General features: G+C 42.1%; 2 long non-coding RNA genes across 2 annotated transcripts; one reads left to right on the top strand and one right to left on the bottom strand.

Moving 5' to 3' along the window:
* Positions 1-31521: 31521 nt before the first annotated feature.
* LOC147417788 (uncharacterized) lies at positions 31522-89798 on the bottom strand. Its single transcript, XR_015187348.1, has 3 exons — positions 89607-89798; positions 89431-89510; positions 31522-32078 (listed from the first exon to the last, which is right to left on the bottom strand). It is a non-coding gene; the product is annotated as an uncharacterized LOC147417788 (long non-coding RNA).
* Positions 89799-112829: 23031 nt separating this feature from the next.
* Positions 112830-124066, top strand: LOC147417787 (uncharacterized). The gene is made up of 3 exons (XR_015187266.1): positions 112830-112978; positions 113087-113172; positions 123494-124066. It is a non-coding gene; the product is annotated as an uncharacterized LOC147417787 (long non-coding RNA).
* The last annotated feature ends 20113 nt before the right edge of the window (positions 124067-144179 follow it).

The raw sequence follows: 144179 nt of genomic DNA, 5'->3' as shown, positions 1-144179 counted from the left end.
CAATACTTTCCCAGGGGTGGGTGGGAATGGGTAAAGTTTGTAACAATCCTTGTGCCTTGTGCCTGTCAAACTTGACCTTCTCGCATACTAAACAATTGCGTACAAAGTCGTCCACATCTTCTTGAGTCTCAGCCAAAAGAAGTAATGCTTCACATCTTTCAAGGTGGTGTCAATGCGCGGTGACCCGTAACAGGTGGACAATGACACTTAGCCAGAACCTTTTCCCTCAACGGCTGTGTAACGCACAACATCGTTTTCTTCATCAAGTAGCCATCCCGTATGGCATATCCCGCTACTACCTCCCATTTTGTATTCGGGTGAATACATCCAAAAAATCGGGATCTGTGACATACTAATCAACCATGTCCTTGAAGCTTCTATGATGAATCGCGGAAATAGCCAAGACTAGCGGTTTTCGAGACAAAGCACCTGCCACCAAGTTCTTCTATCCCTGAACATGGACAATCTCTAAGTGAAAACGTGACAAGATGTTAGCCCACCGCATCTACTTTTCCAAAAGTTGCTTCTGTGGTGACAAGAAGTAGAGTAAACTCTAATAATCAGTGAAGACCGTGAAGTCGACTCCAAGTAGGTAATGTCGCCACTGAGTAAGAGCATGGATCACTACCAAAATATCTTTCTTATAAATCCATGCTATCAATTCTGGCCTTGAAAACTATCGACTTTCATAGGCAATCACATGGCCTTCTTGCATTAAGACCGCTCCCAGGCTACAACCACACGCGTCACAATATACTTTGAATGACTTGCAAATCCGGAAAAGTCAATACTGGTCCAATAATCAATTTCTCTTATTCGGGACTTGTGTCTCTTATATCGAAAGCTGGAGATACATCATCCCTCCAACAATGGAGACCGATCACTCTTATGTCTTCCATGTATAGGATCTTTGCTCACATGATCAGTATGCGCTTGAGACCCTTTATGCCCTATCTCATCCATGCTTCACACATAGGTTTTTTGTGCAAGACCATTGTATTTAGGATAATATATTCACTTTCTATATGAGGCAATTGAATGGGACTATAGATAGATCAGCCTGTAGAGTTCATGCTTCTTGATTTTGAGAAGATTGAGGTTTCTTAGAGGGCACACTACTCAAAGGATGGGATGATCATCTTGCCATAGTGTGAGCCCTGTGTCACAAATTCTTGATAGAGAAGAGTGTTGCTCCCCTTCTAAATCATCAGCAAATTCAGGATCAGTCTCCCAGATCGGTAGCTCTAGGTCATAGAAACTTGTCAAAGAAGGAGTCTGCACCCCCTCTGATTCATCATCATCACATTCAATATCAATTTTCCACTTTGGTAGCTTGGCTTCACAAAAACTTGTCAATGAAGGAGTCTGCACCCCCTCTGAATCAACATTTTGCAGATCTTCAAGCACATACTCTTGCTTAACCAAGTCCTCAAAATGTGGTACATCCAAATTTGGTAAATTTGGTATACTAAAATCCATAATCCTGCCGCTCTCAACAACAGCCCTGCTTTGACCTATAACATTTGTATCATCAATCAACTCTATGGTAGAATCTATATCAGTACCTTCAATCAACTCTACGGTAGAATCTGTACCAGAAAAAATTTTCTCTAATTCTGGTTCAGTAGCAAAGTATCAGACGTAATCGAATCTTCCTGCATGCCTACTTGAATAAGGTTGCACTCATTCACCTGCACAATTTCTTCTTGATCTTTAGCCACTTCGTTGTTCCCTGGTTTCTTTTCCTCCTGTACTGCATGTATAATCTCTTTGCAAAATTCACCTTGTGTATCCTAAGGCTGCAGAGCTTCACTTTCAAAGAATTGTACTTCATGTAAGGCATCTGCTAAACCCAGCTTTTTATACACAGCTTCAACTATGTCGTCATCATTAGCCTGTAAAAAGGTAGAATCTTGTACAATACATCATCAATCACAGCTTCTAACTTTGTCGTACTTGTCCTCGGATATCTGCATAGTTTGGTAGACTTGGACTCTGTTCTTCATATCTTTCATAATGTTCATAACTTACCTGTACAATAGCTTCTTTGAAATACTCCCAGTCATCATTGCAAGCTTTGGTAACCTCCTGGATCTGCTCCTTCAAATCTAAACTCACTAACTACTCAAAATATCTGATCATTAACTCTTCTGGTATCCCACTTACCTTGGTTTCTATCTTATAGCACTCAAGGTAACCTTCTGGATCGTATCCATCAAAAACTCACCTCTCGTTGTATACCGCATCTAAATTTGCATCCAAAGCTTCATCCATTTGATTTTTCTTCTTTACAGTCTCCATTTCAAGCAGAGATCCTTGAATCAATTGAAGCATCTTTGAAAAATTTGGAACTGTTGCCTTATCTTCAAAACCGTTTGCACTTAACTCTGCAATCATCTTCATCATCTGCTCTAAATTCTCTATCTTTACCTCCCACCCCAGCTCGTTTCACGTCGGGTTTACCAAAGATGTTGGGGGATATGTGTTTGAAACGTGAGCCGGGTAGGTGCCGGGCCTCTGGATCTGAGAGGTGTCAAGAGAGAGAACAAGAGACACTGACAGCTCTCGCAATTACCCTACCCTTCAATAAATTGATCAATGCTTTGAGTACAACTTAGTTCTTTGCCATGTGGGATAATAAGTTCATTTGTAGAGGAACGTAGGAAACCAAGATGGTTTCATGTTGTCTCAGTTTTCTCTTATGATTGCATGCTGAATTCTCCCTCGAATAAGGTTTGGCCATGGTGGTGCATGAAAATCTAAGCCGAATGACCATTGTTGAAACCCATGCCAGGAAATGTAGCCAACAATGGGTCCATGTCCTTACTAGAAGTGGGTGCGCCAAAATAGGACACCCATTTTGAACTTAAATCTCTAAGGCATGTGAAAAAACGGTAGGCAATGGTGTAGTGGGTAATCAAACAGCACAGGGAGAAAACAATATGCTCGTGTCAACCACTGCAAGGCATTGCGGCCCATGGCAAAGAAAAAAAAATCACTCCCCTCATCATGATGCTTCCAGCTTGCCTCCTTTTGGCCCCATATTTTCCCAAATTCTTTGCAGCTTGCATTTGCCTCTTAGGTGAGTTAGAGTTTGCTTCCATGTAGTCTACACTGTACAGGATCTTCCATGAAAGCTTCGATGAGATGGAGAGAGAGAGAGAGAGAGAGAGAGAGAGAGAGAGAGAGAGAGAGAGAGAGAGAGAGAGAGAGAGAGAGAGAGAGAGAGAGAGAGAGAGAGGGAACATGCGTGCTTTGTGGCAAGCCCAAAACCCCACACCGCTCTTCTGATCCAATCCTCCTCTCCCTTGAGCTCTAATATTAATGAAAGGCTAGAGGAATCCCACGTGCTCATCTCTACCCATCCTTTCCCCTATTAAGACCCTTGATCCCTATTTTCGGATTCCACTTGACCATGCATGCATAGATTAGGGCCTTGCCCCCCGAGCCCTACCTTAGGCCTGACAATGCTCACTTTGTGGATTCAAGCATGGTCATGGGATGAATCTACCTAGAATGTGTTTGAAACCTATTACCCTTGCATGTCTTGAGATGAAGCATCATATTGTCTTATCAAGACCAAACATAGATTATGCATTGAATGCCCCTAGGGGCAATAATTTCCTTCTAACAAAATTCTCACCTTTATGTTTGTAGATATGGTAAGGGCACCCAACATTTTTAGTTCTAAATCTAGTTAGAAGAAATACTTGAGTATATTAGAGATCAAGTTCAATCATTTAGGCAACCTTTACACTAATCCTACATATTGGCCATTCATATTCTATAAGTAGATATATAAGAATGTGTTTAGGACAATACTTTTCATTCTTAAAACAAGGCATGTATTTCTTGTTGGAAAATATTAGTAGAGCATTATAGCATACGTTTTTAATCTTCCAACCATTCCAAAGTCAGCAAGAGAAGACGGTTGCTAGTGGTCGTTCTGAAAAAAATTGTGCTTATACCTACTAGCGTTATTAGTGTTGAGTTAGATTATAGTCTCTAAAAGGGGGGGGGGGGGGAGAGAGAGAGAGAGAGAGAGAGGCTGATCATTTTTTTTTTCTTTGCAAGTTTTCCATCCCAGCTTGAAATTCTTTTTCAATCCTAGCTATCCCTAACTCTCAAGCCGGATAAGCTCGCTTGCTCTTGCTCTCACATGGCAGCTTGTTTAATCTCCTTGCTCTCCCTCCCTCTCAATTCATATGGTTGCCTTCTTCTCCTCCTCCCTCCCTCATGGCAGCTCGCCTTTCGCTCTTTGTCTTCTTCATGCTCTCTCTCTCTCTCTCTCTCTCTCTCTCTCTCTCTCTCTCTCTCTCTCTCTCTCTCTCTCTCTCTCTCTCTCTCTCTCTCTCTCTCTCTCTCTCTCTCTCTCTCTCTCTCTCTCTCTCTCTCATGGCAACCTTCCCGTTTTGAATATCGATGGGGTAAAATGGGAAATAAAGAATAGACAAGAATTCATTTGTAATTAAAAACTTCATATTTATTGAAAAAATAGAATTAAAAAGAAAAGAGTAATTAAAAAATAATTGAAAAAATATCAATAAAAAGTAAAGTAAGAATAAAAATGTATAAAAATAAAAAACATTATATGGACTATTTAACAAATACTATAAAGGTAAACAATGTATTATTAATTTATAATTTGAAAACTTCATATTGAAAAAAGTCAAAAAAAAGAACATTGATTTGAAGTTTAGAAGTAATAAAAAATATGTATCGTACTTTCAAAAAAGACAACAAAATATCTATATTAACTATATTATATTTAAATCTTGGCGTAAAAACAATTATTTTAAGAATAAAAAATATATATAATTTTAAATAAAAAGATAATATAATATTAATTTGTAATTTAATAACTTCATTTCTTTTGAGAAAACTAAAAAAATAACACTTATTTGTAATTTAGAATTTGCATGTTATTACTTCAAAAAATAAAAGTAATGAAAAAAGATTAAAATTTAAAAAAAAATTCATTAAAAAATATTGATACAAAAATAACGTGATCTTAATATATATATATATATATATATATATATATAAAGATAGTGTAATATTACTAGATAAAATAGATAGCATAATATAAATTTGTATTTTTAAAACTTCATACTAAATTACTTTAAAATTGTACAAAACAAAATTTAACTAATTTATAACATTGATATAATAAAAATGAAATAATTTAATAAATGAGTATTCAAACAACACATTTGTATGGACTAGTACTAGATAATTAATGAATATAAAAAATGATGGAGTTTTAATAGTATTTTTTGAAAAAAGCTCAATGCAAAAATCTTAGTGTGTGTGTATATATATATATATAACTTTATATTACCTAATAAGTTACAAAAAAGGAAATTAACCTGTAGATTAAAAATTGCATATTATTTCAAGAAATTAGGAAAAAAATATCGCTATAAATAATCTAAAAATAGTAGAATTATAAAAAATAGAATTTTTTTTAAATCTGGTACAAAAATAAAGTACTAAAAACGTTTAAAACATAGATAGAAGTAGATGGATGCTAAATGAAAAAGATAGTGTAATATAAACTTTTAATTTAAAAAACTTCATATTGCTTGAAAAAACTAGAAAAAAAAGAACACTATTTTTTTAATTAGAAGCTGTATATTATTACTTCAAAAAAAACAGAACAAAAAAATAATATAGATAAAAGTAATTAAAACTAGAGTAAAGTTGAAAAAAAATAGAAAAAAATGTTGATGCAAAAATAAAGTAATACATTAAAGCATGAAAGAGATACATTAAAATATCAAACAATTAATATCTAGAAAAATGTAGATGGATATTAAAAAGTAAAAAAAGGTATTAATAAATATAGATGGATAGAAACAATAGATTAAGATAAATACATACAAATAGATACATAAACTCATTAATAAACATAAATATATTAAATATATAATTTAGAAATCAATAAATAGATACATAAAGTCATTGATAAATGTAAATAGATTAAATAGATATAGCTTTCCAAGTGAATTGTGTTCATATTTCCTTACACTGATGGTTAGCCCTTTCAGTGGTTCTCCAATTGCCTCTATAGGAGGACATGATATTGATGAGGTTATTATGCCTACACCTCCTGACCGTAATAGTCTATAAGCTACAAAGAAACTTGTTGGGTCAAGAGGTTATGGGAACGGTGAAGGTTATTCAAGGTGTTTAAATTATTCAAGGATTTTTTGAACGTAATGAAGCTAACCATCATGAGTCCTACAAATATTTATGTAGATTTTGAAAAGAGGTTCAACCACCTACGAGTGGAAATGACCAAGAGCCTTTTTGAGAAGAGTTGATCTCAACAATGAGATGTTTGGATATTTATGTAGACTTTGGAAAGAGATTCAACCACCTATGAGTGGAAATGACCAAGAGCCTTTTTGAGAAGAGTTGACTCAACAATGAGATGTTTGGAGATCAATCAACATCAGCTCTATAGGTTTATTGAAACCTTTTAGTATGAGGTCATGAAGAAACTCTCTTGGTGCTTTAGAGAGCACAAGGAGAAAGTTGAAGCCTTGAAAGAGCAAGTACCCAAAGTAGGGAGTGAAGTTGAAGCCTTGAAATAGCAAGTAACCAAACTATGGAGTGAAGTTTAGTCTTGAAAGTAGCTATTAATTGTTTGAATGCTATTGACAAAAGGGGTAGACGTATATTAACGCCTCGAGGAGGTCACCTAAGAAAAATGTAACATGTCACGTGAGTTCAATAAAAGGGTATTTTATGCTCTTAAAACTTACAAAAATATATATACAAAAGGATACTATTTTTTCAAATTTGAAAAAAATCTTATAGGTTTAAAAAGAAAAGAGTACATTATATTCCTTGAAAAATTCACAGAGAAGAGGTTTTACAAATATGTCTTGAACGCACATGATATGGTATTTTCACGTGTATTGAACCTCCCGAGAGTTATGCCAAGTGGTCTAGGTGCACCAAGTAATGCACCCAATATGTAGGGTCTTACAGATGGATGAGATATGATACTTATGATTTTTTGGTTCTGATGATGATGTTAAGAACAATTGATTCTCTGAAGGATGTTTAAACTTTTTCTATTTCATATTAGTCTCTTGCTATACTATGATGATGTGTGTTATTCATGTGTAATGTGATCTATGTAAAGTCCCTAGGTGTTAATTTGATTTTTATGAAAATAAGAACAAAAATGAGGTTATATCGTGATTAGTAGTATAATCTATCCTTTGTTTGCAATAGATGGTGTCTTCTCAACCACATTTTTGGACTCCTAGACATGCAAGACACAATAGATTATGTGATGCTACTCAAAAAGCAAGATGAGAAATTGCACAAATCTAGGGCTTGAAGATCTTTACTTAATTTTTTTGACATAGAGAATGAGTTGAATAATAGTTTACACCATGTACCAAATATAGATAGAGATGTTTTGCAAAGTTTTCAGATGATCATGCATCATGAGAACCCATACTTAAATTTTCCATTCATCATGCTACTCGAATGATGTCAGTTTCTAGAATACTTGAGGTCCAAATGGTAATTACCAAAGCACGTTCAAATAGTTGGCAGTACCTAGCACCCTGTCATTGAGAAGTTGCAGCAATCATACCTACGCATGGAGATGAAACAAATGTGGGGAATTGTGATTTTTTATTGCAATATCTTGAAGGAGGTTTAAAATAATTTCTACCTTGCTTTTCTCATATATGCCTTTACTATATGTTTTGATGTTTCCAAGAGAGGAGAAGATGCTTGGCACCCGTACATACCTCTCTTCAATATTTATAATAATTCTCACTCAGACAATGATTCAGGTGGGAATATTGAAAGGAGGACACAATTTATGAATCAAAAGAAATATTATACCTTTATGCTACAAGTAAGGAGTGACACCACAAACTGTCTTTTACAAGGGGATAGATTATTGCAGCAATACATTATTGATGCTTGCATTACTATGGAGGCTTCTAAGCTACTATGGTTGAGAAATCATGAAAGGGAACTTTGTGTGGAAGCTTATCAAGGCTTGCAGACATGGTGGAAGCTAGGGATGGGGTGGGAGGAGTGAGAGGCATTAATGCTAGAAAAAGGATTGTTTTGTGTTCATCTTTTGTGGATGGGCCACGACATATGTATCAGCTCTGTCAAGATGCCATAAAAATTGTGTATAATCAAAGAAATCCACACATATTTATAACTTTTGTATGCAATCCATGCTGGAAAGAGATTGAATATGCCTTACTACCAAGGAAAACTGCTTTTGATTGTTCTGCTTTGATAGCACAAGTCTTTTATCATAAGTTTAAAGACTTGATGCATTTGCTTATACAAGGTTCTGTTTTTGGAGATGTCATTATACATGTCATTGTGATAGAATTTCAAAGAAGAGGACTCACTCACACTCACATTTTGTTGATACTTACATCTGAGTACAAGTCAACTGATGTTTTTCACTATGAAAAAATGGTTTTTGTTGAGCAACCAGACAAAGACAGGTACCCTGATTTGCACAATGTTATAACTCGTTGTAATGTTCATGGTCCATGTGGTGTCTTGAATCAAAACACATCATGTGTGGTATAAGGGAGGTGTAGATTTAAATATCCATGCAAGTTTTGTGCAGAAACTTCCATTGAAGGTGATGGATATCCAACATACATGTGACAAGATGTTGGAATTTATGTGTTGTGAGAACAAATGAATCTGGATGGGTTGTGCCATATGTCCACCTCTCTTATTGAGATATAAAGCTCATATAAATGTCAAGATATGTTCAACTATCACAATTGTAAATTTATTTACAAGCACGTGTATAAGGGCCATGATAGAACCACAATTGAACGTGATGGATATCCAACATACATGTGACAAGATGTTGGAATTTATGTGTTGTGAGAACAAATGAATCTGGATGGGTTGTGCCATATGTCCACCTCTCTTATTGAGATATAAAGCTCATATAAATGTCAAGATATGTTCAACTATCACAATTGTAAATTTATTTACAAGCACGTGTATAAGGGCCATGATAGAACCACAATTTTGCTTCAGTATGGTGAAGGTGTTCTTGATGAAATAAAAAGCTATCTAGAAGCACATTAAGTATCAGCATCTATGGCAATTTGGATGATTTATGGATTTGAGCTACATGATGAGAATACTGATACAATGCGGTTGCAAGTCCATCATCCTTTTCAATATATGGTAGCTTTTGACGATGGTGCAGATTTGGCGAGAGTAATCAACAGTTATGCAGATAGAAAGACAACAATCACAGAGTGCTAAATGTGGAAGATCAAAGGTATCTAGAAGAAAATGATTTTCTCTACATAGACTTCCCTACTCAATGCGTTTGGAGTGCACATAGAAAAATTTGGACAAATAGACAAAAGGGTGACACAATCAGAAGAATGTACAGCATTGTTTCTACAGTTGGGGAGGTTTATTATCTTTGACTACTGTGTAATGAGTGCAAGGGTTTATAGATCTTTGAGGACATTCAAACTTTTAGTAGAGACATTACCCTACCTTTAAGGAAGCTCTCAATGCTAGGGTCCTACTATAAAATGATGTTGAATGGTCAATGTGTCTACAAGAGGCATCTTTGAAATGATTGCAACCACAATTGCAACAATTACTTATGATCATTTTGGTGCTTTGAGAGCCTTTTTGTCTTGGTAATCTATGGAATAATTTTTCCAAAGATCTTTTTGAGGATTTATTTTATGCTTTGTGCACACGTAGATCTGATGAGGAGCATGTTTTTCATGGGATAGCAAAGAACCAAGCATTATCTACCCTAGATTATATTCTTTAGCAATATGAAATATGACTTGCTTAATTTTCTATAATGTTTAGCATAGATTAAGCATGTTTAGTTCAATAAATTGGTGGATTGCTAAGTGAGGAATCAATATTCAATGCACATAAACAAAGGGATCGGAACATCAAATGGAGACAGATTGCATATAATGGTCATGGAGGCAGTTGAAAAAGCAAAAGAAAGTTTTTTTTTTCGTTGGACTGGGTGAAACTGGAAAAATGTATCTTTATAAAGATTTTCTCTCTCTTGCATTTGTAATCAACAAAAGATTTCTTTGGCATGTGTGTTGTCGAGAATTGTAGCTTTACTTCTTAGCAATGGAAGGACAGCTCACTCAAGGTTTAAAATCCCATTAGAGTTGCATTCTTAATCAAAGTGAATAGTCACCTTGTAGAGATTTTGAAGAGAGCCCTCTTGATGATATCCATGAAGCTCCCATGACCCATCAATATGATTATGAGGCACTAGATCAAACAATAAAGGATGTGATGAAAAATGGTGTATTGTTTGGTGGAAAGGTGCTTTTGTTTGGGGGTGATTTTAGACAAATCTTGTCTATTGTTTGTAAAGGAAGTCGTGCAGATATTGTGAGTGCGTCTTTGTGACACTCATCCATATAGAAATATATAAAGATTTTGTAGCTAGTAGAAAATATATGTGTGTTTCAAGGCTGAAACAATGCACTTGCAAGAGAAACTCTAGAATGGATATTTCACACCCATGATGATAATGTGTCAGGGAGACTCAAATGACTATGTGTCATCACTAAATAACATGTTTCTTCCAGGAAACAGTCTTCAAGGGCTCATCGGCTGTATATATGGAGATATGCAACACATTCCATATTGCAAGAGGTTTTTTAAGGATAGAAGTGTTGAGCTATATATATAGTTGCTCTATATATGGCCCCTACGTCCTCTCTCTCTCTCTCTCTATATATATATATATATATATATATATATATATATACACATCTAGTGTGAGTCTTCTATACACTTTGGGGTTGTAGTCTTTGCAAATTGTCTCTCTGTTCTTCTCTTCCTCTGCCTTCTCAACATGGTAACAAAGCACAATTGCTTTTTCTTCATAAAAGTAGGGTATTTTTTGTCTAACACAACTTCGCGCAGTGCACATGTAGGAAAAATCTACAATTCAACAAAGCAAAAAATCGTCATAACATTTTGCTCAAAACTCTAATTTCAATATTTAAGGAGTTGTTTTTGAAGTTTTGGGGGGGTTTCAAAACTGCTCGTTATAATCTATTTATGAAATTCCACATCAAAATTAGTTTATGACGAATTGATAACTATTTTTAATACGGTTTTTGAATAAAAAACCATCAAAATATAAGATCTTTTATATTTTAAAATCTATTTGTATTGAGCTTCTTGTTGTAAATCTTTAATTTGCTTGTAATCCATCATATGCAATTTGACTTACATATTGAGTTTCTTGTTGTGAATCTTTGATTTGCTTTTCATGCTTCATATGCAATCTGCTTTGTGTAAAAGAAATTAGATTAAGAGTTAAGCTTATTGAATGTACATCACATTTAGTTAGATTTACATACTGATTTGTTCTGAAGCTTCAATTTTATTTTCATGCATCACATGCAATTTGGTTTGTTCAAAAAAAAAAAGATCAAAAGTTAAGTATATTGAATTTACATTGCCTTCAATTTGATTTACATATTGAAAGAAATAGATGAATTGATTGATCTCCACAATTACTCTATATATGTATCACATATACTTTGATGCATGTCCAAGGTCAAACTTATATCACTTTAGATCTTTTTATTTTTCTCTATTCAATTGCATACGATTTATGATAAAAATCAAATCAAGATTTTATTTTATTGAATTTACCAATAGTTGCATGATATTCCTATAAAGAAAATTGCATCCATCATATAATATTCTACACAGAGATTTGATGTATGATGTTTAGCTTGAAGAAAGCTATTGACATCTACAATAGATATTGAAGGATTATGGCTTTGATAATTCGTAAAGAGCTGGCAAATATTGAAGAACTAAAATTTTGATAATTTGTTTTATATTCAAGGATTGATGTCAAGTAATTATACTTAAATAATTCTTTTTAATCTTTTCATGAAGATATCAAAGAGTTAAGCTTTAACACTAGGTTGGTAATGGGACACTTTTATGTCCTCTTAAGTGACCATTTTCCTTGAATTATGTCAAGAGTTTCAAAATGGATTTTGAGGTGCTATCTATCTAGAAAGTTGTCTCATGAGCTGAAAAAAACTCGACATTTTTTTGGAATATCAATTCCATCTTTAACCTTGTCCTTGCACAACATTTCACAACCTAAACTGTGTGAAAAAACGGGTCCTGTTTTTGGCATTTTTCAACTTTTTGCAACTATACCACTCTAGAATTCATTTTCGGGAGGTCTACAATGCTAGAGAACTATCTTTAGTAGGCCTCAACATGTCCTGATGCTTCTAGGGAGAAATAAATATTAAAGTTGTAAGTTATGACCAAATTACAAAAATTGTCAAATCCTGTTTTTTAGCCAATTTTAGCCCTTCTATGATTTTTTTGGTGGATTTCATGATATCCAAATGCATTTTTGATTTTCTATGTCGCATATTGTAACATAAAGCTAATATTCCTTGAGTTTTGGGGCACCTAATACCCTATTTTGCATAGTATACAACGATGGTTGATTTTTTCAATTATAGAAGAAAACGAAACATTCTAGTATATCAAGTATAGCTTTTTCAATATTGTTAGTTTCTTGTGATAACTACATGCATTTTGTAGGTAGTAGCCATATCTAGTAATAAGGATCAAATTTGGTTAGATATTGAATAGTTTCTATGGGATTCTACAACTCATAATGTTGAACCCAGTTTTTTTATGTTTGCTGTATTTAGCACTTCATCTTTGTCCCCAAGATTCCCCTTGGTAAGAGATGTATTATTCTTTAGACATGCTCCATGGCTACTTATGAACATAAAGGACAATAGGGAACTAAGAAAACATGCATATATTATTTGTATTGAGTGTGGCTATAGAAACTTTGATGATAGGTTTGCAGAATGGTAAAAATTCAACTTTTTTGTACCTATTTATTTTGGCAAAACAAAAAATAGTGAGTGAGAAGCAATCATATGTTCTGATCACCAACCCATTGAAGTTAACTAGGGAATTTATCTCAAGTCCTACAAAAATCGCTAATCTTATTTTTATGCAACAAAACGTAAGAAATTACTGTTTTGATGAAAATGCACTGGTCCATCAACTTTGGAGGCTTGGTGTGACCAAAAGATGAGAAATTTTACAAGTTTCTTATTTTTTCCATGTGTAGTAGGCCTTGAACTATAACCTCATGAAAGGATTTTACAAAATGAGTGGATCTACTATGGTTTTGAAGGTTTTTTTCAAAACCCTGAAAGGACACTTTTATGTCCTGTTAGGTTACCAACCTAGTGTTAATGATCTCTTTAGTTACAGATCCCAAACACTTATAATTTTGATGGTTCATTATAATCTTTAGCGGATGTTGAGACTGATGCTTTGACAATTCATATTATTTTTCTTCTCTACAAACATCAATGGTTATGATTTTGATGGTTTATCAAAGAGTTATATTTATTTTTGCTTCTGATTAGAGATATCAAAGAGTTACAATTTTAATAATTTGTCTATCATCGATAAATCATGTCAAATCATTATTGTTTATTGATTCATTTTATATGTTACATACAGATAGTGAAGAGCTACAAATTTGATAATTCATCAAAGAGATACATTTTGACAATTTATTTTTAACTACAAACATCAAAGATTTGTGATTTTTACTCATGATGATTTCTTATGATCGACATTTTTTATTGAGATTATTATTACTCCATGGAGTTATTTTATGATACCATTATATATTTTGATGATGATTACAAATTGTTCATACTAATCATTTGTTACTAAGATGATTATTCTTTCATAGAGTTGCTTCATAATATCATGATACATTTTCATGATGATACAATTCATTCCTACTAATTGTTTATTATTGAGATTGTTATTATTCCATAGAGTTATTCCATTATGGCATGATACGTTCTTGTGATTATTATAGATTGCTTGTAATGATCGTTTGTTATCGAGATAACTATTCTTCCATGGAGTTGTTCCATGATGCCATGGTACATTTTCATGATTATAAATCATTTGTAGTGATCGTTTATCGTTTAAATGATTATTATTCCGTAGAATTGTTTGATGATGCCATGATGTATTTCCATGGAAATACTCTTTCCATGAGTTTTACCAAGCATTGAGCAAACTTTGTTGGGCAAACAAAATACTGAGTGAAGACGACTTGTAGTAACTAATGTACATGCTGGCATTGAAGAGATTTCCTTGCATAATGACTTATAAACCATCTCTCTAGAGATACTAAAGACTATAATATAGGATCCAATTTGCAGTGAAGTATATTTAAAAAACATTTTACTTCAATTTTTAGTGAAATAAAAACTAACAATCAAAAATTACAATTTTGATCTTGCTTTTATATTCCATGGATACAATTTTTCCTAACACTTAACAAAAGAAGTGTGGACGTGATCTAAAATCTTGCAAGTTATTTTGTGTCAAATCAAAGAGTTTATATTATTACAATATTATGTGGAGAGATAAATATTGATAATTTTGATCTATCATTGTGTTTGAAATGCCCATAAAATCTAGAAAAGACCGTGGCATTGAGACTTCCCAAAAGCCTTGAAAGTAAATACCCATATATTTTATTATGAAGAAAAAAGCTTCCAAAAAGGCGTGGACCAATATAATTTTTTATAGTTCCTAGATTTTGATCATTTTGACCACATTTTTGCATCCAAAATGCCCAAAAACCCTAGAGAAATTGCCCGTGCATCTCATTTTGACACCCAAAGACGGGATTTCAAGCCAAAAAAAAAAAGTGTCAAAATTACCCAAAAGGGTCCCGCGCTGATGCGAAATCCTTTTGGGTAGTTTCTAGATGGAATTTTGCATATGGATAGTTCTTTCTACAATTTTAGGCCATTCTCAATGCAACCATGTAACCAAAATTATAGAGCTCCATTTGTAAACTACGTAAAAGGGTCCACATTTTAGGGATCTTTTATTGGCCCAAAGCCCCATCTCTGGGTGTTAGAATGAGACACATGGACATTTGTTTCCAGAGTTTTAGGACATTTTGGATACAACGGCATGGTCAAGATTATAAAATTCTAGCAACTATAAAAATTTAGATTGGTTCAATAACTTTTAAAGTTTTACTTCATTTTGAGGTCAAAACTCCATCTCTAACTCATAATGATACGTATAGATATTTATTTTTTCAAGATTTTGGGACACTTTAGAAACAAGCAAAAATAATTAAGTTTTATGTCTCTCATGTTGGCATGTATAGAAATACTCAATGAATTACTTTGTGTAAATATAAATATTTTAGGAGGGGATTAGGTCATTTTTAAGTCAAACATCTCTTAATTGGATGATATATAAGGCACATGATGCTTCATTTTAAGTAAAAAATCCTTTGATTTTTAGCCCAAAATTATGATTCATATGCGTGTTATTTTAATAAAACCATATAACACTATTAAAACAGTGTTGTCTCTTGTTTGTAGAAATCAAGAATAGATAGCTTCGGAAAGTAGTTTATCTTTCATCTTTTGTGTGGGCATATTGTAGGAATCTTGTTCAATAGTAATTTTGTGATGAAACTACTTGTTGAGGTTTAGCAATAACACGGTCTCTCATGTCTTCGTTTGTTTTAACCATACTTTTTGTGATTGTCTTTATGTCTTTTATGATGGTACAATATCAAAGCTTTGTCCATATTCTCTCAAAATTCTATTTTGCTCACTTTTTTTCCTCCAACAATGAAATGTTTTGTTTTCATAATGATTACATTTAGTCTTTTATATTGAGAGAGATTATGCATATTAGGGGGCCATTGTATTGTTTTCATGTTGGCATATTATACGTGTGTATATATTATATACATTAAATATCCATATTATGTGAGATTATATGATGTCATGTTTTATTTAACACCATATTAGTGAATTTGAAAATTTCTCAATTCTCACTTTCAAAACAAGCTTAAGATTTGACAAGATGGCCAAATCTTAGCCAAAGTTTTCAGAGCTTGATTGGGAAGCGTTTTTCAAGCACTATCTTGCAGAAGGCTTTGGTCTCAAAAAACAATTTGAGATTTGTCCATATGACCAAATGTTCAAGACATTGGTGATTCCCAAAGTGTCTCTAAAGTCTCAAACTCTCTAATGTGGTGTTATTTATTTCAATAATGTCAAAAATGTAGCGTCACGAACCATCTTTAAAGACATTATGCTCCTGTATATCTCTAACATTATAAAAATTTCTATATTGTGCTTTGTGATTTTGAGTTGTTGACAGGATACACATATCTAGAATATGGTAGAGTAAAGCTAGAGAAGGATTCTAATGGTAAATTCAATGGTATTTATTAGGTGAAATTGTTTTTAATAGATATTTTTATTGAGCCTTTTGAGGCCATCATTATATTGATAGAAGTGATGTAGCTCCTCTTCAATATTTTTTATGAAATTCTATGATATTTTAATATAACGGTGTGTATATATGAATTTGTGGTTTTTTTTCCTTGAGCCCCCAAGGTCTTTTCATCCACAGCTAGGGTCCTTTTTTTGGATGTTATTGAGCTATATATATAGTTGCTCTATATATAGCCCCTAGGCCTCTCTATACATATGCATTCAATGTGAGTAACATTCTACACACTTTGGGGTTGTAGTCTCTACATATCATCTCTATGTTATTCTCTTCCTCTTTCTTCTCAACAAGAGGTATTCCCTTCTTCTTTCTTCTTAACAAGAGGTATTCTTGCTCCTCACAATAAGGAGGTTGATGCCATTAATGACTTGGCCTTGGGTAAATGAGAGGAATATGTGAGTGCAGACTCAATGTTCATCAGATTTCAATAGTATCCCTAGCACAATTTAATTTTGAATTCTCTTGAGCTTGGTGGTGGTTTTTAACCACACTCTTATCAAATAAAAGCCGGCAACTAGAATTCTAAAAGAGGGTAGTAAGAATTCTCTTATCTTCTCAATAATTCCCAACATACTACTACCCCTTCTTATTCTTATCTATGTAAAGCCTTTGCTAGAAGATAGCGGAAATTCTACCTATTATAATTCTATTCTATGACTCCTCAAGATTCTTGGAAGATGGTATCAAGTCAAATCAAATGTTGTGCTATGCAATCATGGTCATGTTACACACTCAATTTTACTAAAATACACAAGTCCTTGTTCAAATTTGCACTAAAATTTGAGAGAAAGGAATCATCAATTAATTTTTAATAGTGAGGTGCATAGCCTAAACTTGGTAAGCATTAATCTTGCTAAAGTTGTATTATGGTCATCCACGAATGCATGAAAATGAGATTAGGGTATGAGTCAAAATGTATGTTATCATAAAACTATGGCAGAACTAAGCACATCATTCGTTTGGAGTAAGGTCTATCATAACCATAAATTGTTGGTATTAGAACACTTAAAATCCATCACCCTTACTTCCATTGGGTTCTTTATATATTACGCTCACAAATTCCCAAGTTAATTTAGTAGCTAGTAGTGAGAATGGCACCCAAGAGAACGCGCTTGTTGGATATCACGATCATGAGGCCGGGACCAGTGATGGAAAAGTAAAGGGAAAGGCCCCTATGATCGAGGATGTGCCAGCCATCTCATGAAGAGATGTTATTGGCCAAGAGAAGGTAGGAAAACTTTTTTTTATGTTCATTGCATCATGGGTGATTAGGAAGGGGAAAAAATTACCTAAACATTGGGTCATTCCCAATTGGAAACTACATCATCTAAATTTGTTATTTTATTTTAAGTTCAATTAAAGAAAAGGAATTGTTTGATGACATACTATCTGAACTAGGAAAGAAATGTTTGTCTAGGAAGAACTCTTTGAACCTTACTTCATTCTATTCCAATGTTGATTTAGTTAGAACTCCCCTTTGATCACAAGGAGGTACCGCGTGTTTCTACGAAGGAGCCATACATTTTTATGCATAAAGCTGACCCATTTCTATGAGACAACTTTTTTTATTCAATACACATATAAACTGGCATACTAGAGAGTTACTCTAGGAGGTGTAGTCCACTTTTGGTTGTATGGGAAGCCAATGACAACGTAGAGAGTAAACATCCACCGGAAGAAGTTTCTACGATTTTGGAGTATTGGAATATAATGAAGTAACTTTGTATGTCAAGTTTTTATCTAGGAAAAAGTGTCTTGGTGGCAATTTGATTATGTTTGAAGGACTGTCTTAACGAACTTGTGATGGAAATATTAAAAAGTAATTTTGTGTATGAACAATCATGTGGTAGTAATTAGAAAACAAGTAAAAAGTGTGAGTGCAGGGATGGGAAGTGGGGATTGGCTCAGGTTTCCAGTCAAGGATGGGTGGTCTTGATTAGTCAAAAAACTCTCCACTCCCTCTTGTTAGGAGAAGCAGGTCTAGAGACTCATTGTGTGAGAGTTGAGAAGTCCCAATTATACGTGTCTCTGAAAGCTATGGAAAAAAGGTATTTGGTTTTTCTCTCTTTTGGAAGGTGAGAATTAGGGACATATAAAATTCTTGTGTTAGTTTATGCTTTCCCTGCGAGACAGGGCTAGGGACCCTCTTCAATGGTTTGAAATCAAGTTACTTGGTGACAAGAGGCCGTCCATTGAAAATCAATTCTTTCTTGACTATGTTTTCTCAAGCAATTAGGGCCTAGTGACCTGTCAACAGGTACCCTCCAACTGCCAAAATATTATGATAACAGGGTGGGAACCTAACACGTGATATCAAAGCCTAGGTTAGGAAACTAGAAAAAAAATTATTGTTTGAAAATTTGGAAACATGAATTAGAGACTTAAGTTTGAGAACCTACTAGCATGGATGTTTCAGGAAGATGCGGACATTGAGTATCGCAAGCTCAAGACCTTTGAGATAATATATTTTGAGGCTTTCCACTCTTTAAATTTTTCTTTTTGATGCAACACGATAAAGATTTTGATGAAGGCTTTCTCTCCTCCATCAACAAGAATCCAAAGGGGATGGGAGCTTGCATAAGGCTGCGATGGTGGCATCTTCTACATCAATGTGAAGAAGCTCGGATGTCTCTCCTCTGATCTAAAGAAGATTCAGTGGAGGGAAGATCTACAAGTTATCCAGCTTTATTACTTCCTTGGTACCGTTAGAGATGAATACACTATTTTCTTTAAAGATGGCCTTCCATACTATGCGGCGCTGAAATGGACCGTATGGCTCATACGTCCCATTTTAGCGCATAGTATGGATCGGAACTGCTTAGACCATATCAAATGGCTATGAAACTTTTCATGGGTGGGGGTGAGCAACATTCCCTCACCCGTTCAAAGTTTCACAGCCATCTAATATGGTATGGGAGATCAAGGCCAATACTGAGGGCTAGAATGGGCCATATGAGCCATACATTCTATTTTAGCACATACTATGGGTCAAAACTATCCAAAACATATTGGATAGCTATGAAAATTTTCACGAGTGGGAGTAAGCACCATTTCCCCACCCGTACAAAGTTTCATAGCCATTCGAGTTTAGAATTCATGAGTAAGGGTTTATGGTAGCCATACGGCTCATTTAGTGTACAGTATGGGTCAAGACCGCCCAAACCATATCAGATGGCTATGAAGCACCATTTTCCCACCCGTGAAAATTTACAGCGCCATCTAAGTTTAGGATTTATGGTTTAGTGTTTAGGATATATGGTAGAAGGTCTAGGGCTTAGGGTTTTGGGTACAGGGTTTAGGGTTTATGGTTCAAGGTTTATGGTTTAGGGCTTAGGATTTATGGATTAGGTCTTAGGGTTTAGGGCTTAGAGTATATGCTTTAGGGTTTAGGGTTTAGGGTTTAGGCTTTGTGATTCAAGGTTTAAGGTTTTAGGGTTTAGGATATAGGGTTAGGATTTAGGATTTAGGGTTTAGGGTTTAGGGTTTAGGATTTAGGGTTTAGGGTTCAAGGCTTAAGGTTTTGGGTTTATGTTTAGGGATTATGATTCAGAGTTCAAAGCTTATAACGCATAATATGGATTGGGACCACTCAAACCAGATCAGATGGCCATGAGACTTTGCACAGGTGGGGGTGAGAACCATTTTTCCACCCGTGCAAAGCTGCACAGCCATCTAATATGGTTTCGGCAGTTAATGCCCATATTATGTGCTAAAATGGATCATATGGCTTATACGACCCATTTTAGCACATAGTATGGGCCTTGACCACCCAAACCATATCAGATGGCCAAGAGAATTTGCATGGGTGGGGTGAGAACCATTTCCCCACCCCTCCAACGTTGCACAATCGTCCAAACTGGTATGGGCGTTCAAGGCCCATACTATGTGCTAAAATGGGTTGTATGAGCCATACGAACCATTTTAACTCATAGTATGATTCAAGACCTCCCAAACCATATGGAATGGCCACAAGAAATTACACGGATGGAGGTAAGAACCATTTTCCACAGATTGCAAGGTTACATAGCCATCCAACATGGTATACTCGCTTAGATCACCCAGCGGTAGTGTTAGGCCTTTACTGCTAAAGGATACGTCTTTACGTTTAACAAACACTACACTACCAACAGTTCAGTTCCCTAGCCCTGGTTAGTTAACGTCAGGACAACTGTGACAAGGGTCTCCATTCCATGCATGAACCGCCCATACTATGTGCTAAATGGGCCATATGAGCTATACGGCCCATTTTAGTGCATGGTATGGTTTGAGACCGCTCATACCATATCCAATGGCTAGAAGATTTCTTACAGATGGGGTGGGTACCATTCATACATCCATGCAAAGTTGCACACCAATCCAATATGGTATGGGCGGTCAAGGCCCATACTATGCGCTAAAATGGGTCGTATGAGATATACAGCCTAGTGTAGCGCATAGTATGGGTCCCCCGGGGGATTCACCATGGAAAAGTTACAGCACCACGTAAATGCAGAGCAGGGGGGTTTTCTTACAGGCTACATAAGTGTATAAGTTAGGGGTAGGCCCCCAATAATTTATATCTCAAGCTTAAAAATAAGGGAGGGATGTATCATATTTATTGGGGGGGGGGGGGGGGGGGGGGGGGGGGGGGGGGGGAGAAGTGAGAAAAGGGAAAAATGAGAGGAATTTTTTGTGTTTCAAAATCATGGATTCCCAAAAGAGTCTTCCCTTGAACGTGTGAGTCAATAGCTACAAAGATACATGCAAGAACTAACAGTGCTTTGTATCAATTTCTTGTTAATTCCCCCTTCCTCCAAATTCTTGTGGCCATCCAATATGGTATCGGTGATGATCAAGGCCCGCGCAATGAGCTAAAATGCCTTAATGAGTCATATGGCCCATTTTAGTACATAGTATGGACCTTGACCGCCTAACCATATTGGATAGCTGTGAAAATTTGCATGGGTATGTGGCCACACTTGAAAATTTGCATAGCCATTCGATATGGTATGGACGGTCAAGGCTCATACTATGTGTCAAAATGGGACAAATAGCTCATACAGCCCATTTTAGCACATAGTATGGACCAGAACCGGCCAAACCATATTGGATGACCATGAGACTTTGCACGGGTAGGTTTGAGCATCATTGATCCACCCATGCAAAGTTACACAGCCATCCAATATGGTTTGGGTAGTCAAGGCCCATACTATGCACTAAAATGGACCGCAAGGCACCCATTTGTGGAAGGCTTGAGCTCACCAATGGGTGTCGCATGTGATGGTGGCAATATGGATTCTCGATTCAATGGTATGGGAGCCAATGTAGAGGATGCAAGAAAAAGATAGGCAAAAGAGGGAGAGAAGAAGTGTCACCTGCTGCTCAAAAGGTGATGCATGCATGGGAACAACCTCAAAATCCTCGATCAAAGGGAGGGTAATAAGCTCTTGTGACACATCCATACGTAGTCTTGATCTTGAGTGTTGCTTGCACTCTTGAGCTTTTTGTCTTTTGCAAGGGCGGTCTCCTCCTAGGTTTGAACTTTGTGGATAGGATCCTTGTGTTGTCGATCGTGCTTTTGAGACCTTGGCCATTGTAAACCCATGCTTAGTTATAAGAATAAAAGTTAGAATAGTTATTGATTGAATCAATTAGACATGAAGGGCTCCAAAACCCTGCTTTATTAAAAAAAGGGTTTCTATACCTTTGTTTCATGGTGTAATTTAAAAATGGTAAATCTTGATAAGATTAAAGCAATAGTATTTTAAAAAATTAATTTAAATAAACTCCTAATTATCTTATGAATTTTATGAAATAAGTAATCCCTTTTTTTAAATCAAATCTTTATTGTGATGGAGTGATATTTTAAATAAATATAATTTTATTATTGAATTGCACTTTGAAAAAATAAAACATTACATAAAAATATTTTTTTTCCTTAAATTTCCACATAAATAATTAGATCAAGATATCTTGATTTTTAACTTACTTATATTGATTTTTTTAAAATTAAATAATAACTAGCTATTAACGTGGCCATGCATGAATGACATGATCATCCATGTGGCAATGTGATGTGGACGATTGATGACATGGAATTCATAGGCAGAAAGATAAGGTGAGTGAGGCATGGGATCCCCTCATCTACCATGTCATATAATGATGTGTCAAAATGGTGACATGTAATTATTATGTGACAAAAAAGGAGAGTGATGAGTTGGCGAGGTGGCTATGTGGCATGCTTGGTGGCTCATGAGGTGGCGAGTGATGTGGCAAGCCATATAAGTAATACTTACACGTGCTATGTGAGGTGCTGGATGACATGGCACTTAAGGTGAAGTGGCATGCAAGGTGACAATGGAGGGTGGTGGATGAGTTGGCAATTAGAGTGACATGGCAAGCCAAGTGATAAAGTCAAATTATTGACTGTGGTGATGTGGAAGATGAGATGGGGTGATGACATGGACCTTTGGTGATGTGGAGGTCTCCTTCTATGAGGTGGACTAGCCAATTAGAATTGGGAGAGTAGAACCAAGCCATAATTAGTGGACAAGTGTCAAAATTTCTAAGCTTGGTATTTTACCAAACCTAAAGAGGCACACCTCAAGTGAATGGTACGTGTAAAAAAAAAATTAAACAATGGAAAACTGTCTTTCCCTTACTCAAATTGGCTCAAATGGTTTTCTGTAAGGACCTCACAATAAGAGTTATGACATATATGAAAAGCAAAATGACTGGCAATGTACATTGTTTATGAGATTTTCTTGAAAAACTATATCAAGGTCTTCTAAGAAGTCTTTGTTATTTTATAAAGTAGAACTTTTAAAAAATAAATCGTTGAAGTTTAATTTTTCTTGCATTGTCAGAATCCTTGGGTCATAATCTATCAAACGATGGTTGGATCTTGCAAAATAAGATCTACATCATTAGATATCTGGTGTTAAAATTTAGGTTTTTGAAAATAGAAATTCTAACCAAAACAAGGAATATAATTATGCAAAGATCCAAAAAAATATCAATAAATCAAGTTAAAGTGCTTGCCAAGTGACATTTAATGTGAAAAAGGGCAAGTAGAGAAGAAAAGCCCATATAAAGTTATAAGTATTTCTTCATCAAGGTGTGACAAAGGTGTGAGAGGCTCAACCAGATTAGTCCTTGTGCAATAAAATTAACATTGAAATGTGAAAAAATGAAAATCAAAGCTTTCCATTGTGTTTGCAACTATGTGCTTTGTGTGGCTACAAAATCTTGTCTCTTCAAAGTAACTGCAAGCAAATCAAATGTACGTAGGAGTGGCAAAAAAGAGTTTTTTTTTGTGTTCTTGGTGCAGGTAACTACTGAAAGTGGGTACACCTTATCATGCATACACCCTTGTGGCCTTCTCCATGTAGTCTGCGCTTTGTATTCTCCCAGATAGTGATAATGAAATATTTAATAGAAATTCTCTTAGTATTTCACTCACAACTCTCTATCCCTCTCATGAGTAGATCTAGCAAGTCCCCAACTTCTAGCCTCTACCAAGCATTAAACCCCAAGCCTAGCTGCCTAACTGCTAAGGTGTAAACGGAATCAAAGATCTGGAAAGTAAAAGCTATGACTAGGTCACTCACGACCTAAGGATCACTAGTCCCCGGCAACAATGCTAATGTTAGCGGATCATGGACGTCTGTAGCATAGCTATCTGGCACTAACATAATGTCAATACGTAGGGAAGCAACTCGGATGGGACACGGAGACTCTTTGAGGATATCTCACCGCTCTCGGTCATCATTCCATTTTGTAACAGGCTATATTGTGTATATTTTTTGACATATATTTTGTTTGGAGCAAAGTTCGTTCATTTTAAAGTTTTTCCACAGTCTAGGGTTTATTTTGATCGTTTTCGTGAACTTTCTATTTTGACCCAGGACACCTCTCGGGAGCGAGTTCTGAGGATGCGAAGGTCAAAATTTGGAAAAGTTTTGTATGTAGAAAATGTAGCCCTTAATATGAGGAAAAATATTGCTTCTTTGAGTTTTTTCAGATTCCTTCATTTTGATGCTCATTTCAACCCGTAGAATAAGGGAAAAGTGAGAAAATGTTGTTTGACACTGTTTTTGTAGAAATTGCCAACTTGCAGTAAATTTGCAGCCAAACCGAGCAGCATATGGAATTTTTGCATCAAACGACTATCGAAGAGATCAACAAGACGGACATATTCATATGAGACGACTGTGGGAAATTCGGAACCGTTTGGGAGCTACGGGTCGTTGAAAATGGCTAGGAATTTTAGGACGTTGAAAATAAAAGTTTCTAAATTTGCTAAATCGCATGTGTGGGATGTCTTTTAGCGTCTCTTATGTGTTCATGTGCAGGACGTCTCTTTTCGAGCCTATTTTTGGGCCGCTTTGCTAAAGACAAAAGGGGAGGACGAAAATAGCCACTTTTTGCAAAGAAGACAATCCCCCATAATCAGAAGGAGGTTGTTCGACTGTTATGGCGGACTGAAATTGTTATTCTGAATGAGAGTGAGAGTGAGAGTGCGTTTGAGATTGAGAACTGTGCACAAGACTGAGGGTGAGAGCGCTCTTCTTGTACCCATCAACTTATATCAATATAGATCTCTGATTTCCTCTCTACTATGTGTACTTTGCAATTTCTTATTATTTAGTTTTTCTCTCCTGTGTCTCGTCACACATTTTGACACTCAATCGAAGTCTAAATGCAACGAAACTTTATGAGGAGGTCTAGGACACCTAGGGGCACTATCCTACCAAGTCATCGCAATTTGACAACGTATCAAAATCACAATCCATTAGTATCAAAGTTTTCTCCTATAGCCAAAACGTTAAAAACCAACCATTAAAGCACTCATGACGATAGATTAAGCTCGTAGATATGTTGTCACACAAACCACAACAAAATTGAGAATGGTTATATTTAAATTAAAGGGCTGTAGATAAGGAACACAATGCAATAGTCAGAATTAGATTTGAATTACAAGAGCTCAAGAAAAATGGATTACAATGCGTGAGAGAGTAGCCGCTTGTAGTCCTACGCTTCAAAACTCCAAAACATTGATAATGATAATGATGCCCTTTTAGAGTTACAAAAATTAAGTTTTATCCATAGGGCTTCTCTTGGCCAATGGCTAGCTAACAAGGATCACACTCAATTTCAGACTTTAAAGCTCAGACTTTACACAGGTTGGCTCAGATTATCCCTTGGAATGTTCCTCAGAATGACGGTCAAAAATTTTTGAGCTAACTTGAATTGTTTTGCAAATATGTTGTAATTGTAGGCGATTACTTTCTTTCAAGAAGGGGGGATGTCACAACCTCGTGACGTGTCAAGCCACTAAATAACGGAGCCAACCTACAGATCCCAGTCGAGGAGCTTAAATTCTAGAAGCAGCAGCAGAGTTTTACCAACTTGCAAAGTCTTGTCGGGTGGGCTATTTTTAAAGAGGAGTTCCTGGAAACTTATGGAGCCCCATCGGATGGGGGCCCAAGTCACTAGAAGTAAAGCGCGCGCACACACACACACACACACACACACACACACACACACACACACACACACACACACACACACACACACACACACACACAAACACACACGTGCACGCATGCACACGCACACACGCGTGCTCTTTTGCATAGCAACTGATGATGTGGTGACAGATGTACGGACCTTTTGTATTTTACGTTGACATGCTATGTGGCACTGTATGACAGCTTGCAATTTACTTTACAGTTGGTGATGTGCAGTTAATCCCGATCATTTTGGCTAACCTGTTTGTCTCATAGATTTTTCGACTGCATGGTATGCATGAGTGTATAGTTTCAGATAGAGATCCTTGTTTTACCAGTTTGTTTTGGAGGACAATCTAGGAGAATATCGGTACAAGTTATAATTCTTGTCCTCTTTCCATCCGAAGACAAATGGGCAATTGGAGATAGCAAACTCGGTGGTTTTGGACTTGTTAAGCCATACACCTTTGATCAAAAGGCTTAGTGCAAGAAGTGTTTGCCTTTGATGGAGTTTGCTTATAACAACACAATACATTTAGGATTATCGAGGGTGTTAGAAAGGTTCTACCTATTCTAAGTACCAAGGATAAGATTTTTGAAGCAGGTCAGTGCGACCTTTCTAAGGTGAGGTGCCTATGGACAGGGAGCCAAAGGAGCAACCTGAGGTGGAAGAGACAAAAGAGATTTTCATTCCAAAGAAGATCCGTCTCACAAGGAAAGGAAATGAAAGGTAGGCTGATACACTGATATTTAGTCAAGTTTCATAATTATCCCGCCTTGGGGGAGAAATGGATGGAGGAGGACTTGGCAAATGCTCCTTGGATTTAAGAGCTTTACCTTGAAGCTTTTGGTCTAGCACAGACCGTTCCAAGAGTTATCGATGATCAATAGGTTGAATTTGGTGTGGTGAGGACTGCACAAGAAGAGGAGACTTACTCCGCTCCTTTGTCCCAGATTACCCAGGTGGAATAAAGTCCCTCATTTCTTTTGTGATTTCAAGGACATTGATAGGCTGAGAGTATTCTTTTGTATGACTTCATGAAAAGAAGTACTTTGAAATGGGAATCCCTAAAATGAATGTATTACATATGCTCTCTCATGTGTGTAGTGTTTGAGTGCATGTTTGAAAGACAAAATGAATGTAGCATTTCGGTCTTATTCACCTAAGGGGTGATGTGGATATGATGGAAACAAGATTTAGTGAATTGAGACATCTGCTAGAGATCGGTGCGGTTTGGATGTTGCTAAATACGTTACACCGATCGTGATTCTCATCTAAGATCTCGATGGGGATAGTAATGTGAAATGTGATGTGAATGTTTAGTGTCTTTCGCCTTGTGCAAGTACTGAATATGTGTTGCTTAGTGCATTAGAGTCATTGTGTATTGAAATAGTTTCTGTCCTGGTCTATTTTTGCAAGCATAATCGAGGGCGATTACAATTCTTTCAAGGAGGGGTATGTCACAAAGTGATGACATGACATCATCTAAACAACGAACTTCGAACAAAAGAGGGGTCAAAACCCTAGTGAAAGATGCACAAGAAGTTTTACCAACTTTCAAGTCTTGCCAATGTGGCCCAATTTTAATGTTCAGTTCCTACCAACTTATGGGACCATGTCTGATGGGGCCTAAGGGACACAAAGGATTAAAGAGTTATGTGGAATGATGATGATGTGGTAGCTCGAATCTTATTGATGATGTGGTAGATGTAAAGACGTCTGCATTTTACACCACTTACGTGACAGGTTGTAAGAAATTCCACAAATTGTGTTGGCAGCTTTTAGCGCTAACTTTTGGACCCAAATGCTTTTAAACTTGAAGCTTTTCGTGTACTTTGCTTTTGGAAGGCGGGGGGGCTATAAATTGATTTCCATGGCCACAGACTCTAGGAGATTAGTTTGGGAGCGTTGCTGAGATGAGGACCCTCGGGCGTTGTACTTTATGAAGCATTAATAATAAAGAAATACCAAAAGGGGTGCCAGTCTTTGGAGCGAATCTCTTTCTTTCAGTTTTATCATGTGTGTTGTGGTAGATTCTCGGCTTGGGGTGTCTAAGTCTATTACAAAAAATCTTGCGACGCACCCACATGCGGTCGGAGCTTCCCTGAAGTCTCTCAAGATGGTCCCTAAGTGTATGGATCAGCTCCATCCAATATGTCATGAACAATCTCTACCAATGCCACAAGACGAGCCTCAAAAATACAAAAGTAGCACCATGCCTGATGAACCAGAGTGTCAGGCCATAGATGAGCTCCCAACACCACTTTTTATCACACTGCACTACTCCTATGGGATGAGCTCTATGACAGGCTCAAGTGTAGGCTGACCCCCCTAAATCACTATCATCCAGCTGATGGAAGCCATCTCAAATCGAAGTGTTGAGCTCGTGAATGTGGATCAGGCTACAGCACCCCAAGTGTAGTGGCACGCTAGTGGAAAGTGCTGACATCCAAGCCAAACTTCTTGTGCTCCTTGACAAAACCTGTATGGATCTCATGTATAATCTCTCGAGTATGACTGAATTCTCAAACTAAGACCCTTTGCTAAGATTTTGTAGGTTGAGTTGAGAATGATGATGGCCACCACTACTGAATCTCATCCAAAGAGCCTCTCTCCTTGGGGGTAAGGTATATCAGACCCTCACTCATCCTATCAGGCACCTCTTCAGTGTAGAGAATGTGCTGGTAAGCACTACAAAGATCCAAACTAAACAGCTCCCAGTACTCCAAGACAAAGTTGGGAGTATTGGGAGCTACCTCAGGGGAGTGCCCTGTGAGCCTCGTGGAGCTTCTCCTGCTGGAGAGGCATCTCTAGTCTCTGATGCATATCCTCAGTAACTAGGAAAGGCATTTGCGCCCAAACCGGCTCTCTACATGCATCCTGGTGCTTTGAATGTAGCTCATCAGAAAGCAACTCGCTGTAAAAATCAATAACAACTGCATGCATATCCATCGGCTCTGTAGCAGCTGACCCATCAAGTCTTCTCAAAGTGACAAACACAAGTGCGTACATAGAGAGGACTCGGTCTCAAAAAAAACTCACCAATGACTCTATCCCACACCTGCGTGCTCCTCCAACCAAGGACTATCAGGGTGGCGCTTCTACATCCGCTATAGGGAAGTAACGCCCCATCGGAGACTCTTTTCCTCCTCCTCTATAGTAGCCAAGCGAACTGCAGACTTCTAGAGGGAGAAATGACTAAGCTCAGCAGGTCCAGTAGCCACTTCATTAGTAGAGGTTCCCTGAGTGCCCAAACTTTGTGTTCAAAGCGTCGCCACCCGAATTCTGAGCTCTATATCGACCACCCAGTCTCTGAGCTCTGTATCCAAAAAATCCCTCTCAGGGATACGCAGCATGGTACTCCCACTCCTCTGTTTGTCTACCACAGTGAGAATCACTAGCACACGATTTGAAAAGTTAATCCTTGCCAAAATGCATACAAATCCTCCCATTTCACAAATGCGGTCACTGGCATAGAAGCAATAGATTCATGCCCCCTACTCTGCTTTCAGATCGAGAGAAAGGTAGGTTGTTTGGGGGTCCCACAAAGCCTACATGCTGCCAAACATTTTAAATCCTCAAGGTAATACATAAGCGCTCCCAAGCTACCAACTCAGCCTTGTGCATGGTAGCATGGTTGCCTCCAATCCTATTTGAGGGGTCCTCCAACATGCTGCAGTCTCCCAACACACCATTGCTTTGCATAAGGCAAAGACTCCACAATGTATGGCCAAAAATTAGCTCGTTCACTGGAATGGTTGGACGCATAGATATTCAAGAATCCCATGAGGTTGCCGTGAACCAACATAGTAACCCATTGGGCCCTACCCGGCACAATGATACCTCTACCCAAAATGGCACGCTACCATGAGTCCACAATAGTCATACATACACCTCCCTAAATGCCTCAAGGCCCAAAAGCAACCGACTAAAAGGTCTCATAGCACCCTGCAAAATCTGACCACAACATCGAATGTGGCTCTCACAAAGATGGTACTTCTGAAGTATAAGTATATCAATCAAACCACCCACAAGGCATCTCTAAACCTCCTGAAACAAGCGACCCCTAACGCTGAAACTGAGGTCCACCTAAAGCTTGCACATTCCATGAGAATCCTCATGGGATCAGTGAGAAAAGACCGATGGTGCAATAACAGCCAACTGAATCAGTCAAACCAAAACGTCGAACTGTGGGAATACTTGCAACCTTGACAACATCTAAATCTGTCGTGCACGGAGCAAATTCAAGTTGTGCTCTCTTATCTATTCAATGTTAAAAACACTATTTTTTTTGTGAATCATATGCGACCCCTTACCATGCTCCAAGAGGCTCTAATCATGGGTGCTAACCTTTATCACAACGACAACTGCCAACAACCTTAATTACATTTGCAGTGCCCCCGACTAACAAGCCCAACGACGGAGGCAGCTACCACATTGTTAGTGTTATCCCTTGGTTGTGTTGGCAACATCCCTACCCATGATCTTGTTCGTGTTCCTGATACTATTTAGAAATTCAAGGAGAGCCGACATTGTAACAAAAAAAGCTTGCACAACCCCCTTCAAAAATATACATATGCCATAGGCAATTTGATCAGAGTACCAAGATGACCTTGGCACATGAAGAGCATGAAGATACCATCTCGATTAGAGTGGAGATAGTGAAGCAAAAGCTACACAATATGACGTGGTTGCAAAAGCAAGGTTTTACACTGACTAAATTTTGTGATAAAGAAGGATATGACATAATGCCACTAATGGTGGTGACTATAAATAAACCTTCAAAAGGAAGTTTTTATGCAAGATAGGAAAGTAAAGATACACTCAACCTTCATTGCAACAATGTGCAAGAGGCCAGGAAATCCACCATATGTTCCTCTTTTATGCAATTTTCTGCTATCCCATCCTTGTCTTGGGCATTATATTAGTTGCTCTTTTTGCTGTCCTTGATATTGCACTCGTCTACAAGTATGTGTGTGGAGAGAGAGAGAGAGAGAGAGAGAGAGAGAGAGAGAGTCTCTGGGCAAGCCTTATTGCATCCATCAAGACCATGGGAAGAGGACTTTTAAGTTCAATAGCAAAAAAAGAATGTTTCCATCAATATAAGAGCAAACTAAGGCATTTCATAAAAGAGGGAGAAAGGAATATGGGAGCTGCATCTTGCAAAAGAGGTAACGCTTCTTTGATTAGAATTCCAAGGTGCATACCATGCTTTTGGGGTTGCTCAAATTGATGTTATAAAAGTGGAAGCTCTTACAACTTAAGCATAACATATTAGCTATGACCTTCAAACAGAGTTTGTCAAACTCCACGCTTTGGCACTCTCCTCTGAACTGATTGTGGCAGCAATTTCACAGCTGATGATGAACTGTAAGCATTGCTCAATTTGCAATAAGGTCATAAAAGTGCAAAGTTGAACGCAAAGAGGAATAAAATTTCCAAAGACCTAGCCTGTTGTGGACATCAGCCATGCTAATTTGCATATCCAACATCCGTGAGCCACACATTTTTCTCATTACAATGTGGTTGAATTGCGCGATCAAATGCCAAAAAGGGCTACTAGTCGTCACGATCTTCAACCTTCAATCATTGATGGCAAGAAGCTTTGTGCTTGATCATTGACACTTATAACATCAAAACTGAATGTAAAAAAATAAAACACATCTCCAAGCAATGCTTCAGTCATTGTCACCATTTCTTGGTGAGCTGTTGTATACAGACCTGGCCTTTCAAGCCTAGAGAGCTTGGCATAAACAACACATGATAGGGAAGAAAGAAAGAAAGGTTTTATTGACATCTTGTAGAGGACAAAAAACTCTGGCTATGAGACAAAACCATTTACAAAAGTAGCAGTGTCATCTTTAAGTCTCTGCTAAAGAGGCTCCTCTATGATGTATCTGTGCGAAAGACTAGAGAAACATGTTTACTTCATCTAAGTTCGGGGAACCGCCATGTACCTTGACTAATTTTCATACATACCCATCCCAAGTTATGTTGTAGTCATAGATCAACTGTTGTATATAGAGCTAGCCTTGCAAACATAAAAAGCTTGGAATCGCCAACACATGATAGCAGAATCATACTTGGGTTGTAATCGAAACTTGTTTTTGGTGCCTCAGGCTGCCAGAGTGCATCAACGTATATTGATAACCTATAATAACACCATAAAGAAATATCTGCCAAAGACAAAAAAAAAACACCTCAGAACTGGCTACAACTGACATTGTAAAGATTGAACATTTACTAGCTTGGTTGCATTACTACCTTTCTCAAGGCAAGCTAATTGACAGCCGGGATTCATACAAAAATGCAAGGTATTTACCAGGATTTATAAAGTGAATGCCTGAGAATTGCCCTTGAGAATCAAGGTACAAAGAAATTACAATTGGGAATTTTCAATATCAATCGGGAAATTTACACTACACATCAAGATATGTGAGCACTGACTCTATTTTCAAACAGTACCATAATTACTTTCATACAAATATTGTTTCGGGCATTGTCCTCTAGAAGAGAAATGCTCTTGAAAGATTTCTTTTTTTCAAAGATTTCTTAAAAATGGGCATCTTTGAATGGATTCAAATAAACCGTGAAACACCAAGAGACGAGCTTCTCATGGCCATCTTAATTCTAGACTGACATGAAGTTCAACACCAAGAGATACGCACACTGACAAGGTTGAAAATTGCAACCCTTTGAGATTTACCCAGCACAAGCATGCCAAAATCTTGTAGCTCTTTCTCACCACTTGTTGAGAAATTAGGACTTCGATTCATACTTGAAGAACATTTAGAAATTCTCATGTCGGAAAACAGAGTCTTTTTCAATGTTATTCATACAATGCATAACATCATGAGCTTCTACTCGAGAGGCACTGCATACCTAGCTAGGTACGGTTGGGGGCAGGGGACCACCGGCCCCCCTCAAGGCCCTATTGTCTAAAAGAAAAAACTGACTACGTCCCAAAAATGAACAAACCTTTTTCATGATTTTTTTTTATCGGTATCCTTTCTCAACAAGTAAAGAAATAGGATGGCTCCATTGAACAACAAAATTAGTTTTACAAGAATAAAAACGAGAAAATGTGAATAAATAAGGCCATATTTATAAAAAAGAGAGACGTTGGAAGAAATGTGAGACTTATCGATAATATTTAGATTGGCATGCACTGGTTCAAGGCGTTTTATCATAGAAGATCGTTTACCGTGTGTCTTACATTACATAACTGTAAGAGTAAGCGAGACTAGAAGGTAAAATCAAAAGATGTATCCTTCCTTGCATGGGGTTGTTTTCCTTGAGAAATTGCTTGTCAATCAATCCTCTGTGTCCCGCCAAGTGCCTCTAAGCTACTAGACCATCGATGATCCTCGTACATTAGTCAAGTGTCCGGTCAAGCACAAGAAGTTTTGGACAAATTCTCACAATAATTCCCACATTGTGACTTACCTCAACATCATGAGCTTCTATGCGGGAGGCACCGCATACCTAGCTAGTAGTAAATTCAATAAAAGTGGGTTAGTCTTTAGCTTACATTAGGATTCACATTTTGTTGTCAAGGGGAGTGGGGCTAATAGTATAGGCAAGGGGCTTTAAGCGCGTTTTCTATAGTTCAACACCTGCGAGATGTGGATGTGGATGTGCGGCCGCAATACCGTGAAAGCAGATGATGCGAAGCACTAGATTGCCCAAAAAAAAAAGGATTGACCTTTTGTTTTTTTGTTCATGGAACGTGAAAGGGATTAAAAACCCGGAGGAAGAATGCCCTCTTCTAGGAGGAAATTAGAAAACATAAGAAAGTTAATAGCTGGGCATCCAGGAGCATCTCATGGATGCTTTCAGCAAAAGAAAGCAAGCAGTGGGGGAGAAGCTGGTATCCAAAAGAGAGGGAGTAGACGTGTACAATGGCGTCCTCACTATTGTGGACAAGCACCTAGAGCCTAAGGTCTCCGGGAGAGCCCTAGGAGTGAGGGTCAATTGGGCAAATCAGCCTTTCACCATTATTAACATATATGGCCCCTGCAATGCTAAGGAAAGAGCCAAGTTATGGATACCCCTGTAGAAGGGGAATGGCTCCTTATAGGAGACTTTAATATGGTGGATAAGAGAAAGGACAGAGCAAGCTCCCCAAGTCTGTTGGCAGGATCAAAAAAAATGAAATGGCTGCCTGCTGTCCCACAACCGCTCCCTAAAGTCCGACAAGAATCCGGCTGTGAGACCCTCCTCCTGCCAGTGAGGTGTTGCAGCTGGTGGAGCCTCTCTCTGTGATGTCAGTATGTGTTGCCCCAAGCGAGCTGTGTACTGGAAAAAAGGAGTCCCTTGGTGATCAGCTGAAGAGAGAGGATCCCCCCAGAACCACTCTCCCAGTCTCCTGACCGGGTCAGGATCGATGACACAAGTTCTCCCACAGTTGCCCACAACTCTAATCCTCTGAAAACAGCTCTCTCCAACCTGTGGTGCCTCTACTGAAACTGCGCACCCTCCCCTTGAATCTCGAAAAACATGTGGGGCATTGTCTCCGAGAAAGCCCTAATGGCAAAGAGGACCTCCAGTCACGCGAAGGCCCCCATCCATCTGGGAGTTGCGGCCTCAACAGGGGTGTGCCACTCAGTTGGTCTAGCCTTTGCAATATCCTAATACATGCTCTGCACCCCCCTCATGCCATGAACCTGGATGCTCTGAACCACCTCCGGAAGGTCTGAAAACTGTAGCCGTCACCGAAAGTGCAGGCTGGACCCTCTGCCATGGGATCCCAAGAAACATGAGGCATGCTGCCGAGCAAGTGGCCTCTATGTGTGCTAACCATGGGTTTCCAAACAAGAGGCTGTCTCAAGCGCTCCTCCATGCAGGTGGGCTGGTGCTGCTCCAGGACACTCCTCAGCTGCTCCCAGGACCTAAGAAGACTCGCAGAAAAGCGGTCCTCCCAACTCCTACTCAAGCCAACCCGAAGCATCTCTGTAAAGATCCATTGATGGACAGGCTCCACGGGCCGCCCGTATTAGGAACTCTAGTATGAATCCGATGTAGCAACAACTCCTTCCAAGGATACTCTCCTAGAGGAAGTCCTTTGACCACAAGCTTCCCAAGGAGGGCGTTGCTCTGCCGTGTTGGGTCGATGATCCCTAGCCCTCCCTAAGAACATGAGAATGTGATGACGTGCCTGGAGACTTTGGCCCTTGCTGACTGGGTGTCGCTTCCTGACCACAAAAAGTTCATGATCAACCTCTCCAACTGGCTGATACAGAAACTCGAAAAGATCCAACAAGACGTGATGTACCACATAGTAGCCAAAAGCACCTAGTTGGCCATTACCACTCTACCAACCAAAGAGAGCCGTGCAGGACTCCAATGAAGCAGTTTCCTCCTAATGGATAGGAGGAGTTGCTCCCCGGTCTGCTGCTCTAAAGACAAACCCAAGCTAACCTGGCAGCCCAGATATTGTACAAAAATCCCTCCTTGCCTGACAACGGCCAACTCCTAGCGAAGCTTTTCATGGACGACTTGGACGACTCCCTTCTCTTCCTGAAAGCTATCCCTCAGATAATTAGGAGGGCTCTGGGGAATGTGCAAACCTTTGCCATAACCTCGGGGTCGAAGAGGAAAGATTTTCCAACACTTGGCAGCCCCAGTGGGTCTTAGAGAAGGTAAGGTGCAAGATGGGAAGGCGGAAGTATGTGCTACTTCCCTCTCCAAGAAGGGCAAAAGTGTTTATGCTCCCATACCTAGCCTTCACAGGTCTACTCCTCAAGATAGCCAAATGCAACTAGAAAGAATTCTTAAGCTGCTGAAAAGATTATTGTTGAAATATAACTCAAAAGACTCAATGCCCTAGCAATGGGCCAAATGGGAGTTCGTCACTACACGAAAGGAGAAAGGTGGTATCAGGATCCTCAACCCTGCTATTCATGCAGAGGCCCAATGTGCAGAATTTGTGGTCTCAATCGCAAAGCAAGACGAGGCATAGGCCATTATGACAAAGAATATGATTGACAAGGCGAAGCTCTTCTCTCAAGGTGACAAGTGGAAAGAGTTAGGTACATGACAAAGTGTTAGCCGCTAGTGGTCCAACCTGAGATTAGGTGGCACAACGAGCAAGCTGGTGTGTAAGTTTACCAGAGCAACGAAGCCACTAGAGTGGGGAGAGATAACTAGATTTTATCAAAAACTCCATAACAAACCGGTCCCCTTGGGTCTCTAAAATTATTGAACCCATTTTGGGGAGAAATTGCCAAAAAGGTCAATAACAAAGTACTCCAATGACTGGATTTTTCGAACAACGCCAGTAACAATAGGAAAGAAACATACCAACTGGCTACCCACTAACAAACGACTCAACGACTCCAATGACTGGCCCATTTTTTGAACACCACCAGCAACAGTTGGAAAGAAACAGACCAACTCGCTACCCAATTTCACCTCAGTGGTACTGAAAGACTACTGATTAACAGAGCTGTAGAATGGCTAGACAATTGCTTGATGCCTATTTCCGAGTCTTATTTTGAGTGGAAAACTTGGTTGTGGCCCCTGAGCAGACATTTCTATAAACAGCCAACCAAATATATCTACCACATTCTAATGATCAAGACTAATTGGTTCTCTCCTCAACAAGCAGTGGGATAAGCAATGGCCAGAATCAAGATGGGTGGTGATAGCGAATAACATCTGGATTCCACAGTGACCGCTTTTGATCAAGATTTCTTTGTGGAAGGGGTCAAAATAGTCGCCACGGGTATTGAATTAGATAGGTACTCGAGGTGCAAAAGGACAAATGAGGACCTCCCTCACTTATTCAAGGAGTGACTGGCAATTAGAGGCCTCGCAGATAAGATATGCAAATGGATTCAAAAGACCTGAAAGATATGGTTTTCACGAACCGAGCAAGATAAGCTTCTTGATGTATCGCTTGATCCCTCAAGCTCGCCATGAGCTTGAGGTTACTTTGTACATTTCTTTATGGAGAATTTAATACATCCACTCACAATTGTGAGTTTAGCAATATATATGAAAAATTTACAAAAATACCCTTATACACCGTAAGATTATCCAAGAAAGCAAGAAAGTGATTATTGCCTTTGGAAAAGGGAAGAGCTCGGACGAGTGAAACCGGGCAATTCTAGCAGTCATGACCGCAAATCGCTAACGGTGCATAAAGATAAGGGTTTTCACGAAAAGCAAGATAAGCTTCTTGATGTATCGCTTGATCCCTCAAGCTCGCCATGAGCTTGAGGTTACTTTGTACATTTCTTAATGGAGAATTTAATACATCCACTCACAATTGTGAGTTTAGCAATATATATGAAAAATTTACAAAAATACCCTCTAATTTGTGAAAATTCCATAAATATTGCTCAAATTTCAAAAATTCCCAAAATACCCTTGTATATATTTTGGTCGGATTGTTCAAGATGTTCTAATCTTTATTCCTTTTTGACAGTTCAGATCTATTTTGGAATGCTTAGCATGTAATTTGTCACAAATTAGCTTGCAAAAAAAGACAATTATGTTTAAAAATAATGAAGCAATTCGTCTCGAAGGCCTACATAACCAACTCAAATTCTAGTTTTAGGATCTTGTATTGATACACAATGAGTCTTCTTATAAAAAGCTAGAAAAAAATTTATCTTTGGAGAAATTTAATCTCACAACCAAGCGTACTTTGGGAATTTTGGAAAATTTTAAGGACATTTTGGAAATTCATGACAAATTATTGGGGGTATATTGGTAATTTTCACAAATTAGAGACTTATTTTGGCAATTTTTCCTATATATATATATATATATATATATATATATGTGTGTGTGTGTGTGTGTGTGTGTGTGTGTGTGTGTATGTATGTATGTATATATATATATATACTATATAATTCTTCTTTTGGAAGTTTTAGTGTGGAGTTTGAATTCTAGGTTAAGTCTTTGTGCTCACTTAACTTGTTGTGAGTATTTGAAGTCAAGTGCATGTTTCAAAGTTTCAGTCAAGTAAGCTTCTTTAACATATTTTGCCTTAGCGTTTTCAAGCGTAATGGTTTTTTCAATCTATTTTTGTTTAGAAACAGATAAGGTGATTTTGTTTTTTCTTTATCCATTTACTTTCCCTTGTTTTGTGTTTTTGTGAGTATTTAGCCACTCTTATAATTCGTAAGTTCAAACTTTTCTGATACTAATTGTGAAAACCTGTTTTTGGATACCGAGATGAAGTGAACCATCGCCATATTTTCTTTTCTTTTTTTAATTGTTTAATTAGTAATTTTAGCATATTCAATTCCTTCAATTGAAAGCGGTGAGTTTATAGTGGAAATCAATGTTCAAGATTGTCTACTAGGCTCAACAATTGGGACTGTCCTGGATAGGCTCAGCAATTGGGACTATCCTGGAGACACCTCGCACAGCAGCCTCAGTAGTTGTCGCCTGCTACCAAGGCGGCCGGCATTCCCTCAGTTCGCATTCTGGTTAGGGACACTCACACTCTCCCGAAGGTCATTCTACTGCCTTGGGTGAGTGGGGGTTGGTTAGACAAAGCGTGGAGTATTCGGGCCTCCCGAACCAGTGCTTCATTTGTCAACAGATGGGCCATCTTGCGAAGGCCTGTCCACGGAGGAGGCCTCGACCTACACCACAGACTCAGCCCCAGCCTGCAAGGGCTGGTCAGCAGCCACAAGCAGAGGCACATAGCACACATGCAGCGCCACCCTCCGAGCTTGGCGCTCCAACGGAGGAGGGATGGCAGCAGGTTCGTGGTCAACGACGACAGGGGCCACAGTGACAGCCTGACACTCAGAGTGGTCCTCAGGCGCCTGCCCAGCAACAGTGGGTTCCCACGGGGAACCGTTTTGGTCCTCTTGAGCAGGATGAGGTCCTTGCTCCAACCCCCACCTCAGCTTCACCCTTGACAGCCCCTCTTCCCTCAGAGTTCCCCTCCTCCTCATCATCCCCCCCCCCGCTGCCACGCCTTTTCCCCTCGCCCCTCTACCTCTGCCGCTCCCCCCACACCCCTCTTCTCCCCCTCTTCCCCTTGCTCCTACACCCCCCCCTCCCGCTCCAGTTCCACAGTCGACCTAGGGGGCAGGGCCATCTCCGACTGCTAGGAGATCTCTTGGCAGCGCCTTTGCCACGAGTCGCTTGGCGAGAGAGGGACAGCCTTTCTAGCGACCCCCTCTACAGGTACAGACGTCTCCCTTTGCAGCACTCCCTCGTGGTCTAACAAGCTTCGACATTCGGCGCCGATAGGACTTCTTTGACTACGACTTTACATGTTTTCTCGGCGACCCCTCAGCAGACCATGAGGCAGCCTGCTTCAGGGTTCATGTTATGTTCCTTGCAGCTAGGGGGATAGAGGCCTTGGACTCAGTGGTTGGCTTCTCTTTTCCCCTTTGCGGCAAGGACCAAACTGAGTGGACTCTCGACTGAGTGTTGGAGTGGTTGCATACACAGGTCCTAGGGTTCTCTCACCACATGGGAGACCTAGGAGTCACAGACATGCTTCAGACTTTGTGGCCATTGGCCAAGTTTGCGGTGACTCCTCCAGATACAGCAGGATGTTCACACATTGTGGTTCACTTCTTTGCTGATACGCAATGCTTGCCATGCTATGTACACATTCAGGAGGACACCTGGACAGAGGAGGTTGCTTTACGTACGGCTCGCTCTACTTCGGCTTGGGTCAGGCACTCGTTGCAGTCACGCCTATCTAGAGGACGCTCGGATGCGGATTACTCCCCATCCAAGCCAGCCTCGAGGATAGCACGTTTAGCTGCTGCGACAACATCTGTTCTTTCTCGCGGGGGCAAGGGCAAGTGAGGGGGAGAGGGTAGGGAAGAGCGGGTGTGGTGAGGGGTGGGTAGGGGCGAGGGGGAAAGGGTAGGGGAGAGGGAGAGAGAGGGGGACGAGGGCTGGATAGGAGGGGGCGAGGGGGAAAGGGTAGGGACGAGGGCTGGTGAGGGGGTGGGTAGAGGTGAGGGGAGGGAAAATTTGGGTGAGGGCAAGTGAGGGGGAGAGGGTTGGGGCGAGGGGGTGTGGTGAGGGGTGGGTAGGGGCGAGGGAGAGAGAGGGGGGCGAGAGCTGGTGAGGGGGTGGGTAGGGGCGAGGGGAGGGAAAATTTGGGTAGGGGCGAGGGAGGGAGGGCGGGCAAGGGCGAGGGCAAGTGAGGGGGAGAGACTAGGGGCGAGGGGTGGTGAGGGGGACTGGGGACGAGGGCTGGTGAGGGGAAGAGACTAGGGCGAGGGGTGGGTAGGGGGACGAGGGGGTGTGAGGGGGAGGGTAGGGTCGAGGGCAAGGAAGGGGGTAAGGAAGGGGGTGGGTAGGACGTGGGGTGAGTAGGTGGTAGGAGGGTGAGTAGGCATAGGGTTGAGCTGGTTCTGCAGGGCGTGAGTTTGTATGCAGCTGGCGTGAACCCTAAGGATGTGGGCATTCTGATTGTGTGTAGGGTCGAGGGAATAGGGGTAGATAGGGGCAAGTATGGAGCAGACAGCTATCATGAACAAGACAGCTATCGTGATCTTGGTATTTAGCAAGCAGGTTGTGCTCTGTGAAGGGAGTTTGCTAAACGCAGAGGAGAGCTTTGTTCTGGTTGGAGAAGTAGACACCAAACGGGTTGATGTTTGAGGGGTGGTGAACTCCTGTAGAGGACATTTCTTCCCGCTTCTATGCTTCTTCATAGGCTCACTAAATTCAAAGGCTTTCACCAAGAGTGCATCAGCAGTAGCTTTTGTGACCTTCAACTTTTGAGCTGGCTCATTTGGTGTAGTGACTGTGGAAACATTTGAAGGGGGTGTACCTTCAGGCAAAGAGTGAATAGAGACTCCATAACAAGGCATAGATTTGGTAGCTTCCAACCACTCCAACAGATCTTCGTCTGACTCTTAAGGTGTAGTAGGTTGTTCTTGTTCCGGGTTGGTTTCCATTGACAAAGAAACTTGGTGCACCACAGGATCCATACCTCCTAAGAGAATGGGTTGCATCGGAGAGCTAGAAGTATGTATCCACATTGCATCGTTTCCCCAATCATGAAGTGCTTTAGTGTCGTAGCCATGGTCTTCCAATGAGCAAGGGAAATCCGCCCTCAACCTGGGGAAGACGAACCACAACAAAATCCAAGTTAAAAGTAAAGTCTTGTACCTGCAGAGGCACATTGTCCACTATGCCCACTGGGTAGATTGTCCGCTGGTCAGCCAATGTAACTGTGAAGGCAGCAAGGCGAGTAGGCTGTAGACCTAGAGCTAACATAGTGAACTCGGGCATCAGGTTGATGCCAGATCCACCCACCATCCACTATCACTCCTGAGAATTGCCGACCCAAAACGGACACTGTCAGGCGAGGGCTTCTATAATCAGTGAGTGGAGCAGCGGGATTGGATATCATATAGGACTTTGATGGTCGCACTGGGAGGTGTCCGCCACTAGGACCTGCTCCAGGATAAAGTGACTGAATAACAGCAAGGGTGTCACTACTAAAACTCGCATCTAGTCGCAGCATGTCATAGAGGGACACTTGTTGGAAGGTGTTCTTCAAGATTGTCTCTGCTGTAAGCTTCTCTTTTTCTACCTGTTGTTCCTCTGGTACCTTGATCTTCTATAGATCGAAAACTGCTTCCAAGAAAGCTTCATCAAGATCGAAGAGCAAAGATTTGGATTCCTTCATGGCACTGGGGGATGGCTTGTTAACAACTAAAGGCAAGGTATCCATTGGTGTGAGAATGTGTGGGGGAGTTGAACTTGCTGGAATGCTAAAACTGAGAGCGGCTCTCTGGGCCCGGGTGAGGACGCCAAATGGCTCCTCTACCAACTGTGGCGGCTTATTTTGAGGTGTAACCACGTGGGTAGAAGAGGGCAGCTGAGAAACGGTGCTAACTGCTATCAAATTGAGGTTGGGCAAGGCGAACTCATTCTGGCTTTGACTTGGGTTCGAAGCCGTGGATGCACGAATTTTACGGGAATCCTTACTGTAGTGATCCTTCGTTTCGGGGCAACGACGGCAGGGAGGGGACCCTTCTGGCAAGGAGCATTTGCTTTGGTAATGCCCATATTCCCCGCATCTGTAGCACAAAATGGACTGATTCGAAGGGCGAGGTAGTCCTTGCTCCTAGTACATTGAGTTGGAGGTGGAGGCATAGAAGCTTTGAGGTGATGAGGGAGCATGGGTATGATAAAAGCTTTGAGACGGAAAAGTACTTGGCATACCTTGCATAGGTGGGGCTGTCAGCAAAGGTGGCATATGGTGTGGATGGTCACAAGGAGAAACCATGTTGGATGCAGGTGCTGGCCCTTGTTGAAGAGTAAGACCAAGACTTTGTTGTATTTGTCGCAATCCCTTGAGGTAGTAACAGTCTTTGTCCTCGTGTCCAGATTTTTCACAGAAGTGGCAGTAAACCCGAACGGGGCATTCCGGTGGAGGGTGCCCTGGAGAGCGGCATGAGCTACACCAAACCGTAGCCTTAGTCTCTTGCTGACACTTGAGCTCTTCTTGCTCGCGCTTGATCTGTTCCAATGCCTCGTGATGTGGAAGCTTCTCCTGTCTAAGAGAGAAGGACCTCTCCTCTTGAAGAGCTTGCTGTAACTTTAGGGACTTCCAATTCCCTGCGTAAAGAAGTTAATGGATTAACAGGACTTTACGAAAACACAGAGGGGTTCTCAATGTGAGGGGAGTTGTTGAACAGCTTCCTAGCCCCCTCTATCCTAGTAGCAACTACGATGAACTCCTCCAGAGTGGCGTCGGGTCGGAGAGACTCTCGGAGTTTTTGCTGAGAAGTTTTGGGAAGCGCCTTCTCCACCCACTTCTTAACCATGAATTCACCGGGTTGCTGGGAAAGCTTGGCAACCAGAGACTTGGTTTTAGTCATAAGCTTTGCAAAAGTCTCCTCTGGCTGGAGCACCATGTTGGGCCAACTCATCCAACACCTTCTCCTGGTAGTCACCTGGCCTGAAAGCTGCACAGAACTATTGTCTTAAGGCTGCCCAAGTTGCAAACTGGTTGTACCATATCTCTGCTAAGCCATCCAAGGTGGATGGAAAGAGTACCAAATAAGCATCTTCCCTGTTAAGACCTCGACCCCTACAGAGAGATACAAACCTCCTTGCATGGTCGTCAGCATCTTCTGAAGAGAGTCCTTTGAAGGTAGGGAATTTGATGTTTACCTTAGCCAAAACACTTGCCAAAGCCTCCATGGCCCCTTGCTGAGCCTGTTGCTCAATAGCCTGCTATAGCAGAATAGGAGAGAGCTTTACTGGAGAAGGTGATCTGGAAGATGTGGAACCTGATGAAGGAATGGGTGATGTATGTGGAGGTATGGGTGATGAGGTTGATGGACTTCTACTAGGTACCAAAGGTCGTCTTCTGTTGTAGTACTTCAGAGGGCTCAGTAGTGCGCTTTGACGCTCGACTCACCGCCTTGTATGTGTCATGCGATGACCACCAACCCAACGAAGCTTTGGGCAAGAAGACCTTAAATTGGCTGAAGACTGGTCTAGACTCTACTAGACAAGGCAAGTGACTAGACCAGGCTGGACCAGGGACGAGGAGGACTAGACCAGGGTCGAGGAGGACTAGACCAGGGACGAGGACTGGTTGGACCAGGGCGAGAGATGACTAGGGCGAGGGAGGACTAGACCAGTTGGACCAGGCGAGAGGAGAACAATGCAAGGCAAGGTAGCCGAAGCTAGATAAACCCAACTAGCTTCAAGATTTGTACCTCACAGAGTGAGATTTCAGTTGAGATCCCACCTTGATCGCCAAAATGAGAGCACCTGTAGCGTGGATAATGTGTCGTGCTCTCTACAATGGGTGGTCCTCAGTGCAATGTGCGTGACAATCTCACTCAAACAGACTGAAAAGGAAGAAAAACAATAGATATCAACAGAGCTCACAAAGACACAACAACAGGCCAGAACATATGACTCGACAATCTCAAAGAACTGATATAGACTCTGGCGTGGCAGCACACTCAGCTCCAGCCCATGACTCATAGGTACAATGGGGTTGTCGAGGCTCAGATGTGCCGGCATGGTGAAGACTTGCTCTGTGTATAGACTCCTCTAGACGACTACGTAAAAGATCATATATCCAGCAGATGATCCACCAACGGCTCATAAATGCAAGCCACCTAAGCCAATCTCCAAACTGAGTGGTGGTGGTGACCTGGCCACGATCCACTAGACCACCGTCCGTATCCTGCCACGTGTCACTGCCAAGCCCAGAGAGTCCGTCCAGTGTGGACCAGACCAGACCAATTGTACTAGCAGTGTGTGTCCTGTGAAAGTGACATTGTAGCCTGCTACAATTTCTTTTGGGGCTCTGCTGCATCCCTTGTGCTGTTTATAAGAGCCCTTGGGCCTCTCACTTTGCAGAGAATGTGGACACAAAGTCTGAGAGCAGAGGACCCTCGAGAGTTGCACTTTGTAGTGATCAATAATAAAGAACTACCGAAAGGGACGCAATCTATGGGGCCAATGTTTCTGGGCACCGAACTTCGTGCTCTCTCTCTCTCTCTCTCTCTCTCTCTCTCTCTCTCTCAAAGTTCAATGACTTTTAAGTTTTCATTCGTCTGTTGCTATTGATTTCTCGCCTGTAGTGTCCAAGCATGTAACAGTGGTATATCAGAGCTCAAAAAGATTCTTCTTCTACGGAGGATCCAATCCCTTCTGCACCACACATTGATTCTCGAGGAGAATCTGGTAGACCAATCAAGTTTTTTTGTTTGTTAAAGAATCTTTGTATCCCAACCCCGGACTTATTAGCCACTCCAACCCCTCGTCCATTGTGCATCGAGCGCGCACTCGTCTTCATCGCTCTATCTTATGGGCCACAAAAGTGGTTGGAGCCACTAAAGTGGCTCATGCCTCGATTCTAGTATTTTAAGCATAACTTTGGCATACGAGATAAAAACTTCATGAAACTTCTTGAGTATCTTGTTAGGATGTGTCTAGGACTCTGAGAGTCATATTAGAGATAAAAATGCTATAAAAAAATCTACTTTTTCAAAAAGAGCCTTTTTTGCGTAAAATTGTAATTTACTACTTGACTTGGGCGAGTAGTAGATGTTGTCAAGTCTTTATATAATCAATATAGAAGTGTGATAGGTTCATTACATACCTATTGAGGAATTTTTCAAAGAAGTTTGAGTCTGCTAAAAAAAATCGGTCCAAATTAATCCTTAGAGAGAGCCATGCAAAGACAATTTGAACTATTTTCTCGACATTTTTTATCAACTCATACTATGTATTGAACGTAATTCCTTGAGAGTATTTTTTGTTTGGACATCTAAACGTCTAAAAAATTAAAAGGTATTCATAATTCAAAGATTCCTCTCAACAACAAGAAAAACGATGTGTTATAACAAGCAATGACAAAGCACATAGATTTGCAACAATATTAGCTCGGAAGGACGGATACAACATTTTGAGAGTGAGAGTGAGAGAGAGAGAGAGAGAGAGAGAGAGAGAGAGAAGAAAACTCTAGAGGAGAAATAAAAGAGAAGAAAAACACCTATTTATATGGACACAAAAGGTCTTTTGACTTTCCACCTTCATTTTTCTTTTGACTTTCTACCTTCATTTGTCTTTTGACTTTCCACCTTCATCTGTCTTTTCATTTCCTAAACTCACCCTTCACTTATGCACTTAATATGATGTGAAAGAATTTTTATTTTTCTGAGATTGGGAAAACCTAATAGTTGTTGAATTATTTTTTTGCAAAAGCCTCTTAAATCCACAAAAGTGTCTATTTTTGTACACGACTAGTGTTAAGGGGCATAAGCCATAAAGAACCCAAGAGTACACATGGGTTCTCGCCGAGAATCTGGCAGAGAAAAATCTCTTGGTGGGAAGGCAAAGAAAAGTTAAAATCCGGTGTGGGAACTGATGAAAAGAATAAAGAATTGGGTAAATGTTTGGTTGAGAGGCTTGCCAGAGCGGAGTACAAACGTCAACTGTAGGTGGACACGTGTGTGAAAAGATTAATGAAGTATTCCCAGAACCCAAAAAATGTGAAGTATCTGAAGACTTATCCTACGGATGAGATTCACGCGAGATGGCGAGAGGCCATTGATTCTCCTCTCAAGTCGGAGAGAAAGCTGAAAGGACAGACAAGTGCAGAAAAGCAGAAGTTGTACTCGCAAAAAGAGCTAGACAGAGCTCTTGAAAAGAAGATGAACCAAATAATGAAAGGCTTGAAGCACCCTCGAAAGAAGAAAAAATCACTAGATTTTTCCTATTATTTCAACCGCACTAAGAAAATTTGAAAATGATTAACACGACCTTTTACCGCGGTTTAAAGAAAGACTCCAAAATGGGGTGGTCAAAGAAGAGAGAGGGGGGAATGGGAGGACATTTTTTTGCATTTCATATATCACCACAGGTATTACCGCAAAAATTACCACAATTATTATCGTCTCTATTGCCGCGCTTATTACCGACCCCCACTTTGGTGCTTAAACATTCAAATTTGGGTATTTCCCTCTGCTTTGCTTGTGAAAAAAATTTAAAGAACATTATTTAAAATTTCAAAAAAATGAACAAAAAATGACATTAAAACATTAAACAACGGCTATGTGGATAAACATGAAACTACAAAGAGGAAGCTCCATCCCAGAGTTATGCCTGCGTCTCCATGTAAAGAAAGCACCGTTAGAGATGAGAAGCCAAACATGGACATCTTCTGTTGAGGCATGGGCACTACTTTCTCGAGCTTTCGCATATGCCCACAAGAGCGACCCCACGACATCCCTCATGTTTTGGATTGGCCGTCACAAACTGAGGCAGCCGCTTCATCCCATAATAGCAAAACACAGACAAGCCTGTTTTACAAGTGGGAGAGAGAAAGAGGGAGAGAAAGAGAGAGATAGAAACAAGAGGAGGTCCGTATATTCTTGCCTCTAACCTCCTCACATAAGAAACAAGGGGGGGTCTTTTGTGTCACCCCTCCAACAGCATCTGGAATCGTAGAAAGGACTCTTCGCCGGCCCACTCTGATGCGTGGGTCATGCGATATTTGAACTTCATAAAGGTCTACAACGCTTGCTTCTCTAGCCGCGCCGAAAGCAACACAAAGTCATATGTGGCTCCTTCAATGCTTGAACTTCGTCGATAGTCATGTGTCTACCTTCTTTAAGAATCTCCGAGGCTAAAAATTCTTGAAACCACTTCCAACACAAAAACATGAACATACCCATTCGATGTAAGGTGACTAGAAAAATTCTAGACTTCTTTAAAGACTGTGCATGCAATATAGATGAACATAGAGACGGAGTGCCAAACCGTTCATCAAACACACGCAAGCAATGGGGTCGAAACTTGTCTTTCTTATCTAAATCAATCAACTGTCGCAAAGCACATTGGAAATGCCGATGCTTGTTGCTCATTCCTTCTTGTGCTCTTTCGGAAACTGTGTCATGCCAAGGAAGAGACATGGAATGTAAATTCCTTGAATGCAAATTTCATCTTTTCATGAATCATCCGCATAAATCCGTGCTCATTCACGAGTGCATCGTGCTCATCGTACAATATGTCATGCCTATGAAAAGGGATCACATAAGGACGGTGACTAAAATACAGGAAAGAATCACGAATGAAGCACTCGAACAATGCGTGCTGACTAATCATTCGAACACATAATACTTCCTGTGGGGGTTCTTTGGACCTCGACTTGGACCTCGACTCGAGAGCCAAGATCGGTTCTTCGTGATCGATTGAATCTGCAATGAGGTTAGCTTCACTATACAAAGTATCAACTAAACCATCATCCTTGTCAACAATCACATCTTCATCATGGAAATCATCATGCTCGTGAATAATAACATCTTGATCATGCAAATCATTAGGCTCGTGAATAATCACATCTTGATCATGCAAATCATCATGCTTATCCTTATCATGCAAATCATGTGTGTCGTGCTTTGGAAAAGACAAGACTGAGAGAGTCTCCTTCTCTTGATCCTTTGCAATCTGTGTCTGCACATTAGAAAAGAGTCGAAACAAAACTTGCATGTGTTGGGCTCTCTGTTCGGCCGCCAAACGCGCTTGCTTACGCTTACGCTCACGCTCAAATGCTAACCGGCTTTCTTTGCGCCCGTGAGCCAATTCTTCTTTCCTTTCGGCTCTTCTTTCTTCGCGTTCTAACTTCCTGTCCATCATCATCTTGTCGAAAGCCTCCATAGGATTTAGTGCAATCCTTTGCGTAGATGGGGAAGGAGGAGGGTCAGAAAAACCTCTTCTTCGCCACTCCCATGCTCACCACCTCCATGCGAAGTATCCATTCCGCTTCGGGTGATGACCATCCATTGAAGTCTTGGATTCTTAAGTTCACGAGGAACTTGGGTTCTTGTGGGTCTTGGGTTCTTGGGGTTCTGGAGTCTTGAGGTTCTTGAGGGTCTTGAGGTTCTTCTTTCGCTTGCAATCTGTGTTAGAGAAGGATCTTCTCTTTACCCGAGCTCTTATCTTTCTGCGGGCGCACCCCTTGGCGGCCTTGCGCTCACACCAAGGTTGCTTTTTCCCACCTCACGTCGATTGGCCGGCCGCTAAGTGCACGGTCCGCTCTCAATGAGTGAAAAGAGAAACAAGGGGAGGCTGGACAAGCCCTTCTTTCTTGGGTTTCCTGTCATTCTTCAAAAACACGATTAGGAATCGACACGTCCAAGAGGACTTGGGTTACGTGCAACCGCAACAAGCAAAAAAAAATAAAATTATGTGGTTCTTTCCTTCAGTGATACAAAACACTGCCAAAGCTCTGATACCAATTCAAGGTGCAACAGATGTGAATGTTGAACTTTGCTCAAGATGAGTGCTTCGAACTGAACCCTTGTCATGAAGTAGCTTGTCCACGTACACATAGGGTTAGATGTGCACGTGACACAATGTGTCGCAGCCCGACCGTCCTCATTTGAGGCGAGCGGCATTCCCTCTATGTCAACTCCATATCCAGGAAGGTATGGTGAGCTATTTGAAAAGTTTGAGCATTTGTTTCTCCAGGATGGTCTCCCTCCTAGACTCCCTTCCGAGCGACCCGAGGATCATGTCATCGACCTAGTGGACGGAGCACAACCTGTAAGTAAGTTTCCATATCGTATGAACAAGGCTAATGAAGAGGAGCTAGAGCGCCAACTAGGTAAGTTGTTGGATAGGGGTTTTATACATCCGAGTGTAAGTCCTTTTACTGCTCCTATTCTTTTTGTTCGTAAGAAAGATGGCTCATCACGGTTATGTGTGTGTTACAGGGCCCTCAACAAGATGAGGGTCAAGAACAAATTTCCTATGCCTCGCATCAAGTAGATTTTGGAGCGTCTCAATGGGGCGGTGGTGTTTTCGAAAATGATTTGAAGAGTGGCTACCACCAGGTAAGAATCGCAAAGCGAGACATCTACAAAACCGCCTTTCAGACAAAACACACCAGGTACGTTTAATCGCATGATGATGCGTATCTTTATTGATTTGGTCGATAAGTGCATGTTTATCTTTTTGGATGACATTCTCATTTTCTCCTCTTCTTGGGAGCAACATGCTATTGATGTGAAGAAAGTTTTAGCCCGCTTAAATGCAAACCGTCTTTATATTGCAACAAAGAAGTCGAAATTTTTTTGGACTACTGTGTACTATTTGGGCTACATTATCTCTCCCGAGGGAATTCGACTTGATCCCACGAAGGTAAGTGAGGTAAGAGAGTGGCCTATGCTTGAGACAACATATGATGTTCGCTCATTTTTGGGTTTGTGTCAAGCATACAATCCTCACATTAGGCACTTTGCACATATTGCCGCACCATTATCTGACTTGTTAAAGGGTGTCAAGACACGTCGCCAACGCGTTGTCATGATCGATGCCGCTAAGAGTGCTTTTGAAGCGCTCAAAGTAGCGGCGAGGCCCCATGCCTCGCCCTCCCCTCTCGGGATTAGCCTCCTGAGGTGTAGACTGACGCTAGTAACATTGCCCTTGGCGCATGTCACAACAAAACAACCATCCAGTGGCATTTCTCTCTCGTAAACTCAATAGTGCTGAGAAGAATTTTATGATAAGGAACTTATCTCTGCTATCCATGCATTAAAATTAGAAGCATTTTATTTATGGGCGTGAGTTTGTTGTTCGCACAGATCACTAGGCACTTAAATGGCTTCAATCGATGCTTAGTGCACATTGGAGTGATAGGCAAGCACGATGGTCTCAGTTTTTTGAACAGTTTGGTGGTATGATTGAGTATGTCCCTGGAAAAGCTAACCCTGTTGCAGATACATTGAGTAGGAAGGTCGAGTTCTCTCTCTCAAGTCTCATTCTTTTCTTTCTATTCAAGGTGTTAGCTTTGATGATCTAAAAGACAATTACATGGGTTCTGAGTTTGAAAAGCATTGGTTACAAGCATTGAATGCACAAGGTTCGTGCAATTATCTCATTCATGATGGTTGGCTTTTCTTCAAGAACCGCTTGTGTGTGATGTCTTCTCATTAAGCACCCATTTTGCATGACGCAAATGATGCTTTGACGGGTGGGCACAGGGGTATTAATGCTACATTAGAAAAGATTGAACGGTTTTTCTATTGGCCAAAGATGCATAAGGATGTGTATGATTATGTTACCAAGTGTGATGTGCGTCAAAAGGTTCAAGTCCCTCATGGTAAGTAACAAGGGCTACTCATGCCGTTGCCCATCCCTGATGAACCATTTGAGGACATTAGTATGGAATTCGTAACTAATTTTCCTCCTTCCACGTCTACACGGAATACGCAGTGTCTAACCATTGTTGATCGGTTTAGCAAATTTTGCATGTTAATCCCTTGCAAAGCTAATATTACTGCAGAAGATGTTGCACGGTTGTTCAATCAGCATTGGTATCCATTGTAAGGTCTACCCAAGTCTATCGTGTCGAATCGTGACACTAAGTTCACATCCCATTTTTGGTGTGCTTTGTTTGAACATTTTGGCACTAAGTTGAATTTTTCGTCTGCATTTCATCCACAGTCTGATGAACAAACTGAAATTTACAATCAATTGGCATTTGATGTTCTCAAATTGTATGTGCATGATAAGCAATCTAAGTGGGAGAAATATTTGCCATTAGTTCAAGATGTCCTCAATGATTCTTTTTCTAGTGCTATTGATCGCACTCCATATGAGGCTGCATTTGGCAGACCTTTTCAATCGTTGTTGACTAGGTCAATTTCCAAGTTTAATGATGCTAATTATGTTAGTTCAACCTACGCGAAGATACTCGAGAGTGTTAAGCTTCGGCTTGGCAAGGCTCAAGAGTCCTATTCTAGGCATGCTAATAAGCATCGACAGGATCTCATTTAAGGGATGTCTCATTTAAGGAAGGTGACTGGGTGTATTTAAGGATCATGAAGCAACGTCTCAAGCAAGTTGGTAAGAGGTGTCCTCAACTCTTTTTTTGTATGTATAGTCCGTTTCCAAATCGTCAAAACGGTAAATGATGTTTCCATGCAATTATGTTTGCCGTCTTCTTGGACAATAATGTTTTCCATGTTTTTTGGCGTAAATTGTTTCAGTGTAAGCCTTCAAGGAGCGTTCCTGACGAGGAGCGACCGGAGATTGTTGATGAAGCCGAAGTGATGGAACCCAAGCAGATCTTTTTACATCGATTCAAGCACGGAACGAAGAAGCAAGCACGACAATATTTCCTTAAATTCAAGCATCGAGGGACACATTAAGCGACGTGGGTGGACGAGGAGTTCTTCACCAATTACTCGGATTTGCGAGTGTCATACTAGGAGGCCATGCAGATCGGTACCGGTACCTCACCTTAAGCAAGAGGGGATGTCACGTGCACATGCCTATGTGTGCCACGTGGACATACTTCATCGACTCCAGAGCCAGTTTTCCCCTTCTTCCTAGATAGGGATGTCTAGAATCCTAGGAGGATTACTACTGGCAATTTTGTGAGCCTGTTTGCAGGACCTACATGTCCGGATAAGTCCATTAGATTAGGTTTTCCAGTTTGGGAACCCTCTTGCATAAATGGTTTGTACACGCGTTTTGACAGATGTCGTTACACTTCGGTGGGCATCTGGCATAACGTGCATGTAGTTCTAGGTTAGAGGAATCCAACGAGCCATCCCTCGCGTCGATCGGATTCCAGGGTGGGCGGATGTGCGACGATTGCACCCTTATCTGGACCCCTAGACTTATTTTTAATAAATCATCTTTATGATTTATTTGTTGGAAAACTTGGTGGACACTAGCCCTACCTTAAGCCTAATAACTTTATAACCGGCAAACTTTACCTATAAAGGGAACCATTTGCCAGCACTTGAAGCAAGAAGGAAGAAGCGCCCAGTTCAGCCAGCGATTTAGCAAAAGGGCAGCCAGCGTTTTCTCAGCAGGAGCATCCAACGTTTTTGCAGAGTTCAGCCAGCAGCCAGCGTTTCCAGAATTCAGCCCCATCACCGGCAATTCTCAGCCATACCAGCCGGCGTTTTTGGTTTTCAGCCCAAACGCTGTGGCAACAGCAGATCAGCCCTGCGTTTTTCAGTTTTCAGCCCATCCCTCGCCGGGTGTGCAAGAAATCCGCGTCGCAAAGGTAATCCCCCTGTTGTCTGGAATGAGCGTCTCGACGAGAGCTTTCGGACACTAAAACACTTGATGACTACTGCGCCAATATTGCACATTGTGGATCCTAGCAGACCGTTTGTGGTTGAGATGGATGCTAGTCATTATGCTATTGGTGCGGCATTATATCAAGATGGACGTCCTGTTGCATTTGAAAGTAAGAAACTTTCTTACGCCGAGATACGTTATCCAACATATGAGAAAGAGCTTTACGCCGTAGTCCACGCCATGAGGAAATGGCAGCACTACTTGTATGGCTCTACGTTTGTTGTATGGACAGATCATCATTCCTTGCGCTATATCTGTGATCAGGGTGATCTCAGAGGCCGAAAGGCTAGATGGGTTGAGCTTATGCAAGAGTTTGACTTTGAGATCCGTTATAGGAAAGGATCCAGCAACCGAGTTGCCGATGCGCTCAGCAGAACTCCTGAGGTCAATGCTTTGTCTATGGCTGAAATCTCGACGGATTTCTATCTCTCTCTCCGAGGACTATGCCATTCCGATGGCCATTTTGGCAAGATATGGAACGAGGTCGAAGCGGGGCATGACTCGCATACAGGCTTGGGTGGTCCGGAGACCCAAGTGAGTCGTGTTGGAGAGACGAGACAGCGACAATATTCCATTAGAGGTGGACTATTGTTTAGAAATGGTAAAGTCTGCGTGCCGAAAATCGATGAGATTCGACAAAATATTTGTGCGAATGCCACGATGTTCCTAGCGTTGGGAACCCAGGCATCCAGAGAACTTTAGCTTTGGTCAAGCGATATTTCTATTGGCCAAGAATGCGCTCTTACATGGAGAGCTATGTGAAGAGATGCGCTCAGTGTCAGGTCAATAAGGCTGAGCGCCTTAGGAAAGCTGGCGTACTACACCCATTGGAAATTCCAGATGCCAAGTGGCAAAGTATTTCCATGGACTTCATCGTTGGTTTGCCAAATACTAGTCAGGGCAATGACGCTATTTAGGTTGTGGTCGATAGACTCACAAAAATGGCGAAGTTTATACCAACGAAGTAGACAGTAAAAAGCCATGAGTTGGCGGTTTTATTTGTTGATCAGCTTTATAAGCTGTCTGATCTCCCACAAGATATCGTCAGTGATCGAGATACTAAGTTCACTGGCCGATTTTGGCAAGATGTTTTTGCTCATCTTCAAACGATGTTGAGCATGTCATCTTCTGACCGTCCTGAGTCCGACGGACAAACTGAGAGGATGAATCAGACGTTAGAGGACATGTTGAGAGCCTATGTCTCTCATAGGCAATCTGACTGGGAGAGGTATCTTCCACAGTTAGAGTTTGCCTATAATAGTAGCAAGCATTCTGCTACTGGATTTAGCCCGTTCATGCTGATGTATGGATTTGAGCCTTAATCCCCCATTGTTGTTGGCTTAGAGAAAGTCAAGGACCGCCAAGCTCGTGATTTTGTGTATGACATGCAGGAAATGCTCGAATTGGCCAAGGATAGCACAAGAACGGCTCATGATCGAGTCACTACTTATGCTAATCAAAAGAGATCTCTAAGGACTCTAGATGTGGGACAATGGGTTTATCTGAAGATACCCAAGGATTCCAAGACTATGTGAACAGGAAAGCATTATAAGCTTTCAGCTAGATATTGTGGTTCGTTCCAGATCACAAACAAAATTGGCCAAGTTGCCTATAAACTGGCTCTTCCTTCGGATGTTACTGTACATCCAGTGTTTCATGTCAGCCGCTTTAAAGTGAAATTGGGCGAAGCTGATATTGTCGTGCCTATCGAGGAAAATGTATGGCAAGATATGCAAACTGAGTATATTCCTCGAGAACCAGAAGCAGTTTTAGATCATCGTACCCGTCATTTTCGCCAAAAGGCTTATGACGAGTACTTAATTAAATGGAAGGGTCAATCTGAAAGGTTTGCTACTTGGGAACCTGTTAGAGCTTTGAAGGCTCAATATCCCCACTTCATTGATGAGGACATCAATGGTTCTTAAGGGGGGAAGTATGTTATGTCCCACTCACAGGAGAGGGGATCTAGCCCAGATGCCGTCGGGATGGGCGTCCAGTGTCCGGGCGGACGTAGAGTGAACCCCACCAGTGTGGCCAGCCATTATTCTAAAAGGGAGATCAAGGCCTCATTTACAGTTATCGACCCCACTGGCAGAGTGCCAGTGGTTAGCCCGCGAGGCTAGGAGTGCGCGAGGTCACCTCGAGGAGGTGAGGCCAGGTGGTATGGGACGCTCGGTCTTACAGGTGCACGCCTACGTCCTCGAACGCTGGCCCCAGCACGGGGAGCTGCCGGATGGTGGCTATGGTCGGGTGGTTCGTCCGACGCGTATCTGTAGACGGCCTGTGTAGCCGGGAGATCCTATCTCCTCGTTCGTTTCAATTATGCCTGTCAAACTTGACCTTCTGGCATACCAAGCAACTGCGCACAAAATCGCCCACATCCTTCTCGCGTCTCAGCCAAAAGAAGTATCTCTCTACACCTTTCAAGGTGGTAGCAATGCCATGATGACCCGTAAAAGGTGGACAGTGGCATTAGGTCATAACCTTTTCCCTCAACGGCTGTGTAACGTACAACATGGTATTCCTGATCAAGTAGCCATCCCGAATAGAATATCCCGCTACTATCTCCCCATTCCGTATCCGAGTGAAAATATCTGCAAAATCTATATCTCTGGCATACTGTCTCCTGATCAAGTAGCCATCCCGAATAGAATATCCCGCTACTATCTCCCCATTCCGTATCCGAGTGAAAATATCTGCAAAATCTATATCTGTGGCATACTGATCGACCATATCCTCGAAGCTCCTATGATGAATCGCGGAAATAGCCAAAACCAACGGCTTCCAGGACAAAGCATCTGCCACCAAATTCTTCTGTCCCTACAAATGGACAATCTGGAAGTGAAATTGTGACAAGATGTTCGCTCACCACATCTGCTTTTCCGATAGCTGCTTCTGTGACAAGAAGTAGCGTAAACTCTGATGGTCTGTGAGCATGGATAACCGCCAAAAGCTCTTTCTCATAAATCTGTGCTGTTAATTCCAGTCTTGAGAACAGTCAGCTCTCGTAGGCAATGACATGGCCTTGTTGCATTAAGACCGCACCCAGACTACGGCAACAAGCATCACAATATACTTCAAATGACTTCTGCAAGTCCGACAAAGTCAAAACTGGTCCTGTAGTCAATTTCTCTTTCAATGTCTGAAAAGCAGTCACCTTTGTGGGTCCCCACGAGAAAGGGACTCCTTTCTGCATCAACAAATGCAAAGGGGAAGCAATCTCTGCAAACTTTATGACGAACCGCCTGGAGTATGAACACAAGCCCAAGAAACTTCTAACTTCCTGGACATTCTTCAAATCGGGCCAATCACGGATAGTCTCTATCTTGGCCGGGTCCATCTGCGCTCTTGCTGCTGAGACAATGTGTCCCAAAATGTGTATCTCGGGTAGGAAAAATTCACTTTTCTTCGCATTAATCACCAACTTGTGATCTCGTAATGCCTGAAAGACCTGTAGCAGATGTTCTCTATGTTCTACCTCATCCTTGGAGAAAACAATGATGTCGTCGAAGAAAGTGCCAACAAATAGTCTGTACTCTTGAAAAATCTTGTTCATCATCCGGTTAAATGATATCCGCTTTTTAAGTCGATCCTGCTAAAGCACGAGGATCCCTGTGGCCGGTCAAGAATATCATCGATCCTAGGAATCGAAAATCTGTTGTTGATGGTGATTTTGATGAGAGCTCTATAATCGATGCACATTCTCCAAGATCCATCTTTCTTCAAAACCAACAACACTAGAGAGCAGTACAGTGAAGTACTAGGCTGGACAAGACCCTTTTCCAAGAGGTCTTTCACTTGCTTCGTAATTTCTTCGTTCTGGGCTCGGCTCAGACGGTAAGGTGGCCGACTTGGTGGTGTGCTTCCAGACCGTATCAGATCAATGGTATGATCCTCAGGACGAGCGGGTGGTAACTTGCCTAGAAGGCCCTCTGAAAAGCAATCGGCATGAGTGTAGAGAAAATCTTTGCGTTCTTTATCCAGTTCAGACATATTTGTCCTATTCTCATCATTCAACTCTTTCAAAAAGATCGAGTAAACAAACAGACTCGATTTCATTAATTTAGAAATGGCCGAAGCCGATACAATACAGACAGACTTGCCCTTAAGTTTCACATCAAGTACAATAGTTCGGCCCTTCTCTCTAGTCAAAGTCGCTTTTCTCGCCCGATAGTCAACCACGGCGTTGTTCTTGTGGTCCCAGGGAATTCCCAAGAGAACATCACAACCTTCCAAGGGCACTAAGTAGAAGTCCTCGTGTCCCAAATACCCCTGACAATGCAACCGAAGTTTGCCAATGACAAGTGTAATGGCTATGTCCCTGTCGAGTGCCGCTAGAACTGCCTCGGCTAGTAGTCCCATCCGATCGGGTGTGATCTCGAGCTGCACGGCCTAATCAGGTGAAATGAAGTTGGCCTTGGCTCCTCCATCAAAGAAAATCAGGGCTTCTTGGTCTTTCACTTTGCCCCAAGCTCGGCAAAGTTCTGTACTCTCGTCAATCGTGCTTGGGTCAGTACCCATGCAATCTGGAACCAGTCCTGCTTTCATCTTGCCTTTTCGTCCACGTTCCTCAACTGCTTTCGAAACCTCAGGCATGTCTTCATCCTTGTCGTTCTATTCTTTCGGTGCCTTTTTAGGGCACTTCGCGGAGATATGGCCAGTTTCCCCGCATCCAAAGAACTTTCCCTCTTTGATGTAGAGAGCTCTCTCTCGAAGAGTGAGCTTGGGTCGTGCATCCTTTTCTTTCTTTTCTGGGTTGCTCTTCCTCTTTCTACGTTCACTGTTCGAAGTCTGCTCGGTCCTTTGCGTCATGATTTCATCTCATCTGTGGGGTAGGTCAAACTGCTTGAATGAATGGCACAACCCTGTTTCGCATGACGCTTCAGTTCCTAAATGGAATCTGACTTTTGCTCTAAGCAGTGATCTCGGATCTCTGTAGGAAGTCCCAAGGTAAACCGCTCAATCTATTCTTTGAACGAGATCTTCTTAAATGAAGAGGTTGGTAGAAAAGAGCTCCAGAATCTCTTGCGATATGCGTCCAATGTATCCTTCTTGGTCATCCGGAGATGGTTCCAAGCAGTTCGTATGTCGCATTCGTACTCCCGAGTCAACCAAGAAGAAATAAAAAGCCTTTTAAATTTCAGTCATTTAACTGGCGCTGTCTTGTTCAATAGAAGCGTGGACCACCAAGTTTGAGCATTTCCCTTAAAGTAAGAGGTAGCCCAACAAATCTTGGAGTGCTCTGAGTAACGCCCTCCAGAAAAAGCTATGTCAAGTTTCTGTATGAAGGCCAAAGCCTTCGAAGCATCTCGATATCTAGAAAAGGTGTCAAATTTAATTGATTGTCCACCTTTAAACTCTCAGACTTTCTTGCTCTTATCCTCCAAAAAGTCATATTGGTTGGCTTTATAAAAATTGTTCTTCTTTGCATAAAAGCTGTGATCATCAGAGTCCGAACTGTCTGAAGACCAGTCCTCTGTAGAACTATCAGAAACTGGACGAAATCTAGGCTTCTTTGCCCTTTTCTTGCCCTTTCCGAAGCTTTGCTTTTTGCTTCGCTTTTTTCCTTTTCTGTCTTCTTTGCTTGAGTTAGAGGAGCTAGAAGAATTGTCAAAAGAAGAATAACAAGAGGAATTGGGTACTCCTTCAAATCGCACATGCTTCTTCTGCTTTCTTACCGAGGCAAATGTAGACTGACGACATAAATAACCTGGGACGTCAATGCCTTTCTTCTGCTATTTGTCGTGCTTTTCGGCTTTGTTTTGCGCGTCAAAAAGCTGAGAAATCCGTGTATCAACCACCTCTTCTAATTCTTGCTCTGTTAACATCCTTGGAGTAGGAGGTTTCTTGAGTGCCGGTTTGAGGGGTGGTTTTGTGGTTTGCCGCCATTGTGAATGCACCTCGTCGAAGGAGGAGATCTCGGTCATAAATTTTGCAAATTTCAAGTCCTTCGCAATATTTAGCATCATCTTTGTTGCATCGTCGATCAATCGTCGATGCTCCATCTCTTCAAGCTCCGCCTGAGTAGGCCAAGGCGAGCCGTATTCCTCGCGTGTATCTTCTTTGTGATCTCTTCGTGCATCTCTGAATGCAGAGGAAGTCGATTGATCTCTGTCTGAATCCATAAGTGTCGCGTAAAAAGGATCGGATTAGGAGAGAAATCGGCCGCGCTCTGACACCACTACAACAGACTTGGACACTCCAAGTCAAGATTCTACCGTGACACGACAGGAATTTTACTTCAAAATAATTCACAGTTCACAATTGATTCGACACGGCCCGCCGGAGTTCTGTGCCAAGAGATATTGGCCCCAAAGACTAGCACCCCTTTCGATATTTCTTTTTGCATTAATCTGTTGCACAAAGTACACGGAGTGGCTGGGTCACACTCTTAGACTCTACGTCCAAATGCTCTCAGAAGTGGGAGCCCAACTACACTTATAAAGAGTTACAAGGGATGCCAAAAGCAGAGCCCCAAAAGCTGTCCCAAAAGCTTTCAAAAAATAAAGCAATTCCACTCTCAAACCTTATTGAGTTAAAATAAAAGCAGTTCAATAAAATTCTCTCTCTCATGCTATTAGCGTAGGCTTTTAACGTAGCTTTTTTTTCAGCCCAGCATGCGTAGGCTCTTCCGTACATTGCCAGCGCTTTTGGCGCCGCAATTCGCGGGGGACTGCCGTACTGTCATGCCACATCAGCAGGGCATGAGACCCGGAATCTTCTACCATGTCAGCATTTCTACCTGCAATCGGGGTATGTCTGTGTGCCTATACAAGGCAGCCACGTCACCAGTTTGTGACAGTAACGGTGTGAGGGTCCCTTGAGAGGGTTGGTTGGGACCCCATCGGGTGTCGCTCTCTTCTTCTCTCTCTCCCCCCCTCTACACGTCTGGGGTGGTGCCCTTGGAGAGCTGCAACAGCCTTGCTCCAATAGATGTTAGTTGCAACTCCATGACTTGCGCCTTCCCGACACCGCTACCAGCTATGCCTAACATGAGAGAGATAGTTATGTAGGGCAACTTTATTGAGTAAGAAATCCCCGTGGACATCCGCGGCGCAACAAGGCAATTATGGCTACTGGTGCTTAACCTACCTTATCAACGGCACCATCCCGCCCACCCTCTCAAACTTCAGCAGCCTAAAGTGGCTAACTCTTTCAAATTCAAACAATCGTCTCACAAGTCACATTCCCCGGAGCTGGGGCTTATGCCAAGAATCAACTTTCTGCATCTTGGCAATAATTCGTTGTCAGGCACGATTCCACCCACACTCTGAAACTGCAGGTATCTGGTGTGGTTGGATCTCAACAGCAATGAGTTGGAGGGCATCATCCCCCGCGAGCTGACCAAGCAAGCGGGGAAGGTAATAAAAGGAACGCTCAGCACTGGTTTGCGATTCGGTTGAAGTATCTATACAGAGATGTATGCACAGAGTATGGCTTAGGCTCTTTGCTTATGGTGAGAAGAAAACGTGAAGGATGAGCAGAATTCCCAACTTGCAGAGGTGCAACACTACGCGTTTTTATCCCAATGTTTCACCTTACTACATCCCTAACCCTCCAGGATCCAGCGGAGACAGCCTAACATTCTTTGATGTTGGCCAAAACAAGCTTATAGGCACTATTCCAGAGGACTATGGTAGCCTAATCTACACCCAGGTGCTTTCATTATTACATAACAACCTCACTGGCACCATCCCTCTCAGCCTAGGCAACTTGGTCCAATGCTCCAAAAACCACCTAGACCATACCCACCTTCAAGGCTCTATCCCCTCTAGGCTATCAAGGCTGGAGATTATAAATCAGCTTGATTTGTCAAACAAAAATCTATCCGGATTTCAGACTCTGGTAAGACCTCTCCCACCATGTTAGGCAGCGTCTCCTCCATCGAACAGTTCCCATACCTCCATGGACAGCTTGTCCTTGAGCCACCATCGATGATTCAGATCCGAGATTACAATAGTTATTGTTCTTGTGGTTGCAGTGTTACTCCTTGTTGCAGGTCTTAATTGTTCATTCCGTATGATTGAAACACAGAAGAACATGAAAGAGCTGATGCACGATAATTCCATGGACAAGCTACCGATCACTTATACGTCCTCAAGAAGCATATCCCACAGATCATATTTGGCAAGAGGAAATCTAGAAAAGTCACTTAGCATCAATGTCGCCTTATGGAAAGGTATAGGGCTTTGCAAGATATCCTACAAAGAGCTCGAGGAGGCCACCAAGGGCTTTTGTGAAGAGGCCAGGATAGGCAGTGAAGGCTTTTAGCATAGTCTACAAGGCCACCTTAGACGATAAAACTGTGGTAGCGGTTAAGAAGCTCATCCATAAGATTGATGAGAAGGGTGAGCCAAGAGATTTCTAGGCAAAGATAAAAACAATAGGGAAAATCAAGCACCCTAACCTCGTGGTAATTCTCAGAGAGACAATGAAAGGTTGCTCATCTATGAGTACATGGAAAATGGCAGCTTGTATAAGTAGCTTCATGGCACGACCTATGAGTACATGGAAAATGGCAGCTTGTACAAGTACCTTCAGGGCATGACCTATGAGCACACGGAAAATGGCAGCTTGTATAATTCATGGTAACAAAAAAAACAAGATGATCCCAATGGCCAACCTACGGCTACAATAGGGCTTAGCTGGGAAAGCAATTAGCTTACAATAGCTTTCAAGAAAGTATCCTATTAGCCCATTGTCACTCATATTCAATACTTCAAGAGAGAAGCACTTTGCAAGAAAGGCCCACAAAAGAATTTGCCAATATCAGGATTAAGCATATGATCACACAAGTTGTAAGTAACAGGTGCAATTAGGCCGAATCGGCCAACATTGCGTTGACCAACACTCACTACACATTTCACACTAACATAAGGAAGATGAACGCGACAGCTACTATACTCTTGTTTTAGTGCATTTAATAAATCCATTATGCCTTATGTTGCTTGTAACCTACTCTCGCTAGATCCATCGTCCCCATCTCTACCTTTTTTCCAGTGACTATATACTAAATACCCTGCACACCTTGCTATAAAAAGAGAAAGGATTAAAAGCATATTAAGAATATGCTGCCACGTCCTTGCTAATTTTAATCGAATCTGATATTGTCTTTTTTTGCTCAAATTTACAGGTAGTTCCGTTAATTTAACAGATTTTGAATGAATAGGGTCTTTAGCTAAAGGTAATTTATACACAACCGGGCTTTGAATCCACTGGAGCTTCCATGTTAAGCGTTATGGTTTTTAATTATTTCTTAAAAGAATAGATAGTAGAGCATATATTGATAATAATAGAAAACCACAAAGACCAGAATCAAGATTGATTGATGCCAGATGCTATACTTAGGTGTTCATCTGTGTTTAACATAGGTGGTTTGGTTTTAAGAAAATAAAAATCCCATGTAATAATCTGAAAGTCAAACTCGGTCGTAAAAGGTGTCAAAAAGTCCCATTCCTTAAATCTATCTAGTATATAGAAGTCAAATCGATCTAGTATATAAAAGTGTACGCCAATGAAACGACTAATAAGGGCAATGATAGAAAAGGACACAATATAGGTTTGATTTACATAAGAAGCACGAATAAAGGGAAATATTACATTAATTATTGGGGTCAGTAGGTACTGGTCAATACTTTTTCGAAGTTTGAAAAGCTACAAATCACTAAAAAGCCGATGCATATTATAGTCATTGGTTACACAACGCCTCTCTTCAGGGAAACATAAAAGGAACATTCATTGAAGCACAAAACATTCACTAATGCAAGGAAAGAAGTAGAAAGATTATGGAAGTGTAAAAATAGATCTTCACCATATTCAATTCCGTTGCACCTGACACTTTTGAAACAAAAAAGTGAATCTCTTCCCAAAAGAATTCACTCTTCTTTGCGTTAATGAGTAGCTTGTTCTTGTATAGCTGATTGAAAACTGCCGTTAAGTGATTTGTATGCTCCTCTTCTTCCGACTTTGAATAGATAATCATGTCATAAAAATTGTACCCACGAAGTTTCTATGTGGTCTGAATACATCGTCCATCATCTTATTGAACGTGGCAAGAGATTTTGTGAGATCAAATGGCATGCCAAGAAACTCATTAAGACCAAATGTTGTCCTGAAGGCAAACTTATGAACATCTTCTAGCCTAATGTGTATTTGATGGTACCCTCTCTCTCTCTCTCTCTCTCTCTCTCTCTCTCTCTCTCTCTCTCTCTCTCTCTCTCTCTCTCTCTCTCTGTGTGTGTGTGTGTGTGTGTGTGTGTGTGTGTGTGTGTGTGTCTCCAACACGCAAGTACATAAAAAGCAGAAGCAAAGTAGCCATGGTACAAGGAGAGTATGAAAAGATAGCCATGCTAAAAAGAGAGTGCAATCTATGAAAATAAAACATGGATGCCCTACTCTAGGCTATCTTCTCTCACCCAAGGAAGGTAGCTGCTACCAACATAAACACGAATCTACTCATACTTGCCCAATGACGTTGATAGACTACAACAACGGGGAAACATTGTTCTATATATGATAAGAACGAGAGAGAGGAAGGCGACTCAAAGAGTAAGCATACCCTTCAAGACCAAAGCATAAGTGATTTCATCTTGAGAGATACCCTCACTTCGAATCTGCTAAAATTAGTCGAGAGCTTCCTGTCCCGCCCTATTGGGCCTATCCCGCAATCAATGCACACCAAGAGACAACATCCCGAACAACAAGCTCCTCAAACACTTTTTGTGTACAACACATTTGGCATACATGTCGACCAAGGCAGTGTCAAGCATGATGTTTTTTCTCAACCCCCCTTGAATAACAATATCATCGTCAATGCTTTTGCCCATATCAGCATCTTCCCTAGCGCCACATGACTTCAAGATGCAAGTGTAGGTGATTGCATCTAGAGAGATGCCCTCGTTTCACATCTACTGGAAACACTCATGAAAGAAAGAAGAAAATATATTTTTACATCTATTAGATGCTGAAGTTGGCCTATGAGACAAATCAAATATAAATGGGTGTCTATCCTCCATCTATCCGGAAAGGACGAAAGCACAAAGTAGCGAAATGTGATTTTGTGAGGGAGGAAGGGGATGATCCATAGGAGACTAAAATACAAGATACATGGTATATGTGGGGGGAGCTGGGTGTATCTCTAGGGGGTATGGGTGTTGTAACAAACTTGGACACCCAAAGTTAGGATTCTACCGCGACAAGGCAAAGATTCACTTCAATACAATTCACAAAAGACGACACGGCCCGACGTAGTTCCGTGCCAAGAGGTACTGGCCCCAAAGACTAACGCCCCTTTCGGTATTTCTTTTTATATTAATCTGTGTACGAAGTACATCAATGGGTACTCACTCTTGGACTCTGCGTCCAGATGCTCTGAGGAGTGAGTCCAAAGGACCTATTTATTTTATTTTATTTTCCGAGAAAAAGATCCTTCTATTAGTTAATGAAAACTGCCCATAGGGCTACAACCACCTCTACAAGAGAGGGCTACAACAATCAGGATGAGGAGACTCCCCCAATGAAAAAACAGCATATATACAATGAGGCTAAATCAAGAGATGGGAGGAGGGAAGAGCCACACGGGTGGACGGTAGTGCCATCTGAGCACACCCTGGACCATGGTGAAGAAAGGCCCAGGACACCAGAGTCGAAGGAAAGCCTCTTTGCACTCCCGCATGCGGTCAAAGCTGCCTTGGAGTCTCTCGAACTGTCCTCTGAGAGTACGGATCAGCTCTAGCCAAAGATCCCGAACAGTCTCTGTTGGTGGTACAAGGCGAGCCTCGAAGATGCGGAAGCAACGGGCCCGCCAGATGAACTAGAGTGTCGGGCCGCTGATGAGCTCCCAACACTCCTCTCTCTCACTGCACCACTCCTGTGGAGTAAGCTTTGTAGCAGGCTGGAGTGTAGGTCGACCCCCCTGTATCACTATCATCCTCCTGGTGGAGGATAGCTCAAACAGTAGTGCCGGGCCCGTGAGAGTAGACCAAGCAGCTGCTCCCCATGTGTACTACCAAGCTGTGGAAAGAGCTGGCATCAATCGAAGAACACGAAGCCACACCTGTTGTGCCAAAGGACAGTCCCAAAGACAGTGATGCTGACTCTCCACAAGATGGTCACAAGCTACGCATGCGGTCGAGAGACCACTATGTACAAGCAAGCTCCCAACTGCTGTAGCTCGGTGTGCAACAAGCCACTGGAACAAAGTGACTCGCCTCGGCTGTCTAGAGTCCCAGAACCTCTCCCAAAAAGCTACCAAGAACTCAGTTGTGAGACCCACCTCCTGCCAATAACGTGCTGCAGCAGGACGAGCCTCTCTCTGCGCTGCCAATATGTGGCGTCCCAGTCGAACAGTGTATTGAAAGAAAGGGACACCTAGATGGTCTGCTGAGGAGAAAGGATCCCTGCAAAGCCACTCTCCAGGATCCCATTGTACTCGTGCTAGTGGACAGCTCTCCAAGCCCACAGTATCCAACGGCCAGTCTCAAGAGCTACTGGGTTGGGGTCTATGACACAAGTCCTCCAACAGATGCCCACCACTCGGATCCTCTAAAAACAGCACTCTGCCACTTGTGGAGCTTCTACTGCAACTCTGTGTAAACGTCCCTCATCCTGTAGCTCGAAAAACAGGGAGGGTATAGTCTCTCAGCAAGCCCGAACTGAGATGAGAACCTCCAGTCGCGTGAAGGCTCCCATCCATCTGGGCGCTGCTGACTTAAGCCACTCAGCTGGTACTGCCTCTAAGATGTCCTAACACATGCTTTGCACCCCTCTCATGCCCTGTATAGCTGAATGCCCTTAAGCTCCTCTAACAAGCCTGAAAACTGTAACTAGTCACCTAAAGAGCGTGTTGGACAGTCTGTCATGGGACCTTAGGAAACATGAGACCGACTACGAACCAAGTGGCGTCTCTGAGTGCTAACCATGGGGTTCCAAACAATGGGCAGTCTCAAGCGCTCCTCCGTGCAAGTAGGTCGACGCTGCTCCAGGCCTCTCCCCAGTTGCTCCCAAGATCGGAGTAGACTCGCAACGAAGCGGTCCTCCAGTCTCCTGCTCAAGCCAACTCTGCGCATCTCTGTGAAAATCCATCTAGTCGAGGGTCGCCAGGGGCCTCAAGCCTGAGGCACCCTAGCACTAAGCCGTTGAAGCAAGAACTCCTTCCAAGGCTCCTCACCTGGAAGAAGTCCTCTGAAGATAAACTTCCCAAGAAGGGCTCTGCTCTGCTGCGATAGGTCTATGATCCCCAACCCTCCCTAAGAACAAGGAAGAGTGATGACCTGCCATGCCACTTTGGCCCAGGCCATCTAAGTGTCATGCCCTGACCGAAGGAAGTTCCTGATCAGCCTCTCTACCTGGCTGATACAAGAAGTCGAGAAGATCCAACAAGAAGTGATGTACCACATAGTGGCCACTACAACTTTGCCTGCCAAAGAAAGTCGTGCGGAGCTCCAATGTAACAACTTCCTCCTGATAAACAAGAGGAGGGGAGCAATCTGCTGCTCGGGAGACAAGTCCAAACCAACCTGACAGCTCAAGTACCGAACTGCAGTCCCTGGGGGAATCCACCTGAAACCCTCACCCGGCATCCAATCGGACGTAGGAGCTCTACCAACCGAGAAAGCCACTGTCTTTCTCTAGTTGATCAGTGCGCCAGATGCACAACAGAAAGTCTCAGGAGCCTGCTCACACCTGTGAAGGTTGGCCTTCTGGCCATCCAAGTACAAGACTGAGTCGTCTGCAAACTCAACGTCCAATAGCTCATCTCCCCGAATAGGGAGCGCTAAGCCACGTAAACCAACGTGTTGTGAAACCAAAAACATGCTCATCGCCTCAGCATTGAAGAGAAAGAGGAACGGGGCAAGAGGGCAGCCCTGTCTGACCGAACGTGTGAGCATGAATCGATCACATCTACCTCCTGACAAAAGTACGTGACTGTGTGCCTGTCTGTACAAAGCTGACATCCCTCTGATCCAAGCATCTGAGAAGCCCATCCTACGTAGAGTGCCCTCCAAAAAGTCCCAATCAACTCTGTCGTAGGCCTTCTCAAAATCGAAAAGAAGAATCACCAGATCCTCACCACGGAGCTGCGCTGAGGGCAGAAGCATCCCAAAAAGTAAAGATGTTGTCAATGATACTACGCTCCTTCACAAAACTTGTCTGAGTCCCATGTATAATGCTCTCTAGAAGTGGCTGGATCCTTAAACTCAGAGCCTTGGCAAGAATTTTGTAGGCTGAGTTGAGGATCGTGATGGGGCGCCACTATCGAATCTCATCCAAGGAGCCACCCTCCTTGGGAATGAGGTAAATCAAGCCCTCACTCATGCTGTCAGGCATCTCTCGTGTGTGCAAGATGCGGTGAAAAGCACTGCAGAGATCTGAGCCAAGCAAGTCCAAGTACTCCAAGAAAAAGCTAGGAGTCAAGCCATCCTCACCTGGACAGCTACCACAAGGGAGTGCTCTAAGAGCCGTGTGTAGCTCCTCTAGCTGAAGAGACAGCTCAAGCCTCTTGCGCATCTCCTCACTCGCAAGACAAGGCATCGATGGCCAAACCTGCTCTTTGCATGCATCCTGACGCTCTGCTTGAGGCTCTGCAAACAATAAATCACGGTAGAAGTCAGTGGCAATTGCACCCATGTCCTTTGGATCTAAAGCAATTGACCCGTCGGGCCTCCTCAACTCAATGACCTTGACATGCGTATGGCGAGGTCCCACTGCCTCAAAGAAAGCGCATGTCACTCTGTCACCCAACAAGGTCCACTGAGATACCTATCGATGGAAAGCAAACTTATGGCACCTCTCCTCTATGTTGACGAACTCCTGGCGAGCCTGCTATAACTGCTCCTCCAATCAAGGACTGTGTGGATGTTGCTCCTGCATCCTCTGCAAGGAAGGAACGCCCCGTCGGAGACGCTGCTCCTCCTCTCTCGTTGCAGCCATGCGAGCCGAAGACTCCTGGAGAAAGAGTCGACTAAGTTGAACAAGTCCTGAGGCCACTCTGTCAGCAGGAGAACCCTACATGTCTAAGCTCTCTATTCAAAGAGCCTTCACTCGCTCTCTAAGCACCGCGTCTAGCAAGACCCTCTTTGGGAAGCAAAGCATCGTGCTCCCCCTCCTCTGTCTATCAGTCACTATAAGGATCACTGGAGCATGGTCCGAAAAGGAAGTCCCTGCCAAAATGCCAACTGTCCCACCCAAGTCACAGAAGTGGTTGCAGCATATCCGAGATAGATTCACGCCTCCCATTCTACGGTCCGAACCAGAGAAGGCCAGGCTATCTAGGGGCCTGCCACACATCTGAAACCCGCAGAGTCATATAAAACTTCTCCCAAGCTGCCAGCTCAACTCCATGCACAGTAGTATGACAACCACCAATCATGTCAGAGGGTTCCTCCAACATGTTGAAGTCACCCCCTATGCACAATTGCTTTGTCTCCGGCAGAGACTCAACAATCTGAGACCAAAACTCTGTACGTGCACTCGCCTTGGATGCCTCCAGGTTCAAATGAAGCTGACCAAAAAGTCTCATATCGTCCATGCAAAAGCTGACCACAACATCTAATGCGGCTCTCACACAGATGATGCTCCTGTAGCATAAGAAGGTCAATCTCTCCTCCCAAAAGGCATCGCTAAAGCTCCTGACGCATTGGGCCCCTCTGATGCTGAAACTGGAGTCCACCTAGTCCCTGTACGTTCCATGAGACGATCCTCAAGGGAAGCGAGAGAGAACTGATGCTGCCGCAGCAGCTAACCGTGTTATCTTCGAAGCTGGCTTGGATGGAGACCAATCCGCATCCGAGCGTCCTCGAGATAGGCGTGACTACAAAGAGTGCCTAGCCCAGGCCCAAGTAGACCGATCCGTACGTAAAGCAACCTCCTTTGTCCAGGAGTCCTCATATATGTGTACGTAGCATGGCACGCTCTGCGTGTCAGCGAAAAAGTAAACCACAATGTGTCTACATCCTGCTGCGTATGGAGGTGTCACAACAAATTTGGCCGATGGCCAAAGAGTCTGAAGCAAGTTTGCAACCCCTAGGTCTCCCATGTGGTGAGAGAACTCTAGGGCCTGTGTCTGCAGCCACTCCAACACTGAGTCTATAGTCCAGTCAACCTGGTCCCTGCCGCATAGGGGAAAAGTGAAGCCAACCGCTGAGTCCAAGGCCTCTATCCCCCTAGCTGCAAGGAACAATACATAAACTCTGAAGCAAGCTGTCTCAAGGTCTGGTGAGGGGAAAAGTGAAGCCAACCACTGAGTCCAAGGCCTCTATCCCCCTAGATGCAAGGAACAGTACATAAACTCTGGAGCAGGCTATCTCAAGGTCTGGTGAGGGATCGCCAAGAAACCGTGTAAAGTCGTAGACAAAGAAATCCCAACGACGGCGAATGTCGAAGCTCGTCAAACCCCAAGGAACTGCTGCAAATGGAGATGTTTGCACCATAAGAGGGGGTCGCAAGAAAGGTTGTCCCTCTCTCGCTAAGCGACTCGTGGCAAAGGCGTTGCCAAGAGATCTCCTAGCAATCGAGGAAGGCCCTGCCAGGGACTGGAGGGGGAGAGAGGACGAGGGGGATCGACAAAGGTAGGAGGGCAAGATGGAGAGGCAAAGGGAGAAGGAGGAGGAGGTGGGGGGGGGGGGGGGGGGGGGGGGGGGGGGGGGGGGAAAGACGGAAGAGGGGTGAAAATCGGGGGGAGAAGGGGCTGTTGAGGGTGAGACTGAGGTGGGGACTGGAGCAAGGATCTCATCCTGCTGAAGAGGGTCGAATTGGTTCCCCGTGGGAACCCACTGCTACTGGGCAAGAGCCTGAAGACCACTCTAAGTGCCATGCTGGCGCCGAGGCCCCTGCCGACTTCGACCACGAACCTGCTGCCAGCCCTCCTCTGCTTGAGCAAGGTGGCTCTGCCTGCATACTCTGTGACTCTGCCTGCTGCTGCTAGCCAGTCCTTAAGGGCTGGGGCTGGGGCTGGGCCTGTAGTGTAGATCGGGGTCTCCTCCGTGGACAGGCCTTCGCAAGATGGCCTATCTGTCGACAAATGAAACACTGATTCCGAAGGCCCAAATACTCCACGCTTTGTCTGAACAAACCTCCACTCACCCGAGGAACAGACACAGGTATAAATTGTCTTAGTAGACACTGACTGTTAGTACCGACGCACTAGACACGACACATCTAGCACTTGTACAAAACGAGACGGTCACATAACCGGACATCACTTGACATCACATGACAAATCACATACAAATTCATTCTAAATCTCAGACCATGACCAATCAACAATGTAGTTAGTAATCGCATCTAGATCCATTTGGGACCTCACGGATGCCTGATTAACTAATCCTTATTGCAATCATGTCTATAGAGATTTATGAGACCGAAATACTGCAATCATTTCATCTTTCAGTTCTTACACTCAAACAAGTCAAGTACAAATCAATCATATTCATTGTCGGGAATTCCAATTATAAAGTTATACCGCAGAATACTAATCAACCCTTTAGTATCTATGAAACCCAACAGGATCATCAGTGACTATTGAAAATCGGGGTAATCTGTTGACAAAGGAGCAGAGTGACTCTCCTCTTGTGCAAACCTGCTGCACTAGATTCACCCTCGTTTAGGTCAGAGTTCTATCGGAGTAGACTCTGCTAAACCGAATGCTTCAAGGTAAAGTTCCAAAATCTGAGGAGCATCTGCTAGGTCCTCCTCCTCCATCCACTTCGCATCCAATGCACGATAGTTGTTGAACTTAACCAAGAACCGCCTAATCACTTTACCTTTTATCTTTCTGTCCTTGTGTGCCAGAAACTGTTCTAGAACGAGTATCTCCTCGCTTTCCTCCACTTCGGGTTGCTCATCAAGCTCCCCATCATCGGGTACATCGCCTTTAAAAGGCTTCAATACACTCACATAAAAAGCATTGTGAATCTTTTAAGTATCGGGCAGCTTCAGTCTAAAGGAGACATCAATTATCTTGTCTTTTATCTAGAAAGGGCCGTAATATCTCATGCTAAGCTTTGGAAAAATCCGCTCCTTTCCCTTTTTCTTGGTGCCTTCTCAAAAGGTAAGAGAACCAATCGTCTTCCTTTAATTTCAAATCGCGACGGCGTCGATCTGTTGCCTTCTTGTGTCATTCCTGAGATTTCGTTAAAGCCTCCCTTGTGTATTGGTCAGCTTCAAAAAATTTATCTTTCGTGCTAAGGAAGGGTGGAACCTTCGGAGCACCTTCAATGATCTCAAAAGACGCCTTCCCTGTCAAAGAGTGGATTGTGTTATTGTAGGCAATTTCACCAAGGGCAAAAAAAAATTCCATTGAGTCTTCTGATCAGAAATGTAAGACTTCAATAAATCCAGAACAACTTAATTTGCAATCTCAAATTGCCCATCTGTCTGCAGGTGGAAAGATGACGAGAACTACAACCGTGCACCTATGCTCCCCAAATAGCCCTCCAAAACAAACTCGTGAATTGGGGATCTCTATCAAAGACTATTGTCTTAGGCATGCCATATAGTCTGAAAATCTGTGCAATGAACAATCTCGCTAACTGATCCGGCTTGATTGTTTTCTTCACTAGAATGAAGTGAAGCTTGCTTGCTAAATCTGTCGATGACAATCCAAATGCAATCATACCCACTCTGTCTTCGAGAGATCAAAAATGAAATCCATAGCAATACTTTTCGAGGGGCGGATGGGAATTGGAAAAGGCTGTAACAATCATTGTGCCTTATGCCTGTCAAACTTGACCTTCTGGCATACTAAACAATTGGAAAAGGCTGTAACAATCCTTGTGCCTTATGCCTGTCAAACTTGACCTTCTGGCATACTAAACTACGTACAAAGTCGTCCACATCTTTCTTGAGTCTTGGCCAAAATAAGTAACGCTCCACACCTTTCTAGGTAGTGTCGATGTGCGGTGACCCGTAAAAGGTGGACAATAGCACTCAGTCAGAACCTTTTCCCTCAATGGCTGTGTAACGCACATGTAAGGTGCAGCGGAATGTGAATGTTGAACTTTGCTCAAGATGAGTGCTCAGAACTGTGCTCAAGGATTCCTTTTACTTACGGAAGGGAGAGCCTTCCATTCCTTTAGTGAGAGAGTGCAATGGACACAGAGTGAATGGACACTGTGAATGGAAGTGCATGAGACTGAGAGATAGAGAGAGAAGAGAATACGACACCAGAGATGTTTTCAAACCCTCCTCCGAAGGCCCCACTCTCTATGGCGAGAGCGGTCTACTATTGATTGCACAAATCTCTACAATGCTTGGACTTGACGACGATGAGGACAACGACGAGACGGATTGAAATCTGAAAACGCTAAGGGTTGAAATCTGCAAATCTTTATCCGCTGAATTCTGACTCTATGTCAATGACGACGATGCAAGACGACACGCTGAAAACGTAGATGCTGAAATATGCGTTTTCCGGGCTGAAACTATAAACCTTGCGGAATTTGACCGTGCGGCGAGGATTTGCTGCAGAAAGGTGAGATCTGCGAGGTTTGAGACTTCTTCTGCGAGTGCTAAAGGCTGAAAACTGAAAACGCTGGTGTTCCTTGATAATCCGTCGCGGTGAAACTGCAAAACACTATACAGATGCAAAAACTCTAGGGCTGAAAACTGTCTTTTGCTGCTGCCGGTGGCTTTGCAATGCAAAACGCTAGGCTGATCTGTTGTGGTCTTGTCGCCAAGCTGATGCAGAAGCAAAACGCTGGCTGATCTGAGTCCTTGTCCAAAAGCGCTAGCCAAGCTGCTGTGGAGCAATGCTGAAAACTGAAAACGTTGGTCCCAGGGCTGATTCTGTCGCGATGATCTGCAAAAACGCTGAGGTTGATCTGCAAACCAAAAACGCTAGGGCTGAAAACTGACCTTGCGGGGAAATCTGCTAACGCTAGGAAATCTGTTGTGTTGCTGTGGGAATCTACTAACACTAGGGCTGATCTGCTGTCTATTGTCGTCGAGAACCTGCAAGTGCAAAAACGCTGGCTGATCTAGTGCAAAAACGCTAGGCCTTCTGTTGAGAGAAAACGCCAAAGTTGTCGCGGGGGTTGGTCTTGCTGAGAAGTTGCCTGTTGAGCAAGGTGCTCTTGCTGCCTCTTCTGCCAGAAAGTGCTAGCGCTAGATTTTTATTTATACAAACTTAGCAAAATTGCCCCACCTACTTTCCAACAAAAGTCATTTAGGAATAATAAGTGAAAAATGTCAAAAATAGGCCTACGCACTGTAAAAATGCTACTGATAAGATCTGACTTGAATCTGATGGTCATGCTGTGTGCAACCAGAGGATAAGCATCTAATCTAAGTGTCTAGACATGCACAGTCTACGAACACACTCACAAAAGTGTCAGATCACTTCCTATCCTAGACTGACTTGACTGAACTGAACCCTGGTCATGTTGTAGCTTGTCCACGGACACATAGGGTTGGATGTGTCACATGACACGACAACATCATTTTCTTCATCAAGTAGCCATCCCATATGGAATATCCCGCTACTATCTCCCCATTTTGTATTCTAGTGAATACATCCGAAAAATCCGAACTTGTGGCGTACTGATCAACCATGTCCTCGAAGCTTCTATCATGAATCGCGGAAATAGCCAAGACTAGCGGCTTCCGAGACAAAGCATCTACCACTAAGTTCTTTTGTCCCTAAACATGGACCATCTGGAAGTGAAAATGTGACAAGATGTTAGCCCACTGCATCTGCTTTTCCGAAAGTTGCTTCTATGACAAGAAGTAGCGTAAACTCTAATGATCAATGAAGACTGTGAAGTCGGCTCCAAGTAGGTAATGTCGCCACTGAGTAAGAGCATGGATCACTGCCAAAAGCTCTTTCTCATAAATCTGTGCTGTCAATTCTGGCCTTGAAAACAATCGGCTTTCATAGGCAATCACATGGCCTTCTTGCAATAAGATCGCTCCCAGACTACAACCACAAGCATCACAATATACTTCAAATAACTTTTGCAAATCCGGCAAAGTCAGTACTGGTCTAGTAGTCATTTTCTCTTTCAGTGTATCAAATCCGACAACGTTAGTACTGGTCTAGTAGTCATTTTCTCTTTCAGTGTATGAAAGGCAGTCACCTTTGTGGGTCCCCACGAGAAACAAACTTCCTGTGTAAAAATGTGCAAAGGGGAAGCTACCTCTGCAAAGTTTCGAATGAACCGCCGGTAGTAAGGACACAAGCCCAAGAATCTTCTAACTTCATGAACATTCTTCAAATCTGGCCAATCACATATAGTATGAATCTTGGCCTGGTCCATATGTACTCCTGCTGTTGAGACCATGTGTCCCAAAAGTGCATCTCCGGCAAGAAAATTTCACTCTTTTTGGCATTGATAACTAACTTGTGATCTCGCAATGCCTAAATGACCTGTAGCAATGGTGTCTATGTTCTGCTTCATCCTTGGAAAAGACTATAATATCATCAAAGAAAGTGCCGACAAATGATCTATACTCTCTGAAAATCCTATCCATCATTCGGTTGAAAGTCGTTGGAGCTTTGGTAAGGCCAAAAGGCATCACCAAAAATTCATACAAACCGAAGCTCGTCCGAAAGGCTTTCTTGTAGACATCTCCCAACGCGATTTGGATCTGATGATATCCACTTTTCAAATCAATCGTCCTAAAACAAGAGGATCCTTGAAGTCTATCAAGAATATCATCGATCCTTGGAATCGGAATCCTGTTCTTGATGGTGATTTTATTGAGAGCTCTATAATCAATGCACATTCTCCAAGATCCGTCTTTCTTTAAAACCAACAACGCCGAAGAGCAGTAGGGTGAAGTACTCGGCTTCACCCTACTCGGCTGGATAAGACCTTTTTCCAAAAGGTCTTTCACTTGGTTTATGATCTCTTCATTCTGGGCTCGGCTAACACAGTAAGGTGGCTGGTTCGGTAGTGTGCTTCCAAGAATCAGATCAATAGTGTGATGCTCAGGACGAGATAGGGACAACTAGCCAAGCAAGCCCTCAGACAAGCAGTCGGCATGAGTGTGGAGAAAACCTTGGCGTTCTCTATCAAGTTCAAACATGATCGTTCTGTGTTCATCATTTAACTCTTTCAAGTAGATCGAGTAAACAAAGAGACTGGATTTGATTCATTTGGAAATGGCCGAAGTCGATACAATAGGGAGGGACTGGCCCTTCAACTTTACATCAAGTACAACTTTTCGGCCCTTTTCATTCGTCAAAGTTGCTTTCTTTGCCCGATAATCGACCACGACGTTATTCTTATGGTACCAAGGGACTCCTAGGAGGACGTCACAACCTTGCAAGGACATTATGTAGAAGTCCTCGTACCCTAAATACCCCTGACAATGCAATCGAAGTTTGTCAATGACAGGTGCACTAGAACTGCCTCTCCTAGTGGTCCCATCCTATCGAGTGTAATCTCAAGTTGTGCCGCCAATTCATGTGAAATGAAGTTTGCCTTGACACCTCCATCGAAGAAAATCAAGCTTCTTGATCTTTCACTGTGCCCCAAGCCCGGCAAAGTTCTGTACTTTCATCAATCATGCTTGGGTCAATACCCATGCAATCTAGTAACATTCCTGCTTTCATCTTGCCTTTTTTGCCACGTTCCTCTGCTGCTCTCGAACTCTTTGGCATATCTTCAATATGTTCTTGTTGTGCCTTTTTGGGACACTTTGCGGAGATGTGCCCATGTTTCTCGCAACCAAAACACTTCCCCTCTCTGATATAATTGGCCCTCTCTCGGAGAGTAAGCCGGAGTCGTGTATCCTTATCCTTCTTTTCTTGAGAACTCTTTTTCTTTCTACTTTCATTGTTGGAGGTTTGTCGGGTTCTCTGAGTCAGTATCTCATCAGTGGAGTAAGTCAAATTTCTTAAATGTATCGAGAAACCCTGTTTCGCATGACCCATTAATTCTTGAATAGAATTTGACTTTTGTTCAAGGCATTAGTCTCGGGTTTCTGTAGGGAGTCTGCAATAAAACCGCTCAATCTGTTCCTTGAAAGAGACCTTAAATGAAGAGGTTGGTAGAAAAGAGTCCCAAAATCTCTTGCAATAAGAATCCAAAGAATCTCCCTTGGTCATCCAAAGATGGTTCCAAGCGGTTCGTATATCTCTTTCGTACTCCCGAGTCAGCCAAGAAGAAATTAAGAGCCTTTTGAATTTCAACCACTTGACTGGAGCTTCCTTCCTCGGAAGAAGAGTGGACCACCATGTTCGATCATTGCCCTTGAGAAAAAATGCAGCCCTCCTAATCTTGGAGTGCTCGGAGTGATGCCCTCCACACAAGGCTATGTCAAACTGTTGGATGAAGGCCAAAGCCCTCGGAGCATCTCGGAACCCAAAAAAGGATTCAAATTTAATCGACTGTCCACCTTCTTTGAATTCTTTTGCTTTCTTGCTTGTCTTGGAGGAAAGCATATTGGTTGGCTCTGTAGAAATGCTTCTTCTTTGCATAAAACATATGGTCATCGCAGTCCAAACTATCAAAGGATAACTCCTCTATAGAGCTATCTGAAACCGGGCGAAATCTTGGTTTCTTTGCCTTTTTCTTATCCTTTTCGAAGCTTTGCTTTTTGCTTCGCTTTTTGCCTTTTCTGTCCTCCTCGCTCGAGTCAGAAGAGCTAGAAGAACTATCAGAAGAAGAAGAATTGAATAGTCCTTCAAATCGTACACTTCTTTTGCTTTCTTGCAGATGCAAAAGAAGATTGACGGCACAAATAACGAGGGTAGCCAGTCCCCTTCTTGCGCTTTTTTACTTGCTTTTTGGATTGATTGTTCACGTCCAAAAGCTAATTGATCTGAGTCTGAACCACCTCCTGCAGTTCTTGTTCTGTAAACATCCTCGGAGATGGAGGTTTCTTGATTCCAGGTTTGATGGGTGGTTCATTGGCTTTCTGCCACTGAGTGTGCACTTCTGCGATGGATCGCTGAGACAAAAAATTTGCAAACTGAGAATCCTTTGCAAATTTAATCATCTGTTTCGTCCACTCGTCAACCTGCTATCGACGTTCTATCTCTTGAAGTTTGTACTGAGTAGGCCGAGGTGGCCCGTACTCTTCCTCTGTTAATTCGATTGAATCTTCTTTGTAATCTCCTCCCGCATCAACAGATGCGGAAGAAGTCGACTGATTCTTGTTGGAATCAGTAAGTGTCATGAGAAAAGGATCAGAATAGAAGAGAAATCGGCCGCGTTCTGATACCACTATAACAAACTTGGACACCCCAAGTCAAGATTCTACCGCGACACGGCAGAGATTCACTTCAAAACAGTCCACAAAAGATGACACGGCCCGGCGTAGTTCCGTGCCAAGAGATATTGGCCCCAAAGACTGGCATCCCTTTCGGTATTTCTTTTTATATTAATCTGTGTGCAAAGTATAAGAGAGTCAGTGGGTACTCAAACTTTGCATTCGGATGCTCTGAGAAGTGAGTCCCAAAGGACCTATTTATTCTTACAAGGGATGCCCAAAAGCAAAGCCCCAAAAGATAAACTCAAAAGCAACTATAACTAAAAGCTGTCAAATTCAACCAACGTAATTTTTGAAAATCCGTATGTACTGCCACGTCAACAAGTCACCGGAATTTGTGAAAATTTGTACGCTCGGCCACGTCAACCTGTCGGCGCGTTTTGCAGGTCTGTACACTGCTGCCACGTGGCATTTCTGCCGCCAAGGTGTGTCTGGAGGCCTGCCACATCACCAATTTGTGACAGGTGATATGCACCTGAAACAGTTCAAGATAATGTGGCTAAGGATCAAACTTGACAACAATGGCCCACTTCTAGAGATACCTCGAGTCAAGCTCAACGATTGTGACTCGCTCTAAGGCAACACAAGACTCTTTGGCAAGAAGGCAAATTTTTCAAAAAGAATATACTCCTTATACTTTTTCTCGTAAAGCAAATGAGCAAGCCCCACAACCTCTCTCCAAGGAGACAAACACAAACGAGGGGATTGGTGGGATTTGTTCTAGGCATTTGTACAGTTATCATGAAAGATGCATCCAAAGAATCATTCCGAGCTTATGGAAATATTCAAAACAACAAAGTACTTAATAGTTTTATTTCACTTGCTTTTGTTAAAATCTCAGACATTGATTATGATCCAATTGTTTCATAGAATCAAGCACAGTTGGCTATTGGCGACGCAAGCAATGTTACATCACTTATTGGCTCCCTCTAATCACCAATCCAAGGTTATCACGGCGAAGTAACCCTTCACAGTATGAAATTGGGGCATTGTGATGCATTGTTGAGAATGCCTTGGCATCGTTATATTGATGCTAACATTGCTATTCAATAGCGATTCATTACCCTACAACAAAATGAAAAGCCGATTACTGTCTAAGTTAAGACTCACGAGGGCAATCCTGAATGAATTTCTCTCAAAGTTTTGTTTGTACTTAAAGATATATTGTTTGGGTGCAATGTTTAAGAAACTTGTGTCTCAACGTAGTCTTGAGCTAGTTAGAAATGCAAGACAACCAAATGACTGGAGAGTGAAAGGAAAAATTTTGCTTGGATCTTACCCCAAAAAAAATGTGTAAATATAGCTAAAAATATGGTTTCGTTAGCAAATCTTGGCTTCAAGAAACTTGTTTATGTTTTGGATAAAGGTTTCTTCCCATGGGTATGGTTTGAACTTGTCTAATCTTGTTTGGACCTATTTGAACGTTGTTTGTGTGTTGTCTAGACATGTTTGATACTTTTTTAGATTTGATTTCTATGTTGTTTGGAGATCTTCTATACAGATAGACCTCTCTGATGTGACTTGGAAAATCTTCTATGCAAATAGCTGAGACCCAAATAGATGTAAATGCAAAATCTTCTATCCAGAACGACCCGAGTTTGAGTACAAATATGAAAGAGCTTTGTGTTTTTATGCTATGTGAATGCATCTGAGTTCTACATCTATTGCATATGCATTAGCATTGGCATGGCATTCTATAGTATTTGTGAAGCATATGACTCTAGTTCACAAAAAGTTTCGGCTTAAATGAGATAGACTAGATATATGGTCTTAGAGCATCAAGAGATCTGGGACAGATCGATGAGATCTAAATGTCATAACTAAGAAGATTACTATGCTTGGATATCGACATTTCTGACAAAGATGAGATGGCTAGATAGAACATGATTGTGGAGTTGGATTTTGTGTTGATGCATGCTAGAGAATGTATTGCCTAGTGGTGATGGGCATTGTCATGTATGCTCCATGTCTGCTCAAGAATCAAATTGAATTTTGCATGTGCAATCGCGACCCATTACCTTTCATAAGGAGTGGGAGATATATGTGTCAATCTAATGACGTGGCATGGCGCTGGCCAGAGAGAGAGAGAGAGAGAGAGAGAGAGAGATTTCATTAACGTCTTCAAAAGGCCGAACTAGGCTTATGAGTTAAATCAATGTACATATATGATACGTTCTCCATCATCACAAAATCGGGAAAAGCTTATTTGATTCAAAGTAAAGATCATAGCTAAAGCTAATTGATAAACTGATGATCGGGGGTGTACAACGAGTGATGACCATGATGGTGGATGGAGGGAGGATGGAGGATGGAGCTCAATTGCTAGGGACTCAAAATGTTGTAATATATACAAATGGAATACAAGTATGATATATATGCACTCTACCTAGCTCCATCATGTACTACACGACGGGTTGACCAATCAGAGCACCAATGAGCAAGATCAAAATTCGACCACAGGCACTCGAATTTTCTGCCACAATGTGTGTTGTTGTTTGTAAGCTGCCAATGTTGCATTTGTACGAAGTTTTTGGCGTGAGTTTGGAAAGGAGTAGCCTTATGTTATCTTTTGAGAAACATTAGGAGTAATAAGCTTTAAAAACTTGTAAAATCAAGGCCAAGGCCTAGGGGGAGTCTTTTTAGACACTCTGATTACAAGGAGTGGCTCTCCTCAGCAGTTGTATCTGAGGAGATCGATTAATGAACAAATGTTGTATGGGGTGCCTAGTTAATGGCCAATCAAGAAAAGGACTTTTGCCACTCCGTGTCTCTTCTCAAGTGTGGAGTCTCTTTCACTTCAAATGAGTTACAAGGTGAAGTTATTTCTAGCAGTCTTTTGAATCAGCACGTGGTGCCCTTCTGCTTTCGAGAGACAACACTCCGGACCGGAAGTTCGCCAAGCACTTTATGTGCTTATGAAGTACACCACATTTGGCATACATGTTGACGAAGATAGCGCCAAGTATGAGAGCCCTAACTAACCATATCATCATGAATGCATTTGCCCATATCACCGTTCTCCATAGTGCCACATGCCTTCAAGATGCAAGTGTAGGTGATTGCATTTACAGAGATGCCCTCACTATGCATCCGCTTAAAACAACCTAGAGTTTCCTATCCCTATTGGGCATATCTCGCAACCAATGCACTCCAAAGACCACCACTACAAGAGGCTATTCATTTTAGCGAGGCTCACACAACGACGCTCAAAAAAAAAATTCCCGACATCGCTATGAGCGTCACTATAGGCGTCGCAAATTTAAATTTGCGACGCTCATAGCGACGCCGGCTGGGCTAAAAAAAATAACAGAGAGCGCCCAAAAACTCAGATCTCAGATCTGAGTTTTTCGGCGCCCTCAAGCAAGGAGCAGGTAACGCTCTCCCTCTCTCTCTCTCTCTCTCTCTCTCTCTCTCTCTCTCTCTCTCTTCTCCACACACACACACACACACACACACACGAGGAGAGGAAGGAGAGCCAGGTATGCTCCTTCCCTCTCCTCACTCTCATGTTCCTTTCCCCTCTTTCTCTCTCCCTCTCTCTCTCTCTCTCACACACACACACACACAGTGTTTTTGAGAGAGAGAGAGAGAAAAAGTACAAACATAAACAAAAACGCACACACACATACATAAACAAAGAATGCACACACACATTGAGAGAGGAAAAGAGAGAGAGCATGCATAAACAAAAAACGCACACATTGAGAGAGGAAAAGAGAGAGAACATGCATAAACAAAAAACGCACACATTGAGAGAGGAAAAGAGAGAGAAAACATGCATAAACAAAAAAACGCACACACAGTGAGAGAGAAAGAGAGAGAAACTAATTTAACGTCGTAGGAAACTAATTAAAATTAAAAGACCTAAAGATCTAGCCGACGAGGAGTTGAACTCAAGACCTATTATTCAAGAGGGAAATGGCATAACCAATCTATCATACTTGGCATGGGTGATAGAAAGGTTATACCATTTATCTCTTTTTATTAGCACACACATCCATACACGCGCACACACACAAGAAGAAGAGAGTCATAACGTCGTAGGAAACTATCATAAAAGACATTAAAGATTAGGTTAGATGTAGATTTACGTTAAATTAGATTTAGGTTTATTTAAGTTAAATTAGATTAGATTTACGTTTATTTACGCTAGATTTAGATTTACGTTATATTAGATTAGATTTAAGTCTCCATAGACTGCGATGCCTGCATGAAGCGGGTGAAGAAAGCCCTCAATGGAATATAGGGTATTGCTGCCTTCACTCATGGTGGGCTCCGTCGATCCAAAAGTACTGGTGAAATGTCTTCAGAAGATAGGGAAGAAGGTGGATCTTCAGGGCGGCAAGAGTCACTACATCCCCGACAATGACCATCTAGACAACCTCTAGTCATTCAACAGCAACTTCAAAGTTAGTAACAAGAGCAAGAACGGTCAAAAGGGCCAATTGCTGTCGTCAGATGTGGATGGAGATGAGGCAGCGTCACCACCGGAAGTTAACTCTCACATCTTTAGTGATGAGAATGCCAACTCTTGCCGAGTTATGTGAAAAATTATGTGTTAAATCAGTTTTAAGGTTCTTATAATCCCTGCTAGTTTAGTTCTTTGTTTTTAATATAACATAATTTACGTTAGATTTAGATTTATGTTATATTAGATTAAACTTAGGTTTATTTAGGTTTACCCACACACACACACAAGAAGAAGAGAGTTTTAACGTCGTAGGAAACTATCCCAAAACACGTTAAAGATTAGGTTAGATGTAGACTTACGTTAAATTAGATTTAGGTTTATTTTTAGTTAGATTTACGTTTATTTAGATTTACGCTTATTTATGTTAGATCGAGTCCACGCAAGAATTACTTACGGTTTAGGGTTTAGAGTTAGACGAACAGTTAAAATATCTACCGTGAAAAGATGTTAAGATGCTGTGAAGTGCTACAGCTAGAGAAGAGGCAAAGGGGTTTTGTCCACTACATGCAGTATCATGTAGACGTGGGTCTGTAGATTTCTTGTACCCACAAATATAGGTATTGACCAATAAAGACGAGATTATAACCCGGTGGTTCTGATCTCCGTGCACCTCTAGACCGAGGTGTGCGGGGATTGGACATGACTAGAGAATGTGAGGTAGAGAGAGAGAGAGAGAGAGAGATAAGACGAAGAATGCCAATAGAATATTAAATTTGTTGTCCAGGTTATAAGATTTTTATCCTCATTATGAGTAGTGACGAGGATGTGGGACCGTCCAACCGAAACACCTATCTCTCAACGAGGGTCTTATGTCCTTGTAATCAATGCAAGCATGCTGTGCGACGGACAAGACGTGTTTCTTTGCAGCACGTTCGCGAATTTGGCGAGTTCGATCCATCTATTATAGATCGAGTTGTTGCCAATTATAACTCGTCGGACTCTGACGCTGGCCAACAAGCAGCAATCTTGCAACCCAATAGACGTGTTCGCAGGCGCTTTGGTCAAGCAGCATATGTGAGGCCACAAGATGTAGCCTCTGACAGCTCGGGGGATGATCATGCAGAGCACATTCCCAACGAGGCAATGTTTGAGCCCGAGATTGATGAAATGATCGAGACGATCATGGATTCAGAAAGGCTTATCTATGATGATATGAAAAGTGAAGCCGATACGCCATTGTATAATGGAGCACGTATGTCTAGATTGAAAGCACTCCTGGTTCTTCTCAACATGCAGGCAAAGTTTGGATGGAGTGACACTAGCGTCAGCGCTTTTCAGGTGATCTATTACAATTAGTTTACTTTAATAAAACTCTAAATGTATAATGATCTGATAGATTTTTACACGACTGTATCGTATTTTTATGTTGTGTAGATTGCTTAAAGAGCACATACTACCAGCTGACAATGTGATGCCAGATTCCCGAGATGAAGCAAGAAAGATTTTGCGAAACTTGGGGATGGATTACAATTCTATCCACGCTTGTCCTAATGACTGCATTCTTTTCAGAGGGGAATACATAGACATGGAGAAGTGTCCGAAATGTGATTCCGAAAGATATCGAGTAGATCTCCACGGGACAAAAATTCCACAAAAGGTTTTGCGACATTTTCCTCTGCTTCCTCGCATCAAGCATTTCTTCGAATGTAAGTCCATGGCCGCCCTAGCATCATGGCATGAGGAGAATAAATCTTCGGATGGTGTGCTACGAATTCCTGCAGATTGCGCAGCCTGGAAACATATAGATGGAACATGGTCGGATTTTGCCAGGGAAGCTCGAAATTTGCGCTTAGGCCTGGCTATGGATGGCGTAAATCCATTTGGTCAAAGATCAACATCTTACAGTGTATGGCCCGTTGTCATCGTCAACTACAACATTCCCCCGTGGTTGACTACGAAGAAGGGCACCTATGGCTAAGCTTGATTGTGCCAGGGCGATATAAAGTGAAGAATATGGATGTGTATCTTCGTCCACTATTGGAAGAGCTACAACAATTGTGGATTGGCATAGAGGTGGTGGATATGAGCCGACACACAGGACGACGGAATGCTTTGATCAGAGGCATTCTAATGTGGACCATGCATGACTATCCCGGGCTAACAGAATGCTCAGGTGATCTATTGACACTCCTCACTCAGACACTGTAAATCTTGTTTTTTCCCATAGTTGATCTATTATCATGTGTATACATGCAGGGCTTCAAACAAGCGGATACAGAGCATGTGTCACATGTGGACCTAGACTGAATGCACGTAGGGCGCCCTCACTGAAGAAGCAAATCTACGAAGGTCATCAAGCGTATCTTCCAGAGAATCATGTGTTACGCGACGGCTTTTTGGGAAGAGAGCCACCAAGGATGTCTGCACAAGCATGGTTAGAGCAGAAGGAGATGTGCGATGACGGATTGCCTCCAGGGATGAAGAGACTATCTCTATGGTACGAGTTACCATACTGGCCCCGACTCATGATCAATCACTTGCTCGATCCAATGCACATATTCAAGAATGTGGGTAATCTACTATGGGACCATTTGACCGGCAAGAAAGATACTTTGGGAGCCAGAGTTGACCTTAGAAATGTGGATCGTATGGAGCAATATTGGCCGCAAACAGCGTCTGATGGATCGATAAAACTCCCTAAAGCACCATGGATTTTCACAGGAGCCCAAGAACGCAAAGTAAAAGAGACCATTCGATCTTTGCGGACCCCCACTGGCGTAATGCACTCGCTCCGAACGTGTTTTACTAAAGAAGGAAAGCTTACCGGTTTGAAGTCACACGATTGGCATAAAATGTGTCAGGTACGTTCATAGTGGACTTTAATATCATTGCATAAAATGTGGACTTTAATATCATTGCTGCACATACTTTACAGTTATTTTACCGGTTGCCATTGAGGGATGTTTGTCTCTCGACATCCGTAACACAATCTACAAACTTGCAAAGCTGGTGCAATGGATCTCACAAAAGGAGATCAACGTAGACTCCATACCATTCGCCAAACTAAATGCTGCGGAGCTTGTGTGCATGTTTGAGAAACATTTTTCTACTACCATGCTAACCATTCAGGTGCATCTTCTTGTTCACATAGTTGATGAGGTGGAAATAGCTGGCACAGTTCATTCCAGATGAATGTTCTTCTTAGAACGTTTCATGAAAACGCTTAAGGGATATGTGCGTCAAAAGGCACGTCCGGAGGGTAGCATGGCAGAAGGTTGGTTGGTATCAGAGTCCCTAGTGTACATTGGAGAGTGGCTAGACGGATTTGATAAAGCCCGGGACACGCTATGGCGAACCATAGATGATGAGCGCATATCTGGGATTGTCATGTGCAATCTCGGTGTTGAGAAGAAGATGACGGAAGATCTAGAGGCTAAAATCAACCGATTTTGCATGCTTCACAATCCAGTGATGCAAAAGTGGATTTCACAATATGAGGATGCAAAGCAAGAGCGACAAAGGGCACGAATCGAGTGGAGACGGGGAAGACGACCACCGATGCACTATCCGACGGGTCTGGAGAGCCTACCAACATTCATGAGCTTAAGATGGTTGCACAACCAATTGAAAAGCGCACAACAATGCGGTGACGAAGTGACTGAGGAAGAGTGGGAGTACTCTCGGGGTTGCGCGACCAAGGTAAATTTGCAATGTACGACTAGCTAGTGACTTTATTTCTAAACGTTTGAACGGCCACTCATAATCTTTGTTCGTTGTAGTATAAGTCATACACAACAGCATGATGTAAAGGTCGACATTTTAGGGTGGAACGGATCGACAAAAAGCGTTTTACTCAAGATTGTGGAATCATGGCAAAATTTGAACAGTTTAGTCGACGACGTTCCTCTGATGCAGATCCTGTGGTGGCGGAACTCACTTACTTCAGCACGCTACAAGAGATTTTGAGGATCGATTACAGAGGATTTTTTGTCGACTTGTTCGACGTGCAATGGTTCAAGATAATCATGGAGGGCCGCAACGCTACTGTGCGTAGAGGAGAGTCTGGTTTTCTTGAGGTGGATTCTACTAAGAAATGGACTGACCTAAGAGACACTTTCGTACTACCCGAGCATTGTGAACAAGTAAGTATGTAAATAGTTAACATCCCCCTTTTACAAGTTATGTGCTTGAAAGCTCTCATGTAAGTTATATGGCTCTGGCATGTAATATTTCATCCTACAAAGTCTACATCAAACTGGTGGTACGTCATAGAGGTAGCCCCTCGTAGTGCAAGGACGTATGAAGGCTACCATGTGCCAATCACAACGGCATCAATGGAGGAGATCAAAGAAGATGCTCAATCAGAAGCCGCTGCGGTGGTGCCAGACGAGCATCAAGATGCTACTACTCTATATGGGGTGCATGCAGAGGATCTACAAAATGAAACAGAGGATATGTGTTTAAACGGAGAGCTCTATATAGATATAGGAAGTTATGCTGAGTTATGCGAGGATGAGAGAGAGATCTTTTAAAGCCACGAATATTGTATTTGAACAATTTTGCTCCGTGTTGTAAAAGCTCTGGCTCTCTAAGTACCTTCCATGGTGTATAACGCTCTTTTCTACTCGCGCTCACATCTTTTGATTGAAAATTCTGAGTTTTCGACTTGCCTCTTCTATCACTCAATTCATTGCGTCATTGTATTTATATGCGTCATTACGTCATTGTATTTAATGGTCTTTGCGTCATTGTCTACTCTATTCATTCAATATTAAGTTTAAATATTCGTGTTTTTAATGCAGGTATGGATGATGAGGAGTTTATTTCTTCTTTGTCACTGCAGCAGAGACAGTGGTACGTGGAGCGTTATCGCCCTGGCACATCATCGCGCGTTCCTACTCCATCCGCATCTCCCTCTCTTTCGGAGCATTCGGCGCGCTCCGAAGCTTCGATGTCGACGAGACGATCTTCACACTCGTCTAGACACCGGCGCTCTAGTGGTGACGGTGGCGGTTGTTGTGGGGATTCCGCCGCCGATGCCTCCACACCGCCTCGTGTTCGAAAAGGCTCTTTACCCTCCCCTTCTTTGCCCGCCCCCACACCAGCCACAACATCGCCATCTACGCCAGGTTTTGCGCGGCTGACTGTTCCTAGCAGCTACACACCTCTACCTACTCCGCCAGGAGCCACCCCACTCGACACTCCTCGCTTCGGGGCCCAGACGCCGGTGGAGACACCTGACGTCCGTACCCCCATCGACACGCCGCTAGAGACCCCTGTCGGGACACCCAGGTTCACGCGTCACCGGCCAGAGGGCTTGCCTTACTCCATCAACTTCAGCGACGGCATCATCATGGATGATGACGACAAGAAGGTGATCTCGCGCATGCGTGGTCTTTGCTCTCAGCTATTTAGACACTACATACTAAACAAATGGAGTGAAGTATCAAGTGATTTAAAAGACAGAGTCATCAGCATACTTCATGATGAGTTTCCCGTTCCAACACGGGATCAACGCTTCAATGAAGACCTGATGAAGATTCGAATGCGCGAATACTGCAAACACAAGCGTTCCGAAGTGCAAAAAGCAATCAAGCATGGGTGGAACAGGCCAGATTGGCTGGCCAAAGAAGATTGGAAGAATGCGAAGAAAGCAGCGCGCGAAAATCCCGACAAGTGGAAGCAACAAAAGGATGCAGCCAGAGCGCGAGTAGAGGCAGGGAGCTCGCACCACTTGGGGAGCGGTGGATGGACATCATTTGAGGCCGATTTTGTAAGTGTTTTCGCATTGCTCTTTATGTTCGATAGTTCGATAGTTTAGGGTTTATGAGTTTTTTAATTCTAACATAATGAAATCTTTGTATGTTTTGACAGTGGTCGATGACAGGACGTGATCCCACACCGTACGAGCGCGAGTACGCAAGCAGGAAGGACTTAAACGCCCTGATGGACATTCTCAGTTCTTGCGGCGGCATGGTTAGTATTAAGGTTTACTCTTTTCTATTTTTTGTATTGTTTTATAAATGTCGTTATATGTTTATACTTACTGAAAGCTGTCTTATTGTCTTTTTTTGCAGAATCCGACAGATACGCCGCTTGGACGCGATGAGACGTCTGACTAGACGACGTCAGTTTAGCCGTAGCTAGATAGCATTTGTTTAAGGTTTCTCATAGCTTATGTATCATGAGACGGATTTTATACGTCTTTTGAACCATGTATATTATTACATCTGTCACCGCAGTTCATTTTGTCAATCAATTCTTTATGCCTATGATGTTGTACAATTGTCATTATTACATTTGCCAATCAATTCATTTTGCCTATGATGTGTACAATTGTCAATTTTACGCTTGTCAATTTTGCAAACAATGCGTCTTGTGGTAACTATTTTGGGTCTATTATCTACCCTTGCACTTTTTTTAAAAAGTGAATCAAGTACAATATGGTTGATAGGTGGCAGGGCATTCAATGCCCTGTCACCAAAAAAAATTTCTCACGGACGTCGCTATAACCGTCGCTATTTATGGCTCTGGAGCGTCGCTATAGACTTCTGTGTAAACGTCGCTATAACCGTCGCTATGACCGTCGCTATGACCGTCGCTATGAGTGTCTCTATATAGAGACGCTATATATAGCGACGCCTATAGCGTCGCATATAGCGACGCTCTCCTAGCGACGCTATTAACGACGGTGTTAGCGACGCCGGGGGTTATAAAAACCCAGTGTATTTCCGTCGCTAACAGCGTCACAAGAGCACACAACCTCTTGTAGTGCACCTGGTACGAGAAGCTCATGTCAACTAAGGTTGGCCAAGCACAACATTTTTTCAACCACCCTTAACTAATACTATGACCATGAATTTGTTTGCCCACATCAGCATTTCACGTAGTGCCACATGCCTTTGAGGTGCAAGCATAGGTGATTGCATTTGGAGAGATGCCCTCGCTTTATATCCGCTGAAAACAACCCAGAGCTTCCTCGCTCAAAACCTCGTGGTCATATTCGGCAATCAATTCACTCCAAGAGACGATATCCTGGACAGGAAGCTTGTGAAGCACTTTTTATGCTTTATGAGGACTCCCCCTCCCCCCTCGCTCTCCCACCCCCCTCCCTGCAAGTTGCAAATCTCTCAAGTGTTCTTAAGCAACACCATGCACCAAGTTTAGTGGAGATCAACTCCTCTCTCTCTTCTCACTTCCTGCCTTACCTAATGATATTCCATAATAGGTGTGCTTTGCAAGTCCTTAGAAATAAAACTCCTTAGCTAAACATCGATTCTTTTAAGAAGTAGAGGTATCTTTAGCTTGAGCTGAGCATGGCCATTGTTGTAGATATTGTCACAAGTGTGATGACGTGGGGACTATGGGTCCTAATGGCCTCTCCTAGGGCTATTAAAAAGACCGGACAAAAACCCAAACAAGCCATCAAATAAAGAGCTGGCTTGGCAACCCTCTGGATATTACGCAGCATTTTACAGGATGCGACATGGAAATACTGTACAGAAGTTACGCAAGGCTCTAGCGCCAGCTTTTGGCGGCACCCGTGAAAAGCCTCACTCTTAAACTTGAGAGCTTTTGGGGGAGCCCTGTTTTTTCCAGACAGAAGAAAATACATATTTTTTAACCGAAGAAAATAAGGGCAAACTTGAAATTTTTTCAGTTTTTAGGTCAAAATTTGGAGCTTTTGCCAGTAATGACACTAAAACTTGTGAAAATTTCCCGGTTTTCATCAAGGCAAGCTCAAAATCCAACCGGGATTTTAGAATTTCAGCCGGTTAAAATACACTGGACCCCTGTTTTTTTCCAACACTGGCCGCCCCTCTTGTAAACCTTTATAAGAATTGCCCCGAACAGATGACCTTGGGAACAACAGCAGAGAATTGGGCATTGTACTTTTGTGATCAATAAAGAAAGAGAATTGTATGAAAGAAAGAGAAGCAAAGAGCAAGCAGGAACATCTGAGCCCCCCACCAAGAAGCAAAAACTCACTAAGGAGTTTTGGGATCAAATTAGTTGTTGAGAAAATTTTAGAGCCAGCAAGACCTTTTGACAAACCATACAATCCTTCATCTGTGGAAATAGGTTTATGAACAATGGCACCTTCACCTGTGCTGGAAGGGAAAATAAACACTAGAGATAACCAGTCCATTGAAGATTTCTGGGTTGCATGAGCTATTCATAACAAGTTTGAAGGTAAATTTCAATTATTGATTAAATATGCCGTGAAGGAAACCCTCATTTAGAAACAACATATATCAGAGATATCTAAATCATCTAATGACGCATGGCAGCCACTTCTGAGTGAGGAAGGAGATCCTCACCTTCATGCTTGTTGTATGAGCTGTTCAGCTGTTGATTGCTGCGCGTCAGCTTAAGTGGTCGGGTTTTTTACTGCGGCTGCCTGCATGGAGTACATTAACTAGGGTTTAGCATGACCTCTTGAGGGCGAGCTCAGAGAGAGAGAGAGAGAGAGAGAGAGAGAGAGAGAGAGAGAGACATATATGCATGTGTTGGTAAACTGACAAAGCAGCCTTGAAGAGCCATTCTCTGCAAGCAGAGGATGTGAGATGGTATGGCGTCCGCGAGCGACGTTCGTTATTCAGAACAGCGAACTGCAGGAGCTCAAGAGCTTTTGCCATGGTCGACTAAAGAAATGCCTGCATGCGAGGCTCACGTATCGAGTTATTTCACAGGTGCATTTACTTCGAATAATTTACCTGCATCGTTTTTATAAATATTATATCATCGTCTTTACGATCCCACCGCCTTGGCACTAACACCTATATTTAATGCAGAGGGAGAGTAATGGAATCGACGGTCGGAGTTGGGGGGCGGGATCTCGAGGCGCACTAAATCTGATCAGCGAAAAAATGAGGCACGTAGTCGAAAAAACGAGGGGGACAGAACTTGGTCAACGCGAAAAACAAGGCGTATCGTCGCGATTTGAACTCGTAACCTTGAGGTCCACGTTTAGGGTCACATGAGCTAACCACCTCACCCGTGCGTACATTGTGTATCCCAAACCGTTTTTACGATGTAATATTGTGAGTTGATATGCATTGCCCACGTTGTGCAGGTTTAGTGCGTGTCTAAGTTTAGTTTTTGAGCAATCCAGGTTTAGTGCGTGTCCAGATTTAGTTTTTGAACAGACATCTGTGGTTGCGATTTTTTTTTTACCTTCATGCGTGAACTTCCCCTCCCTTGATCCCTACCCCCCCCCCCCCCCCCCCCCCCCCTTTTAAAATATAGGTGTCACTTAGTGTTGAGGATCCCACAGGGACGGGCGACATGCTTTACAGCCTAGTTTGCATGTTGATATCAATGTTTTTCTTGCAAGAATTTAAGAGAGATGGCAAAGTTTGTATCCCATGTGATAACTCTCGCTGTCTTCACCTAGGGCCCAAAAGGATGGGCAAGGATGAGGGAATCGTATGCATACATAGAGAGGTTAGGAGATTCATACCCTTCTTTCTTGGGATTACCTATGGGTGATCTTGCAGAATGCGTTAAAGATACCGAGCATTGGGCCAGAAGGTTGAAATAGTGCATATTTAAAAAAAGTGACTTGGTATGTATTCTTTTGATAGGATGTGTGTCACCCATGTTGCCAACAATTTGTAGTAGAATTTAGCAAGAGAAATGAATCATTGGTACATCCATAAGAAAATTTAAAATTCTACCCAAGTTTGTGTGTGTGTGTGTGTGTGTGGAGGCCACTGAGTGAGAGAGAGAGAGAGAGAGAGAGAGAGAGAGAGAAAGGTAGTGTGGTGAGGGATGCCAACAAGGGGGAGAGAGAGAGAGAGAGAGAGAGAGAGAGAGAGAATGTGATGTGTGTCCTATGGAGATATATAAGAATAGACACACGCATATTTATGTACATACTTAGGTACGTACATGCGTACTCATATATTTGAGCTTGAAAAACTGTATAGGAATGACCCCTTGGTAAGAGCAAACGAGACCCGCCGAAGGCAAGTCATGTGAGCTCGTGCAAGGAAAGGCAGGGAGCCTATTGGTTCAACGCTTGTCTTCTTGCAAGGAGTCAGCCTTTAGCCTCCACCCACTCACAAGTAAGGGAGCTTCGTTGACCATCGAGTTGTCCATTGCATGTTACACGGAGTCTATGAGCTTTTTCCAGTCGTCAAGCATGGTGGCACAGGCACCTACTCCTCATCTTTGGGCACGCAGTGTGTAAGCTACCTAAGCCATTGTCACATGCATCCAAGTGGAGCTTGCAGGTCATTCAAAGGCAAAGGATAGGGCTTTCATGTGCTTACTTGTCATGGTCTTCTCAAATACCAAACCATAGAGCGAAAGGAAAAGGTGATCCACAAAGAAACACTTGATGTACCTTATGCTATGGTGTTAGAGGGTGCAATAGCTCAAGAGAAACTTTAAAAGCAATCCACAATGGTATTCATATAACCTCTCAACATGCCATTGATAAGGAACGTAGGCACGTGCACCTCAAGAGGCTCAAAAGAATCAAGGGGAAACCCTATAAGAACTACGTCATTAAGAACACATGAAGCAGTGTAAATTGCTCTCTAGTGTCCACTCAAGCCATTAGGCTTTTGTTTGGTCTAAAGGATATTTATGGGCTCTATTGTCTATCCTTGACTCTCAAAGATGAGGGATTTGAGTTTCCCTAATGACTGGGCATAGCTTTGCACTGAAGCCAAAGGAGGCAAAAGTAGATTTCCAAATTCAGAATTAGGTAGTATAACAAGCAATGCCACCAACCTTTTAATGTAAAAAAGCATCAATTTTTCAAAAGTTACCAACTAGAGTGAGTGTGTGTAATCAGTACCAGGCAAAAAGAAATCCTCTATTGATGTGTACTTATTAGTGCCCAGGTTATCAAACCATTTTCTTTTAGCTAAGGAAAATCCCAAATGTACAAATCTGCTATACAGAATGTATATACTCCATGGCAGCATAACCAGTATCACTACCAGGCACTTAGCCTTATAGTCACCATCAGTATCAAAAGAACCAGAACAGTAACCATATGTATGACAGATTTGATGCCATTTTCTAGCACAGTAGTAAAAGATTAAGTATGTATGCGGTCAGTACCAGGCAAGAAGCCAAAAAAAAACCTTTTACTGATGTGTGAAAAACTGTACCAAGTTTCTTATTTCATATTATTTTGCTACCGAAAAATCCCAAATGAACAGATCTTCCAATAGTCTAAATGTTTAAAAAATATTGTTTATAATCAGACAACAGAGCACGGGTTTTGCATTGAGATAAAAAAACCTGTGAGTAGACGCAATCCCAAGCATTTCTCCAAGTTGCCAAGGGAGACCAAGCCTAAGTCAAGGGAAGAACCCCTCACCTTATATATATAGTGGAAGAGGCAGGGAAGATCTCCGAAAATAATCACTTGTGGCGGTGCCGCGGCAGCCTAGCATCAGTTACTCATGAGTGTAAGAGGTTTTCCAGATAAGATTCATTCAATGAGAGGGAGGCAAAGAATCTGTGGCAAGCAACCCTTCATTACGCGAGACCATCAGAGCGAGGTCGTGATGCACTATGAGTTCCATGACAGAGTGATAAAAACCTAGTAAACCAATCAAATCCGAAGCCACCCAGGTAAGAGGCCAAAGAATGGGCTTTAACTAAACTAGGTAAGGGATAAATTAGGGGGTTGCACCCACAAGGTAGCCCAAACATGATGCTGGGAGGGTTTTTGGATAGGAATTTATATTTTATGGTGGATAGCTCTAGTTCAACCAATGTGATCCACATAAAAAAGCTAGCAGTTGTATAGTAAAGCACACGGTAATCTCCCATAAGGTAGCAACTTGAGTTTCAACTCGAGTTCATACAGTTGGATGTTACAGTGATTTAGAGCATAGTCAACAACTCCCTCCAGATGAGGTGCTAGAGCAACCACAGCCCTATAGCAAAAGAAAGCAGTATTTTAATATGTAAAGCATAAGGTAAAACTCCCCTAAGGCAACAACTTAGAACCAGTTTGAGTGTATCGGGTTGGATGTCACATTTTGTAGCCAGAAATAGTGATTCAGGACATAATCCGAGCCCCATATATGCTATCAAGGTCAGATGTTGTTGCTGGGGTATAGGCGTCTGTGCCTTGCACGGCCGCCCAGAGTCTGGGCGCCCACTGACTTGTATACCTTATACATAGCATAAGTGTATATGGGGCTGCTCACTCTTGGAGTCTCCCCACCCACATCGTGTGTGTGTCTCCTTCTCTCTCTCTCACTCTCCGTCTGTGGTGCTCCCCGATTCCCTTCAATTGGTATCAGAGCTATGGTGACCGCGGAGAGCACAACGGCTTTGAGAGCTTCGAGGCGATAGCTCGCTCGCTCTCGACGGTGGAGTTCGATCGCGCAGTTTCACGGAGAGCGATTTTAGCTTGAGGAGCATTGTCTTTGGAGCTTAGGAGCTTGGTGTGGTCAAGCTTGGTCGAGGAGGCGGTTGCGGCTTCCTTGGTGAGAGGAGCTTTTGAGCTCAGTGGAGCTCGTTAGAGAAGTGCTCGGCGGAGGAGAGCTTGACATTCGAGTGCTTGGATGCTGTTGTGGCAGAGCTCTTGCGTTGGAGCTTGCATTGAGAGGACATTGCATCACGCAGAGTGGAGCAGGAGCAGGTTCAAGACTGTGTGCATCTCGTTTTTGCCATTTTCGGGCTCTAAAACGAAGTTTTTTGCGTAGCTTCGTCATACAGAGTCAGATCTACATGATCCAAGAGTCTAGGTCAGGGTTTTGGCACGCTCCGGACGCGATGGTGATGTCTATTTGCTGAAATTATGCTTTGAATTATAGCAGGTACAGCAGCAGGTTTATTTGTGCACTTTCGGGTCCCAAAAACACTGTTTTTGGTATATCTCACACACACGAAGTATTTTCTGCAGCAACCAGCAAATTCATAGGTGTACACAAGTTTTTAGATATGCATTTTTCCACAGAGCCACTCATGCGAGAGTGAGCTATGTTGCCATGGTCTTGGCGGTTTATGTATGCCATATATGGATTTGTGTATTTGTTTATGGCCGAGGTTATTTGAGATTTGGCTCAATTTATAGAAGAAACTCTGTTGGATTTTATCCAGGTTCTCGCCATAGCTTCTACATATCCGTAGGTTGCTCTTTGACAGTTTAGTGGTTGAGTTTACTCCCACTTTGACAGGTGATTTTCAGTCATCATTTGGTTGGAGTTTGGAGTCACTTGTGTATGCCCTTGTGTGCCGTATTTCGTATTGCGCATAGCGACAGATCTTGCAAGGTTTTGCGAAATGTTTCTATAGTTATCTGGCAGACATTTGGTCATCGATTGAAAGGTATTTTGGCAGCAATCATCACTCATATGTATGTCATTTGAGGTGCTGTTGAGTGGTACTCCGGCAAGAGCGGGTATGCTCATATGTATGACTTTGTGAGGTGATTCCGGTCGAGTTTATTCCCGGATTGGCCATTGTGGCATATATTATTGTCTCTTTGAGGTTTACTGTTGAGATTTTGCTCCAGTTACAAAGGAGACTCTGCCAAAATTTTGTCAGATATTTATGCGCGATTGAGTCATATTGACTTGTGATTTTGTGCAAGGTTTTGCACGATTATTTGGTGCAACTTTGCATCAGGTTTTGAGCCATATTTACAGACTTTTGTTGTTGGTTGCTCTTTTGCGAGCATTATGGCTGATTTTTCATTTGACTTCCAGCGTTATGGTCTGACACAGTTTGATGGTGCAGATTTTGTTGCTTGGAAGGAACATATGCTTGTTGCATTGGCGGATTTGGGGCAGGATAAACCCTTGCGTGGTTTATCGGCGAAGCCCAATTCTATGCGTGATGATGATTGACAGGATCTTGATGAGTTAGCCATGTCTACGATTTGTTTGAATATGGTTGAGTCTGTTTACTGGCAGGTCTCGAGGGAGACTACAACTCATGCTTTATGGCAAAGTTTACATGCTATGTACGCGACATCCATGTCTACAGGGGAGTCTAGTCCCACTTCTATGTCCATGGGAGAGATTGATCCCACACGCAAGTCTCGACGGCATAGAGACTTGACATGTTGGCATTGTGGACATAGAGGGCACATTAGGCGTCGATGTTTCAGGCGTTTGAGACAACGGAGGCGACAGATGCGTGATGTAGATTTGGGCATGATAGATGCTAGTGAGATCAGTACGGTGGTTACTGAGTATGCTTGTGACGGCGATGTCACATTTACATCTAGCTTGTCTTCAGACGATCTTATGTCTATGGATTGCATATCGGATTGCACATTGTCTTCACATTGGTTACTAGATTCAGATGCTACTTTTCATGTCATGTCGCATCGTGAGTGGTTTAGTACGTTTTCTAGTAGGAGACTTGGTTGTGTGCACATGGCTGATGGTGCTGTGTATGACATTGAGGGTACAGGAGACGTATGTTTGTCCTTGCCCAATGGTATGAGATTTACCCTGCGTCATGTGCGTTATGTGCCAGATCTGAGACGGGATTTGATCTCAGTCAGACAGTTACGGGATAGTGGATGTCGGGTATCGCTGCTTGAGCGATCTTTTGCGTTGCATTTGGGTTCGCTAGTGATTGCGAGAGGTGCCAGGAGTGGTACAGGTTACCCATTGCATGTGGATCATGCGAGAGACGGTGTTGTCTCTGTGATCACACAGCCAGGTAGAGAGCGAGAGAGCAGGCGAGTCTCTTTTGCTCATGGGTTGCAGGGTACTTTGCATGGAGTGCAGAGTAGTGAGCTCGTTCTGCACACAGTTGGGGCACGACTTGAGCAGTCACACAGAGAGGTGACAGAGTCAGACATGCATGCTTTGCTAGTGACTGAGCAAAGCAGAGAGTCAGTTGTGCGAGATACTTCTATGCAGGATAGACAGGTAGAGCGGTCTTGCTCTAGTGAGTCACGACAGGAGGACGTTGTGCAAGAGTCTATGCATATGGAGTTAGAGCATGAGAGCTCTAGTGAGTCACAACAGATTGAGTGGTCATGTTTGCAGTGGATGATTGTAGAGGAGACTGAGATGTCAGCGATTATGCAATCATTCCTTTCTATGCTCGACAATGAGCATGGGGATATAGTTGTGCAGGATATGTCTTCCAGCAGACACCTAGAGCAGCTGGTTTGCTCTGAGGTTGCACGACAGGTTGATGCGTCTTTTGTGGACAGTCAGGAGATGCATGTGGCTGACACGCCTTGTCAGTCAGAGATGCCTATTGCCAGGGATATATATGTTGATGCATGCTCCGTAGAGCTAGCAGGGCCCGCTAGCATTGCATCGGCATTCGGTGGTCTCATGCATGAGATGTTGATCTTGAGACCGGATATTGCAGCTGCAGTGGGAGCATTTGCAGTTGGGGTTGTCAGTCGTTTGTTGACTGATGATGGCATAGTGCACGAGGGAGATATGCAGGTATTGCATACATACTTGTAGTACGTGTGCGGTACGTCTGGTGGTGTATGGACTTACACGGGAGCAAGACAGCCGGATGCACACGATCACAGCCAGCCAGTGGGCATCGGTCGAGAGCGGTTTTCTCTCGCCTTTTGTAGTCTTTAGACTAGGTTTTCTTGCTTAAAGGCACAATCGCCTTTAAGTGGGAGGTTGTTGGGGTATAGGCGTCTGTGCCTTGCCCGGCCGCCCAGAGTCTGGGCACCCACTGACTTGTATACCTTATACATAGCATAAGTGTATAGGGGGCTGCTCACTCTTGGAGTCTCCCCACCCACATCGTGTGTGTGTCTCCTTCTCTCTCTCTCGCTCTCCGTCTGTGGTGCTCCCCAATCCCCTTCAGTTGTGACCAAGTGTGTGCGTGCGTGCGTGCGTGTGTGTGTGTGTGTGTGTGTGTGAGAGAGAGAGAGAGAGAGAGAGAGAGAGAGAGAGAGAGAGAGAGAGAGAGAGATAGGGAGAGAAACAAAGCAAAGAGAGAGAGAGAGATAAAGAAATAGAGAAGGAGAGAGAATATGAAATGAAATGTTATATTAAATGTCTTCAAACTGTCAAAATGATTTATGAGACCAATCCAATAAACTCCTTGTGGATCTAATGTAATGTTTGTGTTGTCCAAGAGAGTAGTGCATCGGTCGGTGAAGAGCTTTGTCAATGTTTGTCTTTGTAAATAGACGTACTATGACATATGTAGAGAAAGAGAGAGAGAGAGAGAGAGTCGACATAGGTTTAGGATTTAGTTTTTATATTTAAGTTAGAGTTTAGGTTTAGATTTAATATTAGAGCCTTGGGATTAGGTTTAGAATTTAACTCTATATTTAAGGTTTAGAGCTGAACAATAGGCCCAACCATCTCTCTCTTTTTTGTAGAGCTTAAAGGTGTTTGAAGCTAATTAGCTTTGGAATGTTCAAAGGGTACTCATCAACACTAGTTGTTGAAAGCTTCTCCTTCTGTTGAGCTTGAGTGATGGAAGAGGAAAGTAAATAACTCAGGACTTTCACAAAGTATGAAGTCGGCTTTTTTTTTTTTGTGTGTGTGTGTGTGTATGTGTGTGAGAGAGAGAGAGAGCACTCACGGTGTTGAGCAGGAATTAGAGCAGCTAAAGCGGACGACGTGGCAGGAGTAGTTTTCATTTGAAAAAACTGGATTTTTGTTTTGTGTATGTGCATGCATGTTTGAGAGAGAGAGATTAGTTTAGCTTTAAGATGAGATTTTGGATTTAGTTTGTATATTTAAGTTTAGCTTCAGGATTATGGTTTAAATTTAGAGTTAGGTTTATGGTTATGTTTGCAATAGTTTGCATGTAGCTCACATGAGTTTAAGTATGTAGTTGTTTGCAAGATCACATGTGCAAACAGCTCGCGGACGAGTCGTTTGCACATGTGACCTTGCAAGTAAGTCAAGAGCAATGGTTGTAAGTGAAGCCACCGTTTTGTGGGGTGACCAATGCGAGAGTGCTCTCACTTCTGTAGAGTGCTTTGAAAAATATATTCTTTATGTGAAAAAGATGGAGTTCATAAATGACTTTCTACTCGCTTCTCTCTACCTTCTCTATCTTTCTCTCTCTCTTTCTATCTATCTCTCACTTTCTCCCTCTCTTTCTCTCCATGGATACGGCATTAGGTTGGAAAGCTTTCAACGGCATGGTACTTAGAATGGAGGCAGACATGTAATGTGCACAGTAATCCCGTGAACAAGGAGCTGTTGTGAAGAGATGTCGAGCAAGAAGCATAATAAACAATCTCTTCTTCAAAGCACTCTAGAGAAGCGGGAGCACTCTCGCACTGTGCACATCACAAAACGATGGCTTCACTTACAACCATAGCTGTTCATGCAGTGAACTGGGGGTGAACTAGGGGTGGGTGAACTAACTAAAGATGAACTAGGGGCGATAAACTAGAGTGTGATCATGTGCCATGCCAACATGGGCAGTGACACGTGCTAGCGTGGTGGTAGGGCACTCGCGTGGCAACCGAGAGGTCCTGGGTTCGACCCACACCTCGCGAGGCGAGTGAACAAGGCGTGACTAGGGTAAACTCGGGGCACCATTTTTGCCCCTAGTTCACCTTAGTTCACGCTTGGTTCACCCCCCAGTTCACCCTAGTTCATCGAGTCGACGGACGACTGAAATTGCATTGTGATTCCCGCTTCTCTTTCCCACCATAGATCCCCCCTGGCTAGAGTTGTGCCATATAGTGACAAGGCATCCCACCTAGGGAAGGGTGGCATGCTTTACAGCACAGCTTTAGTCATTACACATCTCATGTAAGGAAAGGCAGGGAGCCTATTGGTTCAACGCTTGTCTTCTTGCAGGGAGTCAACCTTTAGCCGCTGCCCACTCACAAGCAAGGGAGCTTCATTGACCATAGATTTGTCCATTGCACGTTACACGAAGTCTATGAGCTTTTTCCAGTCGTCAACCATGGTGGCACACGCACCTACTGCTCATCTTTGGGTACGTAATGTGTAAGCTACCTAAGCCACTGTCACATGCATCTGGGTAGTGCTTGCAAGTCACACAAGGCAAAGGATAGGGCTTCCATGTGCTTACTTGTCCTGATCTTCTCAAGTCCCAAACCATAGAGCGAAAGGAAAAGGTAATCCACAAAGAAAAAGTTGATGTACCTGATACTATGGTGTTAGAGGGTGCAATAGCTCAAAAGAAAACTTAAAATCATTCCACAATGGTATGCATCTAACCTCTCAACATGCCGTTGATAAGGAACATAGGCACGTGCACCTCAAGAGGCTCAAAAGAATCATGGGGAAACCCTATAAGAACGACGTCGTGAAGGAACACATGGAGCAGTGTAAATTGCTCTCTAGTGTCCACTCAAGCCATTAGGCTTCTATTTGGTCTAAAGGATATTTATGGGCTCTGTTGTCTATACTTGACTCTCAAAGATGAGGAACTTGAGTTTCCCTAATGGCTGGGCATAGCTTTGCACTGAAGGCAAACGAGGCAGAAGTAGATTTCTACATTCACAAAGTGCACTAAAAAAAGTAATTGTGATGACCTTTATGTCCTTCTTGTCGATAAGGTCCTTTTATACTATTATTTCATCCCACCTAATTAAATGCTTAAGTTTTTGAATGTGCCCTTTGGATGATGAGTTTGATGTATACTACCTAGCTAGCTATGTGTTTGAGCACATCAACAACACTATGCCGTAGGAGGACATTTTATAATTCATTTTTGTCAACACAATTAGATATATAAAGTTTGCAGGTCTCTTTGTGCCAACTTGTTGAGATATCAAGCTCAATACATGATTTGCCTTGATGACTTCTCGCCCTCGTTTATCTCTCGCACAAAGTAGTGGACACAAGGATCATCCCTGATGGTACTATAATTGGTCTAGTTCATTGGCATGGTCTACCTATCGAGAGTGATGGCCCTTATCTTGCTAGCTCACTCCCTTGTGGTTCAAGATTCTCTGTTGTACATAGTTTCTTAGTTGTGTTGTATGTACCTACATGCATGTTTTGGAGGCCTCTCATCATTTTGAGTCGAGTCATTTTGAATTGTAGTCAATTCATTTCCAATCAAATCTTGTACCTTCTCATGCTCTTACTTCTACTCAACCTTGTAAAAACTACTAGGCCATTTGTACCCTCTTCCTTTTAGTGGTATCAAAGCAAAGGGAGAAAAAATCGGCGGTCTTTTGCACGCATACAAATTTGTAATAGCATTTATCTTAACACCCTCCTTAAATGATATCCAATGAAATTTTTATTGGATCACTATTTAGAGTGACTCTACTACCCACCAAGAAATTACAGGTGCCCCATTAGGAGTGATTTAGGGGAAAGACATGGTTTTTGTTAGTTTCATGGAATGATTGTTAGCAGGTCACCACAACGAACATCTGTAGAATAGCTATTTGGCACTAACATAATATGTCAATACTCAGGGAAGTGAGTTGAATGGGGCACGGAGACTCTTTGAGGTTTTCAATCCTCAAGAATTGAACCTAACAAACAAGCAAATCACCAATCCATGATCGAAAAATATGCATATGTCCATTCTCACCGCTCTAGGTCATCACACCATTTTGGCACTCGAACGGACTCGAAATGCAACGAAATTTTAGGAAGAGGTCTAGGGGAACTATCCTACCAAGTTTGGTTACAATCCGACGAGGTACCAAAATCATGATCAAGGTCTTGAAAATTGCAACAAAACTATCAAAAAAGGTCGCTCTATGGTGTAGAAACACTATCCTATGGTCAAAACATCAATAAATAGTGATTGAAGCACTCAAATCTACATATTAAGTTCATAGATAGGTAGTCTCGAACCACAACAAAGCTAACAATGCTTACACTTGAATGAAAGAACAAGAAAAGAGGAACACAATTTTAGAATCATAAATCAGATTACCCAATCACAAGATACGTTGATTACAAGTTGGAGCTTCAAGGTCGCTTGAGCGTACGTACAACTGAACTCTAAAGATAAGCCTCCCATTCACATTAAGGTTATTGACTTTTATACCTAGGGCTTTATAAATTGCCAATAGCCGCCTCACATGGGCCTTTACACATATCAGAACAGAATTACAACTCAAGGAATCACATAGTGTAGCTATACCATCTCAAAAAAATAATAGAGTACAACTTGCGTTAAAAATGTGTTGTTCTACTACGTGTCCGGTCATGTGAACACCCATGTATTGTATCCGACTAACATTCCCCCCTTCCTATTTTGTGTAAAATTTTGACATGACTAGGTGTAATCACTTTGTTAGGGTTGTCTTCAACTTTGTCTTTAAGGTCAGTCGATAGCTTTGAAAGTGCTTTGTCATTGATGATGCTTCCCCTTCCTTGAGTGATTCATATCTACTGGGTTGTTGTTGATACATGAGTCAGGCTTCTATGGTCGAGGCAACTTTGCATCTTGTGGTACATTCTCCTCTTTGTTGCCATTTTTAGCCATGAAGATGGCTTTTGGTGTGGCCTGTGTTTGTGGGAACTGAGATTATTTGGGTCGTTGACTCGATGATAGACTTTTTTGCTTTGGTTCCACTGCAATGCAAGTCCTCTTCAATGTTGCACCAAGTTTGAAGCACGATGTGAGCTCCGTTTGATTGTTGTGGATAACTCTCTGGCCTAATTTGTCATCACTTGTTTTATGCCATTCTTTGACCTGTCATTGTTTGATGGAGATTTATTGTTGCCCTTGAAGGTAAGAGATTCTCTCGATAAGCATGGTTTAGATTCGCAGTTGTTGCTCCAATTTGTTAACGATTGATGTGGGTATAATTATTTTTTTTGATGATGTAGAAGTAATATATACAAGAGGATGGCAATGAGTCTTTAGATTAGGATCTAAAACTTGGATGACCAAAGGAAAAAAACCCGAAGGAAAAAAAGTACCTTTGATATATGCTCGTATTGAAGTTGAGGAGTTGGATTGAAGTACTTATTCATGCAAGGTGAGTGCTCTAGAGAAACAAACAAAGAGTGTCTAATGAAGTACCAATTATAGGACACTCTATATGCATATGAGAAATCTGTCAAACAAAAGCATACAATGCAAGAGATGGAGTTGATGGGTTCTTCAAGGAATAAATGTAGCACACGTGACATCAATGGATGGCGCAATAGCTTACACGTTTCCAAGAAGAGTTATCGATGTAAAACCTTCTCCACTCATATCTCAGTTTGCTCATTGCGTGAGTGTCTTTTGGACTTCCTCCTTCACTTCACCAAACTTAAATTACGTAGAATTTGACTCTTATGCTCACATATACCACCATGATCAATACAACGTAAGTATGGTCAAATCTTTATTGAGCTTGAAAAGTATCTAAAATCATTAAAATTCTTAGACTACAAAGAATATTCATTGAAGCTTTGGGATCAACGCCTCGCTCATTTAGTGGTTTAGCTGTTCGACTTTGACTCTTTTACCATGTATTTTTAATGGAGACTTGTGCGTACATGTTCAAGGCCACCAATTTCATAGGTTCTTGAGGCATTTTATATTGTGTTGGTGTTTGAATGCCACCATTTTATCCAGAAGATTGGCATACATCAACTCCTCTTGATTTGTTTGTCGTATGTCGATATTGTATTGTGAAACAGGTTCTATGATTGTAGAAGAGACTGATAGAACCCTTCCTTTATCTTCCATGAGAAGCAATTGTAATTGTTTGTGGGTGTTCTATGATTGAGTTTCCAATGACAATTTTGGAACCCACCTTTTTGTTGGTCTCTGTGTGACCATCTTTTGCATTTTCCCTTCTACTTTGACGTGATGGACACTAGGATTTGATATCCATACATGATTATTATCGTTGTAAAAGCCCTACTTCTGTATTCGAAGACAAGGTATCCATCTAGAGGTTATAGCCTGCTCAATTATGATCGGTTCTGGATTGTGATTGCTTGCTTTTTGGTGGAGCTTTATGTTGCATGACTGATCTTTGTTGTTCCATATTAAGCTACTACTTTCGGTATTCATATTTGAGTGTTACCTTCATAGAATCCTTGTGCTTTGAGCAACTTGAATGGAATCATCCGTTGCTCCACACGTCGTTGTTGGGTAGCTTGGTTGACCATTGTCTTTGGTACCCATCCTTGTCTCATTGCTTGTTTCTTTGAAGGTCCTTTATTTTTTCTTCTCTAGATGGTCTTCCTCTTGTTTGAGGTGTTTGTCTTACTTTGATGGCTTGGATTGCTCTTGGTAGAACTCTTTGGTCGAGGTGAGTAGGTCCATGCTATTACTTTAGGCTTTTTGGTCCAAACATTAGTGTTTCCTTGAAACTAACGTTGAGTAGTGATTGACTCATTTGGTGCTACCCACCGTGTCAGCTTTTGTTGTTGAGACTGAACTTGTGCTTCATGTATCCAAATTGGATCTTTGACTTTGATGTTCTCTTTGGGCATTAACACTTGGTTGATTCTCTTCGGATTTTTTTGGAGGCATTGTTGTGATGAGAACTTTGGTTAATAAACTTCTTAACTCGGTTTCCATTGTATTGTCGATGGTGTGGTTGTTGATGTAGAGGCTTCGTGAGAAGTTTGATGGAGGCTTGTTGAAGGTAAAGTTGTCTTGCGAGGTTCATTTGCTTCAGTGTTTACTTTAGCTTTACCTTTCTTTGTGATGGTTGGTTGTTTCTTGCCTGCATAAACTTGGGAAGAGGAGTCCACCAGTGGGCCGTGCCCTCACAACTATTAGGGGGAAAAAACATTGGTCGATGATACCTTAGCCCAATTTGTGGGAGTTATAGACGAACAAGAAATGCTCGGAACATAAGTCAAGCATAAAACAACTAGAGCATGATGAGGATTTGCCACAAGAGAAAGCTCTAGTCTATTACCAACATATGCAACCACCTACTCATGCATCTTGAAGGCATGTGGCTCTATGCAAGATGTTGATATGGGCACAAAAATTAACAATTACATTGCTAAAAAGAGATGTCGTGCTTAGCACTGACTTGGTCGATATTTATGCCAAATGTGGTGCGCTCAAGGAATTTAGTAGGTGTGAAGCAAGTGTATCTCTCCAAATTTAGTCACCTATACTTTTGTCTTGAAGGCTATGCTTACATATTGAAGGCATGCGGCTCTACACAAGTGCTCAAGAAGCTCCGGACGAGGAAAAATCTAGATGCGAATCAAGGGCCTCTCTCAAGATGCAATCACCTATGGAGGCATCGTAAAAGACGTGCGGCTCTGTTGCACTGCGACATGAAGAATCTAGATGCGACATGAGGGCCTGTCCAGATGCAATCCCCTACGTAAGCATCTTGAAGGCATGTGGCTCTATGCAAGATGCTGATATGAGCCCAAAAAATCGCAATTACATTGTTGAAAAAAGATGTTGTGCTTGGCAGCCTTGGTCAATATGTATGCCAAATGTGGTGCACTTGAGAAAAGACAAAAAGTGCTTGAGGAGCTTCCTGTCCAAAATGTCACGTCTTGGAATGCAATGATTGCAAGATTATATTGTTAGTCAGAGGTTGTTGAAAAAAAATGTTGTGCTTGACACTATCTTGGAATGCACTGATTGTAGGATTATATTGTTAGTCAGAGGCTGTTGAAAAAAGATGTCGTGCTTGGCACTGTCTTGAGGAGCTTCCTATCCAAAATGTCACCTCTTCGCATGCACTGATTGCAAGATTATATTGTTAGGTAGAGGCTGTTAAAAAAAGATGTCATGCTTGGCATTGTCTTGAGGAGCTTCCTGTCCAAAACGTCACCTCTTGGAATGCACTAATTGTAGTTATTTTGTTAGTCAAAGGCTGTCGTCTCTTGGAATCCACTAATTGCGGTGCTTTGATCTACATGTATGCCAAATGTTGTGCCATTACGATAGCACAATAAGTTTGTGATGGAGATCCTCTCCATGCTATCATCTCTTGTAATGAGTGGATTGCAAGATATGGGCAACCTTGTCGTGGCAAAAGGAAACTCTCGATTGTTTTTACTAGATGTGATAAGAAGGCCTAACTCTAATTGCACTCACATATGCTTCCACCTCGAAGGCTTGTGGCCTCATGCAAGATCTTTAAACACAATAAGTTTTGTCAATTACCGCTTAACGAAATCTAGGGAACAAGCAATGCTTGGAACACAAGTCAAGCATAAACAAGTAGAGCATGACGAGGATTTGCCAGAAGAGAAAGCTCTAGTCTATTTCCAGCAAATGCAACCACCTACGCATGCATCTTGAAGGCATGTGGCTCTATGCAAGATGTTGATATGGGCACAAGAATTAACAATTATATTATTAGTTAGAGGGTGTTGAAAAAAGATGTCATGCTTGGCATTGTCTTGGTGGTGCGCTTGGAGATAGCACGAGGAGATTCCTGGTCATGATGCTGCCTCTTGCAATGCACTAATTGTGGGATACATGCGACGAGAGCATGGCTAGGAAGCTCTAGGCTTTATTAGTGGATGCATCTCTCTAAATTTAGTCTGATTGCATATACTTGCACCTTGAAGCCTAGTGGCCTTATACAAGAGCGTCACCAAAGGGTGTTAAAAAAAGTTTTTGTGCTTGGCACTGTCTTAGTTTGTATATATGCCACATATAAGGTAGAAGATGTGTTGATTGGAAGATCTGCGCAACAAGAGCAGGCCAAAAAGCTCTAGGTTGTTTTGAGCGGATGCAAAAAGCAATGGAGTGCATTGGTCGTGAGATATGCACAACAAGAGAAGGGCTAGTTGTGGGATGTGTGCAACAAGAGCAGTGCTAGAGGCTGTTGAAAAAAGATATCGTGCTTGGCAATGTCTTAGTCAATATGTATGCCAACCGTGGTGTGTTTCTAAAAGCACAAAAAGTGTTTGAGGAGCTTCCTATCCGGAATGTCACCTCTTGGAATGCATTGATCGTGGGATGTGCACAAGAGGAGCCTTCACCTTGGACACCCTGCCTTTAGTATGCACCTATCGCACTCAAAACGATCTTCTACAGTGCAAAAGAGCTCTCTCGGCTCTTCCATACCAAAGCTTGGTAACACAATTTCAGTTTGTGCAATGTCCACTCCACCTCCACTATCATGTTCGTTTCGAGTAATGTGGTCATATGGAAGGTTACATCAATGATAATCGCACGATGAGTAAGCATTACCATTTTTTTATTTTTGACACTCAGAACACAGTTAATGAACACGTTGAAAATTGCACGCTCCTGTTAAAAATTGGGGAGGATTGTGTAAACTACGCCATGCAAGGAGACTTGCATGTTTTTTTTTTTGAAACATAAAATGGAACAACAAACGAGTAATAACATTGACATTTTCTATGATTATGAACATTGATCTTGAGAAAACGCTAACCCTTCTTGTGGTTTTTTGCGAGGTACACCTCTGATCGGCATCCCAAACTCACTCTCAGGTTAAAAAATCTAGCATGCTTTAAAATAAACTCTCTCTCTCTCTCTCTCTCTCTCTCTCTCTCTCTCTCTCTCTCTCTCTCTCTCTCTCTCTCTCTCTCTCTCTCTCTCTCTCTCCCCTTCCTTCATTTTAATGTCTCACCTTCGAGTTAATAAATATTTTAAAACATAATTAATAGCATCCAATGATAGAACTTGTCGATTTTTTTTCATTTGAGAAATGTTGAAATGGCATGTACAATTTTTGGTCTGCCCAAAGGGCTAAGGCCACAGTGATGTGTTCCCTTTTTGCTAGTGAAAAAAAGGATGTTAGTATTTAAAAAATGCACAATTTTTTATTAGCTACATGATACTCATTACATGGCCACTGAATCATTTTAGATTTTATATTTACTCAATGGTAGATAGCCTTGATTCTATGAATCTCTCTGGCCTCCAACACATCTCTATTGAGATAATTTTTATTATTATTAACCATCTTCGTCGCCGCCTAGAGAGAGAGGACACTGTAGACCATGCTCGTGCTCCATCGCCATGCCTCAGCCTCGCGCTCGAGCTCCCTACAAACCCACCTCTCAACAAGCTCATCACGCACCAACCCTGGCCTTGAGAGGAGAGGAATGGAGATAGATAGATAGATAGATTAAATTATCGTCCACGATGGCCATATATAACCTATGGGACCAAAGAAAAACATTAAAAAAGGTTCCTTCCAAGTGAGGGGGTTGTTAGGTACATCTTCGTTAAGGACGACTGAGGGTCCACCAACTAGGGATGAAAAACAGATAATAAGATAAACAAAACCTAAAGAGAGTTAGGTGAGAGGGGAGCTGGTTTGGGAGTTCAAAACTCCTAGATAATGGCTCTACCTCCTCGATAAACTGCCCATTTCCTTGATGTGCGTGCTTCTCGCATCTTTTGGAGTTCTACCTTCTTTTGTTTGAGTTGGCTGGGTGTAAGATCTTTTGCAAACCAAATTTTAGTGTCCTTGAGAAGCCTCGATTGCTCAAGGAGTTTGATTCGGTCCGTATTGGTCTTGAAAGTGAGGATTGCATGGTTGGTGCATTGTTGGTGTGTAAGAGAGGTGATTGTTGCTAGATCCCATTGTATCATGTGGGTTGTTCTTTGGATATGAACAAAGGCCTCATGAAACTTGAGGTCCCCTCCCCTTTCCAAGCACTTGGGATCCCGCCAATGCAAACATTGAGGGCAATGTCCTCTTGTCATTGTCGTTTGCGTAATGTGGACGCCACCCGATCTTTGACCTTGCGAGAGATGACCTCTTGCATTTGAATCTTGACCTCCTTTGTGAGGGTGGTCTCTACTTCTGACTTTGTTTCATTGAGCTTGGCTACCATCTGTTCCATCTCCTCTTTCTTCCAGTTTTCCATTGTGTTAAGTCGAGCCTCGATGGCAATGAGTCTCTGTTTGAGCTCATCGTTCTCTTTGTGAAGTTGTTCAACTTCATTTTGAAGGTGAGCGAAGCTGTCCATCTTTGGGGGTGTTGCTACAACCCCGACGGAGGTGGGTTTGGCACGAGATGCAGCTCAAGTGGCCATTGCTCAAGAGGTGTGACCCTGCTCCTATGGCAAGTTTTTAGAAGGCTAATCGATGTGAACCTGCCTGTGACGAACAATGTTACTAGGTTAGGCTAGAGGATGTTTTACAGAGTCGGAAACTCGTGTAGAAGGTGTGCTGCAGCGTCGACTCGGCTAGTGGGGAGGGGCTGTGTACCGATGCCCCCCCACAAGACATGCCCTCGCCCAGGGGGGAGGCTGAGGGAGGCACAAAGCGCAGACGAGAGAGCTCTGGGGTTGTACACGGAGAGAGAGAGAGAGAGAGAGAGAGAGAGAGAGAGAGAGAGAGAGAGAGAGAGAGAGAGAGAGAGAGAGAGAGAGAGAGAGAGAGAGAGAGAGAGAGAGAGAGAGAGAGAGAGAGAGAGAGAGAGAGAGAGAGAGAGAGAGAGGAACAAAATCATTATGTGCTTCAGCCCAGCTATGGCTGTCCACAATAGTTGGAGCTGGCCACAGTTGATGGTGGGTTGGCAACAGGTGTTGGCCTTGCATAGCAGGGTGTAGCGGCAAGGTAGGATGTGGACGAGCTCGAAGATGGAGTCCTCATCAAATTAAAGCCAAGCACAAATCAATATAACATATTGTATGTGTGTGTGTGTGTGTCTGAGGGAAGGAGAGAGGGGAAGGTAGATCAATCTTGGGATGCTGGCTACCTGCTGGCAAGAAAGAAAAAGAGTAAGGGAGCACTCGATCTTAGCCAACATTTTTACACTGGCAACAATAGTGTTGTTCTCGGCTAGAGCATGGCTCTAGGACAAAGAGGAGGCTGTGGATAATGACACCAAGTATTCAAGGCATTGTTGTAACTTGTATGGTGGATGCCAATGCGAGGTGGAAAACCCTAGAAAACAAGCACGACGCTGCTGCGTGCAAGTGATGTGATGGTTGAGGAATATAACCACCTATCTATTGATCTTTACTATAAGTAGCAAAATTTGGAGGAGCACTATTGGTCCTGACCGGTCATGCCATTGGTAGGTGTATAGCAGCACAAGCATTTGGAGCATTAGAGCCCTCGTTCTTCCAACAAGACACTGCAGGAGCCCTCACACAAGTAGCTCTCACAACCTCACAACTTTTCAAATTCCATGCTTTCATATTTCCTGAGGGAAAGAAAGCGAATAACAAGTTTTTGTGCATAACCCTTCTCAATCCAAATGTGTCTAGGTTTTTGCACGTTGGTCTCCTCTCTCATTGCATCCTTAACCTACATACCACTAATGGCAGTGGGTGGCCTGACAGCGATAATGCACAATGTTATCGGCAAGAGCAGCTAGTCTTATTTGATCTACCTTTGTACAAATGATAGCCTTGTGTGCATGCATTCATCTATCATCAACACAATGGAACCATTGGATTGTTTCCTATTGCCTCTCTATTGTTTGATCAAAGATGGAGATATACATACTCGCATTGTGAATGCCTGTGTAGTTTAGTGACTAAACTAGTGCACTTGTACTTTTGCATGTAAATAGTGTGTGTTTTAGTGCAAAATACCGATTCATTGTGTTAGCTTTGATCACATGTTGTGCTCTATGTCAAAGCTACGCTAGTATGGAAATAGGGTGTTTCAAACTTTGAACCTAATATTGAAAATGTTGACAATTTTGATGTGTTCTTTCTTTAGAGGGCTCATTGGGTAGCTACTTCATTTTTGGTGCCTTTCAACCAAAATAGATGGAAGACCAAGATAATATGTTTGAAGAGAATGAATTGAATATTATATTGTTGAACAATTTTAAATGAAGGCCAATATGATACAATTTATTTCTTCTTTGGAAAAGCTTTAATTTTCATACAAAGCAATAGCTTAAGAGTGTAATGATGAGAGTATAAACCAAGATATTTACACTAGAAACAAGGGTATGTGAGCACTTCATGGCAACACAATCATAGTAGTACCTATGGGGTTTTGATCCATATGCTACAATTTTAGTTGTTGTTAAATTTGCCAAAAGATACAAGTAGGCATCATATGCTAAATTTTTTGTACATCGATCTCATGGCCTTGTAGAGCAATGGAGGTGTAGTAAATTCTCTTGCTATTGAATGCTTTCTTGATGTTAACACATTTATGCTTGATGACTCCAATATTTTTTTGATCGTATATGACAATTGGCTACATGGATGTGTAATCACATTTTGTAATGGCTTCAACTAGCTTGAGGTACCTCATAAAGCACCCCCTATGCAAAATGGGATGGGGTGGCCTATCACCTTGCCCTCCTTTTGGCAATACTTTTCCAAGATGTTCCTTTGTTTACAAAGGTTACATGTCTTTAGTTTCTTTCTCTTCCAGTTTCAAAAGCCACATATTATAATCTGACCAATACATGTACTATGAAGCTACACATATGAACACGACCTACCTTCTTCTCTTCTTCGGTAAGAGCTTACTTTGTTATGCACTTTTATTTACCAGGTCTCGTGATTTTATCACTTGTTTAAATTGAAATGATGGTCAATTTACCTTCGACCCTTGCTTGGCAGGTCTCAATGAGAAGCTAACGAAGCACTCTAGTTGGAAAACTTGCGATGAGTAAATACCTTGGAGTTATTGCAAAGTAACTGCGCCTGTGAAATAACTCGATACGTGCGCTTTCATGAGTGCGTGCATGCATGCATTTGTTTTTGCGAAAGCTCTTGAGCTCCTGTGGGCAGGCACACATGCAGATATGTATGCTTCAACACATATACTCTGTGTGTGTGTGTGTGTGTGTGTGTGTTTAATGTTTACTCCATGCAGGTAGCCGCAGCCAACAATCGGACCACTTAAGCTAAGGCGCAGCAGTTGATTATCTTGGACACTCAACAGCTCATACAACAAGCATGAAGGTGAGGATCTCCTTCCTCACTCAGAATTGGCTGTAGTGCCCAATCGAGTCTCTCTCTCTCTCTCTCTCTCTCTCTCTCTCTCACACACACACACACACACACACACACACACACACACACGTGTTGTTTCTGAATGAGGGTTTTCTTCACATGCTCTTTACGTCTGATAAATCAAATTTTCTCTTTTATCAATTATTGAAATTGACCTTGAAATAAGCAGCTCATGTAACCCAAAAATCCTAAAACAAACTTATGGGAAAACCTTGAAATATAGTCTAGTTATCTCTTTTGTTTTTCTTGCAATCAGTGCTCTCTTCCAGCACAGGGTGATGGTGCCATTGTTCATGAACCTAGTTTCATATAAGAAGGATAAGCTACCCACTAATTGCCTTCTTAAGAGAGAGGTATTATTTGTCAAAAGGCGTTGAAGGGTAGGGAAAGGTCATTGACTGACCTTTCCCTATAATCTAGGGGACTCATGGTGACCGACGGACATGGATTGCAGGGAAAGGTCAACCAATAACCTTGGGCAGCTAGTGACCTTTCCCAACCGTCAAAGTGGGGGGAAAGATTGTACATGGCCGAATACCCAACACCCCCTTTTAAAGAGGGAGGTACACAAATGTCAACACCCTCTTACAAGGACCTACAAAAAATACTTTTTTTAAAAATTTTAATCATTAACTTGCCATCTGGTAATCCGCAATCTTTATTCAATGGTTTAGATTTGCACCCAAAATCCTGAGGACTACTTAATTATGTAGTCCAAAAAAAAGAAGGGGAAATTAACAAAATACCCCTCTAATTTGAGGAAATTCCCAAAATACCCCTCAAATTTCAAAAATTTCCAAAATGCCCCCGATATTATGTCATAAATTCCCAAAATGCCCTTTAAATTTTCCAAAATTCCCAAAATACCCCTGGTTGTGAGACTAAATTTCTCGAAAAATAAATTTTTCTATAGGTCTTCACAGGAAGAGTGATTGTCTATCGTACAAGATGCTAAAACTACAATTTGAGTTGGTTACGTAGGCTTTGGAGATGAATTGCTTCATTATTTTTAGACATAATTGCTTTTTTTTGCGATGGTAACTGGAGACAAATTACATGTTGAGCACTCAAAAACAGATCTCAATTGTCAAGAACGAATGAAGATTAGAAAATCTTGAACATTCCAACCAAAATAGATACAAGGGTATTTTGGGAATTTTTGAAATTTGAGGGGTATTTTGGGAATTTCCTCAAATTAGAGGGGTATTTTGGTAATTTTCCCAAAAAAGAAGATGCTGCCGGATGCTAGTTGGGATGGGTAGCCAAAAGTTTGGCGATGCAAGTAAAGTTATTGCACGCCTGTGAAATAACTCAATATGTGAGCCTCATGAGTGCCTGCATGCAGGCATTTCTTTGGTCGACCATGGCGAAAGCTCTTGAACAGGCACGCACACATGCACATACGTATGCTTCAACACATATACTCTCTCTCTCTCTCTCTCTCTCTCTCTCTCTCTCTCTCTCTGTGCGAGAGTTCGCCGTCAAGAGTTCATGTTAAATCTTAGTTTTAATGTTACTCCATTCAGGTAGCCGCAGTCATAAATCAGACCACTGAAGCTAAGGCGTAGCAGTCGATTATCTTGGACACTCAACAACTCATACAAGCATGAAGGTGAGGATCTCCTTCATAGGTCTTCACAGGAAGAGTGATTGTCTATCGTACAAGATGCTAAAACTACAATTTGAGTTGGTTACGTAGGCTTTGGAGATGAATTGCTTCATTATTTTTAGACATAATTGCTTTTTTTTGCGATGGTAACTGGAGACAAATTACATGTTGAGCACTCAAAAACAGATCTCAATTGTCAAGAACGAATGAAGATTAGAAAATCTTGAACATTCCAACCAAAATAGATACAAGGGTATTTTGGGAATTTTTGAAATTTGAGGGGTATTTTGGGAATTTCCTCAAATCAGAGGGGTATTTTGGTAATTTTCCCAAAAAAGAAGATGCTGCCGGATGCTAGTTGGGATGGGTAGCCAAAAGTTTGGCGATGCAAGTAAAGTTATTGCACGCCTGTGAAATAACTCAATATGTGAGCCTCATGAGTGCCTGCATGCAGGCATTTCTTTGGTCGACCATGGCGAAAGCTCTTGAACAGGCACGCACACATGCACATACGTATGCTTCAACACATATACTCTCTCTCTCTCTCTCTCTCTCTCTCTGTGCGAGAGTTCGCCGTCAATAGTTCATGTTAAATCTTAGTTTTAATGTTACTCCATTCAGGTAGCCGCAGTCATAAATCAGACCACTGAAGCTAAGGCGTAGCAGTCGATTATCTTGGACACTCAACAACTCATACAAGCATGAAGGTGAGGATCTCCTTCCTCACTCAGAATTGGCTGCAGTGCCCAATCGAGTCTCTCTCTCTCTCTCTCTCTCTCTCTCTCTCTCTCTCTCTCACACACACACACACACACACACACATGTGTTGTTTCTAAATGAGGGTTTTCTTCACATGCTGTTTACGTCTGATAAATCAATTTTTCTAAATAAGTAGCTCATGTAACCCAGAAATCTTCAAACAAACTTATGGGAAAACCCTGTCTGGTTCTCTCTATTGTTTTTCTTGCAATCAGTGTTCTCTTTCAGCACATGTGATGGTGCCATCGTTCATAAACTTCTTTCCATAGAAGAAGGATAAGCTACCCACTAATTGCCTTTCTAAGAGAGGCATTATTTGTTAAAAGGCATTCAAGATACTGATACTTATAAGCTTGAATTTGTAATGGAAGTAGTAGATGTTTAATTTTAATACTTCACTAAATAAGTCTACCCGGATCTCAATCCGAGGGTGGAGAGGCCAAATCAAAGAAAGCCTCCAAACACAAAGGTTGTGGTGGCTCCTTGCCCTCATTCAATTTTTCCCATATCCAAGGCTTTTAATTAGCATATCCAAGGCAAATGACACTAAGAAAATGTTGAAGAAAAGGAAAACACAAATGTATATGATGTGCACTCCACCATCTCTCTTTTATATGGAGATGAATTGTCTTTTGGCTTTTCATTTCCCATGACTTTCATTTGCATGAGGCTTTTTTCATTTGCATGAGGCTTTTCATTTCTATACTTACCCTTCACTTATGCATTTGAATTGTTTTGAAAGAATTTTTCTTTTTCTGAGATTGGGGAGACCTAATTAGCCTTTCTTGTAAAAAATTCTCTATCTTTTATACAATCCTCCGCGCTTTTACGGTGAAAAAATATAAGCAATACTTTTTTGAACATACTTATATAGTGAACATACTTTTATAGAGTCCCGCGTTTGTGGTCACCATTGAGATGGAGAGACCCAATGTAGCAATAGGAGGACAAGGTGGGGGGTTTGATATTTGAATTGTAACAGACTTGGACACTCCAAGTCAAGAATCAATCGCGACAGCACCAAATAACCACTTCAAAACAATTCACAGATCACAATAGATTTGCACTGGCCGACGGAGTTCCGTGCCTAGAGATATTGGCCCCAAAGACTGGCGTCCCTTTCGATATTTCTTTTTGTATTAAAAATCAATGTCAAAGTACAAGAGCGGTTAGGGTTTCACTCTCAGACTCTGTGTCTAGATGCTCTGAGAAGTGAGGCCCTCATCGCATATTTAAATGTTAGAAGGGATGCCAAAAAGCAGAGTCCCAAAAGCTTGAAAGCAAAAGCAGATTCTCTCTCTCTCTCAATGAGAGCAACAATAACGCAAGTTCTCTCTTTTTCTCTCTTTCTCTCAAAGCGTAGCCTTAAGAAAAAGTCCCAAAAGCTGATTTGTGTCGCATATGCTTTTTTTCAGCTTTCCGTAATTTGTGCCGTAAATCCCGAAAATCCGTACTTGTTGTCACGTGGCATTCTCCGCTTGATTTAGGGTTTCCCATCAGTAGTTAGGGTTAGGGTTTCCAGAAATTAGGGTTTGTAGGAATTTTAAGATTTCTGACAAAAATTAGGGTTTGCAAAAATTTTAGGATTTATGACAGAATTTGGGGTTTTTGCTGTCGGTAGCCACGTCATCACTTTGTGACATACCCCCCTCTTGAAAGCATTATAATCGACCGCGATTATGCCTACAAAACCGGCAAAAGCCATAAACCGTCTTAGCAGACACTAACTGTTAGTACCTACGTACTAGGAATACACATCTAGCACATGTACCAAATCGACAGTCACATCACACGACATCACAGGATATCACTAGACATCACATGACATTCAACATTCATTCGGATCTTAGAGCATGATTTATCGGCAATGTAGCTAGCAATCACATCTAGGTCCAATCGGGACCTCATCGATGTCCGATTGACTAACCCCTATTACAACCATGTCTATTCGAGATCAATTATACCAAAATGCTGTAGTCATTTCGTCTATCAGTTCCTGCACTTAAGAGAAGTCAAGAACAAATCAGTATCATAATCAGGAATTCCATTTCATAAAGTCATACAACAGAATACTGTCAGTTTTCAGTATCCTTGAAGCTCAAAGAGACATCAGTGACTCTAGTATCTAAATCAAGGCATCTGTTGACAAAGGAGCAGAGCGACTCCCCTCTTGTGCATCCCACTGCACCAAATCTGTGGCCAAGCTGAATTCTGGGTTTCGTTTGGAATAGACTATTTTAAACCAAAAGCATCGAGGTAAAGTTTCACAATCTGAGGAGTATCTGCTAGGTCCTCCTCCTCCATCCACTTTGCATCCAATGCAGGATAGTTCTTGAACTTAACGAAGAACCGCCTTTGGACTTTACCTTTATTCTTCGTATCTTTATGTGCCAAAATCTGTTCAGGAACAAGGATCTCCTCGTTTTCTTTCACTTCGGGTTGCTCATTAGGCTCCCCATCATCAAGCACATCACCCTTAAAAGGTTTCAAGAGACTCACATGGAATGCATCGTGAATCCTCCAAGTATCTGGCAATTTCAATCGGAAGGAGACATCATTTATCTTTTCAGTGATCTGGAAAGGTCCGTAGTATCGCATAGTAAGCTTTGGAAAAAGCCTCTCCTTTCCCTTTTTCTTTCGTAGGCGTGCCTTCTCAAAACGTAAGAGCACCCAATCATTCTCCTTAAATTTCATGTCGCAACGATGGCGATCCGCTGCCTTTTTCTGTCGTTCTTGAGACTTTTGCAAAGTCTCGCGAACCTTGGCAAAAGCCGTATCCAAATCTCGCGTATATTCATCCGCTTCAAAAATCTTATCTTTCGTGCTTAGGAAAGGTGGAACCTTCGCAGCACCTTCAACAATCTCAAATGGCTCCTTCCCCGTCGAAGAATATATCGTGTTATTGTAGGCAAATTCCACCAAAGGTAAGTACTTTTCCCATTGAGTCTTCTGATCAGAGATATAAGACATCATTAAATCTCAGAACCACTGAATTTGCAATCTCAGATTGCCTATCAGTCTGCGGGTGGAACGATGACGAGAACTGCAACCGCGTGCCAATGTTCTCTCAAATTGTTTTCCAAAACAAACTTGTAAATTTGGGGTCTCTGTCGGAGACAATCGTCTCAGGCATGCGATGCAATCTGAAGATCTGGGCCACAAACAATCTCGCTAAGTGATCCGGCTTGATTGTTTCCTTCACTGGAATGAAATGAGCCTGTTTGCTAAATTTGTCAATAACAGTGCAGATACCATCATGACCACTCTGTGTTCTCGGGAGATCAAAAATGAAATCCATCGCAATACTTTCCCAGGGGCGGGTGGGTATGGGTAAAGGCTGTAACAATCCCTGTGTCTTTGCCTGTCAAACTTGACCTTCTGGCATACTAAGCAACTGCGCACAAACTCTTCCACATCCTTTTTGAGTCTTGGCCAAAAGAAGTATCTCTCTACCCCCTTCATAGTGGTAGAAATGCCGCGGTGACCCGTAAAAGGTGGACAATGGCATTTAGTCATAACCTTTTCCCTCAACGGCTGTGTAACACACAACATAGTCTTTCTCATCAAGTAGCCTTCCCGAAGGGAGTATCCAGCTATTGTCTTCCCATCCCGTATCCGTGTGAAAATATCTGCAAAATTTGTATCTGTGGCATACTGATTGACCATATCCTCGAAGCTCCTAGGATGTATCGCGGCAATAGCCAAAACCAACGGCTTCCGAGACAAAGCATCTGCCACCACATTCTTCTGTCCCTGAACATGGACAATCTGGAAGTGAAACTGTGACAAGATGTTCGGCCACCGCATCTACTTTTCCGAAACCTGCTTTTGTGACAAGAAGTAGCGCAAACTCTGATGGTCTGTAAAGACAGTAAAATCCGCTCCGAGTAGGTAATGCCGCCATTGAGTAAGAGCATGGATAACCGCCAAAAGCTCTTTCTCATATATCTGTGCTGTCATCTCCGGCCTAGAGAACAATCCGCTCTCGTAAGCAATGACATGGCCTTCTTGCATCAAGACCGCACCCAGACTACGACCACAAGCATCACAATATACTTTAAATGACTTCTGCAAGTCTGGCAAAGTCAAAACTGGTCCCGTAGTCAATTTCTCTTTCAAGGTCCGAAAGGTAGTCACCTTTGTGGATCCCCACGAGAAAGGGACTCCTTTTTGTGTCAAGATATGCAAAGGGGAAGCAACCTCTGCAAACACAATAGTAGCTGTAGTACGAACACAGTCCCAAGAAGCTTCTAACTTCATGGACATTTTTCAAATCGGGCCAATCACGGATAGTCTCTATCTTGTCCGGGTCCATTTGCACTCCAGCTACTGAGACAATGTGTCCCAAAAAGTGTATCTCTGGTAGGAAAAAAATCACTTTTCTTTGCATTAATCACTAACTTGTGATCTCGTAATGCCTAAAAGACCTGAAGCAGATGATCTCTGTGTTCTGCCTCATTCTTGGAGAAAACAATTATGTCGTCAAAGAAAGTGCCAACACTCTCGAAAAATCCTGTCCATCATCCAGTTAAATGTCGCAAGAGCATTGGTTAAGCCAAAAGGCATCACCAAAAACTCAAATAACCCAAAAGTAGTCCGAAAGGCTGTCTTGTAGACGTCTCCCGGCGCGATTCGGATCTGATGATATCCACTCTTCTAGTCAATCTTGCTAAAGCACGAGGATCCTTGTAACCTGTTGAGTATATCATCGATCCTAGGAATCGGAAATTTGTTGTTGATGGTGATTTTGTTGAGAGCTCTATAATCGATGCACATCCTCCAAGATCCGTCTTTCTTCAAAACAAGGCTATGTGAGTTGCCTTGTCTGTCGTGGCACTAGTGGCGCTTGCAAAAACTCCATAAACCTTGGGTTTTGCACTAGTCGAGAAAACACATTCACAGCGGCAACCAACTGAGTCCTGAACGCATCATCTTCAAGTTGCCCACTCAGAACGCCCTGCATTGGTGGAGCATTCACATCAACAAGAGGTACATATACACGTGGCCGTGAACTCTCGCCAACCTCAAACACTGTAGGAATTGCCTGCGTGTCCTGTGAAAAGGAACCCTCTTCCATGATGCCTTTCCCTTTGTCGGCCATAGTGTAATCCCGCGTTCCTGTATACTTTGTGTCTTCGTCACAAACCAACTGAGGCTCACTTCTTGAGGAAAAAGTGATTCTTGTCCCAGCGACGGAACCATGAAACCGGCCCGTAGGACGGTAGACGTAGGCTTTCACCCGAAACTTTACTTTAGACTTTAGAACACAGAGAAACTTTGCAACTTAAAGGCTGTACCGGGAATTGACACTTCAAACACACACGGCTTGGAAGCTAGAGCGCTACCGAGCACACGTCGACACCTGTTGGCCCCAAAGACTGGCGCTCCTTTCGGTATTTCTTTTTTGTATTCAAAGAGGGAATAAAACCTGTGATTTCCTATGAGCTGCCCCGCATAATCTGGGCTGAAAATGACCTATTCTAGACTGATTTCGGCAACATAACTATACTAGGACGCTTCAGAGACAGTATCCCCACGCAAAAAGTGACTTTCTTGACGCATACGAACACTTTGCAAAACCTGGCGAGAATCTGCAGCACGCTGAATTCTCTGTTTTCTGCCTTGTATATGCGCCAGATCACCCGCACAGCGGTCCCCTCGCATACCCGGACCTCTTGGGGGTATTAGGGACCGTTTAGGGCCGAAACCCTAAATACATAGCAGGTTGTATTTCTCTGTTTTTTGGCTCCGTTTCGCAAGCCGGTTGCATCCATAGCAAGTCCTCGAGCTCCTGCACCTGTAGGGCTACTTGCCCTTTGAATTGGCCGAGATTTCTCGCGTGAAATCTCTCTAAATTCACCTGTACCTACGGGGGATCAGCAACTAGCTAATCCAGTATCTGTGCAAGAGGCTCTTGCCTCGGCAATCGCGCATGAACCCACATAACTGTACATACAAATAAAAAGCCCTCGAGCGGGGCACCACGTTTCTGTATTCAAAGGGGGAGAGAGGTGCACGAGAGCGGAATCATCGCGCTCCATAAAGCAAGGGAGAAGGCAAGCTTTCCATTAAAGCTATGAAACCTGCACCCACTACTCACCCACACACTGTAGTTCACTTAATGAGTGAAGATCAGCCTCCTCTCTTGATTTGCCTCTTCATGCTGGCTTGGCATGCTTGCTCAGGAGCCGCCATGTGTCCACTTAGCCTCTTTTGAGTTAATTCCTAGTACCCACCGACTTATAGGTGTAACGAGGGGGCCTAAATGACTTTGAACTGAGCCTAGACACCCTTTTACTGCTTGGATTCCAGTGCCGGTCCGCCCGACCAACTCGTGGCGACAAGGCCTTCCCGTCTGCGGGTGAAACTCTCGGCTGTTGGCCGTTTCACACTCGCCATACAATGTTCGGCCATTCGTGACTTCAAAAAGCGGGTCCCAAAAATTAAATAAAAATCGTGAAAAAGAAACCAACAACTAAGGTTAGCAATTGCCATGTCCTGGTGACAAAGTCCCAATTTTCCATCCGGTTTCGTTATGGATTTCTCTAGCTCGGGTGCACAACATGAAGACACACTAGGCAATACTTAAATTCCGTTCACATGCTCTGTATATAGGATTACAAGTACTTTCCAGAGCCTCGATCAACGTATATCTGCTCTGAAAAAGGCAAATGTTCAAACGACCATTCGATTGTGCTCTCTCAAAGGAGCCGGCAAGGGTTTAATGCTTGTGTTGCTGATCTCCGAAATATGGCTCAATCGACGATTGTGTATATTTTCGAGTCAGCAATTGCAGATGCAGATTGCTACTTTTGGGCGCTTACAGGTGGTCCTACTGCGACAATTCCGTACAAGACTACCAATTTCTCAAGAAAAGAGAAAGAATGTATGGAATTAGTTGTAAATAACTAGCTCCGTCAATGGACAACGTACTTTGATCTCCATGGAGAGCATGATCAATGGAGGATTCAGACAATTCCTCTCTATTTGCACAGTAAGACGCTTAGTTGGTGGCGTGATATGATAGAGAAGCCTACGACCTGGGCTGATTTTTGCGTAATTCAAGAAGGATTTCACAATAATGGATCCTCTGAAAGCCTATGCAAAGATACAAGTCTTTTGATGAAAACTCTATCTCCTGATAAATATACAACAGCTTTCACAGAAGCGCCCACCTTCTGCAAAGTGGATTCCACACGTTGTGCATATGTATCTGGTGGGTCTGCATGAAGATTACTGTGGGCCTTGATAAAGCCATGATTGATGTTGAGGATGTTGTGGCAAAGGCCAACGTTCCATTTGATAAATGGAGCGAATTATGAGAAGAAAAGAAACTCTGATCACTAATCAGACGAGGACACTTCGAGGAAGCGGCCCCAATTCCAACAAAGGTCCAAATCGTTGTTGAGACCTTCTCTTGATACCACCTCTCATGGTGCTCAAGAGAAGAAGAAAGTCAAGAATGCTACCATTTCTAATGTAGTGAAAGAGGGACCTTGCTTTGGTTGTGGCCAGACGGGCCACCACCAAGAAACCACAAGGATGGCCTTCGGTTCAAGTTCACGAGATCTCAGGTAACTCTGATTTTATTCAAGTTGAAATTCATCCCTTAGCGCAGTTCATGCACTCTCTCTCTCTCTCTCTCTCTCTCTCTCTCTCTCTCTCTCTTTTAGTTAACGGGATTTAAAAAACTTCTCTTGTTGATGTATCTTTGTTAAATTGCTTCAATTTTGCTGAGTGAGGGGCTTTAAGTGTGTCCGCTATGGTTCAACTCCCGCGACATGTGGGTGTGGGTGTGTGGATGCAATCCCATAAAACAAGCTTATGAAATTGCCAACAAAAAAAAAACTTTAAATTTTCAAAAATAGAAAACTCCTCTTGCTGAGCTTACGTGGTATATAAACATGATTATACATTGGACCCCCAGGGTTTTAACCCTACGGCCTATGCCGAGTCCTTCGACCGTAATGGCTGGCTTACCATACCCACAATAGGCCCTTCTCATTTGCACGAGCATCCCTAGCTGCAGCCTTTGAACATCAATGCCCCTTTGAGTAACAACCTTTTGCCATCCTCGTCCTTGGACTCTCCAGTTAGTTAAAAGGTTTCTAGTGCTCGCATGTCCCGGTTTGTAGTGTAAATTTCCTGGTTGAAATTGAAAGGCATCGGTTGTAATTCCGTCAAATCTTAATTTTCAAGGTGCATTTTACTTAGAAATCCCGGTTAATACTTAGATTTTGGCATAAATCCTGGTTGTCCCATTAGTTGACCTTAAAAATAAGGCGAAGAAAATTGTTGTTTTAAGCAGTGATTGACCTAGTTGCTCATCTATCAATTTGGACATAGAATGGGATGTTCTAACATACACAGAATAATCTTCAATAAACCAAACCATTGCTGGTGGCTACTAACTTTGTGAAGTGCCACTCAATCACAGTCCATTGTCAGGCCATCCAAAGATAATCTTATTTTGAAGGGAGCTTAAGAAATGTAGATTAGAGGGATGGTGATTTTCACCTTGGGAAAAAAAGGCCCCTCAAAGAATCTGTAGTGTAAATAAGTTGGCAAGTATGCTTAATAAGTATAGGACTTGGTGCAAAAATTTTCAAACAAAGCCACAATTTTGGCTAATCTTTTGACCAATGATTTTTGCAAAACAGCCAAATGATCTTGAAGAACCTTATTTTTAGCCCCTATTTTCTTCTCTGCATAGGAGGCTAAATCCAAGTTTGTGATGTGCATTTTGCTTCCATCCTCAATTCTTTTCACCAATGAGCTCACAAATAGTGGGATTTGTGTCTGTAAATAATGAACCATTTCATTATGAGAGCCCACAATGCCTTATAAAACCCTAGATCTATCATCTTCAACTGAGGGAGAACTGATCTTCCTATGAAGAGTTGCAAGTCTTTGGAGATGTTTGCCAGATTAACAAGGGGTATTTTCAGTGCTCAAAAAAGGCTTTTTCCCAAAAACTTGGAAGACCTACATATGACTCGCCAAGTGCCTCCGGTCTACTAGACCACTGACAACCTGGTACATCAGTCAACTGTCCACCCAAGCATGTACAAAAGACCTAATTTCTTAACAAGTGGTGAGAAAGTGCTACAAATTTTTGCCATGCTTGTGCTGGGTAAATCTCAGAGAAAGGGTTGTAGTTTTCTCACCCATTCCTCCTTTGGATGTGGACTCTCGCTTCTCTGATTGGAATCTGGCTACGACTAGATTGGACTGCATTTCAGCTGGCGGTGTATATGCCATCCTTCAGTTTGATATATGGATTGTGCATCATGGTAATCGGTCGTGGTTTCTCTGCGAGTCATCCTTGTGGTGGCAACACACAATGTCTTGTATTTGGTAGAGTCATCTACCTTTGAAGGAACAGGTTTTCTTGTGGCGCTGTTGGTGGGAGCTCTACTTGTTGGCAGTGTGTTACATACTCGGCATATTGCACCTTCCCACTGCCCCAGATGCCGTGAAGCTGAGGAGACCGTGCCACACTTGCTATGACGTTGTCGCCACTCCAGAGCCTTCATTCGGCAATTGTCGACTGCTCTTCGGCTGCATTTTCATTCCGGCTCTTTTCACAGACGCTTTTGGCTTTTTGGAGTGCTTCGGTCATCGCATTCTCAGTTTGCGGTGTTCTTCACCTGGGTCAGATTTTGGACTCTGTGGGCCATCTGGCACCATAGGAACTCCTTAATGTTCCAAGGCACCTATGTTGATCCCTTCCCCTATTTCAAATCATCTCTTGGTGAAGCACTACATTTTGCTCATGATGTTGGAGAGATCACTCTTGATGCCTACAGGATTTACTTTGACTGTTTCTAGTTTTCGGAGCCTTATAGTGCTCAGCTTTTTGTATCCCTTTCTTTTCGTGGGTTTTCCTCGTTTTGAGGTTTCCCACTTGTAAAGTAATCAAAGCAGATTTACAAAAAAAAAAGAAAAGAAAGGGCTGTAGTTTTCAACCTCGCCTGTGTGTGTATTTATTTGGTTTGAACTTTGTGTCAGTCTAGAATTAAGATGGAGATGAGAGCTTCTTTGTCTCTTGGTGTTGCAGTGTTTATTTAAATCCATGCAAAGATGACCGTTGAAAGTAGTTCCTAAGAAATCATTTCTCTTTGGAGAGTAAAGTGCCCAATATAATAACTTTGGATCAAAGTAATTGTAGTATTGTTTGTAGTAGAGTAATGCAGCCAAGTACTAAATGTTCAAATCTCTAACATGCCATTTGTAGCCAGTTCTGAGGAGGCTTTTGGTCTTTTGCAGATATTTTTGTGTAAGACGGATAGGGCTTGCTCTTTGCAATGGATCCAGATTTTGTATGTAACCTTCAGAAATTCAATGAGAAATGGCACTAAAGAAACAAGAAATGGGTGACTTTGGAAACGGTGTTTCCTATCTGTCAGACTCCGAAACAGAGTTTCCAAGTTACTATGTTTCCCAGCCTTCCACATAGATACATCATAGCCAAGACTCTTTTTGGTTGATTGTGTCTTAAGACATCAGGACGATGACACTGATACTTTGTACATGGTTTTGTCTCATAGCCAGTTCTCTTTAGCCTCTGCGAGATGTCATCCAGTGGCAATGCGTTGGCCAAGCTCTCTATGCTTGAAAGGCTAACTTTGTATACAGTAGCTCATTTGATGTGTGTTTTATTTTTTGTCTAGTTGGGTCCGACATTCAGCATTGATACTAAAGCTTGTTGCACCTGCGATCAAGCAAAAAGCTTCTCACCTTGTTTCGCATCAATGAGTGATGATCATGACAATTAGTAGCACTTTCTCACTTTTGATGGTGCAATTCAACCACACTTCAATGAGAAAAATGCTTGTGGCTCATGTCTTTTGTCAGTATCATTATAACTTTGGTATGTAAATTAGCATAGCTGGTAGCCATTTCTGCCCTTGAATTCAATATGGCTTTGGTTTTGGCTATTACATGCACGATCTATGCTGTCATATCCCAGTTATGCCATTGAACTCGGCCAACTTTCAAATTTCAAAGTCCTCTTCCATGGTCGTGATGGATGCCCTAAGGCTTACCGAGACACCCCCCCCCCCCCCCCCCTTTCCCTCCCCCCAACACACACGCACACACACGTAATCTACAAGAATGGACGCCATAATGGTAGCTATTGTGTTCCAGGCTGATGTTACGACCAAGACTAGACTTGGCCCCAATTGTAGAGTGGAGCTTAGGGATTTGTCCAACAACAAGGTCATGTTGAACATGGATGTAGCAAGAGCAAGGGTTGTGCATGGTACACCAAGTTGCTATCCCTATATAGACAATCTCATAGAGGAGCAAAGCAAAATGATTGCAACATCCAAAAAGCTGCAACATCAAGCAAGGACAACAAAGAACCGCCAAAACAATGCTCGGATGGTAAACTGGTGCATGAGAAAGAGAAATGAAATGATATATTAACGTCTACAAAAGGCCAAAATGACCTATGAGACCAAATTGATTACAATGGTGAGTCTATTACCAAGTATGGGTACAAACAAAGAAAACTACAAACTAGAAATTGAGATAGGAGTGCTATCGACTCCTATGGGTAGTTGGTACGCTGAGCAATGGTATAATGCCACAAAGGTACAAAGTGGGGATAAGTGTCACCATGATACATTATAGCAGTAACATGAAGCCTATCTTGATCGACACTTTGGAAGTCGCGCTAGAATCCTGTGGATCCTTTGTCGCAATCTCCGTCGGTGCTGTGTGGCTCCCCTCCTCGGTCGTCGTCGTCTCAATCTCCCCAACTCTAAAGCTCGGTCAATGAGAGTATCATTGGTGTGTGTATGGGTGGGAACCGAGCTCTGTGGTGGTGGTGCATGGTACACCAAGCTCTGTGCAAGGTAAACAGTGAAAGAGTCCCCGAATCTCATAGTAGACTGTGCAGTGACATATGAAGTGAAACTCTGTCTCTGGCTCTGCATGGCATAACTGACATATCCTCCTGTTTGTTGGTATGCCTTTGAATCTACCTGTCTCAATCCCAAGCTGGTGTGAAGATGTGCGTATCTGGCCTATGGCACATAGTAACCCATGAGATAGATGTGTGTTCATGTAGCTGGGCCGTGTGACAAAGACGTCTGTCATGAGTTGGAGAAGATGCTCTCTATAGAAAGCCCTCTTTGTACCCAACTCCCGTGATGGCTCTATCCATGTCCTCCTGGTATCAAGCTGGATAAGATCCTGTCGAATGAGTCTAGTCATCTCCATCCGTGTAAGAGCCAAAGATGGTGCATCAAGAGAATATTGGAAAGGGGGCAGCCCGTCCATGCTGAGACCATGCCTTTGAAACCATGAGCTCATCTGTGCATACCAACATGATGTATCTCCTTGTAATGCCAGCTGTCTGGATGACTCAAGAGCAAGCCTAGCATATTTGTCCCTGGTGGTGTCCCACAAGCTGTGTACAAATGATACCGATTTGGTAAGTGCCTCAATCTCCATAGGTGGGGCAGCCAGCTCCGCTCGTATGATGTTATGTGGGACTGAGGTCTTGGCTCTGATTAGCCTAGAAATCATAGATACCAAGGGCCTCTCCATATTACTCTATCCAGCACTGCTAAACAAATGGTCCCCAAACCTGAACCTCGTAGTGCATAACTGAAGCGACCAAAGTGTCGAAGAGCCAGAGCTTTGTTCGAGGTTCCTGGAACTGAACCTGCGAACAAATCCTCTCTAAATCGCCTAGGGCTGCATAGGCACGAGTTAATCTAGTGTCTGCTGCCACTTTCAGTGTGAACCTCGGTCCACTAAAGACCACCCCAAGATATGTGTATGCATCAGTGTACTCCATACTATCCTAACCATATGTGAATGTAGGTGCTGATCTCCTGACCCATTGTGGTGTGGTATTAAATACCATGACCTTGGTTTTACCAAGGTTGACAGACAATCCACTATCCCCTGCAAAACTATGCAATGCGTCCAAATGTCTTTGCATACCCTTTGGTGAGTCTGATATCAACACGATATCGTCAATATACAATAAAAGAGGGATCCATGTCCCTGCAAGCTGAGCATCTCTATCTCCTCCTCTGTCAATATAATCAGAGACCTCAACAACATACATACCAAATAAAGTAGAGGACAATGGGCATCCCTGTTTCACTCTGATAGTGGAGTGAACTATGTCAGATATCCCCTTTGGTGTGCATACATGACCCATAGATGAACTGTACAATGCCATAATCCCCCATATCAGTTCTGTGGGTACCCCCAATTCCATAAGTCGGCGCATCAATCTGGCCCTCAGTACTGCGTCAAAAGCTTTGTGGAAGTCCACAAAGCTGCAATATATCCGTCTGCCATGTGCTCGACCCTCCTCAATGATAGCTCTGAGTGTAAAGACATGATCCAGTGTGGAGAAACCCCTCATGAAACCAGCCTGTCCAGGTGCCCGTATGTCCATAATCTCTGCCCAACTGCTCAGCGTATGCTCAAGGATGGATGTATACAATTGTGCCAATGTGTGTCCTACCATGATAGTACGGTAATTCCCTGGCACTGTGGGGTCGCCTGTCTTGAAGATAGGTACAATAGTAGACAATCTCCAAGACTCAGGAAAGCCCTCACACATGACATGGTTGAACAACCGTGCAAGCATCTCTGCCAACAAGTCCCCAGCATGTATAATGTGCTCTGCTACCATATTCTCATGATCCTGTGCCCGTCTCGTCTTCATCCTGTCAATGGCCTCCTTTACCATCTCAGTGGTAAAGAAGGTGCTTGCAGTCGGGCATGGCTGTGGTGGATCTGGTAGTGGTTGTCCAGGTACAGTGTATAATGATGCAACATACTGCCCCCATATCTCCGTAGAAGTAATCACTGGTGGGGGAGACTGCTCATGGAATAGATGCCAAGTCTCTCCTGAATCTCTACGAAGGAAGAGCTCAGTGATATAAATCTTGCTCCATATGGACCAAGAAAGCTCGCTGTTGTACTAGTCGTGTAGCAATACAAGACTGTCTATAGGCGATCATTCCCAATGCAAGCTCCCGCTCGATCTGAGATCTCCTCTGTCGACACTCCTCATCATACTAGCTGTCCTGAGGCATGTGCCCAGAATGACGTCTCTGACCAGGCTGAGTGTGTGGGTATGCCTCTATCGTTGCCCCATGTAATGTCATTGTCAGCATAGGTGTGATCTCCTCCACTGTGTATACTGGATCTGATGTGCATAAAAGTCTACGTATCTCTTCTGCATAGACTGAGTCAATCTTTGGTGTAAAAGTATAGCGTGGATGTCTACCACCCCGTGAGGCCTGAGATGTATTGTACTGAAAGGAGACTGATAATGTCAAAAGTGCATGATCTACTGCTGTTCCAACAGGCCTGGGCCCCACTGTAAAATTCTGAATGTGAGAGATAAAGCTCGGATGTGTTAGAACATAGTCTACAGTACCAGCCCCATGTCTGTGTGGGAAACAAGTAAAACCTGTAGATGATGAGAAGGGCGGTAAGCCATTCAATATGGCTAAACTATGAGTAGTCGTCATCTCCCTTAGGTATCTCCCATACTCTGTATGCTCTCTGTCGTGTGAGCATCTCTCAAGCCCCATCTCCCCTCGCTCTAGTTCTTTGAGCATCTCCTCTGAGGTGTCATAGGAAACCGTCTATGAACTGCCTGTATGGGCATTGAAATCCCCCAATAGTATGATGTCTCCATCCCTGGAGAACTCCCAAATATCATCAAGTACAGAGTAAGGAGACTGTCCTCTCGATGAGGCATATACTGAAGTGTTGGGAGGAAAATAGCATATGGCGATGTACAAGAAACGTCCAGTCTCTGCCCTTAGCCTCACCCACATGTATCTGGCATGATCATCTCTCTGAACTATGTGTAGTAGTGGCTGGAGCTCTTCTCTGAAAAGAATTGCTACACCTCCTAATCCTCTAGTCCCATGCTCAGATCTGGTGCATGTCCGACAAGCTGTCTCCCATCTGTATCCTGATATATGCGGGATCAACTGTCTTAGGGTGTGATGAGTCTCATAGTAGAAAACAATGTCTTTGTCTTTGAAGCTGTCCTCAAAGGCCCTCACATCAAGTCTATACGAACCATTACAGTTCCAAACCGCCATCCTGAGTGTGGTCCCATAGGTCTCGCACCGTCATGTAGGGCGTCTCTTCATAATGACCACTCTTCCTTCTCTGTAAAAAGCTGTCTTCCCCTTTTCTCTTGCGGCCCTAATCTCTGGCATGACTTCCTGCATGTGGCCAAGCTGTGAGAGGGTGAATCGTCACCAAGGAAAAAGTCTTATAATTTGGGCCTACGTTGCCTACATTCTCTATTTGAGAGTGGGCCTCCTTCTCAAAAAGTCCTTCTTCTCCTCAATAGAGGGAAAGCGCAGTATGAGAGCTCTTCTTCTCGATGTTTCCCCCGTGCCTCCACTTTTCTTACCAACCCTCCATGCTCTTGTGTGTGTCGCTTTTTGCATCCCCATTAGTACCATGAGCTCCTGTACTTCCTCATCAATTTTGTCCCGATCGTTGAGGCTGGTAACCCTCACATGCAACACCCTCATACGTCTTCATTGTTCCTCCTCAAGTGTCATGTTGATGATGGTGGGAGTGGGGATTGATACCTCCATGCCTTTGCCCTTGTTTGCAATCGAAAATCACTTCTCCGCTTCCTCCACTTTCTTATGGGTTTTGGTAATCATATCTGTCCATGAAGACGTTTTTGCTTCTTGTTGTTTCTCTTCTTCCTTGATGGCTTGCATTTGTTCTTTGATTACCCTAAGTTCTTCACTGAGGGTTGGATTTCTCCCTCTTCTAATCCACCGTTGGCTCTTGCCTTCGCTAGGTCTCTCTTGAGGGTTGAAATCTGATTCTTTAGGTCTTCAATTTCAGCCCGAAACTCCATTTTCTCCACAGTTCGAAGCTCGGCCTCACTGATTTTCCATTGAAGAAAGATCGCCTTCTCCATCTACCACTCTTCCATCTCTGTCTTGTATGCCTTCATCTCCTTTTCCATGTTTGCTAACCTCTTGCTGGTAGCCATAAAGTTGATTTCTTCATTGCTGGGGATGCCATTGCCTGCAAGGGGCTAGAGCTCTCAGGAACTGCTGGGGATGCCATTGCAAGCAAACCACGCAAGGGAGTAGCCCAACAACACCAAGTATGTTTTCCACACTATGTTTACCACATTACGTATACATAGTTAGGTGGTCCCCCATCACGTATACATGTTTGTTCCACACACAAAAAATACAATTTCTGCAATTTTGAAAATCGGAGAATTTCTGTTCTCTTTTTGGGACAATTTCTGCAGGAAAAATCTATTTTTTTGCTCTATTTTTGAGAAGTGCACCTGTTGAATTTTTGCACTTTCCCTAATAATCTGTAGAATTTATGTTTTCCTGCGCGCTAGATAGAACCTCAAACCCACTGCTGTTGCTGGTTGCCCACGCTGCTGGCTGTCCACACGCTGAGAAAGACCTACTGGTTGCCCACACGCTGAGTATGCACAGATGACAACGCGCAGACCTGCTAGGCTGTCCACGCGCTGAGACCTGCTGGTATACATAGATGCCCACGCTGCTGAGTATGCACAGATGACAACGCGCAGACCTGTTGCCCACGCGGAGAGAGAGAGAGAGAGAGAGAGAGAGAGAGAGAGAGAGAGAGAGAGAGAGAGAGAGAGAGAGAGAGAGAGAGAGAGAGAGAGAGAGAGAGAGAGATGGATATCACTAAAAAAGCTCGCTCCAATCGAGTCATGAGCGAGCATTTTCGGTTAAATACAACATTTAAGCAATATCTAAAAAAGCTCACTCCAAAGCTTGCTCAAAAAACTCATCCCATTTCAATCCCCTTGTATGATTTGATTTACCCATTTGGTTTGAACATCAGTTTCAAGATGATCCAATGTACTTAAAGTAAACTTAGTACTAATTTTTGAAATACCGTTGGCCAAAAATGGATATTGAACTTATGATCACAATCACTTACCATATTGGTGAGTAAACCATACAATTTATAGAGGTTCTCTACAGATAGCCTTGCTAACTCTAGAGTTTTAACCATTGTCTTTGTGGGAATCAACTTACACATTGCGGTAAGACTGTCAACCACTACCGAAATGGAATCATGTTGTGACGTACAATGAAATCTATAAAGATACTCTTCCGCTTGCCATAAGGAATCTCTAAAGGATAAAGGCCCTCCTATGTTTAGTTCTTTTGCCTTGCTAACTTAGCACTTTTGACAGTTAATCACATAATCTTGTACGTCTTTACACAAGTGTGACCAGTAAAATTGGCGGTGTACAAGTGCATAGGTCTTTCTTATGTTGGGATGACTTGGACTAGGATTATCATGACACTCATAAAATATTTGGTGCCTGATATCATTGTCTGTTGGTACACATACTCTCCAGTTGTGGAGTAAGCACCCCTTAGCAATAGAAAAGTCTTTCAACAATTAAATTCATCGTTAGTTAAAGCAGAACTTTGTGTAGAGTCATCCTTAACATTACTTTGGTTATTGCCTCTCTTCATAACATGACTCTTTACCTTGGAGTAAAATTTGATCATTCTTGCATTTTACTTTAACAGATTGTAGAAATCCACTTTAAATTTCCATAAATGCAACAACATTGACCTTAGACATGCGACTTAGAGCATTAGCTACAACATTGTACTGACCTTGACTTTTATCCATACTCTTAAAGGATTTCAACCCACTTAGACTTACATCCCTTCAAATCCATTTCATGATTCCGTTGAGTGGAATCTAGCTTTCTACTTTCAAAAGTGACAGGCCATTCTTCTTGCACTAGCACTGCTCCAATGTTTTTTACTTGCATCCATCTCAAGTGCAAATGATTTAGAGGATCAACAAAATAGTTAAAATGGTTGTTATCATTAAAGCTACATTAAGCTTGTCAAAACTACGTTGTTGCTCTTCATCTCAAGTAAAGGTATTTTCTTAGGCCTTTAATTGGTCCGTCATATAAACTGCTATCTTAGCATAGTCCTTCATGATTTTATGATAGAGCCTACCATTCTTGGAAAACTATGAAGTTTTTTTAGATGAGTAGGAGGCCATTGTAAGATTACATTACATCTACCTTCGCTAGATCCATTTAAAGGCCAACATATGAGATAAAATGCCTTGAGTAGTTGATTACAATTTTCAAGAAATCACACTAAGGGTTTGCATAGAATTTGTTCTCTCTTAGCAAATCAAACACCAACCTGAGGTGTTGTAAGTGCTCAATAACACTGAAATTTATTCAATGAAAAATAATGAAAAATTACCATGAATATGGTTGTAAAGTATTGTCCAGACGGTCATGAAAGAAAATTAGCTAAACCAAAGGGCACAACTAAGAACTCATAATGCTATTTGTGTTACTTAAATCGGCAAATCAACACCAATGAAACGTGCTACCTAAATTGGTAAATCTGCAATTGTGTTGTCTAAATCATCTAATGTGCACTAATATTGTTTAAACTAGTGAATCTATTGTTTGTTGGTGTGCTACCTAAATTAGCAAATGTGCACTCGTGCTGTCCAAATTGGCGGATTTTCACGGATAACTTATATTTATTGAATAATGAATCTATGTGCACGTGACTAATGAACTAGGCAAGGCATAAAAAACAAAGCATTTACTACCTATTTGACACCGAATCGAAATATGTTTGAGTAGCAAAGTAATTACAAATTAGAGTCTGTTTAAGTAGCAAAGTACTTACAAATTTTTGTCCATTATCCCAAAGCACCAGCTCGTGTGATTAAATGTATAGCTTAATGACAAAGAATCTCCATAGAATCTCCATTCAATGCAAGTACAAGCCACAATGTTAGAGATTGTTGATTTCACAAATTATAAGACAATGTAGGTAAGAAAAATAGCTATTTCCTTTAAAACTATCTGATGGAATTTTGCCTTGTCACAAATGGCATGAGCTAATCCCTGTAATTAGAGGTTATCTAAAGATTTGGCTAGTAGTCAACGTGATAATGAAGCAATATAATTTAAGGTTGTATATCTTGGTTGTTCTCTTTGAATGGAAGTAGTAGGCACTCTAAGATGTTGGCTTGGTATTGTACTAGAAAGTTAGTATAGGCAACTAACTAAGTACTATAAGTTATAGGCTAGCTAGGTATTGGAATGTGGCTAGTGTATTATCATCTCATTTTTGAAGTGCAAATATAAAAAACTAAAGTGAGGAACCTATCTTCTCTCCAAATGTTCTTATTCTTGATGGTATCCATGCATTAAGATTAGAAAGATAGGTAGGCCACGACCCACATTATGTACTACATAGCTCTTTATGAATCGTCAGATGTTAAACAAATTCATAAAAATGAAGGTAGCAGCTCAACAACAGATTCATCATTTGGTTAATTTTATTCAAAATAGACAATTGGGTTATCTTAAAAAATTTGTGTAAACAAAAGTACGATGTTAAACCACTTTTAATGTAATCAACAACTAGGAAAAGTGTAAGAATGAATCATTTTGAATAGAACAAAATCAAGAAAATATCCACAGATTTGTAAGTGCCACAATTGTACGCTCTTTAGATGCATTCATAATAGTTTACAGCATCAATTTATAAATAAGTCGTGCAAAATTCATATAAGGTAGCTTAGCATTAGTTGCAAGCTTATAGTAGGAGGGTTTGCAAATGTGATTGAATAGCATTATCTATTTGTCCTGATTAACAACAAATTAATCAGCTTTGAATATCATGCTTTTATAGATGTTGCTAAGAGGAGCGAAAGATTCTTGAACACTATATTGCATACTTGTTGAAAAAAGATTAAGAAGATTCTGCCAAAATTGCTACTTGGGCTATCTGAGGTAGTTATCACAGTGTTTGCCTTTTGCGGTACAAATTTATACTCCCTAATTTTAAAGTCTCGCTCAAGGGTTCTATGTCTCTAACATGTTGTGGCCTTAAATGCATGTAATTTAGATATCCTAGTGCGTACATATAGGATTCATTCTTATGTAGAACATATAAGAAGATCATCTGCTAAGGTTAAAAGATAAAGCCAGTAGTAGTTTTGTTACAAATGCCTATTTTAAGACTAAAGGAAGATAACATGTGTGGTATCTTTAATAACTCATTGCATAGCTATGTCTAATACAACAAAACTGTTAGCAACTTTGTAAGTAGGCCAAGCCTCCAAAGCTTAAACCTCAGAGGACAAGTTATAGATTTGTAGCTTGCTACATCACCTTTAATATTGGTTATTGAATCAAACACAATTGGTCACACCTATAATCCATTTTAAGGATGGTGACATTAGAATAGGGATGAGTACATTTAATTATATGAAGTAACCCATGAAATATAACAATCCATAGAATTTCCAAATGATCTAATGCATGAAAGGTTAGTATAGTCTTGTGAGTTGTATGTGGTCGCTAAAAACTGGTGGTTGCTCCTAGGACTCTAGCTAAAGTAGAAGATACATGCAATTTACAAACATACACACCTCATAGTAAAACCCTCAAGCTTTGTTAATTTGAGACTTCACGAATACTTTGGATCTTAAAGTCTCACCCCACAAACATCAAGACATGGATGACCATATACATAGTTCAAACTAATAGGACCTTACAAAAGTATCCTCGTTTTAACAAGCTCACCTACAAGAATTAGATCTACTTCATTGAAAAGCAATCAACATAGACAACAATCAACTAAAAACTCCACAACTCACAGTAGGTCACATTTGAGCTATAAAAAAAATTGCCCCACAAGAATGGGACGAACCATTGATATCGGTATAGTGCTTCTATTGGGGAACTTTGCACCTCCATAGTGGTCTATGCTTGGGAGATTCTCACCTTGTTAAGCATGAAAAAAGATTAAAGATAGAGTATCGATAATGCAATTGCATCATTGGGTGTTGTCAATATAATTGTAGGCTTGTGTTTGCCAAACTGGAGTGCTACATGCATGGAGCCAAACGCTAGGGCCCTTGGCCACTACACTCTCCTTAATGTGTAAAAGTAAAGGGGTGATTTGAAGACTGCGGAAGAGTCTGAACAAAGTCTTCCAAACTAAGTCTTGTTGGGAGACATCATCATCCTCAAATACATATGTTAATTGTATAATTATCAAAGTTAAGAGGGTAGTTTAAAAATTGCATTGACAAAGCTTGATTCTCAAGAGTACAAGCTTGTAGAGAAGTTCAATTGCTCATAATAGCTTGAGACTCACTAGCAACCTACATTGATTGTTGCAAGCTACGAAGTTTAGTGTTGGTTGAAAGAAATAAAGAGAAACTCTTTGCATGGTAGCCTCTTATGAGTTCTATCAAGTGATAAGAACATTTCTTAATTCACATTCATTGAGGAATGGGATCCATCCTTCTTTGTGACAAGGACCCTAAGTATGGTCTACAAGCAGTAAGGTGCTTGACGCTGGGGGCAATTCATTTTCTTCTCAAGCCACTTCAAAGCAATGAGCTACCGAATCTATGGACTTATACATGGAGGCGAAGAAGCATAGTGGTGTACACCAATCTATTTTATTTTTGTGTTTATATTGGCACATTAACAAAATGGCATTTTCTTCCTTTTTACATAGAGCCGGGACAATGTTCGTCAAAAACCGGCTTTTAACGTATTTTTAAAGGACAAATATTGAAAATTTGCACCTAGTTTAGAGGGTCACCTTGATGGAAACTTGCTAAATTTGAAAGATTTTTAATAGTGTAAAACCGATAAAATTCTTAAAATTTTTACTAAAATAAAGAGATTTCCAATGCTCTCCTTTTTTCCATTGGTTGCTAAAAACGTTTTTGGTGAACACTGAGCTGCGGTGAAAGGAGTGGTGGTTGAGAGAGGACGGTTTGTCAGCTACAAGCGATGATTGGGAGCCCTTGGCTGTATGGGACACTACAATGGGAAATGTTTATAAAACATTTTAGGTTATTCATTGCCAATCTCTAATTTTCAATTCAAGGTATAAAAACAAGTTTTATGGAAGTGGAATCTAGAGAATGCTTAACTTTGTGGTTCATGAAAATGGGTATGTAAAAACTAAAATGTTTTATAAACATTTCCCATTGTATGTGGCACTCATGGTGCATGTGAGGGGAGATAGAGAGAGAACGGATTAGTGTTCTTGTGATGGTAGTGATCAAGTTGGTAATAAAGATACGCAGGGAGAGGTTGTGGGGAGGCAAAGTTTGATGAAAAATAAAAATAGTGGTTGCTCTTGGCAGGGCAGAGCGTCGTAAGGGAGAAAGCAATTGCCTATCTGTCGGGCTTGGATTACATGTGGAAAAGGTAGGTACCAGTAGTTTGTTCCCTATATTGGGTGAGTGTTTTGATGCATTGTGAGGGTCATAACGGGTGGTGTTGGAAAAAAGGCAACCTTAAAAAAAAAATATGGCGGCTTGCTGGCAGAAGTTTTGCATGGCATAACACGACTACAAGCAGAGAGAGACAGGTGAGAACGGCCTGGCACCGACAAAGCTTGTGTTGCTACTAGATGACGTCCATGGGATAGCTTTGCCACTACTAAGCTCTGCGTGAAGTGGATGCTATGGAGCGTGACTTGACGGCATGACAAGTTGTGGTAGGAGGTGGGTGGCGAGAGAGAGAGAGAGAGAGAGAGAGAGAGAGAGAGAGAGAGAGAGAGAGAGTACAAGTACAAACCTAACACAATGGAATGGTTATAGCTATAGCGATATGGGCCAGTTTCTAGAATAGAACACGACCAACAGGCTATGCATGCTTTGATAATTAATTGTGGGAGATTTTCCATGTAAATAGTCAATTAATTAGGGTTTTCTCCCACGGCATTACAAGAGAACTTGGATGTAGACCTGTTTGGTTACTCGAAGACAGTCATCCAAGCTTGTCACAATTGCCATGCCAACAACAAGCTTTGTTGATTATAATCAGATGCTATTATATCAGCTCCAACGGTGATTCACACCATGCAACATCTCTCTCTCTCTCTCTCTCTCTCTCTCTCTCTCTCTCTCTCTCTCTCATTCATTAAGAACCTGTAAAACAATTGAATATGCTATATATAATTCACTCTATTTCTCTTTATAACACTTTCAAAATATAAAATAATCCTCAAAAAATTATTCTCTGCTTCTTCAACATGAAGTGATTATAAAGATAATTCAAAATGTAGTATGGATCTCACTCTGTATCTCTATTTCTCTCTAAAAATATAAATCAAATTAACAATTCCTAAAAAGCTATTCTTTGTTACTCTATTTTCAAGATTTCAATATGATATGTAATAAAACTCTCTACATCTTCCTCCATGAAAATATAAAACAATTTCAAACATTGCTTTTGTCTATCTTTAAAAATTTAGGAAACTACTCTAAATACTTTCTAATATCCACTCTCTCTCTCTCTCTCTCTCATTTTAGTGAAAATGGATAGCAATGTGATGTTTTGTTTGATGGACAACTAATTATTTGGTTACTAGTGTTTGACACTTTGTTTTTGTTTTTATTTCAAAAGATATGGATGTGTATTAAGTGTTTTGTGTTGTAATATTTCTTGAAGTATAATTAATGGTATAGTTACTGCTGTTTGACTCTCATTTTTGTGGAATGGATAGCAATGTGATGTTTTACTTGATGTACAATTAATTTTTTGGTTGTTACTATCTGACACTTTGTTTTTGTTTTTATTTCGAAAGATATGGATACATATTAAGTGTTTTAAGTTGTAATAGTTGTAGCTCGCGCTATCTTTGCGATCACTATGCTTTCCATTGATGATCGAAAAGACATTTTGCGTGCCCTACGTACAGAAACAGTCATTATAGTATCACAAAACCTAGATGAGGCCATAAGAAAAGTCAATGAGTCTGATATCCTCATGCAAGATCATGTTGAGCAGATTTGGAAAAATACATTCCGTTGACTTCGAAGAGAAGGCAATGCAGAATTGTGTGAAAGACAAAAGCTAGCCGACTTTGACTATCAACACATAACTCGCACCTTTTTGAGAAGTATGCGAGTTGTATATGAGGATTTAAAATATTTGGCGCCAGCTTCTGCTGATTTACATCGACTGCTATAGCTATAAGACGCAATATGGAATGAGCAGAAAGTGAAGAGCAAGTGCATGAAGGCATTGAATGCAGAGTGACTTTCAAAAAGAGCGCACATCGCCCAAGACACAATTGCTACATCATCCGAGCAGCTAGATGTTATAGGGACATGGGCAATTATGCGTACTATTTATAAATCCATGTGCATGCATCTCATCGGCATCCGATACGAGGCATTAATTGAAGGAAAAACGATTGGTTCAAGGGCCTTTGGTGAAGTAAAAGAGTACAAAATACGAGGGATTTCTTTTCTTCTTGAGCACATAACATATTGTGGAAATTTGTAAAAGTAAAACAGCTGCTTCAAGTTCAAGAGCTTTGTATTGCACGCAACAATCGTCAGGTGCATTGTTTTCACGCCTTGGATTACAATATTTCCTTAATCGTTAGGTGCATTGTTTTCACGCCTTGGATTACAATATTTCCTTACTATAATGGCCACTTGCTCAACGAAATGCTCTTGAAAGTGCCCTTCAAATACATAGAATTTGCCAGAGCAATGTATCGCTTGGATCAAGGGTGGAAAAAGCCCCCCCCTCTTGACATGCGAAACTGTTCAAAAACTACTCTCTAGTACTCCACACAAGCTGCACTACAACATGTAAGCAAAAACCACTAGAAAACTGACTACTATCTCATCAGTTGGTAAACACGTTGACCGAAAAAACGTGCCAAGAGCTGAGTGCACTATAGGAAAAACCTGCTCCAAAATGGGCCGTCAGAGCCGAAAATGTCGGTATGTGCCGTTGAAGCCGAAAAATTGCAAAATGTCAAAATCAGAAATCCAAGGATGGCTATCGCAGCCGTCTTCCGTTGTCGGGTGGAAGTCCCAATGCTATGGCCACCTACGCTCGAAGTCGAGAAAACGCTTGATGTCGGCTTCCGCCGCCAGGCAGAAGAGCGCTAGTCGAATAGCCCCAAATCGGTGTCGAAACGGCTAGTCGTCGATGCTCGAGGCCGATGCCGAGCCAATGAGAAACGTCAAGAAAACGCTAAAACCGAGCCGCTAAATCAGTGTTGTGCGCTCCTTGCCGCACTGTCGAAGCAAGGGACTTGCCGATACACCGTGTGCGAGCCACAAATGGCTCCAAGCACACAACAAGACTAATTTAGCAAGCTCAAAAGAGGGCAATGGTGTGTCACTCACCGCTCTATGCTCCTGCCATGGAGGATTCCTCGCCGCGATGAAGAAGAAGCTGCAGTCGTGCCGCGCTCAACCGCTTCGCCGCCGTCGTGCCTTCGTAATGCTCGATCGCACACACACTCTCCCTCCCTCTCTCTCTCACACATACACACACACACGAGGAGGTGAAGAAGAAGAAGATGGAGATGGAGATGGAGCAAGAGCACTCTTCTATTGCACAAATGAGAGAATGAGTGAATTTTAGGCTTAGTTGGCTTTTATATGAGCTCACCCCATTCACACTTGGGCGCCCATGCTTAACCAACTAATCCCTTGAATGTCCCAGTTAGAGTGCGCCTCTCATCGGCGATCACTCTTACCCTTTTCCTATTGGTCCGACAAGCCCGGTACCTGACTCTACCAAATACATAATACACGTCCGTCGTAGGTGATGGGGTGTCCGTGAGCCGTGAGGGTTAACATGCCCCCCTTCCTGATGTAGATTCCGTCCTCGGAAGCTATTGAGTTGAAGCTCGTTCGTCGAGGTGGAAGAGCATTTGAGACGAATTTCCTTAGCCTTCTTCAGTCACTGCAAAATCAAACAAAATTGGCACAGTAATTGCATTCTCATAAGTGATTAAAAAGCATATGCAGTTTTAGGTAGACAAATTGATTGGTAAAAGAATTTCAAACAATTTGTCAGCGATGAACATTAAATTGCAATGTAATCAAATGCATAAACAGATGTAAAGGTAAAAAATTAAACAAGTCTGGGGTCGCTAATTTGACGGTCGAAAGGCACTAGAGATCGAATATTAATACCATGGGTAAGCTTCTTAATTTTCTGTGGTCAATTAAGTTGTTTAATCGCGAGAGCCAAGTATTCATGTTCGAGGGCTGACTAGAGGCTATATCTAGAAGACCTTGTAGTTAAGCTACCATAAAAGGAATTTCTCATGAAATCATCGCCTGACTAATTACTTTTTCTTTGACCCCCCAAAGTCTTTTCACAGTGATTCAATTTTGATGTGTGTGCTTATTTTGTATGCCTTGGGTTTTTTGCTTTTCGAGTAAAAGCGCCCATACTGGGAACCTCCAGGGCTCTAGTACCATAGGCAATACATGTGAGTGAAGTACCAAATCAAGCTGAGATTTCTCTTCCAGCTTAAGATTTTACAGTGTGGCACTTTGATTTTTTGTTTGTTCATTTTCAGCATTTTAATTTTGTAACTTTGGGGGGTCATATAACACTGATACACCTCCCCAGCTCATCACACTAGTAAACTCCCTTTATAATACTTAAGCTAAAGGTCAATAGGGTCAAGCCCACTAGAAAGCCCTAGTACATTTCACACAATGCTGCCTAAATCGGATTAAGAACCTAAGTAACCATTAATTATTAGGAAGGCATTCCCCATGGTATTAAGAGGAGATCTCTAACACCTAACTTGGTCAATTTAGCTTAGTCGGACTACTTGAGTTTTAAACCTAGACAACTGATTATGACAAAAGATTACATTGAATTAAATGTTTGATACTAAGCAAATGCATTGAATATTAGGCTACCAATCACAATTAAAGCAGACAATCATAGATGCAAAAAAGATAAGGGGCAATGCTAATGGACAAGAAACACCTGTTTGTGTCGATGGTCGTGCTTGATTTGAAGAGTGAGTCGAGATAAAGATTCCATGAAGGTCCAAATCCTATCAATAGCAACACACTCCTGTACACACTAGGAAACAAAAGGAATACCTCCAGGAGGCACATTAGTGGGAAAAGAGAACTTTGCTAATCACTCAACTCTAAAACAGAAACACTCCTATCGTACTAATCTTACCTACCCTCCATCACTCAAGTGATGAGGATCAAAGGTGTTTCATGACATAGGTTTCTGTTTCAATGTACCGGATGTAAATGTGTAGGTCTGGGTGAATGTTTTGACTTTTATTGTGCATACTCGTTTGCTAATTGCTCTTGCTCTTTATTTTTTTGTTTTTTGTGAGTATAAAGCTTTATATGTACATTCCCTAAGATTGGTGATTGAGAGGTCAGGGAAAAAGGTTGAGAGGGAAACAAATGAATGATGACTGTCAACAAACACTCCCCCCTTCCTTGGGTAGATCATACAGTTTGAAATGAGCTTGTCACCCTTTGAAACGAATTGTTCCAGTTGGTAATAGGTGGAGATTTTTGCTAGTAGTTTTCTATTACCTTAGGCGCCTCGTCGAGTTGCAAGGGTGGTAAGGTACTCTCCCAAGATCGAACTTGAAGTAGTTCATCAGGTGATTCTTGAACACTGGGAGGTGTGGATTCCTTTGTATCTTTATGGAGGTCCACTATTGTAGGTGGAGGCTGTGGAGAAGCTTTTACCTCTACGGATGCATTACATGAGGAGCTAGAAGCTTCATGGGACTCCCCCCTTCCTGAGCTAGGTGGAACAAATCGTTCTTTCTTTGGTACCCAAACTAGCTCGGGAGCGGGTGTGTAGCATTCTGTGATTTTTTTCTTTCCACGATCATTGATTCGTTTTTGAGCTACGGGATTGGGCTCACATGGGTCAGGTGATAGGTAAGAGCACAATCTATGTTTTGGCACCCAGATTTGATCATTTCCTTGATAGTAGCCTTGGGCTTCCAATAGTCGTTTAGGGATCCATCGCAACATTTTTTTACTTTTCTTGGAGCGAGTGGTACGTTTCTTACAAGGCTTCTGTTTTTTAGCACTAGCTATGGTCACTAAAGAAGCTTTAGGGACCCACTTGTATGTTTTCTTCGTTACATTAGGATGAGTCTTGTCAGAAGCGATATGCATTGCTTGTAGCATATTTAAGGGTACAAACATTTCATCCCCCTCAGGTGTTACCCAGGTCGTCCCCCTATTTCCCCAAGTGTCTATGGTTGCTGCTAGGTGGACCCAATCCACATTGTCCGACTCAGTCATCCCAGGTAGGATATCCATATAAGGAGAGTTCTCCCCAATATCCATGTCTTCGTTACATGTGTAACGATACTATAATGGAGCTGAGTGAATTGTTGTGTCTGATCGATTATCAATGATGAATTTATTTCCTAGAGGATGCGTTCGACCACTTAAAAGATCAACTCGAATGACAGAGTCTTGGAACTGTAAGTAGACATGGTTTTTGGACCAGTCATGCACCATTTTTGCTTCCCTCATGAATGGACGTCCTAAGATCATCTCAAATGACATAGGATGCTTGGAAAAATCCATAGCAATGAAAGTCTGCCTTACCTTGTGTCCCAAGACCTTGATTCTGAGATCCTTTAGCATTCCAATAGGCGTAACAATAGATCCATTAGCCATTTTTACCACTACGCTTGTGGCTTCAAGGTGAGGTCGCCCCATAGACTCCCAACAACTCTTTGTCACCATGCTGACTCCCGCACCACCGTCAAGGACCCCCTTTACAATTAATCCTTTAGTAGTGATTGGTAGAGTAGCATTAGATTCATCACCTTCAAAGTATTGCCCCAACTTGTTAACGGGTACTTCAATTACAGATTCATGTCCCGCTAGGTCAGATGGTGGTGCTAAATGTTCCTCATCATTCATTACCGAGTCAGGTTTGTTCATATGTGCAAACTGTGGTAATCCGGCTTGTAATTCTCCATTGAGGAAGGCTCGAAGAGCTGAGACTAGCTCGGGGTCTTTATATAGTTTGGACATGATGGTGGTTCTAACTTCTGAAGACATGAAATCCATCAATTTGGCAACATTTAATGGCATCTTGTGGGACGTAGGACCCTGACAAGAGAATGGTGAAGATGGAATCTCCACTTCCTCAAGGGGGTCGGGCATTCCCTCACCAAAAATTCTCTCTAGTAGGAAAGGTGTGTGTCCACTTTCAGATGTCCTACCCTCACTCTCTTCCCGAATGATACTGGGTATAGCCAACGGCCTGTAGTTCTTGTGAGGATGAACTTGTGTGGGGAACACTGTGTCCGACATCTGGATATGTTTGGGTTCAGGTTCTAATGTTCGTTGAGTTTCTTCCACCAAACCCCTCAGTTGTTGGACTCGTTCAATTTCCACTGTTGGGTTTGGATTGGTTCCAATCTTTCTCTTGCAATCCTCATTTTTTGCCTCTCGTGGCTTATCTTGGGGGTTCGCAACTGGGTGGTTTAACTTTGAATACTCTTTTGGTGCTCGTCGTAATTCCCTCTCGTGATCCTCCTCACTGGCTTTTTCCTTTGTAGTAATAGTTTTGGTCTCCGTGGTCTCTATCGAATCTGAGTCATCCTCAGGGTCATTCATATACACGGGATCCTCTCCTGTCCCTATGTTAGTCTTTGAACTAGGTTTTGAGCTAGAAGCATTAAGGGATTTATTTCTTCGTGTTTTCTTCTTTCTCGCTCGGCCAATGGATGCAGCATCTCTCTCTTCGAGGATGTAATTTTGCTTTTGGAGCATCGACCGTGTGAGTGCATTCACTGGTGCTATGTTTATAGTTGGTGGTGTCCCATCAACAATCTCTATTATGTTCAATGGTGTGATTTTCTGTGCGTTTGGATTGTTAGGACACTGTGCGATCAAATGATCTATGCCACAACGATTACAAGTGAGTATTGGCATTGCCAATGCACTCCCTTGACTTGTTTGCATTAGTGCGGCATTCTTTTGCATTCTAATGGGGCACTCAGCTACTCGATGTGGTCCACCACATTCGTAGCACTGAAGAGGTGGTCTCTTGGTAAAACTATTAATGTTTTGGCCTCTTGCTGCTAGCGCAGAAGCTTGATATACCGGTTTGATTTGTCCCCAATGGTCTTCCATATAGTACATGGGACACTCCTTAAGCATGTCGACTCCATAGGTGATACTAGAGTCTATGTCCTCTTCGCAATCTACATAAGTACTAGATGACTCCCAACCTGTTTGGTTCATAGGTGTAACTCTTGGATGAGGGGGTTGCGGTCCTAGCATTGGAGGTGGCAACGGTGTGGTTTGGACCACATCTTGGGTTCTAGGGACCATGTGTTGTAATGGCAACTGTTGCTCCATGGGTGGGGTAGGCATCAATGCAGGAACTCGAGGTGAGTCTGCCCAAGCTATAGGCGGTCTATTTTCCATGATGCGTTTAAGCATTAGGCAATCCTTTGCTTGATGGCCATACCTACCACATGCGTTACAAGTCCCGTTAAACTTTACTCTGAAAGTAGGGCATTCACTCGTAGTATGTGGGCCCAAGCAAATTGAGCACCATTGTTGCTCCCTTCTTGGATACATATGAGTGTTTTGTGGAGCACGATTACCCCTAAGGCTTTCTTGGATGGCCTTGGTGAGATCTGCCAAAGTCATCTCAGATATCGTTTGCTCTTTCATGATTGGCTTTATCTTCATTGGCTCATGCCCTGATGCTTGCGAGCTACTTGACTTCGGCTCGGCAGACACTCTTTCTCCTGCAATCATCAAATTATCCTCCAATTGGATTGCATTCATGGTGACTGCTTCCCAAGTAGTGATACCTCTAATGACTAAGCCATTATAAATACTTTCATGTCGTAGTCCCCTAATGAATCTATCGAGCAATTGGTTGTTGTTGAATCGCTCGTTTGGATTGCATCGAGAATTCAAATTCTTTAGGCGACTAATGAAGTCTCTCACGAATTCACCTTCTTCTCGTTGGGCTTTCTGGAGCTGAGAGGCTACACCCCAAAGTACTCCCTCTCGTATGTATTCTTTTAAGAACAGTCTCCTAAGAGTAGAGTAGATCGTTTTTTCTTTT

Source organism: Adiantum capillus-veneris, chromosome 30 (genome assembly GCF_014529385.1).
Source record: "Adiantum capillus-veneris isolate H3 chromosome 30, ASM1452938v2, whole genome shotgun sequence".
Lineage (NCBI taxonomy): Eukaryota > Viridiplantae > Streptophyta > Polypodiopsida > Polypodiales > Pteridaceae > Adiantum > Adiantum capillus-veneris.
This window is presented reverse-complemented; position numbering and strand designations above follow the sequence as displayed.